The 101,127-nt window shown below is 46.8% G+C and overlaps 1 protein-coding gene across 2 annotated transcripts; it reads right to left on the reverse strand.

Moving 5' to 3' along the window:
• Window positions 1-2,209: 2,209 nt before the first annotated feature.
• MAX (MYC associated factor X) lies at window positions 2,210-76,049 on the reverse strand. Of its 2 annotated transcripts, XM_063948178.1 has the most exons (5): window positions 75,662-76,049; window positions 8,563-8,670; window positions 8,153-8,233; window positions 7,153-7,276; window positions 2,210-4,982 (listed from the first exon to the last, which is right to left on the reverse strand). In XM_063948178.1, exons 1-5 carry the CDS (start codon window positions 75,695-75,697, stop codon window positions 4,795-4,797), a joined length of 537 nt encoding a protein of 178 aa, XP_063804248.1. In that variant the 5' UTR covers window positions 75,698-76,049; the 3' UTR covers window positions 2,210-4,794. The 2 variants fall into 2 exon arrangements, with proteins under 2 accessions (XP_063804248.1, XP_063804249.1); XM_063948179.1 differs by lacking the exon at window positions 8,153-8,233 and having other exon boundaries at window positions 75,662-76,036.
• Between the last annotated feature and the right edge of the window lie 25,078 nt (window positions 76,050-101,127).

The following is a 101,127-nucleotide window of genomic DNA, read 5'->3' on the forward strand; positions in this document are numbered from 1 at the left end:
AGAGTTGGAGGTGAGCACGCACACAGCAGTATATTGGAACGACCTAAGAGATGGACACACGTGTTTTTAGCTTTTATTGGGGATTACTAAACACACTTTTGTCAGGGGCCAGTAAACACTCTCAAAGATGGATTAAGACAAAACCCAGATAAAAAATAAAAGGTATACCAACATAGGCAGTGAAGCTTTAGATGTTGGCAAAGTAGCACTGGATGGTTATAGTATCGTTCTGCAACCAACACAAGAGTAACAAACTCAACAGAGTGTATACTGTCCAGAGTTGTCTTTTGTTTACATAAAGTGAATGTCAGTGTACACTGCCTGTAAATGAAATGAATATAGCAATAAATGCCTTAGCACGAGTGTACTCAACATGCAGCTATTGTGGAACTACACAACCAAGCATGCCTTGCCACAGTTTTAGCATTCCCTAATAGCAAAACTGGGATGTGTCGTTCCACAACAGCTGGGGAGCATCATGGGGAGCACCCCTGCCTTAGGGTCTGATGGGGAGTTGAGCTTACGCATGTTTGCTTTCCACTGTGCACGGTCCGAGACTGAGCATCTTTCTCTCAATTAGGCAGATGTAGTAACCTGGAGAAGGCATAAGGACGTGATAAACCAGTGATAAGTGCAATGTGATAACGCACCAGCCAGTCAGATCCTAACTGTCATTTGCATATTGGAGCTGATTGGCTGGTGCGTTTATCACCTTGCACATATCACTGGTTTATCACTTCCTTATGCCTTCTCCAGGTTAATACATCTGCCCCAACGACTGGTTACGCAGGCTTGGACGTAAGCAAAGATCTGCCTTTTGGGAGATTTATCTTTTCACCTAATTTTGGGAAGGTGCAAGTACAGTACACAGTGATTCTGATCTGTAGCAAACCTGGCATACATAGAGGGGCGGTCACATAGCAAGAGTAATACAGCTTTACATACAGGCGAATATATGCAACTTCCACCCAGTCTAGACTAAGCCTAAAGCAGCTGGGCCGATATCACTTCGCATTAGACCACACTGAACGACTCCCAGGCTCAATAAAAATCCAACTGAAACCGGCCGGCTCATTCATCAGATGGGTAAATGCAGTCAGAAGTCTGTGTGCAGTCATCGTCTCATCACACTCCGGCTTCAGCGACACCGGAAGAGAGTCACCTGTTTCGCTCAGGAACTGAATCGCTTCACTAGCAGATAATGATACATAGTTTTACCTTTGACCAAATACTCTTACGGGGCAGATTCAGAGTTGAACATGAAGTGCCTGCATTATGTGCTTGAAATCAGATGCGGACCACCACCTGCTTTGCTACTGGGGGTAATTCTGAGTTGATCGCAGCAGCAAGTTTGTTAGCAGTTCGGCAAAACCATGTGCACTGCAGGGGAGGCAGATATAACATGTGCAGAGAGTTAGATTTGGGTGGGTTATTTTGTTTCTGTGCAGGGTAAATACTGGCTGCTTTATTTTTACACTGCAATTTAGATTTCAGTTTGAACACTCCCCGCCCAAATCTAACTCTCTCTGCACGTTACATCTGCCCCCCCCCCCCCCCTGCAGTGCACATGGTTTTGCCCAACTGCTAACAAATTTGCTGCTGCGATCAACTCGGAATTAGGCCCACTGTGCATATGCTTGAGAGCGGCCATATTGAATCAGCACGCATTTGCGCCAGCCCAATCACTGGTGACAATGCACAGTTACATCCACTTAACAACAAGCAGAGATCCGTCTGACTTCCATGCGACTAAATAGCCCACAGGACACACGCTTAGAGTGATGTATCTTCATTTTGACTCTTTGGGGTACATTTACTAATCAGTGATAAGAGCGGAGAAGTGAGCCAGTGGAGAAGTTGCCCATGGCAACCAATCAGCACTGAAGTAACACCTATAATTTGCATACTATAAAATGATATAGTGCTGCTGATTGGTTGATGGGGAAATTTCTCCACTGGCTCACTTCTCCGCTCTTATCACTGCTTAGTAAATGTCCCCCTTAATCAGGCTCTAAGATGTTACACTGAAGCAAAACCATAGTGGTTTGGCCAAAGGCTACACCCGCACCCGCCCCTCATTCCACTATACCAGAACACCAAAGAGCATAAGTATTTCATACATCTGGATCCACTAACAGTCATGAGGTGGATATTAAGAGAAGAAACATGAATTTCAGTTAAGGATAAGGAATAAATAAGAAAGACAGCCTTATAAGGATAAAATAAGATTTTATTTATAGTTTTATAGTAAAGGTGAGCATTAAATTGAGATGGCCGTTGGGCTTATGTACAATATACTTACTATTTCCATGGGATAAAAACAAACATAGAAAGTATTATAAATTCATCGGGCATACTAAATATAATGTAAAGTAAAACAAAAAAACAAAACAAAATAAAAAGATCAATTTGATAATTTATCTATTCACCAACACTGCAACATACAGGATAAAGCTACATGACTGACCCGGCCTACTTCTAGTCCACTAGCTGCCATTGGACAGCAATTCCCCGCGCAGTCAGCCACCGACAAAATATGCTGAAGTGATCGTTCAACAGTTAGACAGACACACGTAGGCTAATGCTGTACACAGTCCACTAATAATTCTCCTGCATGCACACCTGTAAGAGTCTTATACACCAAGATGCCACTCGGACAATGTAATTATAGCTGCCACCAATTTCATTATATGCTAGATTACAACGGATTTAAAAAGTGAATGTTCTAAAGGCCAAATACATTTTTCACGCCAACTTAGGTTCCATAATCTGTGCACCTGATCCCAATATATTTTTTTTACGGTGGATTTACTCATAGTTAATCAAAAAAATCTTAGATAAAAGATCAGCCAGAATACAGTTTTCTGCTCCCACCTCTACCACTACTCTATATCAGTGATTCTCAAACTCGGTCCTCAGGACCCCACACAGTGCATGTTTTGCAGGTAACCCAGCAGGTGCACAGGTGTATTAATTACTCACTGACACATTTTAAAAGGTCCACAGGTGGAGCTAATTATTTCACTTGCGATTCTGTGAGGAGACCTGCAAAACATGCCCCGTGTGGGGTCCTGAGGACCGAGTTTGAGAACATGTGCTCTATATTGTGCTCTGAAAACATTAACCTGAAACCAAGACTAAGCACTGACCAAAAGAGACCCAGCGGGAGGCAGAAACCATTCCTATGGATGGAAGTGTGTGGGGGTTTGTCCTATACGGCTGGGAGTGTGATGCTATGGCGGAACACCGGTTAGCTGTACAAGGCGGTTTAATTGGACAGGATTTAATTATGGTCAGGTTAATGGATTAGATTGTCAAATTCATTGCAGAAACAGCCCATTTTGCCATGAGGGTGAGAAGGGCTTTTGAGTGCACCCAACACAGACAGGCGGTTTAGCTGGATAGGCAAGAACAGCCAATTGCTCTCATCTAAACCGAGTTTAGGCTGCCAATAGTCTGAACCCACCACCACTTTTCTTCCCTCAAATTGTGGTTTTCAAATGACTAAACAGAATATAAAGGAATAAATGTACAATAGATAATAAAAGCAAATCTTAAGTATTTTTAATATTTTTTAAGAAGTGTTCTGTTCAATCAGCTTAATTCTAATTGGGGGGGAGGGGCCAAATGTGAAGCTTACTTTGATCAGCAGATGCGAATATTCATTATGTACAAAACGAGATATCACAGAAAGAATAATCTTCATTTGGCAAGTACGTACAGGAACACAAACACCCCAACACAAACAGTCGGATTTTCAATTTGAAAGTTGGTCAGATCCCTGATGCAAGTAGTAGATTGATACATTTAAAATCAGGAAGGGTAATCGTATAAACCCCCAGCATTTGCGGATCTAGAACTCATTCAGCCTGCAGGTTCCTGACCATCATTAGTGATGCAGATTACATGAGTCTACAAGAACTGAATCCTTTGAATGCAGCAATGTCTATCCTGGTTGGCAGTAACACGATTCACATTTTTGAAAAAAAAAGCGAATAGGGAGAAACAAAAATAATTATAATAATTACACAATAAAATCACAACCCTGTTTTCAGACTAAGTGGACACTATTTATACGTGTGCACTCTCAATTGAATTGGAGAACTGTTTTTTGCAGACACGTGACGCGAATGTGTAAACAAATGTGACTAAAGCAATTTTGCCCATTTTCTTGGGTTTCCAATCTGGAACATGAAAATAAGCTTTTAAAACAAAAACAAAACAGTTGCTAAGCTGGTAATGCCAAGGTTTAACCCAGAAGAAGTGCAGCACCAAGTATTTGGAATTTGTATGTGGCACGGGTAGAGCTGGTCTTGCAAAAACATCTAAAAGGAAATTTAAATAAATCAGTATAACAAAGAAACAAAATAAAAAAACAAAAACAAAAACAAAAAAATAAAACACAAGTACATTTGCATGTTTTTGTTCCAGGTTTTACTAACCTACTTTGTTCACCTTTTTCGTTGATACTGGTCATACAAAGGCCAATTGCAAACCAGGATTATGGGTAACAACATGCAACTGAAAAACACACCAAGTGCAATTTACGTTTCACCTTCTATCCATCTTAAACGTGGATGTTTTCTAAACAATTAAATAAAGTGGGGAGGGGGGGGGGAATAAATGGACGAGGGAATAGAAAAGAAATGCAGTCCAATAGCCTAATGATAATAATAAAACAAAAAGAAAAAGATTATGAAGTCTTAAAACATCAGAGCCTAATTAGGAGATATGGAGGGGCTGAAAATGTTAAGCTTGGTACAGGCTGCTGGCTTTTATTGCTTTTGTTTTGCTTTAACTTTCTTCCATCCGTAGTTTCTTTCTACTTTGGGGTTCCTCTGGTTCCGACTCGGAGCTTGAGTCAGATCCTCCGTCAAAGGCGGATATGGTGCTGCCGTTGGGGTTGGTGTAAAGGCTGCTGTCGGACGAAGAGTAATTTGACTGCAGCCGAGAGTTGGATCTTGCTTTCTCCAGCGCGCGAACTGCGAGGATAGATGGAAGGTTAACAATAATACACAGGATACAGGTGCTAAAATGAGTGTAGAGCAATATATACAAGCGGCATATCCTACCTACTGTAATTGTAGTAAGTGGGTTGCCGCTACCCCCATGTCCAGGTAAAACCCGCTCTACGTTATCACACAAGTGGGCTACAGTCGAAACATTACCATTTACTGCGGATAATAAAAGGCTCTTTATATTTCTATTCAACCAACATTGCATCAAGAGGCACGGCATTAACAAGCAGACAGATATTTAGGGGGTGTTCAATTATCGGAGATGGCCGCAGGGTGGTGGCGCTTTTCCGGGACCTTGCCAATATCAACCCATTAGATATATTTCCAAAGAGGCGCAAAGAAAAGTGCACCACCACACATGGGCAACAAATTGAATACCCAAAATGCAGACTACACAGCTACAAGTCCAAACAGCCACATGTTGGATATATAAAATCGGGTTGGGCACGGGTGACCGGCGCTTGGGACCCCACTGGTCACCATACCGACGCGGGGAACCCGGGGAGTAGAAAGCTGGCGGGGAAGGGGGGGGCGCAACGAAGCCCCTGGCGGGCTCGGTGGTGAGCGGTTCTATTACCATTCTATGGGTGTCACGGACACCTACGAGTGGGAATAGACTCTGTTAGTCGGCATGCCGACTGTCGGGGGTGTGATGTAGCCGTCTCCTGACCGCCGGTCACATAACTACATCCCATTAGATCTCATCTGTAAAACACGATAAAATAATGTATATAGCGACGTAGAACACAGGAGACGCTGTAAATAGCCCAGAGTCAGCTGGAAGCTCCTTGGCGAATGCAGAAAGATCTATCAGTAAGGGGGGGCCAACATCCTCGCAAGGTTCTTGTAGAGACCCAGCAAATTCATGGAAAACCATGACTTGAAGACACGAGACCACATAGTGTGAAAGCATTCTCTACTTACAGGTTATTTTAAAACACCAAATAAAAGATTATAGATGACAGGATACGTGGGGAAACTACAAAATAATCAGCAACAATAGTAGTGTTCATTCTAGCACCCTGCACCTTTCTAATCCTGTGCAGTTCCTCTTTCCTGCCTGGGGTGTCGCTATCTGCTCTAGTGCTTCTCAGCACACTCTGGTCTGTATCACAGCACTGAGTAACAGATCAGAGTGTGCCGAGAAGCACCACAGCAGAGAGCGACACCCCAGGCAGGAAAGAGGAACTGCACGGATTTTGAAAGGGGCAGGGTGCTAGAATGAACACTAAATAGTTGCCGCCGCACTGGTGAAACTGCCATTTATAAAGGAAGCCGGCTATACAGGAACTCTGGTCTGCAGATAAAACTCTAACCCAGAGGTTCCCAAACTGTGTGCCGTGGCTCCCTGGGGTGCCTCGGGACACTTGCAGGGGTGCCCTGGGTTGGTGGTCCAGGACCAATTCAAACTATTCATGGTCAAATATTTCTTTCTACATTTCTCAATAAGAAATTTTTGGCCTAGGGGTGCCGTGAAAAAAATTCTGATATTCTAGGGCGCCGTGATTCAAAAAAGTTTGGAAACTACTGGACTAACCAGAAAAGAAAAAGAGGGAGTCATACAGAAACTTGAAGGTCTTCAAGGTGGATATACACTGATAGATATATCTGATATATCTATGGACGGATCAGGCAGTGTGTTGAGCATACGCACTGCCCGATCCGTCGGGAACTGACGTCATGAACTGGGCGGGCGTGTACACACGCCCGCCCAGTTCAGCTGTCAATCGCCGCCGGCTGCCGCAGCATGTGTACAGGCGGTCGGCCGACTGCCCGTACACACACAGCGACGCGCCAATATAATCGGTAGATATATTGGCCGTCGGCTGTGCTGCGGGGGCCGACGCGATAGGTCTGTGAACGGCGGAGTTCACAGACATATCGCCCGTACACACTGACCGACAGACCCGCAATATATCGGCCAGTGTGTACCCGCCTTTGCACAGTACAGCAATAACACAAGTGTTGCTTAGGTGAACAGAAACATATTATGAAAAAAGAAACTGAAAGTTCTTAGAAGCATCTGTAACGTGCAATAAACTAAACTTATTAACACTGCTACTAAACAATGAGCAATGCGCCCGCCAATGTATTAAACACAATTTAATGTAAGCTACGGTTACTGTTTTCTCACCTTGTTGTTCTAATAGTGCATTCTGTCTCTTTAGGTCGTCGATGTCTTGCTGGTGTGTGTGATTTTTCCTTCTCATATACTGTATATACTCTGTGGCTTTGTCCAGTATTTGAGCCCGTGAAGCCTTTTGGGTGGAACAAATAGAGCTTAGCTCATGGGCACAGTGTTATTTTCTTATCACCGCGGTCATAAAATGAACTTGTGTAAGAGAGAAATACTGCAGATTTGGGTTATAAAGTTGGGCCTCGATGGCTACAGCAAAAGTATTTATCAGTTATCTACAAAAAGGCACTGTTCCCCTTGGGACGCAGCAGCGGACCAGAGAAGCTGGGAGTGGGCGTCTTTTTACTCTTGTGGCTTTTGCATAATATCACACTGCCGTTTTTGTAAAAGATGCAGCGGTGCCTATAGATGTACAACTGTGAATCAGCCGCCCTGTCACGTAGTGTAATGTCGCTATACTGCGGCCATGTTTCTTTGGAGCGGTCATAGCAGGCCAGCTGAAAATGTTGCTTAGAAGGTATACAGCAATGACCGGTAAGACCCATCATGGGGGTTAGTGACAGGTAAAGTATGTGGCCACAGGTTGGCTATGTGCGGTGAAGGGGCAGAGGCTGGCATAGTGTGTGTGATGTTAATTGGATGCTGCTTAATGTTAGGTATGATGCTGCTTTAGGTGCCGCTGTACAGCGACACGCCTCTAAAGAACGTCTCGCTGTAAGCGCCACGGAGACGCGCACTTTTTTAAAATGCAGCGGGAAGGTGGGTTCGCTTCTCTGGCACCTCAGTAAGGGTCTGCAGCAACCACGTCATACGGCTGAAGGACAGCGACAGGAAAGTAAGGGAATCTCCCTATTGTGCAAAATGGGATGTGGTCACAATGTCAACACCACAATGTTGACAGTTATGTCAGCATTGTTGAAACGCTAGTATTAGGCACTAGAGGGAGGGGAGGAGGAGGAGGGGGGGTTAGGGGTAGGAATGGGGGAAATATACTCACCGGAACGCTGGAGGACCGCGTGTCTGACCCTGAAGCGACGATCACATGACCGCCGGGACCCGGAAGACGCCGCTGGAGCCGCTGCAGCCACCAGGGAGAAGGTAAGTCACCGCTGGGCCACAAGTACGAAATGTCGACATTCTAACGTGTCGACATTTAATCACTGTCTACATGATGAATGTCAACACGGTCAATGGCGGACACTACGACCATGACAACATGATGAATGCCGACATTAGACCGTCGACATTTCGTACCCAACCCGTGCAAGATAAGTACACAGCAACCAGGTGTTACATTTAAAGCACATGCAAATAGAACTTGGCTACAATATTGTCACAATAAACGATTATAGGGTAACAAGTACCCAGCTTTAGGAATAACAAGCCGCTAAAAACAACACAACTCACCTTTTCCCCTTGGAGTGAAGGTACCGAGTCCCTCAGACTGTGGAAACTGTCCTTGATGTGGTCTCTGCGCTTACGCTCCAGTGCATTGTGGTGTGCTCGTTTGTCTGCCTGCAAATAGAAGACAGACTGTGTAAGATCATACCGACCGCCCAACCTTACCCCATTCCTACAGCTGCTTCAAACTACACATCCCAGCATGCTCCGCCCCAGCCTAGCTGTAAGAGCATGCTAAAACATTGTCAGGGCATGCTGGGATGTATAGTTCCACAAGCCAACTACCCCTGATCTGCTTCCACTAAACTACAGATGTCATCTGAGTTGAATGAATGAATGAGAATGGCGACTACAAATATCAATGAAGAGCCTATTACATATTGCTGCAATAATACATGAATTGGGACGTTTGGGAGCGGAGCATTATGTACGAGCTGAAAGGCTCAGATTGGAGATTCTAATATTCCAGTATTCCTGAAGTTCATAAAGACGACGGTCCGGTATTATGTGCTGCAAGTGTACAAATGGACCATACAGTGTGCAGCCACAGGTAGGAGATTATGTGCAATTATGTTATCCGGAAAGTTACAAAATATATGTCCACCTGGAAGAACTTTACATTACTTATGTAGTCCCATGGAAAGTTTCTGTGACCTCCGAGCTCACCTGAGGCCACCTGTGCTATGGTACTGTCGTATGTACCACACAAGACTACTCCCCACCTGCCACTGTCCTCGGCGTGGGCCTCCTATCTACTTATCGTCCACCCCGCTGTGTCACACAGCCGAGGTCATTGTATGCGGACTAAGTAGCGCAAATTGCTTTTTAGGCTGCCATGTTCAAAACCTACACCTGTCAGCAAAGTGATGTGGTGGAGGGGTGACAGGGTGAACTAGGGCGGCCAGCACACCCATGCTGGCATTAAGTAACAATCCCTTAACTGGAAGACTGAGTCTCAGGCATATAGTTAGTGTCGGACTGGGGCATGAAGGGCCCACCAGGGGGGGATGCTGTTGTAGGGGCTCATGCTCAAGGGTGTGGAAAGGCTCCACTGGGGTGTGGCCAGCCACCACAGAGGTTTGGCTAACCATTACAGAGTACATGTTCTGTTCCCCTTGGTGAATATATACCATATTATTGTTAAGTATAATGTAACTTATGTATAATGCATAATTCAAGTGCACTAGGATATAGGGGGACATTTACTAAGCAGTGATAAGAGTGGAGAAGTGAGCCAGTGGAGAAGTGCCCATGCAACCAAATCAGCACTGAAGTAACAGCTATAATTTGCATACTATAAAATTATACAGAGCTGCTGATTGGTTGATGGGGCAACTTCTCCACTGGCTCACTTCTCCGTTCTTATCACTGCTTAGTAAATGTCCCCCATAGTCTGGATCTCTAGAGGAAGAGAAGGGCCCACAGGCAGTGGGGCCCACCGGTGGTTTCACCTGTTCCCCTGGGCCAGTCCAACCCTGCATAGTAGATCCCTTTTGTATCCATCCATGCTAGACCTGCAACAATTAAGCCAAATCCAGTATATACTGACCCAGTCTAAGTGAAGATACGCTTACAGTACAGACTTATCTATTTATACATAGACATTAGCAAGTATGCCTGCAGACCTACTACTTTACACAGATAAAAACACATTTGGAAAGGGAGTTGAATGTTTTTCCTGCTGGTCATAAATGTCCTTGGTAATCGGAATGTAAACCAGTATTTTAGTCATCTGCAGACATCTTCTCCGATAGGACAAAAAAAAAAATTAACTCCCTGATACAGAGGACAGATCGAATCGCCATACATTTACATAAACGTATATACACTCAAAGTGCTGTCTGGCAGACCTACGCCCTAACCACCACATACAACAAGGAAGCTTGCACTGAAATGATAATGTACTGTGCAACACGGACCACATACAGTATTACCAAGATACTCTTACACTAGGATTACACAACCAGAAGGTCTGTTAAAGATACAGTTTATGTACCGTGAGCCACTGCTTGATCTTACACAGCAGAATCAGACATTTTGTAGGTTCATGCCATCAGAAACTGGCAACGTCATGGAGGCACACAAAATGGCTGCAGCCACTTGGGTTAAAAAGGAGACAGAAAACTGTAATACATCTCCACAAACAAATGTGTCATTTATTTGTGATTAAAGTTTAGGACAGGTCATAATTAATGTGCCCATCTGAAAATGCCAGACCCTGGAGTTGGTTAATAATGGGAAACATACATGGTCTCTCACAATATACGGGGAGATGTAATAAGCAGTAAGAGTGGAGAAGCGCACTAGTGGATAAGTTGCCAGTAGTAACCAATCCGCTTCCATGTAGCATTTATGAAGTACATTCTATAAAATGATAGGTAGAAGCTTAATATGTGCAACGGGATGCCGGCTGTCGCTATACCGACAGTGGCATCCCGTCAGCAAGTCCGCTTGCCATGCTTCGGACCCAGTGGCAAGCAAATTCCCACTCGTGTGGTGACGTGGACCCACCACCCAAGTGGGAATACCAGGCTGCGGTCCAGATTCCTACCACCGGCATTTCCCCCGGGATCCGGTCTGAAGATCGACACTGTCTAGGTCGACAATGTTTAGGTCGACAGTCACTAGGTCGACAGGGTTGGAAGGTCGACAGGGTTTCTAGGTCGATATGTGCTAGGTCGACAGGTCAAAAGGTCTTTTTTTTTTTTTTACTTTTTCATACTTAACGATCCACGTGGACTACGATTGGAACGGTGCACTAATTGGGGTTCCCGGTCACTCTACGAAGAAAACGTCAAAAAAACAAACAAAAAAAAAACACACCTCATGTCGACCTTTTAACCTGTCGACCTAGCACGTCGACCTAGAAACCCTTTTGACCTTCCAACCCTGTCGACCTAGTGACTGTCGACCTATACACTGGCGATCTAAATGATCCACACACATTTCCCCCACTGTCAGGATTCTGGCATCGTTATCCTGAACGCCGGGATATCGACATGTAGTGCATTAAGATTTTTCACTCTCTTCACTGCTTAATATATCTCACCCAAAAGATCTCTGCAGAAGAGCAAACAAAACTAAACTGAAACTGTTTGTTCTCTCCATAGACCATAAACACCACACAGTGGTCAGGGAGTGGCGAAATACAGGACAGCCTGCCTAACAAGCAATTACACAAACGTTCTCGCACACTTACCGTAAAACACACAGTAATTTGGGCTATAACAACATCCCTAAACACAGAGGGAACAACAACAGGGAAATGGTATTGATAATGTTACACATATTTTGCTACAAAGCAGAAAACTCACACCAACACCACATCCACACAAACTGGTGTGACAGCAATTACTGTATGACGCGTCACAAAATGTACCCAGCATCTGGAGGGAGGAGCAGCAAAGCCCTGGTTGTAAAAACGTAACGTCACTGATGAAAAACGCACAAGACGACACAAAGGCGAGTTGCACAATCTCTCGTCCAGCCGTCATCATAACAAGGGATTAGCCAGAGTATAATAAATGAGTAATCTGTGACAGATCGCTGTAGCCAAAGCAAAAAGGACTGATCTTTGTATAACCACTGTCAAAACTTTCCACTCCTCCGTATAATTCCAGAGTCAACAGCAATGGCGCAGATTCAAAGTTGAAACCAACCCTTTTACACAGCTGTACTAATCTCTGCAGCCGAACTGCCCATTTCTGCATGCTTGTATTAATACTCCTCATCATCTGTATGTACTTGCACCAGCACACGCATTGGTGTAAAAAAATCTGTCTTTAAAGTGATGTGTTTAGGATCATGTACCGCCACACCACCTCTATACGTATGCTTGGCTTCGTAGCCATATCAGTTGGGTCTTGCAGCAGTCTCAGCCCTGCAGAGCCCCCATTTCCACCTACACAAACGTACAGATCTCTGCCTATGTGAGGCTGCCCTGATACAGCCCAAGTATGCCCCTAGTCACACGTGGAGATGCAATGGGTTCGCGTATGACTCAATAAATAGCTGTGTACACTCTGGGCACTTAACCCATAGTTGTAGCGCATGAAGGGGGGGTTTCTGGTTACCCAGAACCTCCCCCCGATGTGCCAAATTCTTTTTTTCCAGAGATAGAGACAGCTCTCGGTCTTTATTTTAAACCGCGATCGCGACCTCTACCGCGTTAGCAGCAGCTGCTGCTACTGAAAGGAGTTCCGACCTGCCGAGTTCTCTGCACATACATAAATACACACATACATATATATACACACACACACACACACACACACATATATACGCAAACCCCTCCAGGTAAATCCTGCGTTTGCCCCTGCATGGCTGCTGGGTTAAGTGCCCAGAGCTATGCAATTACTGCACGCAGAAAGCCCATGACTAGCCCTGGAAGCTAGTTAAAGCGGATTTCTATTCACACCTCAGGAGGGTGCAAGCAGAAGTCTGTTAAGTGCACCCTCTGGGCTGGTCGCAGGCAGTAACTGAATAGCTCTGGCCACTTAGCCAGGAGCTAACACCCCAAAGTCTAAATGAATCTGCCTCAGAGAGCGGAGAAGTGAACATGTGTTGAAAGTGTCCACAGCAGCTACTCAGCTTCTGCATATCGTTTTATAGAATGTACTTGATAAATGATAGCAAGAAGACTATCATACCCTCTTTCAGACCACCTGAGGCGGGTCGCACCTGTGAGTCTGACACGGGAGCTCACAGTGTGCAACCCGCCTCGGGTGCCCCGCCACTGCTGTAATCAACCCGACATTTTGAGCTCCATGATCTCTAAGCGCTGGCCAGCAACACACAGTGAACGGGAAACGGGTCACATCGACCCGGCTTCCGTTCACACCGCACAGCGAGCCGGGTTGAACGCGTGTTCAACCCTGCTCGCTACCCAGAGTTGGTCGCTCGACCCGGTATTTCAACCCTGGCACCTTTCAGACCGCACATGAACACGGGTTATGCACGTTCATGTGCCAATAACCCGTGTTCATAGCTGGCGGTCTGAAAGGGGTATTAGTTGCTATGGGCAACTCTTCCATTAAGCCTTCATACATCTCCCCATAATCTCTTTTGGCTACATTTTGTATAGTACTCCATTTACTTGAAGTCCAGAGAAGCTCACAGGGTCCCAGCTGACGTTTATAAAGTCCTGTGCAGGAACTAATTCTTTAGGCCAGTGGTTTCCAAACTTTTTTGAATCACGGCGCCCTAGAATATCAGAATTTTTTTCACGGCACCCCTAGGCCAAAAATTTCTTATTGAGAAATTTAGAAAGAAATATTACATTAAGTAGATTGCGTTTATATGTCATCCTTAGGGTCAGTTGTGTGGTGAGGGACAAGATTTGCTTCTGATTGGCAGAGCCGGCCCTAGCTATAGGCAGACTAGGCAATTGCCTAGGGCATCTGCCTTTACCTAGTTGCTGATTTAGCTATAATTTGCTAGCGAGGGGGGGGCGCCCGCTGTTCGCCGCTGTCGGCGTCTCTGCTCTTCCATTAGAGCAGAGCTGCCTGCGGTAGCGCGGCCGGAGGATGGAGCGGGTGAGTGAGGGCGAAAAATTTAGCTGGCTGTCACTGTGCGTGCGGCTCACGGCGCCGGCGCAGCGGCGCTACTCAGGGGCAGTGTGGGTATTCCAGCAGCGTCTGCTGCTGGGCTGCCCCTTACAAAGATGGCCGCCGCTCCGGGAGGAGGGCTACTGCGCATGTTCGGCCGCAGCAGCTCCTCCTCCCATGGTCCTTAGCGGAGTCAGTAAGACTCCGGGCACTGCGCCATCAATGAAGTTGGGAGGCGGAGGCCGAAGGGAGAGTGGGACTCAAGGCCAGCCGGGAGCAGCTAATTGCACCCTGACACCACCACCGCAAAGCAGCAAAAGTACAGCTGCTGACAGTAAGGCAGTGTTAATTCAGTGTCCACTGTCAATTTGCCAATATATTATATATATGTATTATATATATATATTTTTATATATATATATATATATATATATATATATATATATATATATATATATATTTAGATATATAAATATATATATATGTATATATATATATATATATATATATATATACACACACTGTAAATACATAATATATATTATACAAATATATATATATATATATATATATATATATATATATATATATATATATATATATATATATATATATATATAATTTTTTTTTTTTTTCTCAATTTGCTTGCACTCCTATTGTAACCTTTGCTGAGGTGCCATCCTAAGGCCTGTAAATAGGGTGGTTTTCAGTATGCCGGCGGTCGGGCTCCCGGCGACCAGCATACCGGCGCCGGGAGCCCGACAGCCGGCATACCAACACTTATTCTCCCTCGTGGGGGTCCACGACCCCCCTGGAGGGAGAATAAAATAGTGTTGCGCGCGTAGCGCGCCACCGTGCCAGTAGCGCGGCGAGCGCATCGAGCCCGCAAGGGGCTTATTTGCGTTCGCCACACTGTCGGTAAACCGGCGGCCAGCCTCCCGGCGCTGGTATGCTGGTCGCCGGGAGGCCAGCCGCCGGCAGATCGTAGTGAACCCTGTAAACCTATGTATATCGGCAGCAATGAGGCGGAACTCATCAGAATTCTGTAAACATAAAATTTGCGTCCTTTAATCCTACGTTTCAGGCTTGCGCCCGTTGTCAGGGACGAGTATCGTAGCAAGTCTGGTGAGTGTCGCCTCATTGCCGCCGATATATATTTATTAGATATCTATATTATAAATACATATGTATATATAAAATATATACATATATATATATATATATATATATATATATATATATATATATATATATATATATAATATACATGGCGAAGCACACTCCCGTGGTACTGTTAAAATAGTCAACGTTTCAGATGTCTTCTATTCATACATATTTTGTCAGAACCTGACGAAAGATGTATGAATAAAAGATATATAAAATGTTGACTGTATATATATATATATATATATATATATATATATATATATATATATATATATATATATATATATATATATATATATATATACACACCCCAATAGTGCATGGACCGGCACTCCAATCAGCTGGTCGTTATCTGCTCTGGTGCCTCCAGGGTACTGTGTGGTATAGGCTAGTAGAAATTGCTGCGGCACTCAGAGTCTTTCCACATAAAAATGGGTATTAAACATATCACACCATACCACACGGTATGTTTAATACACGTTTTTATATGGAAATTCTCAATAGTGCTGCAGTGATTTCTACGTGTGTGTGTGTGTGTGTGTGTGTGTGTGTGTGTGTGTGTGTGTGTGTGTGTAAAATATATATAATATACTTCCAAAGGTCCGGTTCTCCCTGTAATACATCAATACTGCAGCAGGTGCCCGTTGAAAACAAGATAATATCATACAAAGGTACAGCACTCCTGGTGACTCAATAATATAACACGCTGGCATAGTGGTATGGCAACGATTCAGTGCCCTTTAGTGTACAGAATTATAATATATATATATATATATATATATATATTTATTTTGAGTCACCAGAAGTGCTGTACCTTTGGATGAGAGAGATATAATAAGAATTTACTTACCGATAATTCTATTTCTCGGAGTCCGTAGTGGATGCTGGGGTTCCTGAAAGGACCATGGGGAATAGCGGCTCCGCAGGAGACAGGGCACAAAAGTAAAGCTTTTACAAGTCAGGTGGTGTGTACTGGCTCCTCCCCCTATGACCCTCCTCCAGACTCCAGTTAGGTACTGTGCCCGGACGAGCGTACACAATAAGGGAGGATTTTGAATCCCGGGTAAGACTCATACCAGCCACACCAATCACACCGTACAACTTGTGATCTAAACCCAGTTAACAGTATGATAACAGAGGAGCCTCTGAAAGATGGCTTCCTAAACAATAACCCGAATTAGTTAACAATAACTATGTACAAGTATTGCAGATAATCCGCACTTGGGATGGGCGCCCAGCATCCACTACGGACTCCGAGAAATAGAATTATCGGTAAGTAAATTCTTATTTTCTCTATCGTCCTAGTGGATGCTGGGGTTCCTGAAAGGACCATGGGGATTATACCAAAGCTCCCAAACGGGCGGGAGAGTGCGGATGACTCTGCAGCACCGAATGAGAGAACTCCAGGTCCTCCTTTGCCAGGGTATCAAATTTGTAAAAATTTACAAACGTGTTCTCCCCTGACCACGTAGCTGCTCGGCAGAGTTGTAATGCCGAGACCCCTCGGGCAGCCGCCCAAGATGAGCCCACCTTCCTTGCGGAATGGGCCTTAACAGATTTAGGCTGTGGCAGGCCTGCCACAGAATGTACAAGTTGAATTTTGTTACAAAACCAACGAGCAATCGACTGCTTAGAAGCAGGTGCACCCAACTTGTTGGGTGCATACAGTATAAACAGCGAGTCAGATTTTCTGACTCCAGCCGTCCTTTAAATGTATATTTTTAAGGCTCTGACAACGTCCAACAACTTGGAGTCCTTCAAGTCGTCTGTAGCCGCAGGCACTACAATAGGCTGGTTCAGGTGAAACGCTGATACCACCTTAGGGAGAAAATGCGGACGCGTCCGCAGCTCTGCCCTATGTCGAATGGAAAATTAAATAAGGGCTTTTATAAGACAAAGCCGCCAGTTCAGATACTCTCCCGGCCGAAGCCAGGGCCAGTAACATAGTCACTTTCCATGTGAGATATTTCAAATCCACATTCTTTAGTGGTTCAAACCAATTGGATTTGAGGAAATCTAAAACTACATTTAGATCCCACGGTGCCACCTTAGGCACCACAGGAGGCTGTATATGCAGTACTCCTTTGATAAAAATCTGGACCTCAGGGACTGAGGCCAATTCTTTGTGGAAGAATATTGATAGGGCCGAAATTTGAACCTTAATAGATCCCAATTTGAGACCCATAGACAATCCTGATTGCAGGAAATGTAGGAAAACGACCCAGTTGAAATTCCTCCATCGGAGCACTCCGCTGCTCGCACCACGCAACATATTTTCGCCAAATACGGCGATAATGCTTCGCGGTGACTTCCTTCCTTGCCTTTATCAAGGTAGGAATGACTTCTTCTGGAATGCCTTTTCCTTTTAGGATCTGGCATTCAACGCCATGCCGTCAAACGCAGCCGCGGTAAGTCTTGAAAAAGACAAGGACCCTGCTGAAGCAGGTCCCTTCTCAGAAGTAGAGGCCACGGATCGTCCGTGACCATCTCTTGAAGTTCCGGGTACCAAGTCCTTCTTGGCCAATCCGGAGCCACTAGTCTTACTCCTCTTTGCCGTATAATCCTCAATACCTTTGGTATGAGAGGCAGAGGAGGAAACACATATACCGACTGGTACACCCAAGGTGTTACCAGCGCGTCCACAGCTATTGCCTGCGGATCTCTTGACCTGGCGCAATACCTGTCCAGTGTTTTGTTGAGGCGAGACGCCATCATGTCCACCATTGGTTTTACCCAACGGTTTAATAGCATGTGGAAAACTTCTGGATGAAGTCCCCACTCTCCCGGGTGAAGGTCGTGTCTGCTGAGGAAGTCTGCTTCCCAGTTGTCCACGCCCGGGATGAATACTGCTGACAGTGCTATCACGTGATTCTCCGCCCAGCGAAGGATCCTGGCAGCTTCTGCCATTGCCCTCCTGCTTCTTGTGCCGCCCTGTCTGTTTACATGGGCGACTGCCGTGATGTTGTCCGACTGGATCAACACCGGTCTTCCTTGAAGCAGAGGTTCCGCCTGGCTTAGAGCATTGTAGATTGCTCTTAGTTCCAGAATGCTTATGTGAAGAGACTTTTTCAGGCTCGACCACACTCCCTGGAAATTTCTTCTCTGTGTGACTGCTCCCCAGCCTCTCAGGCTGGCATCCGTGGTCACCAGGATCCAATCCTGCATGCCGAATCTGCGGCCCTCCAATAGATGAGCCTCCTGCAACCACCACAGAAGGGATACCCTTGTCCTCGGCGACAGGGTTATCCGCAGGTGCATCTGAAGATGCGACCCTGACCATTTGTCCAACAGATCCCTTTGCATGGAATCTGCCGAAAGGGATTGCTTCGTAAGAAGCTACCATTTTTTCCCAGGACTCTTGTGCATTGATGTACAGACACCTTTCCTGGTTTTAGGAGGTTCCTGACCAGGTCAGATAACTCCTTGGCTTTTTCTTCGGGAAGAAAAACCTTTTTCTGAACTGTGTCCAGAATCATCCCCAGGAACAGCAGACGAGTTGTCGGCATTAATTGGGATTTTGGAATATTCAGAATCCATCCGTGCTGCTTTAGCACCTCTTGAGATAGTGCTAAACCCATCTCTAGCTGTTCTCTGGACCTTGCCCTTATTAGGAGATCGTCCAAGTATGGGATAATTAATACGCCTTTTCTTCGAAGAAGAAATATTATCTCGGCCATTACCTTTGTAAAGACCCGAGGTGCCGTGGACAAACCAAACGGCAGCGTCTGAAACTGATAGTGACAGTTTTGTACAACGAACCTGAGGTACCCCTGGTGTGAGGGGTAATTGGAACGTGGAGATACGCATCCTTGATGTCCAAGGATACCATAAAGTCCCCTTCTTCCAGGTTCGCTATCACTGCTCTGAGTGACTCCATCTTGAACTTGAACTTCTTTATGTATAGGTTCAAGGACTTCAGATTTAGAATAGGCCTTACCGAGCCATCCGGCTTCGGTACCACAAATAGAGTGGAATAATACCCCTTCCCTTGTTGTAGAAGAGGTACCTTGACTATCACCTGCTGAGAATACAGCTTGTGAATGGCTTCCAAAACCGTCTCCCTTTCTGAGGGGGACGTTGGTAAAGCAGACTTCAGGAAACGGCGAGGTGGCTCTGTCTCTAATTTCAACCTGTACCCCTGAGATATTATCTGCAGGATCCAGGGATTTACCTGCGAGTGAGCCCACTGCGCGCTGTAATTTTTGAGACGACCGCCTACCGCCCCCGAGTCCGCTTGCGAAGCCCCAGCGTCATGCTGAGGCTTCTGTAGAAGCCGGGGAGGGCTTCTGTTCCTGGGAAGGAGCTGCCTGTTGCTGTCTCTTCCCTCGTCCTCTGCCTCGTGGCAGATATGAATAGCCCTTTGCTCTCTTATTTTTAAAGGAACGAAAGGGCTGCGGTTGAAAGGTCGGTGCCTTTTTCTGTTGGGGAGTGACTTGAGGTAGAAAGGTGGATTTCCCGGCCGTAGCCGTGGCCACCAAATCCGATAGACCGACCTCAAATAACTCCTCTACGCATCGCCTGTCCACTGTCGTGTCCATAAAGCTCTTCTGGCCGAAATGGACATAGCACTTACCCGTGATGCCAGTGTGCAGATATCTCTCTGTGCATCACGCATATAAAGAAATGCATCCTTTATTTGTTCTAACGACAGTAAAATATTGTCCCTGTCCAGGGTATCAATATTTTCGATCAGGGACTCTGACCAAACTACCCCAGCACTGCACATCCAGGCAGTCGCAATAGCTGGTCGTAGTATAACACCTGCATGTGTGTATATACCTTTTTGGATATTTTCCATCCTCCTATCTGATGGATCTTTAAGTGCGTCCGTCTCAGGAGAGGGTAACGCCACTTGTTTTGATAAGCGTGTTAGCGCTTTGTCCACCCTAGGAGGTGTTTCCCAGCGCTCCCGAACCTCTGGCGGGAAAGGGTATAAAGCCAATAACTTCTTTGAAATTAGCAGTTTTTTATCGGGGCACCCCACGCTTCATCACACACGTCATTTAATTCTTCTGATTCGGTAAAAACTACTGGTAGTTTTTTCACACCCCACATAATACCCTGTTTAGTGGTACCTGTAGTATCAGCTAAATGTAACATCTCCTTTATTGCCAAAATCATATAACGTGTGGCCCTACTGGAAAATACGGTTGATTCGTCACCTTCACCACCGGAATCAGTGCCTGTGTCTGGGTCTGTGTCGACCGACTGAGGCAAGGGACGTTTTACAGCCCCTGACGGTGTTTGAGGCGCCTGGACAGACACTAATTGAGTGTCCGGCCGCCTCATGTCGGCAAACGACTGCTTAAGCGAGTTGACGCTATCCCGTAATTCCACAAATAAAGGCATCCATTCTGGTGTCGACCCCCTAGGAGGTGACATCCTCATATTTGGCAATTGCTCCGCCTCCACACCAATAACGTCCTCATACATGTCGACACACACGTACCGACACACAGCAGACACACAGGGAATGCTCTATACGAAGACAGGACCCACTAGCCCTTTGGGGAGACAGAGGGAGAGTCTGCCAGCACACACCAAAAAGCGCTATATATGACAGGGATAGCCTTATGATTAAGTGCTCCCTTATAGCTGCTTTTATATTAATATATATTGCCATTTATTTTGCCCCCCCTCTCTGTTATACCCTGTTTCTGTAGTGCAGTGCAGGGGAGAGACCTGGGAGCCTTCCTGACCAGCGGAGCTGTGACAGAAAATGGCGCCGTGTGCTGAGGAGATAGGCCCCGCCCCTTTTTCGGCGGGCTCGTCTCCCGCTATTTAGTACATTTAGGCAGGGGTAAATATCTCCATATAGCCTCTGGGGCTATATGTGAGGTATTTTTAGCCTTTTTAAAGGTTTTCATTTGCCTCCCAGGGCGCCCCCCCCCAGCGCCCTGCACCCTCAGTGACTGCCGTGTGAAGTGTGCTGAGAGGAAAATGGCGCACAGCTGCAGTGCTGTGCGCTACCTTTAGAAGACTGCAGGAGTCTTCAGCCGCCGATTCTGGACCTCTTCTGACTTCAGCATCTGCAAGGGGGCCGGCGGCGCGGCTCCGGTGACCATCCAGGCTGTACCTGTGATCGTCCCTCTGGAGCTTCATGTCCAGTAGCCAAGAAGCCAATCCATCCTGCACGCAGGTGAGTTCACTTCTTCTCCCCTCTGTCCCTCGTTGCAGTGATCCTGTTGCCAGCAGGAATCACTGTAAAATAAAAAACCTAAGCTAAACTCTCTAAGCAGCTCTTTATGAGAGCCACCTAGAATTGCACCCTTCTCGGCCGGGCACAAAAATCTAACTGGAGTCTGGAGGAGGGTCATAGGGGGAGGAGCCAGTACACACCACCTGACTTGTAAAAGCTTTACTTTTGTGCCCTGTCTCCTGCGGAGCCGCTATTCCCCATGGTCCTTTCAGGAACCCCAGCATCCACTAGGACGATAGAGAAAATAATATATATATATATATATATATATATATATATATATATATACACATACACACAAAGAATTGGAGAGAGGCGACACTCAGGAGACTGCAACAGGTTTAAACACCACCAAAGTGTGTATTATGTCACTGTTTCAGGGCTTTTGCCCATTCCTCAGAGCTCACGATAACGACGATCCTCCGCCCCGCCGCCTGCACGCCACGCCCATCCGTCCGTCATCAGAGGAACTCCCGGCCGTCACTGAAGAGGAGCGCAGCCGCAGCACAGCCAGCCGCAGCATCGTGGAAAAGGAGCAGCGCGTCTTTGGTAAGTATAGCACAGTGTTCCCACTGGCCACCAATGTATAAAACACTGGCCACCAATGTATAAAACACTGGCCACCAATGTATAAAACACTGGCCACCAATGAATTTAATAAAATCCACTGTCCACCAATGCATTATGTCCCCCGGCAGTGTGCATGCAGCATGTGTTCCTAGTACACAGCATGCATATTGATATGTTGTGTACTGAGAACACATGCTGCATGCACACTGCCGGGGGACAAACCGCTGCCCACCAATGTATATAATATATCCCCTGCCCACCAATGCATTATGTTCCCCGGCGGTGTGCATGCAGCATGTGTTCTCAGTACACAGCATATCATTATGCATGCTGTGTACTAGGAACACATGCTGCATGCACACTGCCGGGTGACATAATGCATTGGTGGGCAGGGGGAAATATATTATATACATTGGTGGGCAGCGGTTTGTCCCCCGGCAGTGTGCATGAAGCACACCCATGGATTCTACGTGGACAAGGGGACCGAGCCTCGTGTCAACATAGGTAAGTATGTATGAATGTAAGTGTGCATGTATGTAATAAAATTGTACTGTCACGGTGTGTGTGTACTGTTTTTATTCGGGTATTTTTCTTGTAGTAGAACTACAGGTACCAGCGGACCCGTTTCCCCCCTGCATGCTGGTACTTGTGGTTCTCCAAGTACCAGCTTGCGTGGGAGGCTTGCTGGGACTTGTAGTTCTGCTGCAAAAAACAATATTCTTTTATTTGACACAAGGCTATCAGCCCCCCATCCGCAGCCCATGGATGGGGGGGGACAGCCTCGGGCTTCACCCCCCCTGGCCTTTGGGTGGCTGGAGGGGGGGACCCCTTGATTTAAGGGATCCCCACTCCTCCAGGGTACCCCGGCCAGGGGTGACTAGTTAGTGATTTAATGCCAGGGCCGCAGGGACCGATATAAAAGTGTCCCCCGGCTGTGGCATTATCTCTCTGACTAGTGGAGCCCGGTGCTGGTTCCAAAAATACGGGGGACCCCTACGCTTTTTGTCCCCCGTATTTTTGGCACCAGGACCGGACGCAGAGCCCGATGCTGGTTGTTAAAATACGGGGGATCCCATGTCATTTTTCCCCCAAAATTTTTATAACCAGGACCAGCTCAAAGAGCCAGAGGCTGGTTATACTTAGGAGGGGGGACCACACGCAATTTTTTTCAGGGTTTTTTTTTTAACACTTTTGTGCCGTCCATGAAGTCGAATCCAGGACGCACACTATCGTCAATTGGTCCGTTTTTAGACAGCGGGACTGTCAAATCCGTTTTTTATTGAATATGATGAATTATTGACATTGTCATTTTTGTCATTATTGACATTGACATTTATTGCACAAAGAAGACCTGCCCACCTTCCTAAAACCATGGGGGTAATTCCAAGTTGATCGCAGCAGGATTTTTGTTAGCAATTGGGCAAAACTATGTGCACTGCAGGGGAGGCAGATATAACATGTACAGCGAGAGTTAGATTTGGATGGGGTGTGTTCAATCTGCAATCTAATTTGTAGTGTAAAAATAAAGCAGCCAGTATTTACCCTGCACAGAAATAAAATAACCCACCCAAATCTAACTCTCTCTGCAAATGTTATATCTGCCCCCCCTGCAATGCACATGGTTTTGCCCAATTGCTATAAAAAAATCCTGCTGCAATCAACTTGGAATTACCCCCCATGCCCAGTATTTAAATGAAGCTGGATCTTTCAAATCTTTCATCAGACATTGTTCAGTGTGTATGCACATAATCGTTCATGGGAAATCTTTCATCTATCATATCTTTAATCTTTTAAATCTTTCAAATCTACAAGTGTGTAGGGCCCATTACATGTGTTATATACAGGGTGTAGCTACCATAGGTGCAGGCAGTGCAGCTGCTATGGGGCCAGAGCTGAGAGGGGCCACCTTCCCTGTCACAGTTACATGTGTTATATACAGGGCGTAGCTACCATGGGTGCAGGCAGTGCAGTTGCTATGGGGCCCAGAGCTGAAAGGGGCCATCTTCCCTGTCACAGTTACATGTGTTATATACAGGGCGTAGCTACCATAGGTGCAGGGAGTGCAGCTGCTATGTCAAAATTACATGTGTTGTATACATTTTTTGCCATTAGGTTATACATAGGGGCCCTTACAAACTTTTGCCTTGGAGTCTACATTATTTCTAGTTATACCTCTGGACCTGCTCTTTGAAATGTGGTTTAAAATGAACTTGAAGGGTTTATAATACATAATGTGAGCTGGGGCACTGTAATGTGGCACAATATGAAGTGGAGGCACTATAGTGTGGTATAATTTGAACTGGATACACTGTGAAGCAGATATATTAAGCCTGGAAAAGTGATAAAACCATGATAAGTGGAAGGTGATAACGCACCAGCCAATCATTACAATTTGAAAAATGAAAGTTAGAAGCTGATTGGCTGGTGCGTTATCACCTTCCACTTATCACTGCTTTATCACTTCTCCAGGCTTAGTACATCTGCCCCAACAAACCACTTTTTTTAATGTCTTAGTGGATGCAACCCTCTGTTCACTTGATGAGAGATTCCAGACCTTGGTAGCAGTTAATGATAAATTTGGAGTGCTTGTAAACTTTCCCCATTTGACAAAAACAGAGTTGTTAGAGCAGTGTCAAGCATTGAGCGCTGCTTTAACTCTTCATGGACAACCAGATATTGTTGGCACGGGACTTGCTGGAGAAATGCAAAATTTCCCACATTTTCCGTCACAAAATATGTCGAGTTTGGAACTCTTGACTTTTATGCAACAGAAAAAGGTGACAGAAATTTATCCCCATTTGTTGGTAGCACTTAGAATCTCTGCCACACTTCCTGTTACAGTGGCTGCTGCTGAACGTAGCTTCTCTAAGCTCAAGCTGATTAAAAACTATCTAAGATCGAGCATGGAGCAAGAACGTCTCAGTGGACTTGCCATTATAAGTATAAATCATGTAGTCTCACAACAAATCTCATATGATGATGTGATAGATGATTTTGCTGCAAGAAAAACAAGACGAGTATGTCTGTAAAACAACGTTACATGTAATCAGCATTATTTTACTAAAGTTTTGCACTACTTTTGTTTAATGTTTTGATGTTTGCACAATTATTTTATTAATATTGTATAGTTTTTTCGGAGGTATTTATATTGCTCTGTTTGGTTCCTTTATATTTCTCTGACGTCCTAGTGGATGCTGGGGACTCCGTCAGGACCATGGGGATTAGCGGCTCCGCAGGAGACAGGGCACAAAAATAAAGCTGCACAAAAATAAAGCTTTAGGATCAGGTGGTGTGCACTGGCTCCTCCCCCTATGACCCTCCTCCAAGCCTCAGTTAGGTTTTTGTGCCCGTCCGAGCAGGGTGCAATCTAGGTGGCTCTCCTAAAGAGCTGCTTAGAAAAAGTTTTTAGGTTTTTTATTTTACAGTGAGTCCTGCTGGCAACAGGCTCACTGCAACGAGGGACTTAGGGGAGAAGAAGTGAACTCACCTGCGTGCAGGATGGATTGGCTTCTTAGGCTACTGGACACCATTAGCTCCAGAGGGATCGAACACAGGCCCAGCCATGGAGTCCGGTCCCGGAGCCGCGCCGCCGACCCCCTTGCAGATGCCGAAAAGTGAAGAGGTCCAGAAACCGGCGGCAGAAGACTTTTCAGTCTTCATGAGGTAGCGCACAGCACTGCAGCTGTGCGCCATTGTTGTCACACACTTCACACCAGCGGTCACGGAGGGTGCAGGGCGCTGCGGGGGGCGCCCTGGGTAGCAATGAAATACCTATACTGGCTAAAAGATACATCACATATAGCCCCTGGGGCTATATGGATGTATTTAACCCCTGCCAGGTCTCAGAAAAACGGGAGAAGAAGCCCGCCGAAAAGGGGGCGGGGCCTATTCTCCTCAGCACACAGCGCCATTTTCCCTCACAGAAATGCTGGTGGGAAGGCTCCCAGGCTCTCCCCTGCACTGCACTACAGAAACAGGGTTAAAACAGAGAGGGGGGGCACTTATTTGGCGATATGATTATATATATTAAGATGCTATAAGGGAAAAACACTTTTATAAAGGTTGTCCCTGTATAATTATAGCGTTTTGGTGTGTGCTGGCAAACTCTCCCTCTGTCTCTCCAAAGGGCTAGTGGGGTCCTGTCCTCTATCAGAGCATTCCCTGTGTGTGTGCTGTGTGTCGGTACGTGTGTGTCGACATGTATGAGGACGATGTCGGTGAGGAGGCGGAGCAATTGCCTGTAATGGTGATGTCACTCTCTAGGGAGTCGACACCGGAATGGATGGCTTATTTAAGGAATTACGTGATAATGTCAACACGCTGCAAGGTAGGTTGACGACATGAGACGGCCGGCAAACCAATTAGTACCTGTCCAGGCGTCTCAAACACCGTCAGGAGCGTTAAAACGTCCTTTTACCTCAGTCGGTCGACACAGACACGGACACTGACTCCAGTGTCGACGGTGAAGAAACAAACGTATTTTCCTTTAGGGCCACACGTTACTTGTTAAGGGCAATGAAGGAGGTGTTACATATTTCTGATACTACAAGTACCACAAAAAAGGGTATTATGTGGAGTGTGAAAAAACTACCTGTAGTTTTTCCTGAATCAGATAAATTAAATGAAGTGTGTGATGATGCGTGGGTTTCCCCCGATAGAAAATTATTGGCGGTATACCCTTTCCCGCCAGAAGTTAGGGCGCGTTGGGAAACACCCCTTAGGGTGGATAAGGCGCTCACACGCTTATCAAAACAAGTGGCGGTACCGTCTCCAGATAGGGCCGCCCTCAAGGAGCCAGCTGATAGGAGGCTGGAAAATATCCTAAAAAGTATATACACACACATACTGGTGTTATACTGCGACCAGCGATCGCCTCAGCCTGGATGTGCAGCGCTGGGGTGGTTTGGTCGGATTCCCTGACTGAAAATATTGATACCCTTGACAGGGACAGTATTTTATTGACTATAGAGCATTTAAAGGATGCATTTCTATATATGCGAGATGCACAGAGGGATATTTGCACTCTGGCATCAAGAGTAAGTGCGATGTCCATATCTGCCAGAAGTTGTTTATGGACACGACAGTGGTCAGGTGATGCAGATTCCAAACGGCACATGGAAGTATTGCCGTATAAAGGAGAAAAAGACAACGTCTTTTCAGCCTCAGTCCTTTCGTCCCCATAAGGGCAAGCGGGCAAAAGGCCAGTCATATCTGCCATGGGATAGAGGAAAGGGAAGAAGACTGCAGCAGGCAGCCCATTCCCAGGAACAGAAGCCCTCCACCGCTTCTGCCAAGTCCTCAGCATGACGCTGGGGCCGTACAAGCGGACTCAGGTGCGGTGGGGGGTCGTCTCAAGAGTTTCAGCACGCAGTGGGCTCACTCGCAAGTGGACCCCTGGATCCTACAAGTAGTATCCCAGGGGTACAGATTGGAGATTCGAGACGTCTCCCCCTCGCAGGTTCCTGAAGTCTGCTTTACCAACGTCTCCCTCCGACAGGGAGGCAGTAGTGGAAACAATTCACAAGCTGTATTCCCAGCAGGTGATAATCAAAGTACCCCTCCTACAACAAGGAAAGGGGTATTATTCCACACTATATTGTGGTACTGAAGCCAGACGGCTCGGTGAGACCTATTCTAAATCTGAAATATTTGAACACTTACATACAAAGGTTCAAATCAAGATGGAGTCACTCAGAGCAGTGATAGCGAACCAGGAAGAAGGGGACTATATGGTGTCCCGGGACATCAGGGATGCTTACCTCCATGTCCAAATTTGCCCTTCTCACCAAGGGTACCTCAGGTTCGTGGTACAGAACTGTCACTATCAGTTTCAGACGCTGCCGGTTGGATTGTCCACGGCACCCCGGGTCCTTACCAAGGTAATGGCCGAAATGAAGATTCTTCTTCAAAGAAAATGGACGATCATCTGATAAGGGCAAGGTCCAGAGAACAGTTGGAGGTCGGAGTAGCACTATCTCAAGTAGTTCTACGACAGCACGGGTGGATTCTAAATATTCCAAAACCGCAGCTGTTTCCGACGACACGTCTGCTGTTCCTAGGGATGATTCTGGACACAGTCCAGAAAAAGGTGTTTCTCCCGGAGAAGAAAGCCAGGGAGTTATCCGAGCTAGTCAGGAACCTCCTAAAACCAGGAAAAGTGTCAGTGCATCATTGCACAAGGGTCCTGGGAAAAATGGTGGCTTCTTACGAAGCGATTCCATTCGGCAGATTTCACGCAAGAACTTTTCAGTGGGATCTGCTGGAAAAATGGTCCGGATCGCATCTTCAGATGCATCAGCGGATAAGCCTGTCTCCAAGGACAAGGGTGTTTCTTCTGCGGTGGCTGCAGAGTGCTCATCTACTAAAGGGCCGCAGATTCGGCATTCAGGACTGGGTCCTGGTGACCACGGATGCCAGCCTGAGAGGCTGGGGAGCAGTCACACAGGGAAAAAATTTCCAGGGCGTGTAATCAAGTCTGGAGACTTCTCTCCACATAAATATACTGGAGCTAAGGGCAATTTACAATGTTCTAAGCTTAGCAAGACCTCTGCTTCAAGGTCAGCCGGTATTGATCCAGTGGGACAACATCACGGCAGTCGCCCACGTAAACAGACAGGGCGGCACAAGAAGCAGGAGGGCAATGGCAGAAACTGCAAGGATTCTTCGCTGGGCGAAAAATCATGTGATAGCACTGTCAGCAGTGTTCATTCCGGGAGTGGACAACTGGGAAGCAGACTTCCTCAGCAGGCACGACCTCCACCCGGGAGAGTGGGGACTTCATCCAGAAGTCTTCCACATGATTGTGAACCGTTGGGAAAAACCAAAAGGTGGATATGATGGCGTCTCGCCTCAACAAAAAACTGGACAGGTATTGCGCCAGGTCAAGAGACCCTCAGGCAATAGCTGTGGACGCTCTGGTAACACCGTGGGTGTTCCAGTCAGTGTATGTGTTTCCTCCTCTGCCTCTCATACCAAAAGTACTGAGAATTATACGGCAAAGGGGAGTAAGAACGATACTCGTGGCTCCGGATTGGCCAAGAAGAACTTGGTACCCGGAACTTCAGGAGATGCTCACGGAAGATCCGTGGCCTCTACCTCTAAGACGGGACCTGCTTCAGCAGGGACCGTGTCTATTCCAAGACTTACCGCGGCTGCGTTTGACGGCATGGCGGTTGAACGCCGAATTCTAAGGGAAAAAGGCATTCCGGAAGAGGTCATTCCTACACTGGTAAAAGCCAGGAAGGAGGTGACTGCACAACATTATCACCGCATTTGGAGAAAATATGTTGCGTGGTGTGAGGCCAGGAAGGCCCCCACGGAGGAATGTCAATTGGGTCGATTCCTACATTTCCTGCAAACAGGATTGTCTATGGGCCTCAAATTGGGGTCCATTAAGGTTCAAATTTCGGCCCTGTCGATTTTCTTCCAGAAAGAATTGGCTTCAGTTCCTGAAGTCCAGACTTTTGTAAAAGGAGTACTACATATACAGCCCCCGGTTGTGCCCCCAGTGGCTCCGTGGGACCTTAATGTAGTTTTGGATTTTCTCAAATCCCATTGGTTTGAGCCACTCAAATCGGTGGATTTGAAATATCTTACATGGAAAGTAACCATGCTACTGGCCCTGGCTTCAGCCAGGAGAGTGTCAGAATTGGCGGCTTTATCGTATAAAAGCCCATATCTGATTTTCCATTTGGACAGGGCAGAACTGCGGACGCGTCCTCAGTTTCTGCCTAAGGTGGTGTCAGCGTTTCACCTGAACCAGCCTATTGTGGTGCCTGCGGCTACTAGCGATTTGGAGGATTCCAAGTTGCTGGACATTGTCAGGGCATTGAAAATATATATTTCAAGGACGGCTGGAGTCAGAAAATCTGACTCGCTGTTTATACTGTATGCACCCAACAAGCTGGGTGCTCCTGCTTCTAAGCAGACGATTGCTCGTTGGATTTGTAGCACAATTCAACTTGCACATTCTGTGGCAAGCCTGCCACAGCCTAAATCTGTCAAGGCCCATTCCACAAGGAAGGTGGGCTCATCCTGGGCGGCTGCCCGAGGGGTCTCGGCATTACAACTCTGCCGAGCAGCTACGTGGTCGGGGGAGAACACGTTTGTAAAATTCTACAAATTTGATACCCTGGCTAAAGAGGACCTGGAGTTCTCTCATTCGGTGCTGCAGAGTCATCCGCACTCTCCCGCCCGTTTGGGAGCTTTGGTATAATCCCCATGGTCCTGACGGAGTCCCCAGCATCCACTAGGACGTCAGAGAAAATAAGATTTTACTTACCGATAAATCTATTTCTCGTAGTCCGTAGTGGATGCTGGGCGCCCATCCCAAGTGCGGATTGTCTGCAATACTTGTACATAGTTATTGTTACAAAAAAATCGGGTTGTTATTGTTGTGAGCCGTCTGTTCAGAGGCTCCTATGTTTGTCATACTGTTAACTGGGTTCAGATCACAAGTTGAACGGTGTGATTGGTGTGGCTGGTATGAGTCTTACCCGGGATTCAAAATCCTTCCTTATTGTGTACGCTCGTCCGGGCACAGTATCCTAACTGAGGCTTGGAGGAGGGTCATAGGGGGAGGAGCCAGTGCACACCACCTGATCCTAAAGCTTTATTTTTGTGCCCTGTCTCCTGCAGAGCCGCTAATCCCCATGGTCCTGACGGAGTCCCCAGCATCCACTACGGACTACGAGAAATAGATTTATCGGTAAGTAAAATCTTATTTTATACAGTTTTGGTATATTTTGTGTATTTAACGTGTTTAACAATAAAAAAAAAAAGCAATAAACCAAGTTATTTTTGGTGTTTGTGTATAAACACTAAGATTGTTGGTGGGATTATCTGCTAGGGGGCACCAACAAATTTTTTGCCTAGGGCATCAAATTGGCTAGGGCCGGCTCTGCTGATTGGCCACATATTTTATGACTCGCAGCCACCAGCACTGGTTTTGCCTATTATATTGACCATGAATAATTTGAATTGGTCCTGGACCACCAACCCAGGGCACCCCTGCAAGTGTCCCGAGGCACCCCAGGGAGCCACGGCACACAGTTTGGGAACCTCTGCTTTAGGCCCTCATTCCGGGTTGATCGCTAGCTGCTTTTGTTCGCTGTGCAGCGATTAGGTAAAAAAGCGGAACTTCTGCATATGGGGCGCAGTGCGCACGTGCGATGTACTTTCACAAAAGCCGATGCCGTTTCACACAAGGTCTAGCGACGCTTTTCAGCCGCACTGCTGGCCGCAGAGTGATTGAAAGGAAGTGGGTGTTTCTGGATGGTAACTGACAGTTTTCGGGGAGTGTGTGTAAAAACGCAGGCGTGTCGGATAAAAACGCAGGAGTGGCTGAGGAAACGTAGGCGTGGCTGGCCGAACGCAGGGTGAGTTCGTGACGTCAAAACAGGAACTAAACAGTCTGAAGTGATCGCAAGGTAGGAGTAAGTCTGGAGCTACACAGAAACTGCACAATCTTTTTTTGTAGCAGCGATGCGATCCTTTCGTTCGCACTTCTGCTAAGCTAAGATACACTCCCAGAGGGCGGCGGCTTAGCGTTTGCAATGCTGCTAAAAGCAGCTAGCGAGCGAACAACTCGGAATGAGGGCCTTAGTCTGTTCCTTATGGTGTAAATGGGTGAATGCTTGTAGTGACAGCCCACAAGCAGGTCCATGATTACAAAATGAGCATCCACAGGCTATGCATGAACACTACACGCCACAATGACCCCTTCACTGCTAAATCCACATCCGCCCCGTAGTAATTACCTAGGAACAGGTCATTAGAATAACTTTAGACTACGTTCTAAACACTGGGCTGAATTCCCAAAACCTGCTCAATAAATAGTTCTGGTAAATCCAGGGCCGGTTCTACCATTAGGCAGCTTTAGGCGGTTGCCCCGGGGAGCCGGCCCCTGGAGGGCGCCACTGAATTCATCTAGCAAAAAAGTGAAGGCTGTCTTTGTATGTGGCCTCATCCATTTACACGGCGCTGACTGCTGCTGAACCAAGTCACAAAATTTTGCGACTTTGTTTACAATATACTTTTTCACTTTACAAGTGTTGTTCCTTTTCTCTGTATACGTATAATGATGCAATTCACCCCAGCCCATATACTGGTCACCTGTATCTCCCCTCCGAGAGGTTGTGATGGTGGGGGTTTGCAGGTTAGGGGACGCTAGGCTGAAGCTTTGCCTAGGATGCAGTAAGACCTTGCCCTGGGTAAATCAGTAATACAGCAGATGCTGACTGCAACAGTCCCTTAAAATATGTCAAAATGTCTTCTACCCGCAGACGTTTTAGATTTCACCTGCCTATTTTATACAGCCAAGTTCTCAGTCATGTTCTGCATAGTGTAGCCTGGCTGCATTCTTTTATAATGGGATCATGGACATGAGCTGCATAGATAGAAATACTTCTCCCCATGATCTCAGCTTTACGTCACAAGGAGCTACAGCCTATTAGCAGTAGCCAACTTGTAATCATTTAAGGGTGACTAAAATCACAAATATGTTTAAGCCTCTGACATAACCAATATAACCCTGGCCTGATTTACAGCTTGGAGTAGGAATTAATTAAGAAGCCTTCACTTAGTAATACAGATGTGTCTATGCTCCCTTCGTGATCAGGACCTGGAAGTGACATAACGAGAGGGCAGGAGAGATCTTCCGCCCTTACAGCACCTAAATGTTTTCTCCATTCTCCGTTCGTTTGCAATTAAAAAAAAAAAAATTCTATGCACCATTGGACCCTCGCGGGGTCGTTTCACTCGCCACGCTTCGGGCTCGGTGTCTCGCTCCGCTCGCCACAGGTTACTATTCCAAATAGTTTGTGACACGCACCCAGGGGCTTATGGGAAAGGTCTTCTCCATGAAGGGAAACTAGAAGTGTAATACGGCACTCATAGCCAACTGACAGCACAATATCACTAATCTAGTCAGGTGGCTAGAAGCTGGTAGTGGGGAATGGGACAGGTGCAGGATTCCCCTGATGGAGTGCTGCAGAACAATAATCACTGCTGCCCACTTGCATTAATGTCCTGCCATTGGTTTGTAAGCAAACAAATATGTATACCCCTGCGCTGGAAAAATGTAGGCAGCACAATGATATCAACCAGTGTTATCAAAAACTGGAAAGGTACAATACAGGAAGAAGTTAGATATCTCGTGCGCCCAACATTGGATATGATGTACCAAATACTTATATGGATCAGAGTTCTGATGTCGTAAGTCCAAACGACGATATTTCTAGGTTCTTCCTTTCAGTTGGAAAATTCAAATATCTTTTTTCTTCCCCAAAATAGGTATCATAGATGGTGGAGACAGGAATGCAAAAAGACAAAACACAAAGAGAGTCCAATGTGTAGTAAAGTCTTATTCAGCAATCACAAGGGATGGATCAAAACAAGGGTCCTATAGATTATATTCCCACTTCGTGTGTCAATCTATATTAGAGGATCACCCAGGTGGACATGATCTGTGATGTGCTTACTTTATAGCTTACATCAAACAGATGATTCAAGGCACATAAAGGTATCTTTTTCTTTATAAAAAATTCCTCTTCCCCAAATGATTCTCAAATAAAGCCCAAATGGTAGGATAGTGTCAGCTTACACGTGGCTTACTTTATGCTGAGTGTAGATGTTCACATAAAGGTTTCTTTAACGGATTTCATCCAGATAATGACCATTTCATAAACTCCCCTCCATAGATGTTCAATGCAGTAGGAAAACAGAAATAAACAAACACCAATGTGTAGGCAGTTCTTAATAGGAAACAAGTATCACGTGGGGATGGAATTATTAGTATCTCCTCCACCTGATTGCAAAGGCTATCTTCAAGGGTCACCACGAATGTGTCAACATAAACTGTAGCTTACTGGGAACAATGAGACTATGAACAGGTCCAATGACTCAAGAATAATGATTCTTTATATGCTTACTCTTAAGCTTACTTGTAACAGATCTGTGAATTCACGTAACGGTTTCTTTTCCTCTCCTACTAGGAACAGCCAGAGCTCCAAATGAATGTCCACCGTATGGCAATTTTAAAACGGTACATTTATTGTTAAAAAAGATAAAAGGCAAAAATACACTTTAAAAACAAACTCTATGAACAGCTGATAACACCACGTTGTTATGACCACAACAAAACCCAGGAAAATACAGATGGAAAAAAATTCCTTGGCTAGATGGGTATGGCACACAAAAAATGGGCCCTCATGTGCTTACCCTTCTTGCCTTCCAACGCGTTTCGACTGGTAATGTCTTCCTCAGGGTCCCTGAGGAAGACATTACCAGTCGAAACGCGTTGGTGGAAACCAGTTCTGATACACCCTGACCAACTACCTGTGAAATCCGGCAAGAAGGGTAAGCACATGAGGGCCCATTTTTTGTGTGCCATACCCATCTAGCCGAGGAATTTTTTTCCATCTGTATTTTCCTGGGTTTTGTTGTGGTCATAACAACGTGGTGTTATCAGCTGTTCATAGAGTTTGTTTTTAAAGTGTATTTTTGTCTTTTATCTTTTTTAACAATAAATGTACCGTTTTAAAATTGCCATACGGTGGACATTCATTTGGAGCTCTGGCTGTTCCTAGTAGGAGAGGAAAAGAAACCGTTACGTGAATTCACAGATCTGTTACAAGTAAGCTTAAGAGTAAGCATATAAAGAATCATTATTCTTGAGTCATTGGACCTGTTCATAGTCTCATTGTTCCCAGTAAGCTACAGTTTATGTTGACACATTCGTGGTGACCCTTGAAGATAGCCTTTGCAATCAGGTGGAGGAGATACTAATAATTCCATCCCCACGTGATACTTGTTTCCTATTAAGAACTGCCTACACATTGGTGTTTGTTTATTTCTGTTTTCCTACTGCATTGAACATCTATGGAGGGGAGTTTATGAAATGGTCATTATCTGAATGAAATCAGTTAAAGAAACCTTTATGTGAACATCTACACTCAGCATAAAGTAAGCCACGTGTAAGCTGACACTATCCTACCATTTGGGCTTTATTTGAGAATCATTTGGGGAAGAGGAATTTTTTATAAAGAAAAAGATACCTTTATGTGCCTTGAATCATCTGTTTGATGTAAGCTATAAAGTAAGCACATCACAGATCATGTCCACCTGGGTGATCCTCTAATATAGATTGACACACGAAGTGGGAATATAATCTATAGGACCCTTGTTTTGATCCATCCCTTGTGATTGCTGAATAAGACTTTACTACACATTGGACTCTCTTTGTGTTTTGTCTTTTTGCATTCCTGTCTCCACCATCTATGATACCTATTTTGGGGAAGAAAAAAGATATTTGAATTTTCCAACTGAAAGGAAGAACCTAGAAATATCGTCGTTTGGACTTACGACATCAGAACTCTGATCCATATAAGTATTTGGTACATCATATCCAATGTTGGGCGCACGAGATATCTAACTTCTTCCTGTATTGGTTTGTAAGCACCCGCTAGCACAGATCACCGTCCGCCATAGCACCCTGCTACAACCAACAACATCCACATACAAGTTTTATTTCCCCTGTCGCAGGGGTAGTCAACATGCTACCCCCTCCAGCTGCTGTGGAACTATACATCCCAGCATGTCTTACCAGTTTTTTTATTGGGACAGGCTGGGATGTGCAGTTCCACAGCAGCTGGAGGGCCGAGTGTTTAATACCCCTGGTCCTAGCGGCTATTACTCTAGGATGCAACCAGGCAAACTGCAGGTACAGCCGGATCTTTATATGGGGTTAATCACAATCACCTTCAATGCTGGCAGGATTAAGTCAATTGGGACAATGCAAAAAAACAATGGCACGTTGTTACATGTATGACAATGCAATGACACATCACGCCACTGTACAATGGATTGTGTAGTGTGTAAGGCGCACGCAATGTATAGTTACATCGCACTGTACTGTCAGCTGGGTCACACATTGTGCAGCGTGTACCCAGCTTAACTCTCCACAAAGCTACAGTGCCATTGGCTGTAAAGGTGGGTACACGCTAAGCGATACCACATAGTGTTTACTCTCCACCGCCGACATTGGCCCTCATTGCAAGCTGATCGCACGTAGCAACTTTTTGCTGCTCGTGCGATCCTCTAGGCGCCGCCTATGGGGGAGTGTATTTTAGCATAGCAGGGTTGCGATCGCTTTTGCAGCCCTGCTAAAAAAAGTTTCCTGCAAAACAAGACCAGGGTCAGACTTACCCTGTGCGACGGACCCAGCGACGAAGGTCCCGGGATTGACGTCAGACATCCGCCCTCCAAACACCTGGATCCGCCTGTAATCGCCTCACCACGCCTTGAAAACGGTCAGTTGACGCCCCGGAACGCCTCCCACCTGTCAGTCTTCATGTGTTTGCCGCAGCGATCACTTTATGCGCTAGCGGCATCACTGTTGCCACGCAGCCGCAGTCTCGACCCGTATGCACCGCAGCAAAAAATAAGATTTTACTTACCGATAAATCTATTTCTCGTAGTCCGTAGTGGATGCTGGGGACTCCGTCAGGACCATGGGGAATAGCGGCTCCGCAGGAGACAGGGCACAAAAGTAAAAGCTTTAGGATCAGGTGGTGTGCACTGGCTCCTCCCCCCATGACCCTCCTCCAAGCCTCAGTTAGGATACTGTGCCCGGACGAGCGTACACAATAAGGAAGGATTTTGAATCCCGGGTAAGACTCATACCAGCCACACCAATCACACTGTACAACCTGTGATCTGAACCCAGTTAACAGCATGATAACAGCGGAGCCTCTGAAAAGATGGCTCACAACAATAATAACCCGATTTTTTGTACCAATAACTATGTACAAGTATTGCAGACAATCCGCACTTGGGATGGGCGCCCAGCATCCACTACGGACTACGAGAAATAGATTTATCGGTAAGTAAAATCTTATTTTCTCTAACGTCCTAGTGGATGCTGGGGACTCCGTCAGGACCATGGGGATTATACCAAAGCTCCCAAACGGGCGGGAGAGTGCGGATGACTCTGCAGCACCGAATGAGAGAACTCCAGGTCCTCTTTAGCCAGGGTATCAAATTTGTAGAATTTTACAAACGTGTTCTCCCCCCGACCACGTAGCTGCTCGGCAGAGTTGTAAAGCCGAGACCCCTCGGGCAGCCGCCCAGGATGAGCCCACCTTCCTTGTGGAATGGGCATTTACATATTTTGGCTGTGGCAGGCCTGCCACAGAATGTGCAAGCTGAATTGTACTACACATCCAACTAGCAATCGTCTGCTTAGAAGCAAGAGCACCCAGTTTTTTGGGTGCCTACAGGATAACAGCAAGTCAGTTTTCCTGACTCCAGCCGTCCTGGAACCGATATTTTCAGGGCCCTGACAACATCTAGCAACTTGGAGTCCTCCAAGTCCCTAGTAGCCGCAGGTACCACAATAAGCTGGTTCAGGTGAAACGCTGACCCCACCTTAGGGAGAAACTGGGGACGAGTCCGTAGCTCTGCCCTGTCCGAATGGACAATCAGATATGGGCTTTTGTGAGACAAAGCCGCCAATGCTGACACTCGCCTGGCCGAGGCCAGGGCCAACATCATGGTCACTTTCCATGTGAGATATTTCAAATCCACAGATTTGAGCGGTTTAAACCAATGTGATTTGAGGAATCCCAGCACTACGTTGAGATCCCACAGTGCCACTGGAGGCACAAAAGGGGGTTGTATATGCAGTACTCCCTTGACAAACTTCTGGACTTCAGGAACTGAAGCCAATTCTTTCTGGAAGAAAATCGACAGGGCCGAAATTTGAACCTTAATGGACCCCAATCTGAGGCCCATAGACACTCCTGTTTGCAGGAAATGCAGGAATCGACCAAGTTGAAATTTCTTCGTGGAGCTTTCCTGGCCTCACACCACGCAACATATTTTCGCCACATGTGGTGATAATGTTGTGCGGTCACGTCCTTCCTGGCTTTGACCAGGGTAGGAATGACCTCTTCCGGAATGCCTTTTTCCCTTAGGATCCGGCGTTCAACCGCCATGCCGTCAAACGCAGCCGCGGTAAGTCTTGGAACAGACATGGTACGTGCTGAAGCAAGTCCCTTCTTAGCGGCAGAGGTCATGAGTCCTCTGTGAGTATCTCTTGAAGTTCCGGGTACCAAGTCCTTCTTGGCCAATCCGGAGCCACGAGTATAGTTCTTACTCCTCTACGTCTTATAATTCTCAATACCTTGGGTATGAGAAGCAGAGGAGGAAACACATACACCGACTGGTACGCCCACGGTGTTACCAGAACGTCCACAGCTATTGCCTGAAAGTCTCTTGACCTGGCGCAATACCTGTCCAGTTTTTTGTTCAGGCGGGACGCCATCATGTACACCTTTGGTCTTTCCCAACGGTTCACAATCATGTGGAAAACTTCCCGATGAAGTCCCCACTCTCCCGGGTGGAGGTCGTGCCTGCTGAGGAAGTCTGCTTCCCAGTTGTCCACTCCCGGAATGAACACTGCTGACAGTGCTATCACATGATTTTCCGCCCAGCGAAAAATCCTTGCAGTTTTTGCCATTGCCCTCCTGCTTCTTGTGCCGCCCTGTCTGTTTACGTGGGCGACTGCCGTGATGTTGTCCCACTGGATCAATACCGGCTGACCTTGAAGCAGAGGTCTTGCTAAGCTTAGAGCATTATAAATTGCCCTTAGCTCCAGTATATTTATGTGGAGAAAAGTCTCCAGACTTGATCACACTCCCTGGAAATTTTTTCCCTGTGTGACTGCTCCCCAGCCTCTCAGGCTGGCCTCCGTGGTCACCAGCATCCAATCCTGAATGCCGAATCTGCGGCCCTCTAGAAGATGAGCACTCTGTAACCACCACAGGAGAGACACCCTTGTCCTTGGAGATAGGGTTATCCGCTGATGCATCTGAAGATGCGATCCGGACCATTTGTCCAGCAGATCCCACTGAAAAGTTCTTGCGTGGAATCTGCCGAATGGAATCGCTTCGTAATAAGCCACCATTTTTCCCAGGACTCTTGTGCAATGATGCACTGACACTTTTCCTGGTTTTAGGAGGTTCCTGACTAGCTCGGATAACTCCCTGGCTTTCTCCTCCGGGAGAAACTCCTTTTTCTGGACTATGTCCAGAATCATCCCTAGGAACAGCAGACGTGTCGTCGGAAACAACTGCGGTTTTGGAATATTTAGAATCCACCCGTGCTGTCGTAGAACTACTTGAGATAGTGCTACTCCGACCTCCAACTGTTCTCTGGACCTTGCTCTTATCAGGAGGTCGTCCATTTTCTTCGAAGAAGAATCATCATTTCGGGCATTACCTTGGTAAAGACCCGGAGTGCCGTGGACAATCCAAACGGCAGCGTCTGAAACTGATAGTGACAGTTCTGTACCACGAACCTGAGATACCCTTGGTGAGAAGGGCAAATTGGGACATGGAGGTAAGCATCCCTGATGTCCCGGGACACCATATAGTCCCCTTCTACCTGGTTCGCTATCACTGCTCTGAGTGACTCCATCTTGATTTGAACCTTTTTAAGTGTTCAAATATTTCAGATTTAGAATAGGTCTCACCGAGCCTTCTGGTTTCAGTACCACAATATAGTGTGGAATAATACCCCTTTCCTTGTTGTAGGAGGGGTACTTTGATTATCACCTGCTGGGAATACAGCTTGTGAATTGTTTCCAATACTGCCTCCCTGTCGGAGGGAGACGTTGGTAAAGCAGACTTCAGGAACCTGCGAGGGGAAACGTCTCGACTTTCCAATCTGTACCCCTGGGATACTACTTGTAGGATCCAGGGGTCCTGTACGGCTCCAGCGTCATGCTGAGAACTTGGCAGAAGCGGTGGAAGGCTTCTGTTCCTGGGAATGGGCTGCCTGCTGCAGTCTTCTTCCCTTTCCTCTATCCCTGGGCAGATATGCTTATGGGGACGAAAGGACTGAGGCTGAAAAGACGGTGTCTTTTTCTGCATAGATGTGACTTAGGGTAAAAACGGTGGATTTCCCAGCAGTTGCCGTGGCCACCAGGTCCGATGGACCGACCCCAAATAACTCCTCCCCTTTATACGGCAATACATCTTTGTGCCGTTTGGAATCTGCATCACCTGACCACTGTCGTGTCCATAAACATCTTTTGGCAGATATGGACATCGCACTTACTCTTGATGCCAGAGTGCAAATATCCCTCTGTGCATCTTGCATATATAGAAATGCATTCTTTAAATGCTCTATAGTAAATAAAATACTGTCCCTGTCAAGGGTATCAATATTTTCAGTCAGGGAATCCGACCAAGCCACCCCCGCGCTGCACATCCAGGCTGAGGCGATCGCTGGTCGCAGTATAACACCAGTACGTGTGTATATACTTTTTAGGATATTTTCCAGCCTCCTATCAGCTGGCTCCTTGAGGGCGGCCGTATCTGGAGACGGTACCGCCACTTGTTTTGATAAGCGTGTGAGCGCCTTATCCACCCTAAGGGGTGTTTCCCAACGCGCCCTAACTTCTGGCGGGAAAGGGTATACCGCCAATAATTTTCTATCGGGGGAACCCCGCGCCTCATCACACACTTCATTTAATTTATCTGATTCAGGAAAAACTATATGTAGTTTTTCCACACCCCACATAATACCCTTTTTTGTGGTACTTGTAGTATCAGAAATATGTAACACCTCCTTCATTGCCCTTAACAAGTAACGTGTGGCCCTAAAGGAAAATACGTTTGTTTCTTCACCGTCGACACTGGAGTCAGTGTCCGTGTCTGTGTCGACCGACTGAGGTAAAATGGGCATTATAACGTCCCTGACGGTGTTTTAGACGCCTGGACAGATACTAATATGTTTGCTGGCCGTCTCATGTCGTCAACCGACTTGCAGCGTGTTGACATTATCACGTAATTCCTTAAATAAGCCATCTATTCCGGTGTCGACTCCCTAGAGAGTGACATCACCATTACAGGCAATTTGCTCCGCCTCCCAACATCGTCCTCATACATGTCGACACACACGTACCGACACACAGCACACACACAGGGAATGCTCTGATAGAGGACAGGACCCACTAGCCCTTTGGGGAGACAGAGGGAGAGTTTGCCAGCACACACCAAAAACGCTATAATTATACAGGGACAACCTTTATATAAGTGCTTTTCCCTTATAGCATTTTAATATATGTAGTCATATCGCCAAATCAGTGCCCCCCCTCTCTGTTTTAACCCTGTTTCTGTAGTGCAGTGCAGGGGAGAGCCTGGGAGCCTTCCCACCAGCATTTCTGTGAGGGAAAATGGCGCTGTGTGCTGAGGAGAATAGGCCCCGCCCCCTTTTCGGCGGGCTTCTTCTCCCGTTTTTCTGAGACCTGGCAGGGGTTAAAAACATCCATATAGCCCCCAGGGGCTATATGTGATGTATTTTTAGCCAGAATAAGGTACTATCATTGCTGCCCAGGGCGCCCCCCCCCCAGCGCCCTGCACCCTCAGTGACCGCTGCTATGAAGTGTGCTGACAACAATGGCGCACAGCTGCAGTGCTGTGCGCTACCTTATGAAGACTGAAGAGTCTTCTGCCGCCGTTTCTGGACCTTCACTTTTCGGCATCTGCAAGGGGGGTCGGCGGCGCGGCTCCGGGACGAACCCCAGGGTGAGACCTGTGTTCCGACTCCCTCTGGAGCTAATGGTGTCCAGTAGCCTAAGAAGCCAATCCATCCTGCACGCAGGTGAGTTCACTTCTCTCCCCTAAGTCCCTCGTAGCAGTGAGCCTGTTGCCAGCAGGACTCACTGAAAATAAAAAACCTAACAAACTTTTACTCTAAGCAGCTCTTTAGGAGAGCCACCTAGATTGCACCCTTCTCGGCCGGGCACAAAAATCTAACTGAGGCTTGGAGGAGGGTCATGGGGGGAGGAGCCAGTGCACACCACCTGATCCTAAAGCTTTTACTTTTGTGCCCTGTCTCCTGCGGAGCCGCTATTCCCCATGGTCCTGACGGAGTCCCCAGCATCCACTAGGACGTTAGAGAAAAACGCTGCGTGCAAACGGGTCGGAATGACCCCCATAGTGCATACACAATGTGTGATATTGCACAGTGACGTCACGCCGCGGCCGGGCCGAACATGCAGCTTCTGACGATATATTGGGGGTCACTCCGATCCAATCGCACACTGCAGTTTTTTGCAGCCGTGCGATCGGGTCTCAACAGTGCATGGGTGCGGGCCGCAATGCGCAGACGCGTCACTGCCCGGCGACGCAGCGATAAGAACGAAGAAAGCGTTCGCAGCGGCGAACGCAAGAAGATTGACAGGAAGAGGCCGGCTGGGGGTGTCAACTCACCGTTTTGAAGGAGTGTCCGGCTGAACGCAGGCGTGCCCGGCCGTTTCCAGGGAGGGATCCGGACGTCACCTCCAGGCCGGATCGTCGCAGCGGATGAGTAAGTCCTGAGCTGTGCAGCTCTCTGCACAGCGGATCGCAGCCCTGCACAGCGTTTACCCCCTCCCCTGTAGGCGGCGATTACCTGGTCGCAGCAGTGCAAAAGTCCGCCTGCGTGCAACCAGGTCGAAATGAGGGCCATAGTCAGATTGAGCTGCATGTACAGTTGGCAACGGAGCGTGTATCAGGCATCGATAGTAGCATATACACTGGGCGATATTGCACACAATATCGCTCAGGAGGGTAAACATGAGCAATTATGTTTACAATGTTGCCTAGTGTGTATGCACCTTTAGCTGTTTATTTCCACTTTATCTTCCAGAACAATGTCAAAATAGATTCAGGCTTTACATCACAAAAACCTGCAATCTCAATAATGGTGTTTAGACCTTTTATATCCACTATATTGTATAATGTTCACACACTATCATAGAACACGTTCAAAATGAGTCATGTGACATTCCGTATAAACAAGCATGGCGTCACTGCTCACCAAATGTACAAAGACTGCACTTAATATTTTATACACATTTGTGTCACTCATGTATAATATTATGCAGGTCCTAAGCCTGAAGAGCAGACTGTATCTGACACATACAAAAAGCAAATTCAAAGGCTGTTCCCTTCCTCACACTTCATTATTTTATGGTAACTTCAAGTGGTTTATGAATAAATAATAGGTCTGCAAATTTGTAATAAGACATTAACCCTATATGGGTTCAATGCATTTATCAGCTCGCTTAAAAAGAAAGGACTTGAGTCTCTAATGCGCAGAGAGGGTTAATAATTAAGGATGTTGTATGTGGTAAGAGCACTAAAGCTTTGCAACAGATGTTGATGAAGAAAATGCCTCGGGCTTTGAGGACAGGCGGGAGCTGGAATATAGGACAGCGTTATCTTGGATGTACAGAATATGTTCCCATTATAACAGGACTCTAACTGTAGCAAAATAGTCACAGAAAGCAACACTGTTTCCTCGCTGCTGGAAATACCAACAAAGCATGTGACATGGCGGTTAGGAGCTGATTGGTTGGTACTATGGGGGTCATTCCGACCCGATCGCTCGCTACAGTTTGTCGCAGCGCAGCGATCGGGTCAGAACTGCGCATGCACCGCAGTGCGCCGGCGCATGGCAGCTTTCGTTACCTAGCGATCGCCTCTGAACGGCGGCGTTAAGCCGCCGTTTAGGGGGAGCGGTCCGGCCAACGCAGGTGTGGCCGGACCGTTGGGGGGGCGCAGGAGCTGCGCTGGCCGGGAGTTACTCCTCAAATGCAAAGGCATCGATGCGTTTGTATTTGTACGGGCATTGGGCTAGTACGCCCCACGTATCTGTGCCCCCCCCCCCCAGCAGAAGTGCACAGGCATCGCACAGCGGCAATGACTTTGCACTTCAAGAGTAGCTCCCAGCCAGCGCAGCTTTAGCGTGCTAGACGGGAGCTACTCGTCGCTCCCCGGGCCGCAGCGGCTACGTTTGACGTCACGCAGCCACTGCGGCCCGCCGCCGTTCGGTCCGGCCACGCCTGCGTTGGCCGGACCGTGCCCACGAAACAGCGGCCAATCGCTGCCGTTTTCGTCCCCCCCCCCCCCCCCGCCCAGCGACCGCCTCTGCCTGTCAATCGGCCGTCTGGCATGCGCAGTTCTGACCCGATAAACTGCAGTGTGCGATCGGGTCAGAATGACACCCTATGCGCAGTCTTCTGCCCTCTCAGTGACATCGGCAATGCACAATGATGTAGTCTAACCACCATCCTGCACGCAGCAGCTGCGCAATAAAATGCTAATGATGCAGGAGGCGCCTTGTATAAACAAACACTTCCTGCCGGCTGTTCTGATCCGCTGTGACGCAGTGTGGCGACTCCTCAGATGGACCCTGGGTCACTGTCCCTGAATCCAAGACTTGTTGCAATTTGCTTTATTATTATTGATGTGTAACTGACGTATACTAACAGAAATGTATCACCTTGTCACCCCGGTAACTGTTCTTGTGTTTTACCATGTTCTTCCACAACACTGTATGCAATACAATTATACCAGTAGTTCCAAAACTTTTGTTTTGAATTACTGCGCCCTAAAGCATCAGAATGTTTCTCACGTCACCCCTGGGCCAGAAGTTTCTTATTAAGAAATTTAGGAAAAAAATATTATATGAAGTAAATTGTGTTTATATGTCATCCCTAGGTTCAGCTATTTGGTGAGGGACAAGATTTGCTTCTGTTTGTCCACATATTTTATGATTGGCAGCCACCAGCACTGGTTTCACCTATTACATTGACCAAAAAGAATTGGATTTGATCCTGGACCACCAACCTGAGGGAGCCCTGCAAGTGTTCCAAGGCACACAGCTTGTGAACCACCGGTGTAGGCTACACCTCCACTGCATGATGGTACTCTACTGCTATCGTTAGGACGCTGTAACCACCCATTTTGGGTAATATCTTCTGGTCGCGACCTATTGCACCCAGGGTAATCCTAGATAGTGTGCCCAAGTTGGCGGTTTTATTTGGTTGAACACATTACCCCTTGGAAGTTATTACCCATTAACCCTACATAATGCTTAAGGTGTTCTCTAGGTTTTTGTTGTTCTTTATCATTTCTGTATTTTTTAATTATAATGCCTTGTTTTTTTAATGTATGTAAAGTGACTGAGTCCTGCAGGAGAAAATCGCTATATACAGTAAATACAATTATTTATAGTTCTGAAATGGTTTAATAAAAGACTATTCAGTTATGTTGTAGCTAAAAATTATCAGGATGATAATGAAGGCTAGGAGCTAAAGAACAATTTGTGTTAATAGCAACTCAATGAAGTTCACAGTGACCAACCTCACAAACCAGAAGGACCAGTCTTGGAAGTTCAAGTAGAAGACGCTATCAATGAGGGAAGTGCAGGAACGTGGAAACAGACAGAAGAAGGTAAACCCCTTCCAACTCCACATAACTAGGTCATGAAAGCTCAGATCCTACCATCCCACTTAGCATAGGTGATTACTCTGTATACATATGCAAATGTGAAAAATGCAGCTGTGGGAGGAGCTACAGGAAGTGCATGCAACAACAGAATCGTCAACATAAGGTCAAACGAGGACAACGCTTCAGGTATCGAGGAAGCCTTTACCACCAGAGTGGGTGCTTCAAAGCATGAATAGTGGATTGAAGCTGGAGCTATGATATATGAATAGAACGCCTTTCTTTGACAAAAGAAAAACAAAAAGAGTTATTGCAATGGACAGTATATGACTCGAACAGTACTAGACAATAAGGCAGGCTTTTTCAACCAGTGTGCCGTGGCACACTAGTGTGCCGCGGAGCCAGAACCGCTTCCTGCACCTTCAGAGTGACCTGTTGGCCCGGGCTCTTCTTAGAGGATCAGTCGTGCTCCGGCCGTGACCTATGCCTTGAAGACGCGGCGGTGTGATATCATAGGTCACGGCCGCCGCATCTCGCCACTCAGTCAGCCCACCCGCCTGCATACACATCTTCTAGTTCCCGCCCGCATCCACAGCTTTCCTTGCTCACCCACATCCACACCTGCCCGACTGCCCCCTGCTCAGTATTCGCAGCACTCCACTATGAACAACCCCCGCCACTGAGGGACAGGGAGGAGGACAGCTGACAGGAAGGGGCTAATATTTGTTATTTTATTTCTCCTGTGGGGAACAATAAGATTTATGTGGGGAGAATACAGATTTATGGGGGAAACAATGTGAATAATTCATGTGGGGAGCAATAGGATTTATGTGGGGAGCAATGTGATTGTTTTTTCTGTGTAGGCCAATGTATGTGTGGATTTTTTTTTTTTTTACTGTGAGGGCCAATGTGTGTGTGTTTTGTTTTTTTCTGTGGGGAACTGATGGTGTGCCTTGGCAATTTTAAAATACTGTTCGGTGTGCCGCGAGTAAAAAAAAAAAAAAAAAAAGGTTGAAAATCACTGCAATAAGGACTATTCAACGGTTGTTGAAGTACACATCCAAACATGCCCTGCAACCGTTTTAACATGGACCAATACCAAAACTGTGGCAGGGCATGCTGGGGTGTGTAGTTCTAGAGCACGCTGGGAGGCCGCGTATTGCTGCAGAGTGAATAGGGGAGGGTTACATCACTGCCCAAGTCTTCCCAACATTCACCAGCAAGATGTTAGGGCACGTGATCTGGGGAGTAGCCGGTTGTCAGTGACAAAATCCACAGAGCATGACGAGAGTGTGAGCAGTGCTACTGAGAGAACAGTGTGGTACAGATGTGACCTCATACACTGTGGCTTCAGTCACACCAGCTCCTGGGGGACTCGGCTGCGCCGAGCGTCTTTTTAGCTCAAAATGTGCGTTCTAGTCACATAAATTAACCAACTGGAAGCGACAAAACCCACATCAGCTTGATGTGCGACATTTGTATATCTGTGTGTTACCAAGTCTGACTCTGGGTACGAAGTGATACAATGCAGCGGCGGCCTTTTCTCACAGCAAGTTCAGTTGTGCTGTGTGTGAGAATTTGTACGTGTTTAAAACTACAAGTCGCAGCCTCTGGTATGCTGCGAGTGGTGTTTTGCTCTGTCTGTGATTCACAAAGGACGCAGTATTTTTAGAAAACGCCGCTATGCCCTCTCAGTCACGGCGGCCATCTTCCACATATCGAATATTGACGCTAGGTCAGGGGTGTTAAACTCCTGTCCCTCCAGCTGTTGTGGAACTACACATCCCAGCATGCCTTTCCACAGCTGCAGTACTCCCAAATCGAAAAACCTGTGGCAGAGCATGCTGGGATGTGCAGTTCCACAATAGCTGGAGGGCTGCAAGTTTGACACCCCTGCGCTAGGTGTACGAGGACACACTTGTACAGCATGTTACAATATTCGGAAGGCATACTTACTGCTGCTGTAGTTACACCAAACTTCCCTTCTAGGTGCGAAGGCACCGTGCAACTTTACTTGCGCCAAACGTTTTGCGTGAATTCACGTCTTAGCTGCAATGTGACGCGACTAATCTTCTTCACGAGACTGAACATATTTATTTGATATACAACACTTGTATATCTGTGTCGATTCAGTAGGATTTCCCGACAGTCGAAATATCGACGCCGGAATCCCGACAGAGCACAGCGTGTCCCCTCACGGGCTCACTGCGCTCGTCACGCTTCGGGTTCACACTATTATATTACCCCTGGGAATACCGGGCGGCGGTTGGGATTTCGACAGCCGGCATTTTGACTGCTGTCGGGATTCCGGCATCGGTATGTCGACTGTCGGGAACTTAACTGCATCCCATCGGTGTGACTGGGTCTGCATCTGCATATGAAGTAAGACGATGCAGCGGCTTCATTCTTGCCAATTCTGCTGTATTTCCTATACAGACTCATATCAAATAATCTGCTCTCTTCTAAATCACTAGCTGTGTCCAAAGTTGAAAGGTAGGTGTCACAATACTGCTTTTAAATGCTAGAAAAAACACTATATTTACCATGACGACAAGTTGCAGTAAAAAGAATAACCCAGAAAATGTTACACGTCGTGTCTTAACGGCTACAACCCCTTGCGTATGACAGGGATGTGCGTTTCCGGTTTGATTTCAACCACTCATTAAAAGAAGGAGCAACTGAGTGCTATGACCAGTAGTGGTTTCTAACTGGAATTGCGCCACATCGCCCTGCCGGTTACACACTGCCTTCCCATAATGGGTGAAGGTGCAAAAATATTAAAGCCCACTCCATCTGAAGTGCAACTTAATCAAAAAATATATAAAAAAAAAGTTTCAAGAAGTGCATAAATCATGCCAGGCCATACGCTGTAATCAGCACTGAATAAACACACACAATCACACTCATGGTTTCCAGGATAAGGTGCAGCTCCCAGCATCAATAGTAAAAGCTCATTCACACAAGCGGCTTCCAAATGGAGCTCAACGTCAAAATAAACTGGAAGAAAATGAAAGTTACCTAACGATCCACTGACTTCAATGCCTCCCCACACAGATATCAGTACAGGTTGAGTCTCCCTTATCCAAAATGCTTGGGACCAGAGGTATTTTGGATATGGGATTTTTCCGTATTTTGGAATAATTGCATACCATAATGAGATATCATGGTGATGGGACCTAAATCTAAGCACAGAATGCATTTATGTTACATATACACCTTATACACACAGCCTGAAGGTCATTTTAGCCAATATTTTTTATAATTTTGTGCATTAAACAAAGTGTGTGTACATTCACGCAATTCATTTATGTTTCATATACACCTTATACACACAGCCTGAAGGTCATTTAATACAATATTTTTAATAACTGTGTATTAAACAAAGTTTGTGTACATTGAGCCATCAGAAAACAAAGGTTTCACTATCTCACTCTCACTCAAAAAAGTCCGTATTTCGGAATATTCCGTATTTCGGAATATTTGGATATGGGATACTCAACCTGTATACAGTACTTTTGTGTTGTGGTGTTAATGCATGGTAATTAATATCATCTTCAATACAAAATACAGAAAGCTAGTCAAAGTTACATTTGATGGGGTCAATTCTATTCAGCGACAGCTGAATAGCGTCGGGAGTTAGCTCCAGTCGCTATTCAATTCAGCTCATGTTAAGTCGGCGAAGGCCCGTTCTCGCCGACTTAACAGGTTGAATTGTCGGGAGAACGGGCATACTCCGACTTAACTACACGGCGCGATGCTGATTCCCAACAGCAGCCACGCGGCAGCACTTTTGTCGGTTTTCTTCTCTCATCCCCCGGGGGTGAGAGAAGAATTCCTGACAATTGGTGTCACTTGGCGCTGTATTGAATAATGCCGGGAGCTAACTCCCGCCGCTATTCAACTGTTGCTGAATAGAATTGACCCAGATATTTCAAATCTATAATAACCTTTGCCGGGTCGACGCAAGTCGAGGTTCGGGGTGCAAGGGATATGTCTCAATTTCCTGTGTCGACTGACACGGTATTTGAAAGCGGGAATAAAGCAGGTTTATTTCCGGGCTGAAGCGCAGTGTGAATGGGATGACTGGTCGATGAGAACAGAGACCCGTTCACACTATAGGGAGAGGCAGCGCTATAGGGACAGACGGCGCTTGGAGATTATCTGATCTCCAAGCGCCGCCGCCTCCTCCACGGCAATTTGCCAGGTAGGTGCCGCCAGTCTGCGGTATTATTTACAGCAGGGATAAATAGCAACTGCTACAGCCCGTTCACTGCAAATCAGTAGTGGTGCTGGATCGTATATGTGTGCGGCACATTGGGGGTCATTCCAAGTTCATCGCTCGCTAGCAGTTTTAAGCAGCCGTGCAAGCGCATTGTCGCCGCCAACTGGGAGTGTAATTTCGCTTTGAAGAAGTGCGAACGCTTGTGCAGCAGAGCAACTGCAAAAACATTTTGTGCAAAACAAGACCAGCCATGGACTTACTCTTCGTGTGCGTTGATTCTAACGTCACACACCCGCCCAGCCACGCCTGCGTTTTCCCCGACACGCCAATGTTTTTCTAAGCACTCCCTGAAAACGGTCAGTTGACACCCAGAAACGCCCCCTTCCTGTCAATCTTCTTGCGGCCGTTAGTGCGAATGAAAACGACACTAGAACCTGTGCAAAACCACAAAGGACTTTTGTACCCGTACGTCGCGCGTGCGCATTGCGGTGCATGCGCAGAAATGCCGCTTTTTAGCCTGATAGCTGCGCTGCGAACGGCAGCTAGCGATCAACTCGGAATGACCCCCAATGTTTTAACATGTTAAGACCTATTGTACTATTAATATGACATACATTTGTTCACAACAAAATACTATTCATACTAAATTGTATACATCTAGACCAAATGTACTATATATAGGAGGACACTGAACCATTTTGTAACTGGGGTCTGATTTGTAAAAATATTGACATAATCACGTTTAGAATGTTTGTCCGAGTAACTTTATTCATATTTTGGAAATAACATTTTCATAAGTGTTTTAATAGGTTAAATAACTCCTGAAGAATTGTTGCCCCAGATTTAGTGACATTGTGCCAGTCTCTCTGCTTTACACTGGAAGCACTCACAAGCAGGGCCCTCCGCCCTCCTGCATTCTTGCTCTGTATGCTCAATACATTGTGCTGCCTTTACAGGGAGTTTTATGCTGCCATGTTTCTAGTCTCTGCCATCTTTTTGCCAGATCTGTCTTGAGCAATCTTTGTTATATATGCCCCCCAACCCTCCCCACCGTGTACAGCACTATGGACCTACGTGGAACTTTATAAACTTGAGAATAATAAGGTCTATTTTTTAAAGCATCATCGCGGCTGTTAACATTTCACTCAATCTATCGCACTGCAGAATGATTGGAGTAGCAAAACGTTCCAAAAACAGAATAAATGTAATATCGCAAATAAGAGAGACATGTCAGCGGGCTGCGGAAGACTGCGAGTGATGTAATAACGTTGAGAGGCTGAAGACAGAATTTTGTTTCTCCCGAGAAAGTATAGCTGATGTATGGAGACTAGTGATGTCACTTTAGTATTCATTCTGAAAGTGATCCATTGGGGCCGATTCAATTCACCGACAGTTGAATAGCGCTGGGAATTAGCTCCCGGCGCTATTCAATTCAGCTCAAGTTAAGTCGGCGAATGCCCGTTCTCCCAGACTTAGCAGGTTGATTTGTCGGGAGAACGGGCATTCTCAGACTTAACTCCCCGCCGCGACGCTGATTCCCGACAGAATCAGCCTCGCGCCGGCCCCGCGGCAGCACTTTTGTCGGATTTCCTCTCTCATTCCCCGGGGGTGAGAGAAGAACTCCCAATAACTGAGTATCACTTGGCGCTGCATTGAATAGCGCCGGGAGCTAATTCCCGGCGCTATTCAACTGTCGGTGAATTGAATCGACCCCATTATGTCATCTACAACATTCAGATGTAACATAGTAACTAAGGTTGAAGAGAGACAATTGTCCATCGAGTTCACCCTATTTGTGGTCTCCTATGCAGTCTTATTATAGGACTAGTAATTTTTATTTTAGTACTAGTTATATTAACTATAATGCGTGCCTACGCACCATAACCCTTAATATATTTATCCAATAGGAATTTATCTAACCCATTCTTAAAGGTGTTGACCGAGTCCGCCGTTACTACTCTCTCAGGCAGGGAATTCCAAACACGTATTGTCCTTACTGTGAAAAAACCTTTTCGCCTCAATGTGCGGAAACTCCTCTCCTCTAACCTAAGCGAGTGACCACGTGTCCTCTGTGCTGATCTTATAGAAAACAGGTCCCTCCCAAGCTCTGTGTCTTGACCCCTTATATATTTGTAGATGTTGATCATGTCCCCTCTTAGTCTCCTCTTTTCCAATGTAAACACACCTAGCCTTGCCTCATATTCCACCATGTGCCTACAGAGCATTCATGAAGAAACTCCGTAGCACTGTATCTTGGCTCCCTTTTCTGTGCGTGGGAAAATGAACAAAGACGCTCTATCATAATAAATGGTTATGTATACAGCCAGACAGTACAGAGGCACAGAGCAGAACTGAATCGCCTAGATGCGAGTATCATCAAATTGCTTGGCTTCAACTGAAACATATGTATTGCTATTGTATTGGACACATTACACTTCTAATGTTCACTCTAGGGTCAGTTTAAAGCAGGGTGTCCAAAAAGTGGGTCTAGTCACTTGGGGAGTGGGCGTGACCTCTTGAAGCACTCTCTTCCATCACTCTAGGGCAGTGGTGAGTCAGTCTCAAGGGTTTGGCGGAGGTGAGTGTCCATTCCGTTCGCCAGGGTGCATTAATAAACTTTTGGCATTCACCATAAGAAACTGAAGGCTACTGACGAATGACAAAAAATGCCATACGTGGCACAATCTGGCAGCCCTGCCGTTCACCCCACTCGTATGATTCGTGACGTCACGCTCAGCATGGCCATGATTGGCTGCTCGCTTGTCCTTGATATCTGTGCTGCAGGGAACTTGGTGCGCTCAGTAGTTAACTTGTGACTGTCGTGACTGTACATCATTTGTGATTTCCTTTTTAATATTTCAATCCTTTCGTACTATGTTGAGCAAAATAAGAGTGGTCGGACGAATACGTACAATAAGTATTCACGTGTATAACGGAATGTAATGGACAGTCAGCAACCTCAATGCGTGATTTGCAATGCCAAGTTGAGCGATTCTAGTCTAGCACCAGGAACACTTCCTAAAGCTGGATGGAGATGGGAAATACTAGAACTCAACGCTTGCTGAACTCAAGGTGAAGAGAGCCAGATTCGATGAAAGGGCTACTCTGCCTGTTCTCAGCTTTGTACCCATCGACAAACCAGCATCATACGAAGCTGCGTACCTGATCGCAAAGCAGGGAAAACCACTGGTGAAATACTCGTAAAACCAGCTGCGTTGAAGATGGCGAATATCATGCTGGGAAAAGCTGCTGAAAATAAGTTGTCCCAAATTCCTCTTTCAAATGACACCATCAGCAGCAGAATAGATGACACGAGCGATGACATCTTGGCTCAAGTAATTGCAGATCTGAATTCAGACCCAGCAAAAATTCAGCCTCCGACTCGACGAGACCACAGATGTTTCCAATCTAAGCCAGCTTGTTGTATTTGTGCGCTATGTGAAAGACGACATGATAAAAGGAAGATTTTTTTTATTTTGTAAGCCTCTTACAACAACTAAGGCAGCCGACGTGAAGAAACTTGTGGCTGACTTCTTCAGAGACAACGATCTTTCGTGGGATGTGGTTTCTGCAATTTGTTCGGACGGAGCTCCAGCCATGCTGGGACGAAACTCTGGTTTTGGTGCGCTGGTAAAAGTCGCTGCACACCACATCATTGTTGCGCACTGTGTTCTGCACAGGCATGCGTTGGCAACAAAAACCTTGCCCCCAAAACTGGCAGAAGTATTAAAAATTGTAGTGGAATGTGTAAACTATGTGCGAGTGTTCTGAAGCAACGCATCTTCAAAGAGCTGTGTAATGAAATGGGCTCTGAATTCGAGGTACTTCTGTACCATTCTCACGTTCGGTGGTTATCCCGGGGAAAGGTGCCGAATCATGTTTTTGCCATGCGTGTGGAATTAGCCCTGTTTTTGCGAGAGCACCAACATTGTCATGCAGATTGCTTTGAAAATTCTGAGTTCATTCTCATTTTGGCGTACGTGGCCGAAATCTTCGATGCTCTCAATCATCTCAATCAACAGATGCAGGGGGGTGGAGTCAACATTATCAAAGCGGGAGAAAACCTGAAGGCTTTTCAAAAAAAGCTGCCGTTACGGAAACGACGAACAGAGAATGATAACTTTGCAAACTTTCCCCTGCTGGACGACTGTGTAAGTAAGATCAAAGATGAGTTTGGAATCTGAGACATTTCAGTACCCGGGGAACTAAAGCAAGCAATTGCCATGCACTGAGATGAGCTCGCAAAGTCTCTCGACGGAAACTTCCCCACCAGAAAGTGATATCCAGCATGGGTGAGACAGCCGTTCACGTTTAGCGTTGCAACAGCAGATGTCAATGATGAGTACCTCGATGAAATCATTGAACTTCAGCAAAGCCAGGTTCAACAGCAACTCCTCAGAACATCAACGCTCTCAACGTTTTGGTGTCACCAAATCATACCGTACCCTCTTACTGCCAAGAAAGCCCCTGAGATACTCATACCGTTTGTTACAACGTATATTTGCAAGCAATCCTTTTTCAGGATGGTACACATAAAAACGAAGAAAAGGAACACACTTTGTTGCGAAAATATGAGAGTGGCACTTGCCGACGCGAAGTCGCGCATTTCTGAACATGTCTCTAAAAGGCAACAGCAAAAGTCACATTGATTTGCAGTAAATAGTCATTGGGGTCGATTCAATTCAGCATTTATGAATAGCGCCGGGAATTAGCTCCCGACGCTATTCAATTCAGCTCCAGTTAAGTCGGCGATGGCCCGTTCTCGCCGACTAAACATGTTGAATTGTCGGGAGAACGGGCATTCTCCGACTTAACTCCCCGGCGTGAGGCAGATTCCCGACAGAATCAGCCTCGCGCCGGCCGCGAGGCAGCACTTTTGTCGGGTTTCTTCTCTCATCCCCGGGGATGAGAGAAGAATTCCCGACAATTGCGGGTAACTAGCAGCTGAATTAAATAGTGTCTGGAGCTAATTCCCGGCGCTATTCATAAGTTGCCGAATTGAATCGACCCCATTGAGTTATGTTTTTGTGTGACATTCATGTTTTGTTCTTTGTACACAGTGATTTTATGTGCAACTGATGCATGGTTCATTTTGTGCACTAATAAAATATATATCTCTTAAGTTTTGAATTTGAAAAAAAAAACAAAACAAACATTTTATTTTCCCCAAGTATGAACGGTTCGGTGAATGCACGTATGAAACTTGCGGGGTTCAGTACCTCCAACAAGGTTAAGAACCACTGCTCTAGGGTGCGTGCCCAGTACTCATGGAGATGCTGGGCTGCCCTCGAACTCTCCCACACAGTAACCAGATGGCAATGTGCATGGATCTATTCACCTGGCGCTGAGAGTATTTATCCTGCACCCCCTGCGCATACAAAAGCAGCACAGCGGGAGGCGGGGAGCCACGGGCCATAGAGAACATGTGTAATCAGCAAGGCACCTCCATAAGGGCAGGGGGCATATTATTACTTCTAGTACTAGTAAAATCAGACATGGCACCACACCGCAACCCACTGAAACTATACTGTACTATACCGGGGGAAATGAATGCAGAAAATAAACACATTAATAAATGTACATAGGTAGACTAAGAAATGTAAAAGAAATGCAGTTATCTAGTGATGTACTTCGTTATAGTGGATAAATACCCTGGCAAACAAAAGACAAACTAATCTGTATGGCGCCGTGGACTGATTATCCTATGTGAAATTGGTTTTACTGTACAGCAGAAAGGTGTCCTCGGAAAATCTTTCCAATGTTAAATACACAAAGGGGTCGATTCAATTCAGCAACAGTTCTAACTCCCGGCGCTATTCAATACAACGACAAGTGACAAAATTGTTGGGAATTCTTCTCTCATTCCGGGGGGATGAGAGAGGAAATCCGATAAAAGTGCTGCCGTGCGGCCGGCGTGAGGCTGATTCTGTCGGGAGTCAGCATCGTGGCGGGGAGTTAAGTCGGAGAATGCCCGTTCTCCTGACAATTCAACCTGTTAAGTCCGCAAGAACGGCCCTTCGCAGACTTAACTTGAGCTGAATTGAATAGCGACGGGAGCTAACTCCCGCCGCTATTCAACTGTCGCTGACTTGAATCGACCCCAAAGTGGGAGGTGTGTGATGGAGGCAACTGTTATAATAGATGATGTAGCTGCCGGTAACCCTTCATACGGGCTTCCCACGCCCAATCTTCCTCCTGGTTAGTTACATAGGTAATGGCGGAATGTACAGTACCATGGAAGCCGCATTAATGTGACCACTCTCTGAAGCCATTAATTGGTGACAACTCTCTCTGTAGTTGTATATATTAACAGGTTTAATCAGTTTGGAGGGGCGGGGGGGGGATTTTTTGATACTTGGCAGGTCTTGATTCTCAAACTCAATTCAGACCCATAATCTTTTCTTGGGCTGAAACCTTACCAACGCTTGTGACATATCTAGTGACCAACTCTATGGGGTCGATTCTATTCGGCAACTAATGAATAGCGCCGGGAATTAGCTCCCGACGCTATTCAATTCAGCAACTAGTTACGTCGGCGATGGCCCGTTCTCGCCGACAAAACAGGTTGAATTGTCGGGAGAACGGGCATTCTCCGACTTAACTCCCCGGCGCGAGGCTGATTCCCGACAGAATCAGCCTCGCGCCGGCCGCGAGGCAGCACTTTTGTCGGGTTTCTTTTCTCATCCCCCGGGGATGAGAGAAGAATTCCCGACAATTGCGGGCAACTAGTAGCAGAATTGAATAGCGTCGGGAGCTAATTCCCGGCGCTATTCTTTAGTTGCCGAATAGAATTGACCCCTATGTGACCGATATCTTTTCACCTTACTCAAATATATTTACAGCTGATTTAGAGACACAATGAAGGAATATGTTTAGTTCCTCCAGCTCTCGGTTCTATGTAGACTGCTTCCCTGAACTACACAACTCATAGCTGCATACGCTAATAGAATGTTTCTGGGAGTCCTCCCTGCCTCCTAGAAGAGCACAGAACCCTTCTGGATCCTGGCCACTTCCTTAGAAAGGAAGGGTTTGATGACGCGTTTCGCTGCATAAGGCAAAGCCACGCAATATGCACTCAACACGTGGGCCCAAAGGCCAGCAAGTAGAGAACAACTGGAAGTTCTTTTTCAGAATCACAAGTAACATCATCCAACCCATTATGTCAAGCTGTTTTTTTTATGGAACGAAGAAATAACTTTCTGTTCACCCCGATGTACAGTAGTCCAAAGAAGTTCAACATAAGTCACTACAGTGGATAATGAAGTAAAACATCAGGATTCTTCTTGGATCAACTTCACGGGTGCTCCACCTGTGACACCTGGCATTCTGATAGCAACAATCAGTCCCAGAGTAGGCCCCCGGCAACGCATAACCAGCATTGTGTCCATGTGACCAATACAGAGCTCACACAATAGCGCTCCATTGGGAACCTACTGGCTGAGCTATGTGCCTGTCACATAACCACAACGCTGGTTCCAGGGGAGTTGATTGGGGTCTGCCTCTTACAGACAGGGGAAGGATCGCTAATGAGAGGGTGATCTGTGACCCCGCTTCGCTGAGGTTACTGTCACAGATCTGCACCCCATCAGAGATCACCCCCCTGTCTTTAAGAGGCAGGGCCTGATTTGGGCGGTGAGAACATTACAGAGAAGGAAGACGGAGAGTGCATTGTTGGACATCATTAGGTCTGTGTCCAGCCAGCAAGTAGGACATTTCTGCAAGAAACCTTAAAAAAAAAAATTATATAAACATTTCTCACTATTGTTCAGTATTTTACGCTGCTCCCACCAGGCTACTTCTTAATGCTACCTGGTTGGCAAGGTTTTCTTTGGAGAACACTGAATACCAGCCTTGTATTACAATCTTAGACTTTCACACTTACGTTCTACTTAGCAAATGAAAAATGATTTTTTTATCTCATATAAACGTATGGCGTGTCTATAGATAAGGTAAATGATACCAGTGTTTGTTATGTTAAGTTATGAATAGAGCTCGCAAAACATTGTATCCTGCATGGAAACCACAGCGTTTAGAAGATGTTAAGAACTCCAAGAGCAACAGATTATACTGAAAGTCGTTTCAACTGAGCGCAATGGCCAACGTGCACTCTAATACACCCATGGAATAATGGCCATAATCTTGATGAATATAGTATATAACAGTATGCGGATGACATTAAATTAATGACATAACCTTTTTGGGGGATCCGGTCAGGATCCCGGTGGTTGGATACCAGCAGTCGAAATACAGATACCGGAATCCCAACACTGCTCGGAATGCTGGCACCGGAATACCGAACGAGCGTTGGACGGCTTGTTGGAAAGGCAAGCCGCGGGGGAAAAGGGTTAAGGGCCCCATACACTAGAACAATTTTGCTCAATTTTTAGCTCAATTTGGTCACTCGGGACTATATATTGGGTTAAATTGTGCATTTTTGCTGTGTATCCAATCTCATCCATTCCGATTCGCAGCCCCATGAGCGTCGGGTCGACTCCTCCAGGTTGTTGGTGCGGCACTTATTATTTGTCGTGATCAAGTGGAATTGTATGGAATGGAATGGTGGTTTTTGTGCTCGCGATATATCGCTTGTGATCTATAGTAGGAAGTTTGAAGCACCCTAATCCAGCCCATCAGATGTATCTGATGGTACCTGTGAATGCATGCTATACATCCCATGCGATATGTAGGCGCTTGACATATCCTATATGTGATGTATAGCATGCTCCAAAAAGTTTCATTGTACCCAATCATTTGGAATTGTATGTAAACACTCCCGGGAGAGTTCAAGGGAAATCGGCCCGACTTCAGCCTCTAGATATATTGTTCTAGTGTATGGGGCCCTATAGGCTGCAGGGGGGTTCTAAGTTTAGGCTGCGGGAAGGGAGGGTTAGGTGGGCATTGGGGTAAGGTAAGTATACTATCAGGATGTCGCGGTCGGTATTCTTACCACTGGCATATCAATCACATTCCCTTTTTGGAAGCTCTAAAAAAAATTGCTGCACTCTGCTAATTACTTAGGTATTTATTAAGTCCAATTTTAAGTTTCTCGGTGATTTGGGAAGAATCATAATTGCAAATTTTCCAGTGGTCCGTGCACGCCAGAGCTGCGCGCCCAGCGGCCCGTGCACGCCAGAGCTGCGCGCCCAGCGGCCCGTGCACGCCAGAGCTGCGCGCCCAGCGGCCCGTGCACGCCAGAGCTGCGCGCCCAGCGGTCCGTGTACGCCAGCTGCGTACGCTAGCAATGCAGTTTTGCTTCTTCCAGCTGTTTTATTTGTGCAAATAAGAACAGATTTTGAGTGAAAAAGAATCTCAGGGCAGCAGTGTCCAGGCACGCCATGTTGTTGTGACTGAATCCACAGTAAAAGAGTGTTCCCTCTAGGATTTGGGCAGGGTGCAAGGGTGTGGGTGCACCATGTGTGAGCATGCTCAAAAAGTGCAGCCAGCTGGGGAGGGGGGCACGGCCCCACCGGCGTCACCATTGGGGTCAATGCGGCCCCTGTACATCCCTAATGGGGGCGTGCCCCAGCTGTGTGGTGTCATTAATAAGGGTGTTCCCAGCCCTTACGGAGTGCTGGGCTTCCCCCAAGCTCTCCCCTTAATGTGGATAAATGCCACGTCCACGGCAGGCTGTTTTAGCAGGGCGCAGCTGCTAAGACAGACTATCGTGAACACTAGTATAACACGCAGGTTGCCAGCCTGAAGAAAGCAAGAGATTACTTTTTATTGGCACTTTGACTACGGAGACTACTTGCAGAAATAAATATGGTCATTTAAAGTGGTAATCAAAAACCTTTTTTCACAATGCCTATTGTAGCAGAGAGCGAGCAGTATAATTATAGCAGGCATGTCCAAACTGCGGCCCTCCAGCTGTTGAGAAACTACACATCCCAGCATGCCCTGACACAGCTTTAGCATTCTCTGACAGCAAAACTGTGTCAGGGCATGCTGGGATATGTAGTTTCTCAACAGCTGGAGGGCCGCAGTTTGGACATGCCTGAATTATAGTGTTCTCTCGTCATACACCGTTATATCGCCACACACACTAACCACCTGCACAATTGGCCCATTAGAACAATGAGACAATAATAAGCGGGTGCCCAGCTTTACCAGTGGTATACAGCCTTGACCGGGATTATGTCAGTTTTGTAAAGGCCATCAGGTAAATTCAGTACAATCGAGCAGCAATCAGGAAACCTCTGCAACCGTACCACAACTACAAGTTGTAACAATATACAGAAGTTCTTATACTTCACAAACAAAAAACTTTACGGCTACATTTTCTGTTATAATTTCAGATATATACTGTAGCATATATAGATTATTATTTTTTAAATCCACCAGAAATTAGCTATCATTTACATACAGTATCACATATAAGATAACTTGAATACAACATTGTTGGTTAAAGTTAAGAGTTGCAAGGAGACAGCGAATCATAGCAGGACAATGGTGTGGGAACCACATAGCAGCAAGTCCTGGTTGCAGGTAGATCTGTACATGACATGAGCGGATGAAGCACCATTGTAAATAAGTATTTGGGGGAAATTCAACTTATGGTCATCGCTCGCAGTTCCCGTCTAAACTGATGGGAGCTATTCAACCAACAGGCATTAATACTGCAGGTACCCATTATTTCTACTCACACCGTCCAGAAAAAAGTGAAAAGTCCGTCTTTTGGCCACCCAATCTGCCATTTAGGCAGCACGACCAATACTTTGCTTGGGTTTAGCAGCTTCACAGGTCTAAACTTGGTACATTTAGGAATGACAACCTCGATAAGTAAATGGTACCAATGGCACTTGCACCATCTAAAGAATAATTCAGTACTGCCCATTACTAGAGGCCATGCAAAAACAATTCCCTGCACTTTAACCGGCAACTACAATAGAGCCGCCTTTACGCAATTCTTCCAGCACCTCGCAAGTTGAGAAACCCTTGTCACGGCTGTAGTTGTTTGTGAACCCAGACTAGAACTGGACACTGGGTCTGGTCTTGAGCGCTGTGGACAGAACTGGGGTGGCTTGATATATGATCTGCTCATACAGATGTGGCAGGTTTGGCAGGAGGCCCTGGTTTGAAGGTGACCAGCTATGAAAAACTGGAACACTGGTGGTTTGGACCACCAGTGCAATAGGTAGCTGGGATGTCACCAAGGTTAAAAGTCTCGTGAAGACTGGCGACTTTCAGGATGCTGGGGATAGGCAGCAAAGCAGAAAGGAGGAGGGCTGGACGGAACCAGAACAGCCGGATTTCCAAATGCTGGACGGGACGGAGTCAGCAAGGCAGGTTTTCCTGTAGCCGGACGGAACCAGCAGAGTAGCTTGTGAGGAATGCTGATGGAGACGGCAAGGAAAGTTTTTATCTAGCCGCAATCGTATACAAGCAGTCTTTAGATGCACTGGATTAGCACTTCAAGAGCACCAGGACACACTGTGTTGTAGATAGTGGTATGGCCTTTTAAGACTAGCGGCAGAGTCAGAGAGTACTGTGATGGAATAGTACTGAGTCAATATAGCTGTAGATACTAGAGCTCTACACAGACTGAAGGACTTCAAAGCACTGACCATCTACCTGTGCTGGGACTTGGAATTTCTACCCTGTACTTAAGGCTGACTGGGTGAGCGGCTCAAATGATGCGGAAGTGAATCCGGATTGGCCTCAGAAGGATCAGCTGACTGGAGACTGTCATAGCGCTGTCCATGGAACAGAGTGGCTGGGAACCTTGGCATGATGCGGCCGTGGATGACTGCCACGGCTACTTGGCAGAGAGATGCAGCCACGGAGTCCCAAGCGCCGAGGCTGGCGGCGTAGGACGTCAGGGAAGCGTACAGACGAGACTGCGCCTTGGCTTGCAGCGGAGGTAAGATAGAGCGCGGCTGGGGAACGCCGATAACCTCCGTTTAGTGACAACCCCATTTCTAATTTGCAGTCATGGACTGTGACAATTTTTTCGCATAAGCGCGGCAAGGGATGTGGTCACATGACCGGCAGTCGGGAACCCTGCAGTCAGTATGCCAATGCCGGGTTCCCGATCGCTGGCAATGCCGACTGCCGGGATGCCGACACACATGGAGATTATTCCCACTCGTGAGTGTCCATGATATCCATAGGGTGGGAATTGAGCCTGCAGCAAGCGCAGCGAGTAACCAAGCCTGCAAGGTGTTCCGTGGGGTTCCGTGGTTGTTATGAAGCTGAAATTTAACACAGGTATTAATCAGGTGGGAAATATGAAAACAACGTAATTAGAATTTTTATAACCCTCCCCTGAGGGGATGAAAAAGAGGCTGAAATAATGACGTCATCACTGATGCGTGGCTTGCGTTGTGTGAACAATAACGACTAAACGGACAATCGGATACAAAATTTGGATTGCACCTCCAGTGTGTACAAATTAATAATTTACAAAAATGGTCCAGTCAATTTTTACCGTATTTGCTCTGGGTGCTCCTAGGGCAGCGGTGGCCAACCCGCGGCTCGATGCGCTCCCGGCCACCGCTGCCCGACACACCAGACTCTCCAGCGGCAGTGTGTATCTTCAATTCTGCGGCGGCCCGTGAGTCAATCAGAGCTCGCGGACCGGCAGCTAAGGCTCCTGATTGGCTCACGGGCCAGAGCCGAATTGAAGATACACAGCGCCGCCGGAGACGGAGGGGTAGGAGAGGCGTGCGCTGCGCTCTCCTTCCCCTCACAGCAGCGCGGTAAGCAGCACATTGTTTTGTTTTGTTTTAGGGGGGGGGGGGGGGGGGGAGTGAGGCACTGTGGTGGCATATGTATCAGCACTGGGGGCATGTGTATCTGCACTGTGGGGGCATGTGAGGCACTGTAAGGGCATGGGTATCTGCACTGGGGGCATATGAGGCACTGCGGGGGCATGTGTACATGCACTGGGGGCATATGAGGCACTGCAGGGGCATGTGTACCTGCACTGGGGGCATATGAGGCACTGCAGGGGCATGTGTACCTGCACTGGGGGCATATGAGGCACTGTGGGGGCATGTGTACCTGCATTGGGGGCATATCTGGCACTGTGGGGGCATGTGTACCTGCACTGGGGCATATCTGCACTGGGGCATATCTGGCACTGTGTGGGCATTTCTGGCAACTGTGTGGGCATTTCTGGCAGCATTTCTGGCAACTGTGTGGGCATTTCTGGCAACTGTGTGGGCATTTCTGGCAACTGTGTGGGCATTTCTGGCAACTGTGTGGGCATGTGTATCTGCACTGGGGGCATATGAGGCACTGTGGGCATATCTGGCACTGTGGGGGCATGTGTACCTGCACTGGGGCGTATCTGCACTGGGGGCATTTCTGGCACTGTATGTGCATGTGTGTCTGCACTGGGGGCATATCTGGCACTGGGGGATATCTGGCACTGTGTGGGCATTTCTGGCAACTGTGTGGGCATTTCTGGCAACTGTGTGGGCATTTCTGGCAGCATTTCTGGCAACTGTGTGGGCATTTCTGGCAACTGTGTGGGCATTTCTGGCAACTGTGTGGGCATGTGTATCTGCACTGGGGGCATATGAGGCACTGTGGGGGCATGTGTATCTGCACTGGGGGCATATGAGGCACTGTGGGTGCATGTGTATCTGCACTGGGGGCATATGAGGCACTGTGGGCATATCTGGCACTGTGGGGGCATGTGTACCTGCACTGGGGCGTATCTGCACTGGGGGCATTTCTGGCACTGTATGTGCATGTGTGTCTGCACTGGGGGCATATCTGGCACTGGGGGATATCTGGCACTGTGTGGGCATATCTGGCACTGTGTGAGGCACTGTGGGGACACGTGTATCTGCATCGGGGGCATATCTGGCACTGTGGGGGCATATCTGGCACTGTGGTGGGCACATGTGTATCTGCATCGGGGGCATATCTGGCACTGTGGGGGCATATCTGGCACTGTGTGGGACATGTGTAGCTGGCACTGGGGGCATATCTGGCACTGGGGCATATCTGGCACTGTGTGGGCACATCTGGCACTGTGGGAGGCACTGTGGGGACACGTGTATCTGCATCGGGGGCATATCTGTCACTGTGGGGGCATATCTGGCACTGTGGGAGGCACTGTGGGGACACGTGTATCTGCATCGGGGCATATCTGTCACTGTGGGGGCATATCTGGCACTGTGGGAGGCTCTGTGGGGACACGTGTATCTGCATCGGGGGCATATCTGTCACTGTGGGGGCATATCTGGCACTGTGTGGGACATGTGTAGCTGGCACTGGGGCATATCTGGCACTGTGGGGGCATATCTGGCACTGTGGGGGCATATCTGGCACTGTGGGGGCATATCTGGCACTGTGGGGGCATATCTGGCACTGTGGGGGCATATCTGGCACTGTGGGGGCATATCTGGCACTGTGGGAGGCACTGTGGGGACACGTGTATCTGCATCGGGGGCATATCTGTCACTGTGGGGGCATATCTGGCACTGTGGGAGGCACTGTGGGGACACGTGTATCTGCATCGGGGGCATATCTGTCACTGTGTGGGCATATCTGGCACTGTGGGAGGCACTGTGGGGACACGTGTATCTGCATCGGGGGCATATCTGGCACTGTGGGAGCATATCTGGCACTGGGGGCATATATTTATCTGGCACTGTGGTGGCACCCATATTTTGGCATTTTTATATGCATGTGGCACTGTACAACATGACTAAACAGGGTTATGACACAAGGTCACACTCCTACAAACATCATACCGAAAGGTGTGTGCACAAAAATGGGGTGTGGCTTTGTGACACTTGCCTATGGATCTTTTCTGGCTCTTTGCCTCCGACTGTTTGGCCACCCCTGTCCTAGGGTAACGCCAAGAACCATGGATTAATATTTACTTACATTGCGACGTCACAAATTTACATCTCTCTAGATTTACCAAATTTTTAACACTGATTTACATTTACAACCGCAAAAATCAGAAACTCCCGTGCAAAGAACGGGTAGAACAGCTAGTATATAATAAAAGGCAGTGTCCACTGAATGTTTTACTCAATGGGGTCGATACTATTCGGCAACTAATGAATAGCGCCGGGAATTAGCTCCCGACGCTATTCAATTCAGCAACTAATTACCTGCAATTGTCGGGAATTCTTCTCTCATCCCCGGGGGATGAGAAGAGAAACCCGACAAAAGTGCTGCCTCGCGGCCGGCGCGAGGCTGATTCTGTCGGGAATCAGCCTCGCGCCGGGGAGTTAAGTCGGAGAATGCCCGTTCTCCCGACAATTCAACCTGTTTTGTCGGCGAGAACGGGCCATCGCCGACGTAACTAGTTGCTGAATTGAATAGCGTCGGGAGCTAATTCCCGGCGCTATTCATTAGTTGCCGAATAGAATCGACCCCATTGTTTCTTTATCTTTTCGTTTATTATGGACTTAAATTACATCTCCCGCTACATGGAAATAATTATAAACTCATGTCCTGTTTTCTTAAACTATCACAGAGAATCATTAGTCATGGAGGTAGGGGTGGGGGGGGAGCTTGGTTTCTAATGTAGAATACAACAGGTCATATGTTTGCCGCAATTCCAGTAAAATGAGCTGCGACAGACCAACGACATACTGCAATCTCATAGCAGCCAATTCAATTTGCCGTCAGTCGAATAGCGCCGGGAATTAGTTCCCAGCGCTAATCAATACAGCGCCACGCGACTCTTAAAATTGTCAGGATTTCTTCTCGCATCTCCCGGGGGACGGCGAGTAGAAACCTGACACAAGTGCTGGTGCGCGGCCGGGGCGATGACGATTCTGTTGGGAATCAGCATCACGCCGGGCAGTTAAGTCTGAGGATGCCCGTTCTCCTGACAAATCAACCTGTTAAGTCTGGGAGAACGAGCATTCGCAGACTTAACATTGAGCCGAATTGAATAGCGCCGGGAGCTAATTCCCGGCGCTATTCAACTGTTGGCAAAATAAATTGACCCCATAGAAAAAGTTGTACCTGTAAGCTAACAGATGGCCTTACGGAACAACTGATCATACCCTGTATATAAACCAGGCTACTCTTACCTTACAGAAACAGTTGTCTGTGGTCACTGACCGTGATGGACTTCTGGCAATGTAAATGCTAAATCTATGGCACGGATTATTTTTAACCCAGAAAGAACACGCTTTGCAGGGAATCTCTCTTTTTCCAAGGGTAAGAGAAAACCACTGCACTCTCCCAACTCTGGGCCTGATGGTTCACGCCCAATCCGATGCGTTGGGGCCTGTGATATCGCTAGCAGCTCCCCTGCAGCATTCATTGTCCTGCTGCAGCTTATTGGCGGACGGAGTGGGGAGCAGTCACCGGCATCGTTCTTCAGAACAGGAGTGTGTTGCCCAAATTCTGTAGGCGTGCTGGTCCCAGGGACTGCTTCTTCCTGGACCCGGCTGTCTAATTCAGACGGTCAGTCTGCATAAGCTTCAGCAGACTGACCAGGTCTGCTACCACCATGAGTTGCAGCCGATGGTCATGATGGTGATTTGCTGATGTGCCCTCAGGGTCAGCACTCGGATCACAGATGCATACAGGAGATATCCAACTCTTACAGATGCCTCCTGCTGCACTTACATTTCATGTTTACAGAACTGCACAGCTGCGTTCCCTGCATCTGTGCAGTACCTTACATATCAGAACCAGACCCCCTATGGAATTTCACTAAGCCGCAATAAGTGCACCCTCTGTGCTTATTGCAGGCAGTAATTGAATAGCTCTGGGCTCCTAAACTAGATGCTCAAAGCCAGCGTAAGACCTACCGCTAAATGAATTTCCCCCGTCCATTTTGCCAGGAGACTGAAAACGTAACAGAAAACATCTATGTATAGTAAATTAAGAATGAACAAATTTGGACACATATAGGTTCACTGTATGATGACTGCAGAGGTGAACATTGACCTCAGAGTGAACAAATCTCAGAGCTGCTCAATGGGGGTGGGAATTCATTGGAATGTGATTATCATTACTATTATTCTTTATAGCCCTTTTCCACCTACGAGCACGGGTCGCAGCCGGGAGCCTGACACTGGAGCTGCCCAGCTGCGACCCGTACTCAGCCCTTTTCCCATTAGCAGTCACCAACCCGGCATATTGCCGGGTTGGTGACGCGGCAGGGGCGGCGCTGGGAGATCACATGATCTCACAGCGCCACCCTTCCATACAGTGTAAACGGGAGCCGTGTCGCATCGACACGGCTCCCGTTTACACTACAACCCTACCCGGATCATTCCCGTGTCCTACCCAGGTAGATCGCCGGGTAGGAATCACAAGTCACTTGATCCGGTTTTTTGCGGGGGGGGGGGACCCTTTTCCACTGGCAAAAAACACGGGTAAATGCACGCTCCCGTGCATTTACCAGTGTTTTTTGAGCTAGTGGAAAAGGGGTATTACTTATACGGTGCCACAAGGGTCCGCAGTGCCCAATAAAGTACATAAACAAATGAGCAACAAAAAAAATAAGATTTTACTTACCGATAAATCTATTTCTCGTAGTCCGTAGTGGATGCTGGGACTCCGTAAGGACCATGGGGAATAGCGGCTCCGCAGGAGACAGGGCACAAAATAAAAGCTTGAGATATCAGGTGGTGTGCACTGGCTCCTCCCCCTATGACCCTCCTCCAAGCCTCAGTTAGGATACTGTGCCCGGACGAGCGTACATAATAAGGAAGGATATTGAATCCCGGGTAAGACTCATACCAGCCACACCAATCACACCGTACAACTCGTGATCTGAACCCAGTTAACAGTATGATAAATTTAAAGTAGCCTCTGAAAAGATGGCTCAACAATAATAACCCGAATTTTTTGTAACAATAACTATGTACAAGTATTGCAGACAATCCGCACTTGGGATGGGCGCCCAGCATCCACTACGGACTACGAGAAATAGATTTATCGGTAAGTAAAATCTTATTTTCTCTAACGTCCTAAGTGGATGCTGGGACTCCGTAAGGACCATGGGGATTATACCAAAGCTCCCAAACGGGCGGGAGAGTGCGGATGACTCTGCAGCACCGAATGAGAGAACTCCAGGTCCTCCTCAGCCAGGGTATCAAATTTGTAGAATTTAGCAAACGTGTTTGCCCCTGACCAAGTAGCTGCTCGGCAAAGTTGTAAAGCCGAGACCCCTCGGGCAGCCGCCCAAGATGAGCCCACTTTCCTTGTGGAATGGGCTTTTACTGATTTTGGCTGTGGCAATCCTGCCACAGAATGTGCAAGCTGAATTGTACTACAAATCCAACGAGCAATCGTCTGCTTTGAAGCAGGAGCACCCAGCTTGTTGGGTGCATACAGGATAAACAGCGAGTCAGTTTTCCTGACTCCAGCCGTCCTGGAAACATATTTTCAAGGCCCTGACAACGTCCAGCAACTTAGAGTCCTCTAAGTCCCTAGTAGCCGCAGGTACCACAATAGGTTGGTTCATGTGAAATGCAGAAACCACCTTAGGTAGAAATTGAGGACGAGTCCTCAATTCCGCCCTGTCAGAATGAAAATTTAGGTAAGGGCTTTTACATGATAAAGCCGCCAATTCTGACACACGCCTAGCTGAAGCCAAGGCCAACAGCATCGACACCTTCCACGTGAGATATTTTAAATCTACCGTAGACAATGGTTCAAACCAGTGTGATTTTAGAAATCTCAACACAACATTGAGATCCCAAGGTGCCACTGGAGGCACAAAAGGAGGCTGTATGTGCAGCACCCCTTTCACAAATGTCTGAACTTCAGGTACTGAAGCCAGTTCTTTCTGGAAGAATATCGACAGGGCCGAAATTTGAACCTTAATGGACCCTAATTTTAGGCCCATAGACAGTCCTGTTTGCTGTGTAGGGGCCTTCTTGGCCTCACACCACGCAACATATTTACGCCAAATGCGGTGATAATGTTTTGCGGTTACTTCCTTTCTGGCTTTTACCAGAGTAGGGATGACTTCTTCTGGAATGCCCTTGTCCTTCAGGATCCGGCGTTCAACCGCCATGCCGTCAAACGCAGCCGCGGTAAGTCTTGGAACAGACAAGGCCCCTGCAGTAGCAGGTCCTGTCTTAGAGGTAGAGGCCACGGTTCGTCCGTGAGCATCTCTTGAAGTTCCGGGTACCAAGACCTTCTTGGCCAATCCGGAACCACGAGTATAGTTCTTACTCCTCTCCTTCTTATGATTCTCAATACTTTCGGTATGAGGGGCAGAGGAGGGAATACATACACTGACTGGTACACCCACGGCGTTACCAGAGCGTCCACTGCTATTGCCTGAGGGTCCCTTGACCTGGCGCAATATCTGTCCAGTTTTTTGTTTAGACGTGACGCCATCATGTCCACCTTTGGTCTTTCCCAACGGTTTACAATTTGGTGGAAGACTTCTGGGTGAAGTCCCCACTCTCCCGGGTGAAGGTCGTGTCTGCTGAGGAAGTCTGCTTCCCAGTTGTCCACTCCCGGAATGAACACTGCTGACAGTGCTATCACATGATTTTCCGTCCAGCGAAGAATCCTTGCAGTTTCTGCCATTGCCCTCCTGCTTCTCGTGCCGCCCTGTCTGTTTATGTGGGCGACTGACGTGATGTTGTCCGACTGGATCAACACCGCCTGACCCTGAAGCAGAGGTTTTGCTTGAATTAAGGCATTGTAAATGGCCCTTAGTTCTAGAATGTTTATATGAAGAGATGTTTCCATGCTTGACCACAAGCCCTGGAAATTCCTTCCCTGTGTGACTGCTCCCCAGCCTCTCAGGCTGGCATCCGTGGTTACCAGGATCCAATCCTGAATGCCAAATCTGCGGCCCTCTAGTAGATGAGCCCTCTGAAGCCACCACAGGAGAGACACCCTTGTCCTTGGCGACAGGGTTATCCGTTGATGCATCTGAAGATGCGATCCGGACCATTTTCCCAGTAGATCCCACTGAAAAGTTCTTGCATGGAATCTTACGAATGGAATCGCTTCGTAAGAAGCCACCATTTTTCCCAGGACCCTTGTGCACTGATGCACTGAGACCTGTCCTGGTTTTAGGAGGTTCCTGACTAGCTCGGATAACTCCCTGGCCTTCTCCTCCGGGAGAAACACCTTCTTCTGGACTGTGTCCAGAATCATTCCTAAGAACAGTAGACGTGTCGTTGGAATCAGCTGCGATTTTGGAATATTTAGAATCCATCCGTGCTGACTTAGCACTACCTGAGATAGTGCCACTCCGACTTCTAACTGTTCCTTGGTTCTTGCCCTTATCAGGAGATCGTCCAAGTAAGGGATAATTAAGATGCCTTTTCTTCGTAGAAGAATCATCATTTCGGCCATTACCTTGGTAAAGACCCGAGGCGCAGTGGACAATCCAAACGGCAGCGTCTGAAACTGATAATGACAGTTTTGTACTACAAACCTGAGGTACCCTTGGTGAGAAGGATATATTGGGACGTGGAGATAAGCATCCTTGATGTCCAGCGACACCATATAGTCCCCCTCTTCCAGGTTCGCTATCACCGCTCTGAGTGACTCCATCTTGAATTTGAACCTTTTTATGTAAGTGTTCAAAGATTTTAGATTTAATATTGGTCTCACCGAGCCGTCCGGCTTCGGTACCACAAATAGTGTGGAATAATACCCCTTCCCCTGTTGTAGGAGGGGTACCTTGATTATCACCTGCTGGGAGTACAGCTTGTGAATGGCTTCCAGAACTGCCTCCCTGTCGGAGGGAGACTTTGGTAAAGCAGACTTCAGGAACCGATGAGGAGGAAACGCCTCGAATTCCAGTTTGTACCCCTGTGATACTACCTGTGGAATCCAGGGATCCACTTGCGAGTGAGCCCACTGCGCGTTGAAATACTTGAGACGGGCCCCCACCGTGTCTGAGTCTGCTTGTAAAGCCCCAGCGTCATGCTGAAGACTTGGCAGAAGCAGGGGAGGGCTTCTGCTCCTGGGAAGCGGCTGCATGGTGCTGCCTTTTTCCTCTTCCTCTGCCCTTGGGCAGAAAAGAGTGACCTTTTGCTCGCTTGTACTTATGGGAACGAAAGGACTGAGTTTGAAAAGACTGTCTTTTTCTGTTGATGTGAAGTAACCTGGGGTAAAAAGGTGGATTTTCCAGCCGTTGCCGTGGCCACCAGGTCTGTTAGACCAGCCCCAAATAACTCCTCCCCCTTATACGGCAATACTTCCATGTGCCGTTTGGAATCTGCGTCCCCTGACCACTGTCTGGTCCATAATGCTCTTCTGGCAGAGATGGACATTGCGCTTACTCTTGATGCCAGGGTACAAATATCCCTCTGCGCATCACGCATATATAGCAATGCATCCTTTAAATGTTCTATAGTTAACAGAATATTGTCCCTATCCAGGGTATCAATATTCTCAGTCAGGGAATCCGCCCATGCGACTCCAGCACTGCACACCCAGGTTGATGCGATTGCTGGTCGCAGTATAACACCAGTATGTGTGTATATACTTTTCAGGATATTTTCCAGCCTCCTATCAGCTGGTTCTTTGAGGGTGGCCGTATCAGGGGACGGTAACGCTACTTGTTTAGATAAACGTGTGAGCGCCTTATCTACCCTAGGGGGTGTTTCCCACCGTGCCCTAACCTCTGGCGGGAAAGGGTATAGTGCTAATAACTTATTAGAAATTAGCTGTTTTTTATCGGGGGAAACCCACGCTTTATCACACACCTCATTTATTTCCTCAGACTCAGGAAAAACTATTGGCAGTTTTTTCACACCCCACATAATACCCGCCTTTGAGGTATTTGTAGTGTCAGAAAGGTTCAATGCCTCTTTCATTGCCGTGATCATGTAACGTGTGGCCCTACTGGACATTACGTTTGTCTCGTCACCGTCGACACTAGATTCAGTATCTGGATCCGTGTCGACCCACTGAGGTAGCGGCCGTTTTAGGGCCCCTGAGGGTGTCTGAGACGCCTGAACAGGCACTAATTGATTTGCCGGCTTTCTCATGTCGTCAACAGTTTTTTGTAAATTGCTGACATTATCACTTAATTGCTTAAACACAATCATCCAGTCAGGTGTCGACTCCCTAGGGGGTGACATCACTAACACAGGCAACTGCTCCGCCTCCACCTCATTTTCCTCCTCATACATGTCGACAAACGCGTACCGACACACAGCACACACACCGGGAATGCTCTGATAGAGGACAGGACCCCACTTAGCCCTTTGGAGAGACAGAGGGAGAGTCTGCCAGCACACACCCAGCGCTATATATATATATACAGGGATATCCTTATATAAGTGTTAATCCCTTATAGCTGCTGTTAATCTAGTTATTTGCTGCCAAAATGCCCCCCCTTCTCTTTTTTACCCTGAATCAGATGCAGTACTGCAGGGGAGAATCAGGGAGCCGTCCTTCCAGCGGAGCTGTGAGGGAATAATGGCGCCAGTGTGCTGAGGAGATAGGCCCCGCCCCTTCACGACGTCCTTAACTCCCGCTTTTTTGTGTAAAATGGCAGGGGGAAAAATACATCCATATAGCCCTGGAGCTATATGTGATGTATTCCTTTTGCCAGCTAAGGTATATGTGTGTTATATTGCGTCTCAGGGCGCTCCCCCCCAGCGCCCTGCACCCTCAGTGACCGGAGTGTGAAGTGTGCTGAGAGCAATGGCGCACAGCTGCGGTGCTGTGCGCTACCTTAGTCTTGAAGACAGGATGTCTTCTGCCGCCGCTTTCACCGGACCTTCGTCTCTTCTGGCTCTGTAAGGGGGACGGCGGCGCGGCTCCGGTGACCCATCCAGGCTGAACCTGTGATCGTCCCTCTGGAGCTAACGTCCAGTAGCCTAAGAAGCCCAATCCACTCTGCACTCAGGTGAGTTCGCTTCTTCTCCCCTTAGTCCCACGATGCAGTGAGCCTGTTGCCAGCAGGACTCACTGAAAATAAAAAAACCTAACTAAACTTTTATTCTAAGCAGCTCTGGAGAGCTACCTAGTTTGCACCCTTCTCGGCCGGGCACAAAAATCTAACTGGCTTGGAGGAGGGTCATAGGGGGAGGAGCCAGTGCACACCACCTGATATCTCAAGCTTTTATTTTGTGCCCTGTCTCCTGCGGAGCCGCTATTCCCCATGGTCCTTACGGAGTCCCAGCATCCACTTAGGACGTTAGAGAAAAACAAAAAAAAAACCTGACATACAGTACAAGACAACGCTGGACAAGTACCTGGTCTATAAAATATTTCTGCATCAGCGGTCATAACACTCAAATAAGCAGCAGGATGACAGCAACCAAGGGTTAGTCGCTGTATAAGTAGTATGAATCAGGCCTGGCCAACATGTAGTAGCACAACAGCTGGAGAGCCACAAGTCCCAGCATGCCCTGCCACAGTTTTACTATTAGAGGACGCTAAAACTATGGCAGGGAATACTGGGATGTGTAGTTTCACAACAGCTGGAGGGCCATAGGTTGGCCAGGCCTGGAGTAGATGATAGTTTAAGACAGGCATGTCCAAACTGCGGCCCTCCAGCTGTTGTGAAACTACATATCCCAGCATTCCCTGCCACAGTTTTGCTGTCAGATAATGCTAAAGCTGTGTAAGGGCATGCTGGGATGTGTAGTTTCTCAACAGCTGGAGGGCCGCAGTTTGGACATGCCTGGTTTAAGAGAAGGAAAAGCAGGAGGGGAGAGGACCCTGCTTGTGAGAGCTTACATTCTAAGGGAGAGGGGCAGACAGGCCGGGGTTACACAGATGGGGTAGACAGTGAGCATTGAACAGAGGGTGAGGATGAGAGGATGGCTGGGTTTGATTAAGAAATGGGTCTCAAGAGCCTGTTTGAAGTTTTGTAGAGGTGGAGAAGTCTGACAGGGAGCAGCACACGCTAAATCTTGTGGAGCAAATAGGGCAGGCGGGAGTGAGACGGGAGAGAAGGTCAAAGACGTAATCGGGAGCAATGGACATGATCTGTCATTCTGCAACAGCACATTCATGTTTTTCCTGGTACCCCATAGAGGTGTGAGTCAATATTATTATTCATTATATCAAAAAATATTAGCTGAATATTCCCTGAAAGAAAGTGTTTTCTGGGGATACCTGCAATTACTAAGGATCCCTCAAAATGTACTACGGAGGGATCTTCTGCGTTCACTTAAAAGCCGACAGAAGCAGCAGCCCCCATACGGAACCCTCCTCAATAATGGCCGCCGCACACGTGTGGTCTGCTGACAGTACATGCGCAGAACATCCCAGGCTCCCGATATAGCTGTAACTAAATGTGACAACACCAATAAGGTAACGGACAGGCAATATAAACGGGACATCTGTCTTAATGTAGTAAGTCTTGGAACCGAAAACCATTTTGGCAACGCCAAGAGCTCATATAACAAACTAAACGTGACATTTGCCCTAATGTAACAAGTATCAGGATTTCTGATATTATTCATTTTCTTCAATCCTATATAACGGCCTGAACACCATCATTTCATAGCTACCTTAAGGCAAAACACAGACGCGCATCAGATAAAAATACACATTTACACAACACATTGTAATAAACCACCAAGAACAGGATTAGTAAGAGCATACAAATAAAAATCATTCTGCAATTCATGAACACTTTGATTTCGCTACACATAAATATATATATATATATATATATATATATATATATATATATATATATATATATATATATATATATATATATATATATATAGGTCTCTACTGCATGAAATAAAATGAATGCTTACAGGAATATGCATGAAATTAATATCTGATGTAATGATTAGCATTACTGCCTCACAGAACTGAGGTCTTGAGTTCAATTCCCACCACGGCCCTCTGTGGAGTTAGTATACTCTCCCGATGTTCGGTTTTCCTCCAGATATTTTGGTTTAATCCCACACTCCAACAATATACTACCAACAAAAAATGCACCCTAGCATGTGTGTGTACATGTGTTAGGGTGTGAATGGAGGAATGTGTGCGCTATACAATAGTAATAAGTGGAGCCCCTATATACAGGAAGGAGAGCCACCAACACATCATTCTCCGGCAACCTACTAAAAACGGACCAAGAATCTGTGTGTAGCATTTCTGATTTGGCCGGGTGAAGGATGCAAGGCGCAGTGCTGCTGTCGGCATTTAAAGGCAGCGGCAACTCGCACCCTTCCCCTGCAATTAAATCCCCCCCCCCTAAGATATAACAATAAACAATATTTATATCAAATCTGCTACTCTCATGATCCAATCTAAAAGCTTATTTTAACTATACTTATACTGAACTCAATACATGCCAGGCCTTTATGCTTGAATGATATCCATTAGCCCTTTAAAGATATTAACAGATATCTTAATTTTTTTTAAAAGAAACAAATGTACCTGTCTGACAATAACAATCACTATACTATAGAATGGCCTGTGTGACTCGCAGGTCTCTCTTATGTAACCTTGGGTAAGGAGTCAGAACATGGGGGACATATATATAGGTATATTTACTAAAAGTTAAGTTATGTTAGTGTACCCCCATGTTTTGAACCTTGTATACTCACTGATCATTCTCTCTCCAGTATGTATGGTGTGTGTGTATATATATATATATATATATATATATATATATATATATATATATATATACACACACACACACACACACACACACATACATATATATATATATATACATAGATAGATAGATAGATAGATAGATAGATAGATAGATAGATAGATAGATAGAGATCAGTACGTATTACCGGCGGTCGGAATACTGACACCAGGATCCCAACCGGCACAATCCCGACAGGGGGGCGAGCGCAACGCAGCCCCTTGCGGGCTTGCTACGCTCGGCACACTAATTTATTCTCCCTCTATGGGTGTCGGGATCCCGGTGTCGGTATTCCAACTGCCGGGATTCCGTCTGGTGGGATCTTGACTGCAAAATTATATATATATATATATATATATATATATATATATATATATATATATATATATATATACATACATACATACATATACACACAATAAGGCATTTGGTGCAAGTTCTGAGAAACCAGACAATCTGATCTCTGTAGTTTTGGTTAGACATCTCTCCCCCCTGGGCTCCCCTACCGTAACCCTTTATCTCCCTCCCTGCCATGCCCATCAGGGCCACAATACATGGGCAGCAGCGCCCAGGACAGCCAGGCGGGGAACACGCAGCACGGGAAGGATGGCCACTCACGTCGCTTTCCACCTCGATGTCATCGTTATCGCTCATGCTTTCATACACCCAAGAGGAAGGTGGTGTGACCCGGCGGGGAGGACACACAGGGATGGGAGGGCGGCCGGCTCGTTGTGAATCCAAAAGAAGAGAAAAACAAAACAAAAAATAAATTAAAAAAAGAAAGAAGCGGAATTGGGGACAAAAAGAACCCGGATGGGGGGAGCCGAGGGACGGGGAGACCCGCACTGTGCCCAGGAAAACAGATCAACGGAAGCCACACGTGACTATGCCCTGCTAGAGATCATTAGCCGGAGCTGCGGCCTCCGACCCCCCGAGCGCCGGGCTGCCGGGAAATGTAGTCCCTCTCACCCGCCGCAGGCAGCGCTGGTTCCAGTGAGCGGAGAAGAAGAACTACACTTCCCAGAGGCATGTGACGTCAGAGAGGGAGAAAGGCGCATGCGGTCGGTCCGCGGTGGCTGCCGGGAGATGTAGTCCGCGGAAGGGGTTTCCCGGAAGGCAGCTGGAGACACGTGGACTGGATGCTGCTGCTGGGCACAGTCACTATAGGGGGAGATGTATCAAATCTTTTGAGGAGGACAAGGGGAGATGTTGCCCATAGCAACCAATTAGATTTTAGCTATAATTTATCACATGTATTCCGTAAAATGAAAGGTAGAAGCTGATTTGTTGCTGTAGGCAACACCTCCACCTGTCTTCTTTAGAACATTTGGATATCTCCCAATACGACCCTCTCCAGGAGTGACAGAATGCTGTGCGTCTAGAGCAGTGTTTCCCAACCTCAGTCCTCAAGGCACACTAACAGTCCTGGTTTTAGTGATATCCAGGCTTGAACACAGGTGACTTAATTAGTACCTCAGTTATTTTGATTTAACCATCTGTGCTGAAGCCTGGATATCACTAAAACCTGCACTGTTGGTGTGCCTTGAGGACCGCGGTTGGGAATGCCTGGTCTAGAGGTTTCTCTTAATTTATAATTGCTGGCACCTGTTTTGAACAGTTTAAAAGGTGTTTCAGCGTAGGTAATGGCAATCAAAAATTATGAGGGAAGTCCAGGAGCCGAGCATTCTGTCCTTCATGGAGAGGGTCATGTTGAGAGGTATGTGTTTGTTACATTGTGGTTCATGGAGCTGTACCTGGGGCCAGAAAACAACCATATCTAAAGAAAATTGATCATGAAGGAGGGTGATTGTCTAGTAACCTGTCTCTCTCCTGGCATGCTGGCATTTGTAGTTCCTTAGCATAACACAGACAACAAGTTGATGCCTGCCCCTGATCTAATTAGCGCTGTTTATATGACTGACCTCACTGTTGTATTATTCCAACTTGTTTGTAGTACCGAAACCGAACGGTTCGGTAAGACTAATTCTGAATCTCAAGTCGTTGAACCCGTACTTACGAGTGTACAAATTCAAGATGGAGTCTCTGAGAGCGGTGATCTCAGGTCTGGAGGAGTGGGAATTCGTAGTGTCTCTGGATATCAAGGATTCGTACCTTCACATTCCGATCTGGCCACCTCATCAGGCTTATCTACGGTTTGCACTGCAGGACTCTCACTACCAGTTCCAGGCCCTGCCATTTGGTGTCTCCATGGCACCGAGAGTGTTCACCAAAGTGATGGCAGATATGATGTTTCTACTCCACAAACAGGGAGTGAACATAATTCCGTACCTGGACGATCTTCTGATAAAGGCACCGTCCAGGAAGCGGTTGTTGGACAGCATTGGCCTCTCAACCAGATTACTCCTGGATCACTGGTGGATTCTGAATTTACCAAAATCTCACCTGGAACCGACACAGAGGCTTCCTTTCCTGGGAATGATACTGGACACAGAGTCTCAGAGAGTGTTCCTTCCCTTGGAGAAGTCTATGGTAATAGAGTTGATGGTTTGGGCTGTCCTGAAGCCAACCCAGATCTCGGTGCATCTGTGCATTTGCCTTCTGAGGGAAATGGTGGCCTCTTACGAGGCGCTTCAGTATGAAAGGTTTCATGCGAGGCCCTTCCAGCTAGATCATTTGGACAAATGGTCCGGATCGCATCTTCACATGCACCAGAGGATCCGTCTGTCGCCAAGAGCCAGGATTTCCCTTTTATGGTGGCTACAGACTTCATCGAGGGTCGGAGGTTCGGGATTCAGAATTGGATTCTGCTAACCACAGAAGCAAGCCTCAGAGGTTGGGGAGCAGTCACATAGGGGGTGCAGTTTTAAGGAAGATGGTCAAGTCAGGAAGTCGTCCTTCCAATAAACATCCTGGAACTCAGGGCTATCTACAATGCCCTTCTGCAGGCCCTTATCTCTACTTCAGAATCAGGCCATTCAAGTCCAGTCGGACAATGTAACGGCGGTAACGTACATAAACCGACAGGGCAGAACAAAAAGCAGAGCAGATTTCCTCAGCAACACGACCTGCACCCTGGGGAGTGGGGTCTTCACCCAGAGGTGTTCCAGTGGTTGACATGTCGGTGGGGATATCCACAGATCAACATGATGGCCTCTCGACTCAACAAGAGCCTCAAGCGGTATTGTTCCAGGTTAAGAGACCCACAAGCAGTGGCTGTAGACACTCTGACAACTCCGTGGGTCTACCAGCTGGTGTACGTGTTTCCTCTACTTCCTCTGATCCCAAGAATTCTAAAGAGAATAAAAAGGGAAAAGGTTCAAGCAATACTCATTGCACCGGACTGGCCCCGAAGGGCCTGGTATGCAGATCTTCTTGAAATGCTGATCGAAGATCCGTGGCCTCTACCTCTTCACGAGGATCTTCTGCAACAGGGCCCGGTCATCTATCAAGAATTACCGCGGCTATGTTTAACGGCATGGAAGTTGAACGGCTGATTCTAGCCAGGAGAGGTATTCCTGACAAGGTCATCCCGACTATGATCCAAGCCAGGAAGGGGGTAACGTCTAAACATTACCACCGTATATGGAAGAAGTATGTTTCTTGGTGTGAAAGCAGACAAAATTCTGCGGTGGAATTCATCTGGGACGTTTCCTGCTTTTTCTGCAGTCGGAAGTGGATGTGGGCCTACATCTAGGCTCCATTAAAGTCCAGGTTTCAGCCTTGTCTATTTACTTTCAGAAACAATTGGCTTCTCTCCCTGAGGTCCAGACGTTCTTGAAGGGTGTTTTGCACAGCCAACCTCCCTTTGTGCCACCCACGGCACCTTGGGATCTCAATTTGGTTCTGCACTTCCTCCAATCAGACTGGTTTGAACCATTACAGGAGGTGGATGTAAAGTACCTTACGTGGAAGACCGTCACACTGCTGGCCTTGGCTTTAGCAAGACGTGTGCCAGAGCTGGGGGCATTGTCTTACAAGAGCCCCTACTTAATTTTCCATGAGGACAGAGTTGAACTCGGGACTCGTCGGCAATTTCTTCCTAAGGTGGTGTCCGCATTTCACATCAACCGACCTATTGTGGTTCTGGTTGTTACGGACATCTCTGCTAGTTCAAAGTCTTTGGATGTTGTGAGGGCTTTGAAGGTGTAGGTAAAGAGGACAGCTCGTCACAGGAAATCGGACTCGCTGTTCGTTCTTTATGATCCCAATAAAATTGGGTGTCCTGCTTCAAAGCAGTCAATTGCACGCTGGATCAGTCTCACTATCCAGCATGCTTATCCCACGGCAGGCTTGCCGGTTCCAAAATCTGTACAGGCCCACTCTACTGGATCGGTGGGTTCTTCTTGGGCGGCTGCCCGGGGTGTCTCTGCTTTACAGCTCTGCCGAGCACCTACTTGGTCAGGTTCGAACACGTTTGCAAAGTTTTAAAAGTTCAAAACTTTGGCCTCTGAGGACCTTCAGCTTGGTCAATCAGTTCTGCAGGAACCTCAGAACTCTCCCACCCAGTTTGGGAGCTTTGGTACTTCCCCATGGTACTAAATCAGGCATGTCCAAACTGCGGCCCCCTGTACTAAATGGATGCCCAGTATCCACTAAGACGTAAGAGAAAATAGGATTTTAATTACCTACCGGTAAATCCTTTTTTCGTAGTCCATAGGGGATACTGGGCGCCCGACCGATGCTTCGTTCTTCCTGCACTGTTACTTGGTTCAGTAATGTCGTTTGGTTCAGCTGTTCCTAGTTTCCAGTTTGGTTAGCATGTTTTTTTCTCTTGTTTTGTGTGTGCTGGTTTGTAATCTCACCACTTTCCTTTTTCCATATCCTTCTCTCAAAGTGTGTCCGTCTTCAAGGAGGGGCATAGAAGGAGGAGCCAGAGCACACTATCAAATTCTTAAAGTGCCCAAGGCTCCTAGTGGACCCGTCTATACTCCATGGTACTAAATGGATTCCCAGTATCCCCTACGGACTAAGTGAAAAGGATTTACCAGTAGGTAATTAAAATCCTATTTTTTTCTGTTGCATATGATACTTACTTTTATATGTTATTTTTTTAAGAATGTGATTGACTTTATACAGTATTTTATTTTGGTTTCTTTTTACTTGTCACATTCTTATTGTGTCATACTGAGTACAAGTCAGCATTTGCTATTTACGTAAATAGAATACAAACCGAGTTTTGGCGTGTATGACATGGATGAAAATACTATTACTAAGATCCTATGGTAATTTTATACTGATTGCAGCAGGCGCATAGCAGAATTTTTAGGGGTCCCATAGCAATAATTTGAAGGGGCACCTGTCACAATGCTTCTAGAGAAACACCTTTCTGCAAAAGTCGTTACATTTATGCCCCATGTTATGCCTGTCTCATCTTTTGACTTGTTTGACTGTCCTCTTTATCCTGTTTCCGAGAATGCACAAATGTATATATCTTTCTTTGCTACCTTGAAAACACTTAATAAATATATTTTCAAAAAAAAATGTATGCCCCATAATATTGCCCTTATTCATTTTCTGAACCAGTAGTGCCCTAGTGTTTGGGAACTCTGGCACTGAGTGAGACCCCTAGAGCTGGGGAGAGGGTCTTCCATCAATAACAGCCTCCCGCTGTTCCCTTAGAGCACGACTTGCACACTTAGGTTGCCACCTGGACTTAAACCTCTGGCAGTAGGGGCTCATACAATAGGCCGGAGACCACAGGATAACGAGCTGGAGTGAGGGTTTAGTCACACTGGAGCAGAAGGTTAAGGTCATATCTAAATAAGGATCTCATCATGAGCAGATAAGGCACTATGAGGTGGAATGTTGGCACTGCGCAACTGGTAATCTTGTAGGTGAGTATAGCAACACTGGAATGGTGGAGGCCAGTGTTAGCGTGGGGAGGTGCGCGTCCTGGCAATTGCTTAGGAATCGGTGCACTGCGCCTCCTGCTGACCCCTGCCCAGCGCCTAGCAATGCACGGACACTGCATGCAAATCCTTCCAGTCCCTGCCCGGCGCCTAGCAACAGGTGGGCGCTGAGAGCCGCCGGATCCCTAGCAACGGGGATGCTGGAGGCAGACGGCGTTCCTCATTGCTGGATAATTAAAGTACTCAGCTGTTGGGCAGCTGCACGGTATTGGTAATTAGGGGTTTTCAGCAGTGATTGGTGCAGCACCATATACATTCCCTTCCTGGCCTCTCCCAAATCGCTGGTGATAGTTCCTGCATTTGTGAGAACATGTCAGTTCGTGTGAGAACCTGTCAGCCTGTGAAATACCCATGATTCTGAGACCCTGCCTGATTGATTCCTGATCTGATCCAGCTAGCCATGAACTCAAGTTATGTTGTGTAATTTCCAGACAGGCACTGTCTTGCCAACATTTTTTTATTGCATCCATCCTGTGCATTGTTGCATTACAAATCATTAGTATTTACAGCTTTTAATGTTCATAACACCCTGTGCATTGTTGCATATACATAGTTATTGTGTACATTTTATATTCCAACCTGTGCATTGTTGCACTCACACGCATTAGGTTATCTCTCTCTGTCCGCAAATAGTGCAGCAGCATCTAGCCAGGGTTCTGTGAATGTCTCACTGTACTGCAACCTACTCTTGCCCAGCCTCCAACAGCTGCCTTGTCTATACATAAAACATGGGGGCATCTGAGTATGGGGCGGACCTAATCTACCCTGGAAATGCGTCTGCTATAGGCGAAGTCTTTGGCTGCAGGAGGCTAAAAGACTGCTGGGCAAGGGCAACTGCATGAGCGTCACCAGGAACCATCAGATAGCCCATTGCACACTGTAGTCCACGTAACAGTCAGGGCTGGTTTAAGCACACTGGGATTGACGTAGGTTCTGGCAGGGCAAGGATGAAACGGAGCAAGCAGGGTAAGGACAAGACATGAACGGGTAGAAAATACAGCAGAGTATTTAAAGGATAAGCTGAATCTGAAGACCAGGGACCAGCAGCTTATACCGTCTAGGCACAAGCTATAACCGGAAGGGCATAACAGAAGTGGCAGGCTTATAAGAGATCCTACAACCAATCAGGAGTGAAAGGAGCCTTAATTAATATGAGCAGCTGCTGTGCTGCACATCCACACACAAGCCGGCTGTCAAGGAACAATCCCCGATCTCCCCTAGCGACCAGCAGGGAAGAACTGGTCAGGAGCTAGAAGTAATGCAACATCCTGGGTGCCTAGGAATGACCGGGACCCGTCGTGGAGACGAGCCTCAGCAGCATCTCGTAACAGTACCCCCTCCCCCTTCCTTGAAGAAGGGTTAAGGAATCCTTAGACCCAGGTTTCTCTGGAAAATTCTTGAAGAATTATTTCTTAAGATTTGGTGCATAAAGACATTTTCCAGGAATCCAAACTCTTTTTCGGGACTGTAACTCTTCCAATGGACCAAGAAATGTACCTGCCCGCGTACAAACTTGGAATCTAATCTTCTCCCCCACATATTTTTGGCAACCTTGGACCATAACTGGAGAAGGTTTCTTAGGACAACAGACTTATTTAGAGGAAAAGTCTGGTTTAAGTACAGAACAGTGACACTTATTATTAATCTTCAGAGACTTGGGCAACTGAAGACGGAAAGCCACAGGAGTTATTTGCTCAATGACTCAGAATGGGCCAATGTATCAAGGTCCTAACTTCTGAGAAGGCTGGTGAAGCCTAATATTTTGAGCGGATAGCCACACCATGTCACCAAGTATGAAAGTACATGGTCTTCGATATCTGTCTGTAAAAAAAACTTTGAGCGATGATGAGGCCTTGCTGAGAGTTCGATGCACTTTTTTCCAACTTATTCAGAGACTAAACACAGGACTGGAAAACGAAAGTGTTGTTGAGTAGGGTCAAAAGCATTTGACCTGGGATGATATGCAGAAACACAGACAAATGGTGACACAGAAGAAGAATGGCAAGAATTGTTATAGGCAAACTCCGCCTGTTCTGCCCAGTCATTATGAATAGCAGCAAGAAAACAGGGCGCTTAGAGACAGGTATTATAGTATTTAGAATTTTTATATAGAAAATTTGCAAAAACAATTAAGATCAATATACACAATATTACATCATAATACACAGTACCGGCCGGTGCATAAATAAAGAAATGATTCTAAAAGTCCATGTTAGTACATGTCAGTTACACCGTGTTAAAATAAGGCTTTTAAGAAAAAGTCATTAGTTTGATTTTCAAAATTATGTATAGACACTTTGTCTTCTCAGGTTGACTATTGCAGATGGTTAGTAGCAGTCAATGTTATTTATAAGCAGTTAGCTCAAGCCATGCAATTTAAATCAAAAATGTCTGATTGACAATTCATCAATGCTAGCTCTAACTTCCAGTGAAGGGAGTAAGCACTTCCTGATATGCTGCACTGAGATTGATACCCAGTTTGGAGCAGAAAGATTTCCAAAAGCGAGCCATGAACTGGGTACCTCTATCAGAGACAATAATTCAAGGCAATCTATGTAACCTGAAGACATGCTGGACAAACAGTGATGACCATTCTCTAGCACTGGGTAACTTAACCAGAGGAACGAAATGGGCTATCTTGCTGAAACAATCCACAATAACCCAGATTGTAGTACATTTGGAAGATACAGTAAGCTCTACGATAAAGGGGGTCATTCCGAGTTGATCGTAGCCCTGCAAAATTTTGTAGGGCTATGATCATGACAATAGACATGCGGGGGGACGCCCAGCACAGGGCTATCCCGCCCCGCATGTCAGTGCCCCCCCCCCCCCCCCCATCCCCCTGTGAAGTGCAAAAGCGCTTTTGCACTTTAGGAGTAGCTCCCGGCTAGCGCAGCTTTAGCCTGCTGGCCGGGAACTACTCGTTGCTCCCCGGCCCGCAGCGGCTGCGTGTGATGTCACTCAGCGGCTGCGTGTGACGTCATTTATTTATCTCAGATACCTTCAAGGTTGAGTGGCGGGGCAGCCATGGAGCAACAAGAAATGCCAACTGCGCTCAAAAATATATTTTTATATAATTAAAATTGATATCACAAATACACATATACATATAAACACCTAAGTACTAAAATCAGACACTACTAGTGTTGAAACATACAATATGAGAATTTGAGCCTTAATGAGCCACTCTCTGTAAGTGATTTTTCACTAGGGGCAATCTTTGTGTGAACAAAAAATTATTATTAGCTGATGATCAGCTGATTGTTGGAGGATGTTGTAAAGTCCTGCAACGCATGCGTTGATGTGCAAAAAAACAGGTATCCAGATGAAGGAGGATATTTACCAAGTCCTTGGTGGTAGTTCAGCCGGGTATCCCACCTGGCGGGGTTCTGGAGCAAACTCTCTATCCCTCGCAGCAAAGATGGTGGTTCTCCCTTTATTGATATCCACACCAAATAGGACTGGAATCTCCAGATGGTAAACAGCGTCCTGTAAGTCACTTGCAGGAGTCCTCAAAGGTGCCCAGGTCAGAGATGTGGCCCCCCCCTAACGCGTTTCACTGTCACTTGGCAGCTTTTTCAAAAAAGCTGCCAAGTCCTATTTGGTGTGGATATCAATAAAGGGAGAACCACCATCTTTGCTGCGAGGGATAGAGAGTTTGCTCCAGAACCCCGCCAGGTGGGATACCCGGCTGAACTACCACCAAGGACTTGGTAAATATCCTCCTTCATCTGGATACCTGTTTTTTTGCACATCAACGCATGCGTTGCAGGACTTTACAACATCCTCCAACAATCAGCTGATCATCAGCTAATAATAATTTTTTGTTCACACAAAGATTGCCCCTAGTGAAAAATCACTTACAGAGAGTGGCTCATTAAGGCTCAAATTCTCATATTGTATGTTTCAACACTAGTAGTGTCTGATTTTAGTACTTAGGTGTTTATATGTGTATTTGTGATATCAATTTTAATTATATAAAAATATATTTTTGAGCGCAGTTGGCATTTCTTGTTTATTCATATGTATGTTTTTTTGGGGTGAACAGCTATCATCCCGTTTCCAACAGCAGCTTAGGAAACCAGCTCAGTTACAGCGCCTGTTTTCTCTTCACCATTTATGGTGAAGTGTTTCACTTTTTCTCAGCCATGGAGCAACGCTGGCTGGGAGGCTGGAGAAGAGCCTCAGCAGTGACAGGTAACTGGTAGGTGGATGAGAAAGCGGTTTGCTAGGTGACTCCAGATGATTTAGGAGGTCCCAGTCCATGAGAAATGCTGCCCCCCCCCCCTTCCCCCAAGCAGAGGGCTCAACTGATTGCAATGCCCCATCCAAGAGCAGATCACCAACGCACATTCCAAATCTCTGTGCGCAGGTTACCTACCTTTTGTGGACATACAGAATTTATTAGTATGCACATAATTAATTAATTATATAACCTGCACAAGTGTGTTTCAAGCTGCTTCAATCACTAATTCAAATACATAAATAAGATGAGCGCTAACGTGTGTGTGTGTGTGCAGTGTCGGACTGGGGCATGATGGGCCCACTGGGGATTGCAGTGGTAGGGGCCCATATTTAGGGGTGTGGTCAGCCTACAAAGGGGGTGTGGCCAGCCTCCACAGAGGCTTGAAATACACAATAGTTTAGTGCAGTGTAATGCAACATATCTACCATGTATAATACAAGTGCACAGTCTGGAACCTGATGCCTAGAGGAAGGAGTGGGCCCTCAGGCAGTAGGGCCTACTGGTGGTTTCCCTGGTACCCCTGTGGGCCAGTCCTACCGTGTGTGTGTTTTATGTCAACCAGTGCTTAAAGTGGTCCTAGAGAAGTGGTGGAACGTATCTCTTCCCCCTCCCCCCCCCCCCCCCCCTCCTTCCTCCCCGGCATTTACTAAATAACGTGTTTCCAGTAAATCTGCTCCTGAAAATCCATTACAGCATTTCCAGGTTCACTGGTTTATCTCATCCCAGAGATAGTATCATACCTCCCAACATGACCCTCTCCAGGAGGGACACAATGCTCTGCTTCTGGACTTGTCTCTTAATTTATGATTGCCCTCACCTGTGTTGAACAGGTTAATGGATTAGAAAGGTGTTTCAGCACAGGTGATGGCAATCATTGATTAAGAGGGAAGTCCAGCAGCAGAGCATTCTGTCCCTCCTGGAGAGGGTCATGTTGGGAGGTATGTAGTATATCCTCAGTGTGTTGAACTTTCCAGCTATTCTGTTGCACTGGTAACTCATCATCCCGGTTTCCCATATAGCTGGTACCATACCACCAACTCTACTCCCCTGATACAGTATTCAGGGGGACATTTGCTAAGCAGTGATAAGAGCGGAGCAGTGAGCCAGTGGAGAAGTTGCCCATGGCAACCAATCAGCTCTGAAGTAACATCTATAATTTGCATACTATAAAATTATACAGAGCTGCTGATCAGTTGATGGGGCAACTTCTCCACTAGCTCACTTCTCCGCTCTTATCACTGCTTAGTAAATGTCCCCCTCAGTCAAGTGTTCCTACATTGCCAAACTGGCACATCTTTGAATGAGTAGATCCTATATTAAGCCAGCCCAGTTCTTTTATACAATCTCAATCCAAAACCCAGTAGCTCAACACAGGGGGTAATTCCAAGTTGATCGCAGCAGGAAATTTTTTAGCAGTTGGGCAAAACCATGTGCACTGCAGGGGGGGGCAGATATAACATGTGCAGAGAGAGTTAGATTTGGGTGGGTTATTTTGTTTCTGTGCAGGGTAAATACTGGCTGCTTTATTTTTACCCTGCAAATTAGATTGCAGATTGAACATACCCCACCCAAATCTAACTCTCTCTGATCATGTTATATCTGCCTCCCCTGCAGTGCACATGGTTTTGCCCAACTGCTAAAAAATGTCCTGCTGCGATCAACTTGGAATTACCCCCCTAGTCTGATTCACAAATAACGTCAGCCATGACAACTCTTTACATGTATAAAACATGAAGCAGGATGTGACCATTGAAAATACTATCCACACTGTAGAACCCTCCCAATAGCTAAATTAATTTCTTTTTGGAAAGCATAAGACTTCATATTACAACACAAGTACTTTTGGTATAAGGGAGAACTCTTCCTACAGCCCAATGGGACAGCGATGGGTACATGCTTCTTGCCCAGCTACACACATTTATTTGTAGCGAAGTGGGAAGAGGACTGAATATGGAATTACAACCCCTACAAGGAATACCTAATTTACTGGCCTTACTACATATGGAATGGACTTGCGGAAACTCGTACACAATTCATTGTCTCATCAAAGACAAACAATTAAAAAAAAAAATGAGACCCTTCAACTTACAGCCTAGCTGCAAAGGCAGTCGTCGAGCAGCCATGTTTTGGGAAACAACGGCTGCGTGCAACGTCACTCAGCCGCTGCGGTTTCCCCACAAATGGTCCAGACATGTCTCCATTGTCCAGGCCACGCCCCCCCCGATCGCTGATTAAGTGACGCAGGTGCAGAAGCACTGAAATCGCCAAAAAGCGATTTCAGCACTTCTTTGTTCGGTGCTGAATTGGGCCCTTGGTCTGAAGCTGGCCGCTTTCCTTTTATTCCTACTTCTGCTAAGGTTTTTTTGCACTCTCCTAAGGAAGACAACATATTAAAGCCTGACTTAATATTTTTCCTATTACTCCAGAGGCTGGCCCCCCCCCCCCCGCCCCTTTTTTCCCCCCTCCTACTCTAGAGGAATGTGACTTTTTGTTGCCTGACTTCCTATTTTACCTCCTCCTTTGGTGCAGTGTCAACTTGCAACCACTGACTCCATCCGGTTCGCTGTGTCCCAGCTATCTTGAAAGATGGTCCTGCTCCTTATTCCGGCATCCAATAATTGCAGCTGTGTCCCGGCTATCCTGTAAGCCAGTCTTGGTCCGCAACCTGGCATCCTAGTCTGAGCAAGCCGGTCATGTCCCAGCTATCCTGAAAGCTGGTTCTGCTCAACATCCAGGCATCCAAGACTTATTAGCTGGTCAAAGCCCAACAATCCTAGGTAGCTGGTACTGCTCTGCATCCCAACACCTTTGGCTCAAGCATCACCATAGTATTCTATTCTCCTACACTCTCCTGTGCTGATGAAGAAGACTTACATCAAGCCTTCTAGTTTCCACAAAAGCCTTCCATGCTCCACTCCCATGGTAACACCTAGTCAGGACCCACAAGCAAATCCAAATCTGACATTAAGCACTGACCACATGGATTTGGTAGGCAACCCAGGAATAAACTCTGATCTCCTGCAACTCATTGGTCACGGTTTGAGGGACTGGAAGCAACTCAGAAGCAACTAGTTCAAGGCCTAAGTAACCTTTCTACATGCCAGGATTACTTGCAGTACTCACTGGCTTCATCATGGTTGTCTACCTCTACTTCTGAAAGTTCTTCATCCAACTCTGCAGTGGTTCCCCTATCATCATTCCCTTCTGTGAGACTCCCAGCTTCGGGCAAGCTTGACCAATCTCCCAAACTCTTTAGGGGTTTCCTAAACCAATGCTATGTACAGTTCACCAGACAAGGTTCCAGCTTCCCCCTGTTGTTCTTAATTGGATCAGTATTGGATTGGATCTCCTCGCTCTGGGAGAGAAATTAGCTGTCATTAGAGGATTACACCCAATTCATAAAAATGTTTCAGAAGATCTTTGATGAGCCAGGTCATCCTACATCATGCAAATCCAGCAAGGCACTTGAACCATGGGCCAATATACCCCACAATTTTAGACCCTTGCCTCCAAGTTGCAGTGGAATGACGAGGCTCTGTATGCTGCCTTCTAGAACAGTCTGTCGGAAAGGATGAAGGATGAACTGGTATTCTGTGAGGTTCCTTCAACATTGATTTATGCATCCATGAGCGTATTTTGGAGAAAGCCCTAAGCCTCAGATTCCTTCCAGACTTCCTCCTCAACCTGCTTCACCTTCTTTGGAAGAAGCGCCTATGCAGGTCAAAGGTTTCAGAGTCTCTGCCAACAAGAAGACTCCAACTAAACCCATGCATGTATTGTGATTCTATTTGGTAGAATCTTTTTCTAAGAGTTTGTGAAACAGTCTTCTAATTTTAAGTGATATAAGAGATAGCGAGTATTAGTTACCTCTCCAAATAAAAAGAATTCTGTGATTTTGGTTCTTCTCTGTACCGATTTCAGGCAGTTCTCCATTTCAGCTCTACTCGACTCCGGTGTGGCAGAAGATTTAATTTCAGATTCTTTTGTCAGGAATCATAACCTTCCCACTGAGGCTCTACCTCATGCCATTTCTTTCTCTCTCTGCAGTGGATGGAAGCATCATTTCCCATTGGGTCGATTTACTTTGAGAACTGTTCCTCTCAAGCTTCAAGTTGGCACTCTGCATTCCGAATTTTTTTTTTTTTTTTTTTAGTTATACCTAAAGTATCTCACACCATGGTATTGGGCCTCCCCTGGTTCTAGCGTCAACCCTCATCTTGACTGGTCAAAGATGCATATCTTAGCTGGGGAAAGGACTGTCATAATTCATGTCTTTAGAAGGTGATCCCTCTTCGGTCCTCAAGTTCTGAATTACTTCAAAGGCTACCTCCACAATATCATCCATTGTAGGACGTATTCAGCAAGGGAGGTGCAAATCTTTTACCTCTGCACCATGAGTGGAACTGTCCTATTGACTTAGTTCCAAGAAAATCCCCTCCAAGAGGTTGTACCTACCTGTTTTCTCTCCCAGAGACAGCTGCCATGTCCAAGTATATAAAAGAAAATCTTTCCAAGGGATTTATATGACCTTCTTCTTCTCCAGCTGGAGCAGACTTCTTTTTTGCCAAAAAGAAGGACGGAGGCTTGCGCTCATGTATTGACTACAGGGGACTTAGGGGTCTATTCATGTAGAAAACGAAAACATAATTGCTACTTATCACTATACATCGCATCTCTTCGATGCGATGTATAGCTGTGATAAGTAGCAATTCATGTATACTCCCCCTTCCGACGATGCGCTGCGGTGTCTGGGGCTCCTGCAGTGAGGTGATCTACAGCGGTCCCTCCCTGCGATGCGCGGAGTCCAGCGGCGGGTCCCTTTGCGCATGCGCAGCTTGATGACCTCCCGGCAGGCCGCAGTGGTTGCTGGGAGGTCGGGGGGCGGAGCCAGCACGAGGTGCCGAGCAGCGATCAGGGAAGCATTGAGCTTCCCTGACGTCTCCGCACTACAGTTCAGGTTACGCCGTCCTCAGATGGCGAACCTGAACTCCATGGAGAAGCGGAAAGCAGAGCTTTCCGCACCTTCATGAATCGCACTCACCATACAAAGGTATGGTGATGCGATTCAGGCACAGAGCGGGGGTACCGCTGGAGAAGTCAGAGACTTCTCCACGGTAACCGGCTCTGTGAATTGCGGTAAGCAGAGAAAAGCCCTGTTTAACGCAAAACAGGGCTTTTCACTGCTGCATGAATAGACCCCTTAATAACATCACAATTAAATATCGTTATATTCGTTACCCCTCATCATGGAATTATACTACAGAGTTTAGGGGAGCTTAGCGGAGCATACATTCTAATATGCAAGAGCTGGTGATGAATGGAAAACTGACGAAGCCGCCATGCTACGAGTGCAGAGAAATGCATAAGGACATTGTCTTTACACAGCAGATCTGGACACTCTGCTTCTCTGTCAGCATCCTCCTGCATAGTACAGTAACATTTCATCAACTCTAACCCTGCCCTCTCTCAGGTCGCAATATACCAGTGGCCGACTAGAGCACGGAGCCGTCGAGTGATGCCCACAGTAACTGCTACAAGGATGGCTCTATAAATATATGTGCATCGCTACGGGCACAGATGGAGCATAGCGATGCATCTATTGTTTAAGGACAGCGGCAATCTCCCTCTTCCCCTGCATACTTACTACCAGGCATACGGATACAAACTCAGGAGATGAGAGCAGCACTACAAGTATTGCAAAAGGTAAAACAGCGATGTCCCTCTACCATAATTTGTATACTGGTATGGAGGAGTTTACACGAGGCGAGCAGAACACTGTGGATGTTCTCCCTCTTTTGATATAAGCCTGTTTGCACATACCATTTTAAGTGTACTACAGACGGCAGCCACTGCACAACAACAAAGTGAGTTTGCTGGTCCATCTCCTATATATTTGGCTACATCTGTGACTCTGTGCCTGGCCGTAACGCTGGGTGGAGTCACATCGGTGGGCGGAGTCAGCAAGTCTCTGCTCCTGCTGCCTGTCCATCTATCTCTCTCCCCTCCCCCCCACCCATCAGCAGCTCTGACTCCCCGGCCGCGGCGCCGGGCCAACAACAACGGCTGATGCCGCCCCCGGCATACACATTAGGAGGGACGGGTGGCGCAGGAGAAGGCTTTCATAGCCCTCCCTGCCCCGCGTACACACACCCGCCGCCTCCTTCGCACACATCCAGCTGTCCGCTCTCCTGCTGTGACAGGAGGCGAGTGCTGCAGTGACGTCATCTCCTGCAGCACTCGCCTCCTGTCACAGAGAAGAGCCGGCACACACACTCCAGTCTCCGGAGGCTGCCAGCATCTACAGGCTAGCTGGAAACACCCCCGGAGCGAGAGAGAACATACCCGCGAGGCCACGCCCCTTTCACAGCAGGACACGCCCCCGTTTCGGCCGCGGGGGGGTTGAGAGATGTGTGTAACAGTAATACTGACCCGGTGACGCCTCTGGACACTACTGTTTACCAGCCTGCAGCAGCTGCCCACAGCCTCAACGGTGAGTCCCTCCGGCCATCCTACCCACTGATTCTATGTGTGGTCCCCACTTTACACAAGTCTCCTCTTCTGCTGCCCTCCCCCTCCACTACTTTCGACCTCTCTTCATCAGCTTCCTCACTGGGGACCCTCCCTGCCGACCCGCGTCTCTATATCCCCTCCTTACCGCCCCGCGTCTCTCTATCCCCTCCCTACCGCCCGCGTCTCTCTATCCCCTCCCTACCGCCCGCGTCTCTCTATCCCCTCCCTACCGCCCGCGTCTCTCTATCCCCTCCCTACCGCCCGCGTCTCTCTATCCCCTCCTCCCTACGCCTCTGTATCCCCACCCTACCACACTGCTTCTCTCTATCCCCTCCCTACCGCCCCGCATCTCTCTATCCCCTCCATGCTGCCCGCATCTCTCTATCCCCTCCCTGCCACCCTGCGTCTCTCTATCCCCTCCCTACCGCCCGCGTCTCTCTATCCCCTCCCTGCCACCCTGCGTCTCTCTATCCCCTCCCTACCCCCCCGCATCTCTCTATCCCCTCCCTACCGCCCTGCATCTCTCTATCCCCTCCCTACCGCCCTGCGTCTCTCTATCCCCTCCCTGCCGCCCTGCGTCTCTCTATCCCCTCCTTGCCGCCCTGCGTCTCTCTATCCCCTCCCTACCGCCCTGCGTCTGTGTGCCCTCCCTACCGCCCTGTGTCTCTGTATCCCCTCTCTACCGCTCTGCGTCTCTGTATCCCCTCCCTACCGCCCTGCGTCTCTGTATCCCCTCCCTACCGCTCTGCATCTCTGTATCCCCTCCCTACCGCCCTGTGTCTCTGTATCCCCTCCCTACCGCTCTGCGTCTCTCTTTCCCCTCCCTACCGCTCTGCGTTTCTGTATCCCCTCCCTACGGCCCTGCGTTTCTGTATCCCCTCCCTACCGCCCCGCGTCTCTGTATCCCCTCCCTACCGCCCTGTATCCCATACACGGTCCATACCACTGGCTCCTTGATACCTCCCTGACAAACCCTCACAAGGAGTACAGGAGCCATAACCCCCTGCGGTGCCCCCCATAGTTACCGGTATATCCGTGATGCTCCGCTCTGCCGCCTCCTCCCTATCCCTCACACAGCAAGCACAGGGCGCAAGCCCAGCACCGAGCACATGACCGCGCTGTCCATGCCCATTGGCCCTGGTACCAGCTCCAGCCATCGCCCCCTCCTCCTACTGCACCTGAGGGGGGCGCGCACATAGCGCATGCAGAGGGGACTGGTGCACCTGCGGCCGCGTGGAGACCTTGCGTGCGCAACATGTCCGTGTTGCTACACCTGAAGGATGGTACGGTGTAGAGAGAGGACACAGCTGCCCCTGCTCCGCATTGTACCAGCACTTCCCTCTGTGTCTAATGACACCATTTACCTCTTCATGCGGGTATGTCTATATCGCATACATCCTTATCCGTGTCCTATATATTGTTACAAATAAAATGACATAGGTATAGGTCCCACACCCCCTCCCGCCCACACCTGCATCCACCTCCCCGTCCACTCGCAGCATCTACATACTCCCTGCCTCATCCGCGGTCCCCCCCCGCACCCGCTACATTCTGTACATCGTGCCCTGCAGGCACTGTTCACGCCGTCGCAAGGGGCTACGCCCCCTTCACCATTGGAAGCACTTTCGTCGTGCAATATTTAACCACTAACAAACCTAGGAATGCAGGTAATACTCATACAAATATTGAACCGCAGCAAGGCGTGCAGGGGTTAAGGGGGCGTAGCCCCTTTCGACGGTGTGAAGAGCGCCCGTAGGGCGCGATGAAGCACCTAGTAATAATATATTATCAAAGTCATTTGAGAGCTTTTGTGTTTCCGGAGACAGCTGTGGCCATTTAACATTTTTAATGCTAAATTGAGTATGTAATATGTATTGTGGCAGGAGAGGTACTTTGCCACCTGTAAGCTACACACAGGGTCCTGGGGGTGGATGGGAAGTGTGGATGGATGAGGTTTCCATCCATTTGGCCCAGACCAGGTCTTATAGGCTTCTTAGCCCAAGAAGCTGCTTCATCAGCCAGCACCTGGCTGCTGGGTTTAAAGCAGAGTCTCTCCCATGAGTCAGGGCTCCTGAAGGCAGTTAGTGTCCAGGTGATAGGCCTGCTAGGGACAGTGGGATCCGGAGGGCTGGGCCAGTAGTGTCAGGATGCCGGGACCTGAACGGTTCCTTATTAAGTAACAGGGAGTGAGGCAGGGCCTAACCCCCCTGGTAGTTTATACTAAAGACAGTGATCTTTGTTTTATGTATATCTTTGTTTTTGAGCTACCTGAATAAAAGGTATTTGTTGTTTTTGCACAAGCCTGGAGTCGGTCGTTAGTGGAATTTTTTTGTAGCAGAGCACATTCTAGCAAGACTCCTGTTACAGTATGTAACTAAATCTGTGTTATATATCTTTTTAGAAATAAATATTTTTTTATATAAACTTAAAATATATAAATGCTTATCATTTTTTTTTTAAAATGTTTTTTGGCACTCCAGTGGTGCTAACTGGGAGCTGCATAACAATTAATATAGATATTTAAAAAAAAAAAAAAAATTAGTGTTTTCACATGTGCTAGGGATTGTTATTTTTTTTATATCAGGATCCAGTTTGCAAATGCATCCAGACAAAGTCAAAGCCCTCTCTTAGTCTGAACCTTCTACTCTGAAAACCACTTAATGGTTCTTGGGATTCGTAAATTATTATCGTAAGTTTATTCAAGGGTTCTCAACTCTAGTGGCTCTGATATCTGCGGTTACCTGGAAAGGAGCTTATTCAGTACAATGGTCTCCTTAAGCCAAAGCAGCCTTCCATAGTTTAAAACAATCATTTACTTCTGCCCATGTTCTACATCGACTGGATAGAGATACCAATAAAGCCTTTCTTGTTGAAGTGGACACTTTATTGAATGGAGTGGGAGACATTCTATCTCAGAAAGTTTTGGATAAAAAGAATTATCCCTGCGGGTTCTTCTCCAGGAAATCTCACCCCTGCAGAAAATAATTCTCCCATCAGTGAAAAAGAATTGCTCGCCATCAAACTAGCCTTCGAGGAGTGGCGCTATCTGTTGGAAGGAGCTCAGTACTCTATTACTGTGTACATGGAACACACATCTGTTATTCCTAAAGTCCATGCAGTGCCAGTCTCCACGTCAAGCACGCTTGTCTCATTTCTTCTCCCACTTTGATTTCAAACTTACATATTGTCCTGGTCAGGGAGAGTAGAAAGTACAAAACTCTTGGTGGGGAGCACTCTATTTCAGATGGACTATTATGTTCAAATACAAGCAGCTGATAAGATCATAAATGTTTTATTAATCTCACATTAAAAATAAAAGGAGTTCCCATGTTTCTGGTACGTGTCAGTAAATAGCAAGGCGAAAATATAAATTGAAATAAATAATTTTATAGCTGAAAGCTATAATAAATGATTGGCCGGAATGTAACGGTCAGTATAAGGCAATAATATGGGATTTTTTTGCGTGGTATCCTTGTATTGTAAAAGTATATGACCATCATTTGTCCTGCATAAATCCCATAGGGAAGAATTGTTGCAGGGGATTGAATCATAGGTCAAAAACTGAGGTGCCAATTGCATTAGTCTTCTTCATATTGTTCTATATTAGTGACCTATAGGTGTAGCAGGTGGCGATAAATTGCAGTACCTGGGTCTTTGGAGGTGGTCTCCCCTCCAAGTACTGACCCGGCCCTCCACTGCTTGGCTTCCAAGATCAGATGAGATGGGCATCTCCTGTGGGGTATGTCTGCAAATAGTGTCACTTCCTTATTGAGTGATGAACATTTGAAGGAGGGCTATGTAGGTTCACAAAGGAACAAAAAAGCATGAATATTTTTGCAGTGGCGATAAGGGTCACAATTACTAGAGATGGATTTCACAGTGAAATAAATAGCGTAAGAAAATATCGCTGTAAGTGCCACAAAACAATAATTCTTTAAGGAACCACTCTTATATTCCCTTAAATACAAGATCTGGTAAGTCCGTGAATCTAGGTGGCAAGTTCCGAGAAATGTCACAAGATGTGACTATACTTTTTAGAGGATAATCATCAGATATACACTACAATTTTTCATACCAGTGCGGTTTCAACTTACTACCTTTCGCTAACCTCAATATATTGTCCTGGTCATCAGAACACCAAAGCAGATGCATTATCGCTTTCTCTCATACAAAGTGAGGAATACGAGTTTAAGGAAACATATTCTATCCTCAACCCAGCAATTATTGCATCTACTCAAGTTTCTCCTGATTCTCCCCCAGGAAAAACATTTGTAGGTCCTCAACTGCAGAAGAAATTGTTACAGTGGACTCGTGCTGCTTGTTTCGTCAGGCACATGGGCGTTCAAAAGACTCTTGAGTTTATCCAAAGAACTTACTGGTGGCCTACTATGCAAGCTTACATGCGAGCTTTTGTGGCATCTTATACTTGGCACAAACTCCTCATAAAGCACCTTTTAGGTCCACTTCATCTTTTATCAATTCCTTAACATCCATGGTCATATAGCTCAATGGACTTTGTGTTATCAGTTGCAGCAGCAGCAGCTCATCCCTGCTTACTGATCTGGCTGTCTCCTAGCAACCTGGAGACTGGCTTCTGTGTGTTGCAGCACACCTGTTTTGGAGTGCTTTGTTACCTGACTTCAGCATGTGGTTCTTGTTTAAGTCAGGAGCCTGGGTTATGTGCCGTAGCACAGTTGTACTGAGTTAGTAATTAAAGGGGGTCGTGCTGCATTGAACCTTGCCATTGGTTGGTGCTCTCTTGATATTCCCAGTCTGCCCATTACTCCCTGCTGGTCATACATCCTGTTTGCCGCAGAAGCCTTTGGCTCTCTGTTTTATATTCTTGTCCTGTGACATCCTGTGCTAAAGTGTCCTTGCCAGACCAGTCCTGTCTGGTTCCTGTCTGTCTTGGCTTTAGCTGCAGTGGAGATTTCTCCACACCATACTTGTTCTTTGTCTTGTCTGTATCTTGGTCTTTCTGTTGTTATCCAGTATCCTTTCATTTACATACAGCTGCTTTATACATACCGCCGCCTGTGTCTCTATTTCCACAGTCCCATTCCACTACAGTCTCTCTCTCTGACCTGTTTATCTGTGTACATTGTCATAGTCCTATTAGTCTGTTCTCGGAACAATTCCTTGTGTCAGTCTTCTTTGCTCCTTTGTGTTGGTACTGCGGTTGCCAGGAGTCACATCCACTGGCCTGGATCATTCTGTGTTGTTTGTATGTCTGTTCTGCTTTTCCTGTCTATATTCTATTGTCATGCATTTCTGTTGTTGCCAGTAGCAACCACTGTGAGTTCATAGCATTCCTTGTCAGTTATGTACCAGTTGATATGTGTCTTATCCAGTCCTGATCCCACTGTGTTATACTCCTGCTAATTACCAGTACCTGCCAGTCTTGTCTTATCCAGTCCTGATCCCACTGTGTGTTATCCTCCTGCTAATTACCAGTACCTGCCAGTCCAGTCTTGTCTTATCCAGTCCTGATCCCACTGTGTGTTATACTCCTGCTAATTACCAGTACCTGCCAGTCCAGTTTTGTATATTCCTTGTCTAGTGTGTGCCTATCTGTCCAGCTTTATCCCACTCTGAGCCAGGTGGGTGTGTACTCCAGCATATTCCTTGCACTTGCCCATCCTCCAATAGTTTCCTTGTCCACATTAAGACCAGGGGGCATCTGAGTACTGGGTGGACTTGATACACCTTGGAAAGGCGGCTGCTAAAGGTGAAGCTTTAGTATGCAGGAGACTTGAGGACTGATGGGATTGCATAAAACTCCATCCAGATACTTGCCCCAGATCGTAATACTTTGTCACTGATTTACCTGCATCCAAAGGTTTCACCATCAATTGGGTGGTTATAGATAGATTTTAAAAAATGGCTAATTTTATAACACTCAAAAGTTGTCAATCAGCACCACAGTTAAGCCAATTATTTATTTCTGAGATATTTAGGCTGCATGGACTAACAACTGATATTGGGGGTAATTCAGAGTTGATTGCAGCAGCAAGTTTGTTAGCAATTGGGCAAAACCATTTGCACTGCAGGGGGGCAGATATAAAATTTGCAGAGAGAGTTAGATTTGGGTTGTGTTGTTTCTGTGCAGGGTAAATACTGGCAGCTTTATTTTTACACTGCAATTTAGATTTCAGTTTGAACACACCCCACCCAAATCTAACTCTCTCTGCACATGTTATATCTGCCCCACATGCAGTGCACATGGTTTTGTCCAACTGCTAACAAATCTGCTGCTGCGATCAACTCAGAATTAGGCCCATTGTCTCAGGGGAGTCCAATTTGTGGCTCGCATTTGGAAGGCACATCAACAGTTTATCATCCCCAGAGTAATGGTCAGACAAAACAGGTCAACCAAGTTTTAGAAACTTGATGATAAAGTATGGCTTTCTACAAAGAATCTTTGTTTGACAATTACTTCAATGAAATTCACTCCTAGATTCATTGGACATTTTGCCATATCCAAAGACGCTAACCATGTGGCGTATCAACTTGCTCTAAAACCATCTCAAGAGATAAGGTTGTAGGTACACAATTAAAACACTACCAATTGATTAATAATAATCATTGCAATAAAATGTTAGCATCTTGAGCTAGGTTCTTCGTATAGTTATGTCCCTAAATAACGGCTTGCCCACCAGTATCCAGGTGACCTTATTAATCGGGTAAGTTTCTTACATTTTCGGTGGGTACAAGTCCAGGGCGTGGGACACCCCAAACCCAAGCAGCCAAACGACCCCAGGGCAACACTCTAGTGAAAAAATATTTAGTGAAGATAGTTAAGTTAGTGAGGGAAGCTGCTGAAAATCAGCAGTGGTAAAATAGTGAGAGGTAACGGTAAGAAATAAAGTAGAAAGAGGTAAAGTAGTGAGAAGTGAAGGTGGGGAATGAGTTATATTAAAACAACACACACAATAGGGATGAAAGGAAATATGAAATTAAGTGTTTAAGTTTGTTGCTCCTGAGGCCGACCAGCTACAGGAGTCCAGGGGGGCTCACGCTCCGAAAACCCTTCCCCATCTGGCATTCTAATATACATTTGTGCAGGACTCGCCTTGCTCTGCATGCAGTCTGAAAAATGTTGGGAACCTAATTAAAACCAATGTATAGACAGTATAGGACACATGGGCGTGGGTGTTACCACCAGGCATTAGGGGTTTCAGGCCTTCTATTGTGTATGTAAATACACAGCATTAGGTATACAGGGGGGGATCTTGGGGTGTACACCAGTAATGAGAGGTGTGACCCTGCAGAGACCTTCCAGTACTGCATACAATGACAAGTTGCAGGTGCGCAATTCAAACACTACCAATTTATTAAAAACAATCATTGCCATAAAAATTTGCATTTTGAGTGAGGTTATTTGAATAGTTCTGGCCATAAACAAACGGCGTGCCCACCAGCATCCAGGTGACCTCATTAATCTGTTTAGTCCCTAACATATTGGGGAGTATAAGTCCAGGGTGCATCTCTCCAGATCTCTAATACTTTTCATATTTCTTTATTGAAACCATTAATTCTGAATCATTTTCAAACCCTGATTCCCAAGGGACCTCAAGTTCAAACCAAGAGAGGTACGGAGTTCAAGGTAGAGAGAATTGTGGACTCTCATTTCCGATACGGATGTCTACAGTATTCAATTGACTGGAAGGGATATGGGGCCTAATTCAGATCTGATTGCAGCATGTGCACTGCAGGTGGGGCAGATATAACATGTGCAGAGAGAGTTAGATTTGGGTGGGGTGTGTTCAAACTGAAATCTACATTGCAGTGTAAAAATAAAGCAGCCAGTATATACCCTTCACAGAGACAAAATAACCCACCCAAATCTAAAGGGCCCCATACACTTATGTGATCACATGTCGCAGGTGATCACACTGCCAGCCACCCGGGAGGCAGGATTGCCCAAGATACATCGGATGCTGTCCTTTTGCATACGATGAATCTTGGGCGATCCCAGCCATGCCCCCAGGTGGGACCTGATTGAATGTACAGCACATTCAATCTGGAGGATCCGATGCTCACTGGAACGCGCATCGGATCGGATTGGAAACACCTCCAAAATGCCCTATTTCATCCGATATATCGGGACGAATGCCTGAAATCGGAAGAAATCAGGCATTGGAGGTCATTCCGAGTTGATCGCTAGCTGCATTTGTTTGCAGCGCAGCGATCAGGCTAAAAAATGGCAGTTTGCGTATGCGGCGCAATGTGCACGCGCGACATACAGGCACAATGAACGATGCAGTTTTGCACAGGGTCTAGCGATGCATTTCAGTTGCACTGCTTGCCGCAGAGCGAATGACAGGAAAAGGGCGTTCCTAGGTGGCAACTGACAGTTTTCAGGGAGTGTGCGGAAAAATGCAGGCGTGGCTGGGCGAACGCAGGGCGGGTGTGTGACCTCAAATCCGGAACTGAACAGTCTGAAGTGATCGCAAGCGCTGAGTAGGTTTTGCGCTACTCTGAAACTACACACAAAATTTTTGTAGCCGCTCTGTAATATAACCGTTCGCACTTCTGCTAAGCTAAAATACACTCCCAGTAGGCGTCGGCATAGCGTTTGCACGGCTGCTAAAAACTGCTAGCGAGCGATCAACTCGGAATGACCCCCATTATCGCTCCAGTGTATGGGGCCCTTTACTCTCTCTGCACATGTTATATCTGCCCCCTCCCCTGCACATGGTTTTGCCCATTAGCTAACAAATTTGCTGCTGCAATCAGATCTGAATTAGGCCCATGGTCTGGAAGAAAGGTAACATAGTAACATAGTTATTGAGGTTGAAAAAAAGACAAAATGTCCATCTATTTCACAACTTTTTTTTTTTTATATATTCTTACACTAATATGTATTTAATACTGGGGGTCATTCCGAGTTGTTCGCTCGCAAGCGGATTTTAGCAGATTTGCTCATGCTAAGCCGCCGCCTACTGGGAGTGAATCTTAGCATCTTAAAATTGCGAACGAAGTATTCGCAATATTGCGAATACACACCTCGTAGCAGTTTCTGAGTAGCTCCAGACTTACTCGGCATCTGCGATCATTTCAGTGCTTGTCGTTCCTGGTTTGACGTCACAAACACACCCAGCGTTCGCCCAGACACTCCTCCGTTTCTCCGGCCACTCCTGCGTTTTTTCCGGAAACGGTAGCGTTTTTTCCCACACGCCCATAAAATGGCCTGTTTCCGCCCAGTAACACCCATTTCCTGTCAATCACATTACGATCGCCAGAACGATGAAAAAGCCGTGAGTAAAAATCCTAACTGCATAGCAAATTTACTTGGCGCAGTCGCAGTGCGGACATTGCGCATGCGCACTAAGCGGAAAATCGCTGCGATGCGAAGATTTTTACAGAGCGAACAACTCTGAATGACCCCCACTATTTTAACTATACTGACCTAGATGAAGTTGAGTTAATAAGTCTAACTAACACTAGAAATCATG

Source organism: Pseudophryne corroboree, chromosome 12 (assembly GCF_028390025.1).
Source record: "Pseudophryne corroboree isolate aPseCor3 chromosome 12, aPseCor3.hap2, whole genome shotgun sequence".
Lineage (NCBI taxonomy): Eukaryota > Metazoa > Chordata > Amphibia > Anura > Myobatrachidae > Pseudophryne > Pseudophryne corroboree.

What these genes read in the sequence shown, in the direction of transcription:
- MAX (XM_063948178.1), bottom strand. Translation starts at nt 75,697, where the DNA reads ATGAGCGATAACGATGACATCGAGGTGGAAAGCGAC. An exon ending in ACATCGAGGTGGAAAGCGAC is followed by an intron (nt 8,671 to 75,661) that starts GTGAGTGGCCAT and finishes TTCTATTTGCAG; the next exon opens with GCAGACAAACGAGCACACCA. An exon ending in TGCACTATTAGAACAACAAG is followed by an intron (nt 4,983 to 7,152) that starts GTGAGAAAACAG and finishes CTATCCTCGCAG; the next exon opens with TTCGCGCGCTGGAGAAAGCA.